The sequence below is a fragment of the Hermetia illucens genome, chromosome 1 (genome assembly GCF_905115235.1).
Source record: "Hermetia illucens chromosome 1, iHerIll2.2.curated.20191125, whole genome shotgun sequence".
NCBI lineage: Eukaryota > Metazoa > Arthropoda > Insecta > Diptera > Stratiomyidae > Hermetia > Hermetia illucens.
Window position 1 is genome coordinate 129,177,208 of NC_051849.1, and position 112,926 is coordinate 129,290,133.

The following is a 112,926-nucleotide window of genomic DNA, read 5'->3' on the forward strand; positions in this document are numbered from 1 at the left end:
TCCATCTTCCAAAAAAGTGTTTTCCGGGTGACACGCGCTCAGCTCATCTTAAACGAAAAAACAAGTCGGGATACCGGAAGCCGGACGCTTCAGGTGTAAAGGTTTTGAGTTTATCTTATGTGAGAAACTCGCTATGCACGATTCTCCAGTTGCACATAGCTAAGAATACAAAATATTCCGTCACATTTTGCCGAACCCCATGATTCACATATATACATACAAATCAAGGACATAAATACGGTGTTCACTCTAAATTAACAAACGTTGTTTATTACCGCTTGACGATGCATGGATATACATAAATGTGCACATTTAAATCAATGTAACGAACTTTCACTTTACTTCATGCATAAATGCATACATATACAGATGTATATGTTAGGTACATAAATTAAAAACCGGTGGTGACCAGAACACACACGTCTTTTATATTGGTTATTACCGGCAAGCTTAATTAGCATATACATACACATGTCTACCTAGAGTAATTGACACTGAATTGCAAATAACTAAAAAAGTCAAAAAAGGAAAACTAAAACATTCCCACGACCCCGTCGTTCATATAAGTTCGTTTTATTTGATGATGACGTCATACATGGCTTGAGTGCTATAAATTTATCTGAAATGTGAAACTTTGACCTCCTATAGCTTTGTTAATGATAGTCGGATTACCTTTAAACTCTTCAGAATTATGTCCAACATTATCGTGTATGCTGAGGTTACGTACTCCTGGGATGAACTTAAGGGGGGCTTTCTGGTAAATTTCCAAAACATGGTAATATACTATTATTAACTTTATTTGTGCAGATATCGGAATGGGATGTATTTTGACATCTATCATATATTTCATATAGTTGCATCAGTGTGATTTTTTTCAGGTTTTTCGGTTGGGTAGGTTCTGAGAGCGAGACCTGCTTCACTTTTGGAGCATACATTTTGTGCCCTACCGCACCTAGGTTTCACCCAATATAAAAAAATATCAGTTTCAACAAGTACTAATTGAGCCCTTTCATTTGGTAACCAACATGATCATGTTCTGTGAAAAAAAAATGAACACCCTCCTTTCGCGTGTATGGGGAGCCCCCCTTAAAATTCAACACAAAATGGCGTCACTCGCTGCATGTAGAGGGACACACAGACCACATGTTCTCACCAAATTTCGTAACAATCGAATCAACCGTTTCTGTGTAAGTTGGCTTTGACAGGCAGACAGATGAATAGACAGACATTAAATATGATTTTAATAAGGTTTTGTGTTTTAGAGTGTCGGTCCAGTCCACTGCTTTGAGGGACTACAGCTTGCGTGTTGTACACGCCCACTGAATTTGGGCTTCAGAAGAAAAGATTCCTAAATTCCACGAAACTATTCTGGAAACACCTTCTAGCTTGTGCCACATCCAAAAACACCGCTGAGTCATACTTTCTATTCTCCAGTGCACCCTTTATCTCAGAGATGATTCTGAGAACTTGTTCGATTGTACCATGCTTCTCTGGAAAACCAAACTGGTGCTGACGAAATACTTTGCTTTCCATTAGATGTAGTGATATTTTTGAAAGTAGTAATTTTTGGAACACCCTTTAGAGGATGGTAGCAGACTTATAGGCCTGTATGAAGCAAACTGCGTTTGGTCCTTCCCACATTTAGGAATCATTGTAATTTTTGAAAACTTGCAAGCCTTGGGTAAATAGGCCGCAGTAAAATTGGGTGAGTAATTGTGATACCTGGAAGTTCCCTTAACATTTTTTCCATGATTAGGTTATATTCTGAAGCTTTCTTTGGGTCCACTTATTCTTTAAAGAAGCTTTCCTTATATGGCAACAGAAAATTAACACAAGGAACTACTATAAGAAAATGTACCGCAACTCCAAATCCTACTTCCTCACAGCAGTTGGACAGAGCAACAGCAGAACAGCAATAGATTGTAATGCGCATTGATGGAGAGGACGGTCGTTTGAAAAAATGCATTACATTGCCTAGCGCAAATTCGAAAAGTGTATGGAGCCAATGCGATGAATTACATTCTTGTGGAAGTGTTTTCAGCACAGTTGGGCAATGAGCGTGGTTTTGTGATTACATAATCATAGGCCATGACTACGATTGCAATTATGTAATCATGAAATGGTAATCACGTAATCAAAATTTCTCGACGATAAAACGCCTGCTAATTGGCAAATTTATAAGAATGCCAACCGGGAAACAAAGAAAGCGGTCGCTATCACCCGAGCGAACCATTTCAAAAATCTTTACGATAAACTGGACACTCGGGATGGCGAGAGAGATCTGTATCGACTTGCTAAAAGCCGTGATGAACGCACACAGGATATCGAATACTTCTGTTGTGTTAATGACAAGAACGGTACTTTGTTTACTAACCGTCGACCCGCAACGGATAGATGGCGAGAATACTTCGAGCAGATTTCAACTGAAGAATTTGCTCATCCTCCACTTCCACAATCATTGCCGACATTTGGAGCAGTTCCACCAGTCAGCGCAACTGAAGTCGAGGAGGCAATAAAACAAATAAAATCGGGGAAAGCAACAGGACCTGACGACATCGCATTTGAGCTCTGGAAAGCGAAGAGCTGGGACCCAACACTGTGGATCAGTGAATTCTTTAACCGGGTTATTCAGGAAGGAAGAACACCATCTGACTGGCAATAAAGTACCACTGTTCCAATATGGAAAAAGAAAGGTAGCCCAGCAGAATGTTCAAATTACCGTCCGGTCCGTGACTTTCCCATACCATGGAGATTTTTGAACGCATTCTTGACAACCGTATTCGCGAAATCATTGAAATAACCGTGAATCAAGCCGGATTTGTCAAGAACTGCGGAACTACTGACGCAATACACGCTGCGTGGTTACTCATGGAGAAACACCGTGAGAAGCATCGCCCTCTTTACATTGCCTTTCTGGATCTAGAGAAAGCGTTTGACCGTGTGCGACACGAACTCATCTGGTATGCTTTATGACAACACTTCGTGCCAGAAGAACTCGTGCGCTGGGTTCAATTACTCTACCACGATCCGAAAAGTACTGTTCGAAGTATGGCGGGTGTATCAAAACCGCTTCGTATCTCTGTTGGTGTTCATCAAGGAAGTGCCCTCTCACCACTCCTCTTTGTCCTTGTTATGGACACCGTCACACGGGATATCCAACGTCCAGCGCCCTATACACTGCTTTATGCAGATGATGTTTTCCTAGCATCTGATAGCAAAAATGATCTCGAGCAACTTGTTCAAAAATGGAATGATCGCCTCAAGCAAATCGGTCTCAGATTGAATTTCAACAAAACTGAATTTTAGACGACCGATCCCCATGAAACAGGTACAATCACTGTCAGCGGTAGTGATCTGCCTAGAACTGAGCGATACCTCGGGTCAACGCTATCAGCCAATGGAGAACTGCGTTATGAAATTGCTTCACGCATTAACGCAACCTTGATGAAGTGGCGTTCTACAACGGGTGTCCTTTGTGATCGACGTATCAACGAACGTCTCAAATCTAAAATTTACCGCAATGTCGTCCGTTTAGATCACATCCGAAATGAGGATATCCGCGATCGTTATGGGGTTGCACCGATCGTGGAAAAGTTGCGAGAGAGGCGTCTTCGATTGTATGGTCACGCAATTCGTGCAAGCGAGAATTCACTTGCCAAGATTGGTCTGAACATCGAAGTCGATGGTAAACGACCAAAAGGCAGACGAGAGAAGAATCCGCCGAAGAATTTTTGGCCCCCTACATGAGGATGGACGATTCCGTAGCCTACGTAACGATGAAATCTATGAGCGATACTATGACACATGGTTGTGGATAAAATAGGTTAATCAGTATGGATGAGGATGATCCAGGCCGGAAAGTCTACAAGGCAATATCTATGGTAGAAAAGAAGACGAGGCAGACCCTGTCTGAGATGGAGCAATGGTGTAGGTCAGGACGCCAGACAGCTTTCAGGTATATCGAATTGGTGGACGTTGGCGCAAAACCGGGATGTCTGGAGTCCCTTATTAAGGCATACCTAGACCGGTTGTTGCGCCGTTGATGATGGTGATGAATCTTGGGCAAAATTTGGTTGTGTGTAACAATTAAACAAGTCGGGAAACCGGAAGCTAGACGCTTCATATATGAAAGGTTTTGTGTATTTTTTTTATAAAGAGATTTGAGTGTGCATTTGTCCCATTAGCATGTAGCACGTAAAATATGCATATATTATGTGAAAATAGCCACTTTCAAGTGATAATGACATTCATAGTCTTTAATTTGCAGAGGAGCGGCAGTTTTGACCTAGCGTAACTTTGTTCAGTTCACCAAATTTGGCAGGATCATGCTCCAAATTTTGTGATTCTAGGGTGAACTTAAGGTCAATTACTAAAAATTATAGTAATATACTATTATTAACTTTATTTGAATAGGTATCTGTATGGAGGGTATTTCGGAGCCTAGGCACCATATAGTGGCAGCCCCCTGATTTTTTCAGATTTTTCGGTTTGGTAGTTCCTGAGAATGGGTTCGTTAAAAAAACGACCACTTTCAACCCCCCGCACTCCCCACCTTTTCAACAAAATTCAAAACTAAGACCGGCTTCGAAAAGTACTAACCGAGACCTTTAATTTGATACCCCACATGACTATATTTGATGAAAAAAAAATTTACACCCCCCTTTTGCATGTATGGGGACCCCCCTTAAATTCGTCGTAAAAGGATGTAACTCACTATATGCATGAGCGTTCACAGTTCATACTTTTCTACCAAATTTGGTGTCAATCGCTACAACCGTCTCCGAGAAAAATGCGTGTGACGGACAGACAGACAGACCGACAGTTAGTCAGAAATGAGGAATTAATTTTCAAATGTTGGGTCATCAGTGGAACGATTTCAATTGGCTAATAGTAAGTTGCACAAAATAAGTTACTAAAGAATTGGTCAGCAGTTTTGACTGATAGCTAACAACTATGTATATAATGAAGTAAAGTAGCGGCATTAGGATCGAAAGGTTTTGTAATTTCCTTGTAAATTGTTTAAATATTGAAAAATTTCGATGATGTTTGCGAAGGAATGTTGGAGCAATGTTGCCGCCTTTGTTTTTATGAGGATGTCGTGAGTGGGGTTGCCGTCTTAAAACAACCATATCATTTGGAATGGAGAGTTGTGCCTAGAGAGGCTGACTTACGGCTGAAAAAGACATGGCTGCCGCTTTCAATTTGTTAGAGCGTAAGTTTTGGAAAAAAGGTTGCCGTTTGGGGATTTTCAACGAAGGGAAATCCCGGAAAGACGATTTGCCACACGGCTAAAATTGCGGCTTTCAGTATTCAAACGGTAATCTTCTGTTAGCATTTTTGATCTATAAAGACCGGCGACCCTAACTTCTCCAATCGAAACCAGTTCACGACCGCAACGATGCCACCCAAACGATATGGGAAATTTTCAACGATGGCAACCCTGCCCACAAATTCCAATAAGGCAACAGCGTCAACACTCTGGCCAAAACAATTGCAAAGCAGAAGAACAGCCGGCACATAATCGTGTCACTGATTACCTGTAAAATATCATAGACTACGTATTCCTATTTCCGTTGCTTTTGATTGCTATTAGCAAATGAAATAATGAGGTAGGAGGTTAATGGCTGCACAAGATTAGTTGTTAGTATGAATGTATGGCTCTCAAATGCATCAATCTTTTTTCGTTGCCAATATTGCTTCAAAAAAATCTGTCGTGACGTGTCATGGGGTAACCACTGGACGCACTATTTGAAGGTGGCAATCTACGATCAGTTCTGCCTGTCAGTTACCCCTGAGAAAAGGAAAACCAGTACGTGTCTGCGTTTATGCGCGCTGTTGACGGTCGTCGCACACAGGCTGTTTTTCTATAAATGGGTTGAAGGGTTGAACTAACGGTACGTGGATGGTGCTTTCACTGAACTGAACGTGGATGACGGCTTCAAGGTACTAAATCAGGTAACATCTTCAGATCAAGCAAAATTTGTACATCCGCATGCTGTCTGTGACAAATACACTCATTTGTCTGCAAGGTTTGCCTGAAACAAATGAATGTTTATGTGAAACGGCCATTTGCGTGAAACAGGCGCAGGCATTTTTCTGATACCGTTTTTAAAACCCGTATATTACCAATACACCAGGCAATATTCTGTCGTGCTATGCCGTTCCGAGCTGGCGGTACCCTCAAATGTACCAAATAAGATCATCTTAACGATTTAAATAACACACCAAACGCAACCTACAAAATAATGCTACAAGCCAATGCCAAAAGTGTAGTGTTGTAATTACTTTCACTTCCTTCTACTGTTCCGAATAATTAAATTGGAATTAATCATGATTGTTTATTCGCTATTCTGGTTTTCAAATTTGCCCCCGGAGCGACAGAGTTGCTGGTGAATCGTGTGGTGTATTGGTCCAATTGAATGAACAGTTTCCAATTGGATTCCGATCGAAATTAGCAATGAATGCTTAAGGGGGTAATCCCGTGTGAAGGCCGTTTTTTTTTTGCTTTTTTAAAACATTTTTGGGAAGAACTGGATAAAGATACAAATACGAATTTTTCATCATAGAGTTACTAATATCTTCCGTAGTAATTTTTCCAGTACGATAGCATTGTTCGTTATTGAAATACAGAGCAACTTATACACCTATCTCCAAAAAAAGGTGTTTTTCTGCTGCCACGTTAGATGACGCTGTGATCACTTTAAATAAAAGACTTAACTACAGTCCGCAAACTAGGATTATTAAAAAATATCAACAGTTAAATTTTTGGCGACGTGTTAAACTTTTTTTTGTGAATCTTGGCGTTTTTTAAGGCTTCTTTATTGAATAAAAAAAACTACTGAATGAATCGCAATTATCGTAGTTTGCAGACTGTAGAAATATGTTCTGAATAAGTAGTGAAAATTTCAAAGAATTTCGTTGGATAGATTTTGGGTTATGGTGGCAGCAGGTTTTCAATATGCAGTTTTAAATCTGGCATGTGACTTATTACGTGTTTAACACTATAATTTGCGAACGACTCCGAATATCAAAAAATCTCTTTACCCATATATTCTACTCTATATATAGATATAATTGATGCCAGGAAAAAAATATTCCATTCCTCGGATCCGACACACGGGATGGCCCCCTTCAATTTATAGTGCATCGAATAGTAGAGTAATATTGAATTTTCATGTTGTAAATCTGTAAATGCTTGCATGTGATTTAAAGTTAAAAGTAGGGTTGAATAGAAGCTTGGAGTGGTTTTCAAATTGAAAATAGTGTCTTTATCGATTTATCGGTAGGTCAAGTAGTAGCAGTATTTTGGATCACCTTCGTTTGATAGTAAGGGAGAAATCATGGATGAAAGCCGTCCAATGTCGGTATTAAATATTATAACCGAAAAAAGTCTTGCGTCCGTCATTTTTTCTGCAAATTGTATATTGTTGTAGATTGGCTCACCGGCTACGATGTTAGAAACAAATTCTTTTCTGCACAGTGTCTACTATTTTTTACTAAAAATAACGTGCCGTAAACAGCAGAATTCAGCGATTTAAACAATTTCCTAAAGCTGTTGAAAGCCACGGAAAAAATCATCTAAACATTTGAAGTCGCTATTAACGTTATCTAAATTCAGTAACGGTCCAAGAATCGAACTTTTAATTGATACTCATTACAGATCATCAATCATAAAGCATTGTTATATAATTACATATCTATTTCAAATATGTTATTGCATGCTATATTCTTCTTTTTCTCCAGTCTTTGTCCCGTTCACAACCGGGGTCGGCTCGTCGTGATCGGTTTCGTCATTTGGCTCTATCAAATGCCTGATCTGGATGCAATCTCGAGGCTTTTAAATCCCCATCCAGTGTATCAAGCCACCATTGTTTCGGCCTGCCTTTTGGTCGTTTATCATCGACTTCGATGTTCAGACCAATCTTGGCAAATGAATTCTCCTTAGCACAAATTGCGTGACCATACCATCGAAGACGCCTCTCTAATTTTTCCAAGATCGGTGCAACCCAATAACGATCGCGGATATCCTCATTTCGGATTTGATCAAAACGTGTCACGCCACTAGTACAACGCAACATCTTCGTCTCCATTACTGCAAGACGTCGTTCATTGTCTTTTATAGTTGGCCAACACTCAGAACCATAGAGGGCGGCAGAACAAATATACATATAAATACTTCAAAAAGCCCACGGACCCTCTTCCCGCCCAACCGGACCGAGGGGCGACCAAACTAAGGATGGGCTGAAGGCAACATCCAAAGGCCCGCATCACAGCGATGATGCGTTTTAACGCAAAGTGTGTGCGACCATGCGAAAATGTGTTACTGCATCCCGATTGTCGCAAACACTACAGCCAATGACGCGGAGGTTCTACACTACAGAGACATGGATCTTATATTGAAGACAGTGCGGATAAAGACTGAAACCCATTAGGTCAGATTGCTACCGGACAGGACTCTTCGGACTATAGCACAGGTTGCAAGGATAACCGCTTTTTGCATCTCCATGTATAGTCCAGCCCTAAGATCGAGCGTTTTCAGCGCTTTATGTAAGTTCTGCGGGACTAATCCCGTCGCTGAAATTATTACTGGGACTACTTGGATCTTTTGTAGTCTCCAAGTCTGCTTCATATCGTCTGCCAAGGGCCGTAGTTCCGGATTTTTTCGTGCTGTTTTTCAACAGTGATCCGGTCCAACGGTACGGCTACATCGATTATAAAGCACGCTCTTTCTACCTTCAGAAGCAGAACTAGATCGGGTCTGTTATGATTAACACTGTGGTCGGTGGCAATAGTGTGATCCCACAGTAGTTTGACCCGATCATTTTCCAAGATTCTCTGCGGAGTATACTTATAGTAAGGATGGTAGGTTGCCACTAAGTTATACTTCAACGCAAGGTTTTGATGGAGAATCATGCAGACGGAGTTATGACGATTGGTGTACTCGGTACTGCTCAACATCCTGCACGCAGATGTTATGTGCTGGATGGTCTCCTCTTCACAGTTGCATAACATACAACTGGAGTTGGTGATTGAGGAGTCATGCAGAATGTACCGTTTATAATTTTTTGTTGGGAGCGAAGCATCCTGAATTGAAGTTAGGAATGCTTCGGTCTCATAGAACAGTACACCGTTTGTCAACCATTTGTTGGAGGCTTCGATGTCAATGCCTGACAAGAACAAATTTTTGATATGACCTCGTGAATGGGTTTCTCTTTCCACATGTCGATCTTCTGTTGGACTGAAGTAACATTCGACATGGGATCCCATTCTCTGCTTCTCAAGTTCAAAGGAGATAATTTATTATCTGCCATGACGGTAGCCTGATGTATTTGGCTAGAGGATTCTTTCTCATAGAAAAACTCACGAAGAGAATGCACTTGATTGTAGTGCAACGTTTTTAAATCAAGTACCCCCCTTCCTCCCTGATGACGTGGGATAGTGATTCTAAATTTTTCGGCAGCTCTATTGTGCATGTTGTTGTTTGCAAGAACTACCCTTACCCGTCTATTGACAGATTCTAAATCAGTATTACTCCACTGTATCACACCGAAAGTGTATAGAAGGACGGGAATGGCGAAGGTATTGATTGTCATGATCTTATTTTTCCCGTACAGCTCAGTTTTAAGGACAAGATCCAGACGCCGCTCAAATTCCCCCCAACTTAGATTTAATTATTGCCACAGCAGGTGTTGTTGCTTGCAATATGCCGAGGTATTTGTAGACGTCGTCCGAATCCATGCCCTCAATTCGGATGTTATTTTGGCTGTATCCTTCGTTGTCGGTGTGTTTTCCCCGAACAATTGTTTTTATGCGACATTTCTCCAAACCCAACTGCATGCCGATAACCCTGCTGAACTGGATGGTGATGTCCAGCAAGGAGCGAAGTTGGTTCTCGTCTTTGGCATACAATTTGATGTCGTCAATGTACATTAAATGGCTCAATGTACATTTCGACAATATGCCATGCTTGAGTTGGAACCCGTATTTGCTTTCATGCAAAAGATGGGATAGCGGATTCAAAGCCAAACAAAACCACAGTGGGCTTAGAGAGTCGCCTTGGAAAATGCCACGCCTGATTGGTATCTCTCCTGATGTTTGCGAAGATACCGATAGCTTCGTGCTCGAATTCTTCATTACTGTTCTCAGTAGAAGAACGACATTCGGGTTGATTTTATACAAGCGTAACACTTGTAGTAACCACGAATGTGATATGGAGTCAAAGGCTGATTTATAATCGATGTAGGCTGTCGAGATGTTTCGTTTTTGGTGGACAGCCTGCTTTACAGCTACCGTATCGATTATAAGCTGTTCTTTGCAGCCTCGAGAGCCTTTTGCGCATCATTTTTGCTCCTCAGCTATCAATTTATGAACATCAAGATGTTTTGAGATTTTCGCGCACAGAACTGAAGTGAAGACCTTGTAGATGGTAGGAAGACAAGTAATTGGTCGACATTTTGAAGGGCAAGAGACACCCTGTCTCTTGGGGATGAGGAAAGTTATCCCCTTGGTGAAAAATGGTGGAACTAAATCAGGATCGGCAATCATCTGATTAAATTGATTTGCCAATATCCTGTGAGTGCTCTTGAACCGCTTCAGCCAGAAGTTGTGAATCTTGTCAACTCCTGGCGCCTTCCAGTTACCTGCCTTGTCAAGGACTGCTTTAACGTCGACTTCAGTTACGTCAGGCATGGTCATTTCGGGGAGGGCCTCGCATGAACGCATAAGGTGTGGGAGCCACGCTGCTTCTAAATTGCAACGACTGGATTCGCTCCAAACACTTCTCCAGAAGTCTTCTGCCTGATCCAGATTGAGGTTACTTTCCCTATCTGAGCTGGTGAGATTTTTGTAGAATCCCCGTTGGTTCTGGAAGAACAAGGTGTTGTCTGTCCTTCGCTGAAAGCTTTTCTGATACCTACGGATGCGATTGGAGCATACCGCAAGTTTCTGCTTCAGCACCTCGAGGATTTCTTCGATTGGCATATCATTGGACAGATGGTAGTTTCCAATGATGTTCGCAACGCATCTGTGCACTCTTGGTGATGGATTTCCAAGGAGTGCTTGCGTCACACGACCAATCTCCTTTCTCAACTTTTCGACTCTTTTGTTGAGTCGAAACACCCAGAACGGTAAAGTCCTTCTGCGCATACCTCTGTTATTCGCTCTAAGATGTTGGTTATGGAGACGAATAACCGTGGCAGCTGCAACGTAGATCAGGCTGTGAACCTCTGTAGCAGTAATCTCGCTAGCCAAACGATCAGTCAAAATTCTGTCAACGGCAGCAATGATGTTAGTAGTTGCCGAAGTAAACTTCAGTTTTGGGATCTTTGGCCTAGCGTCTGGGAGAATCTCAGCATAGTCTGTGAATGCGACCTGGAATGCGGTCAAAGCCTTATTATAAATTGGGTCGACATCCCCAGTTACTAAGCTTCTCCTGACTACTGGATTCATGGAGTGCCTTACAGGTAGAGTACTTGTGTTACTCCTTTGACTAGTCCGGTAATTTGATGACTCCAGCCCGAGCTCAAGTGAAACCTCTTGGAAGATTTGTTGCCTAGTTGGTAAGGCAACTCGGTTGTTATTCACTATCACCCGGTACTGGTTGACGACGTTCTGTTCCGGAACATGACTTAGTTCCGGAAATCGGGTTATGAACGCGTCATGTAGTCGATGTCTGTACCCTGATGGATTCCGTTCCAAATCCGTGACACGGTAATAGGCGCGGACGATAAATTCGTTGAGTTGGTTCGTCCAAACCATACGACGCCTAGGTCTCCCGTCCCTGGTGGTTGACGGCATAACCGCCAAAACATCCAAAGGCGAAGAGCCGCTCTGATGTTGTTGAACGACCCTTAACCGTGGTGGGTACTGTCTTCGTGTCCCTGGGGTCCCCTTAAGAGAATTTAAATTGTTTTCCCCAATTTTATTCCCACGAGTATTGGGGAAGCAGTCAACAGAGCCCCAATGTTGCAATGCCCCATGGTTACCGCCAAAGGTAGGGAAGGTATTTGGAGGGGAGCCACTGAAATACAGTGTAACGTCACTGCAATTCATCCGATAGGCGCGTCGATCCCTTCACCCCGGATTACGGATTTGTTAAGGAGGTTTACTCCTCCTGAACGGAAGAATCGGTAAGGGAGGATGAACACAAAGGGAAACGTTCTGCTTGTCCGCGGCTACTTATTTACAAGATTAACTTGCGATATTCGTAGCTGACCCGGTGGGTCATGTCATTATCCGCAACCCATGACACGCGCCTGGTCGCATGCAGCTCTGCGTTTGCAACTCAGGTGAGGATAAACCTGGTACGCCAGGTTATTACTTATTATATTTATATATATACATATAAATATATATACCCTCTTATGATTTCGTAAGGTAACATAGGGGCCAAAACGCTGCACGCCCTCAGCCATGGTCTCTGAGTGCAAAAGCAGCTAACGAACGGGTTTTGACTATTTAAACAGAAGAATTGTGGTTTCCCTTTATTCTCAATCCACGCCCCGCCACTGATTCGTTCCATGTCTAGAGTGCAATGTGAATTTCTATTTGATTTGTAATGATGGGCTAAATTTGTTCCTTTTCAACTTATCATCATCCTGGATAAATTAACGAATGATTACAATGTCATGCAGAAGGGACCGTAGTTGCATTTATCGATACTAGTTTTACATGCATTCATTTATCATTAGTTTGCATTGATCCAAGGACGAAATACTAGCACAAAGTCCCACTGGGATGCGCGCAACGGCGTACATGCTCAATGATTTTCTGCCATCATACAAATTCAAGCTAGGATACGATTGTTTTGGCATCTACGATGTCGTAATTAACACGCTTCGTGCTGAACACGGAATGCTTGCTGCTGGATCATATGAATGCTCTCATATTAATAATAATAACAATAATAACTCCGCCGAAGCCGGTCCCAAGCCCGGTTGTGAAAGGAGGGGGGATAGATAGCTTCAGTCTGAATGGCTGTACGCCACCGCAGCGTCTCAGGGGGTAGGTGAGAAAAGTGCAGGAACTTTGCAGTCTTGCAGATTACGCACTAAGGAAGCTATCTCAACACCTGGCAGCTAGGGATAAAATGCACCACCAACAATGAGAAGAAGGAGAAATTTGAGGTCCGGTACGGATAACCGGCGGGAGTCGTCTGACTTGGTGACTGGGTCGGGCTCTCGTAATGGATAGCACGGCGTCGAAACCGCTAGTCGTGGGGCGGTTCGACGTCTAGGCGCCACGACAACCAGGAGCACAGCTCCGCCTGCTGCAGCTGTTTCGCCACAATCTGTGCCGACCACTTCAGCACGTTCGCGTAGGAAACGGATGAAATGGACTGAAGAAATGAACCTCTTCATCATCCGCTTCTACTACGAAATAACGGCGGGGGCGGGTACAACATCTTACCGCCCCTTGTTGCACCAGAGATTCGTCGAGCGTTTCCCGCAATTCGCGCACGTGACTGTGCAGCGAGTCGCAGACCAGTACCGCTTTATTACTCGCAGCGACACAATCCCGGCCACCATCAGGGAGCGTGTTCGACTTGAAGTCATCGGGGAAACTGGTGACCGAGAGTCGATGGGGCCAGAGGCGGCGGCATCAACAACACCACGCCGCACTGCAGGCAACAGGTTCAGTACTCGCCGAAACACTCTTCTCCACCGTCCAGCTGAGGTTTCCGCTGAGGTTCGGGACGAATTCCAAAGAGCGTGTATGGAATTCTCGGATATGGATCCTTTGCATAGAGCAGGTATTCCCAGGCTCTATGCATCTCCAGTAACTCCGGGAATTCTATCTCAAATCAATGATGAGATTGCATCTCGACTGCGTGCTGATATGTCGCTGCTGCAACTACAATCACTTGTATATTGTGGTGCAGTTGCGGCTATTAGATTGCACGGTCAGAAGATTCGCTTTCGCGTTATTGGTTTGAGTGACAAAAGAGATCCACCATGGAAAATTCGTCTGGAACGTCGGCGGGACTCACTAAGGCAAGACATTGCTAGACTGATTCAGATCAGCACTGGCAGTGCCAGCCGACGGGTGAGAAATAAAGTGCAGAGGGTTTACCGGAACTATGCCATCCCCTGTGAGACACCCGTTGTTGAAATTCTGGACACACTAAAACAGAAACTTTCTGTCATATGCAGTCGGTTACGACGGTATGGCGAAAGTTATTCCAGACGTGTCCAGAATGCAACATACGCGAGGAACCAGCGGAGCTTTTTCAGATCTCTCAACGAATCCCAACAGAACGCCCAGACAATACAGTTCTCGGTGATGGAAGCGAAAGAGTATTGGAGTGGACTTTGGGGGTTACCTGCCCAGCATGCTGAGCATGCTGAGTGGATTACCGCCGAAGGCACCCGCCATGCCAATACACCTGGCATGAATTTCGCGGATGTTACCGAAGAGGAAGTTCGACGAGCCATAAACAGCTCGAAGAACTGGAGGGGCCCAGGTCTGGATCGGGTGCAGAATTTCTGGTATAAGAAATTTGCCAGCGTACACAGTCGGTTGGCACGCAGTATAAATGAGGTCATGAGTCGGCCGGAGGAATTTCAACCTTTCCTCACTGCGGGGATTACCTACCTTATCCCTAAGAAGGACACGGTGCAGGACCCCGCAGACACAAGACCCATCACTTGCTTACCAACCCTCTACAAATTCATCAAGTCCATTATTAGTGGAAGGATCAATGCGCACCTCGAGACCAACAACATTCTGTCCGAGGAGCAGAAGGGCTGCCGAGTTGGGTCAAGGGGTTGCAAAGAGCAACTCATTATCGACTCGGTAGTTGTAGGACAAGCAACTAGAGGCCAAAGAAACCTCTTCAGTTGCTATATCGATTATGTCAAGGCTTTTGATAGCGTTCCGCACACCTGGCTAATCGACATCCTACATCTGTATCGCATTGATCCGAAACTAATAAAGTTTTTGGCGACAGTCATGGAAGGGTGGCATACCTTGTCAGTCCGTACATCTGAGGGTGCTAATACCTCAGAGCCCATCCGTATTCGGAGGTTTTTTGGTTTTGTATGGCACTGAACCCCCTTTCATGGCTACTGAATGATGCTAGAGGGCATGGTTTTGCAATAAAGTATGGCCTACGTGCTCAGTGCGAACTGACACACTTGATGTACTTAGATGACATCAAGCTGTATGCTGGTACTGACGACCATCTAGGAAGTCTGTTGCGAATAATAGACATGTTCAGCCGTGATATTCGGATGGAGTTTGGATTAGACAAATGTCGAATCCAAGCCATCCGCAAAGGTCATCACGAGCCACATGCCGGACATAGCATTGGTGCCGTGGACGAAGACCGATCTGGAAAACGTCCGGCGGCGGATACGGACTACTATGTCCAAATTCCGAATGCATCACCCAAAGTCTGCCGTGGAGCGGATGAACCTGCCCCGTGACATCGGAGGTAGAGGCGTGGTTGACGTAGCGGCACAACATCATCGCCAAGTCGACTCGCTGCGCGCTTATTTTTACAGCAAAGAGCAGGCGAGTCCCTTGCATGCGGCTGTCTGTAAGGCAGACTGTGGACTGACTCCACTTAACTTGAAGGATCGATCTTTCAATCCTCTGAGTGGGGTGAAGTCGGACCAAGAGCGGATCGATGAATGGAAGTCGAAGGCAATGCACGGTGAATTGTCTTTGGCAGCCATCTGTCGATTTGCATCTGTCGAACAGATGGCTGTGTGCTGGGGAGCTTTTTGCTGAGACGGAGGGGTTTATGTGTGCCATTCAGGATGGCGTGGTCGCCACCCGAGCTTATAAAAAGCTCATCATGAAAGAACGGGTGGAGAACGACCAGTGCAGAATGTGTGGTTCGGCGTTAGAGACGTTGGACTATCTCATTTCTGGCTGTACTGTTATGGCACCCGTGCAATACATCACCAGGCATAATGCTGTATGTAAGGTTATCCATCAAAACCTTGCATATAAGCATGGGCTGATCACGGGAACATGTCCGGTTTACCGATATGAGCCGCAAGCAGTACTTGATAGTTCTGCTTACAGCATGTATTGGGACCGGCAAGTTCTGAGTGATCGCCATACCGCACACAATAAGCCTGACGTACTGTTAGTTGACAAGGCGGGTCGCTCCGCGTATATTATTGATGTTGCTATCCCCCATAATAGCAACATTGAACGGAAATACGTGGAGAAGAAGGTGAACTATGAGCCATTGGCTCGGGAAATCAAAGAAATTTGGCGTCTCGAGCGGGTGGTTGTAGTTCCCATAATATTGTCAGCTATTGGTATTGTACCTAAATCCCTGACGGCTTCCCTCGATGTCCTGGGACTTTCGCACAGTCTGATTCAAACCATGCAGAAGTACACCATTCTGCATACGTGCTCGATGTTGCGGGGAGTACTCGACGGATTCTCCCACTGACCTACCACCGGCCACCACCACCAGTGCCCCTTTTAGTTTTTAAGTAGGTAGGATCGTCCGAGCCTAAATGCTTGGCACTTAGTGTTAGTATTAGGTAAAATCCGGCATCTGCCGAGATTGTGATAACTCGGAAATAATAATCATTGGCGCAACAATCCATATTGGATCAGGGCCTTCAAGTGTGTTAGAGCACTTCATTCAAGACCGTAACGGTACACCACAGTATACTGTAGGAGGCAATGTGGTCAGCATTGCGCTCGCCCGAGATTATTACCCTGATTTGACTCAGGTACTCATTCACAGCTGAGTCGACTGGTATCCGACGTCAAGTCACGATACAAATCCCACTGCCACCCGTGAGATTTGAACCGCGGCCTTCCGTGTGACAACCCAGTGCTCTAACCACTGAGCTATTCGGACACTACATATTAATAATAAATGGAATAAAATGCTAACGTCATAATTAACTAGAGTAATTTACATTTGAGTGAACTTCTGCTTCACATTTGCTAATAATGTTGAACTCCTAGTGTGAACCGTATGGGATTAACTATAATCAATAGAGCTCTTTGCAAAGCAAATTACTAATGTAAATGGCTATTGAAGAATGATACGAATGATATGTGTATCATTTTTTAGGGTTTTGTGTTTGTCTGTCCGTCTGTCTGTCTGTACGTCACACGCATTTTTCTCGGAGACGGTTACAGCGATTAAGACCAAATTTAGTAGAAAGCTGGGAACTGTGAACGCTCACGCATATAGTAAGTTTCATCCTTTCACAACGAATTTAAGGGGGGTCCCCATACTTGTAAAAGGGGGGTGTACATTTTTTTTCATCAAATATAGTCATGTGGGGTATCAAATTAAAGGTCTCGATTAGTACTTTTCGAACCTGGTCTATCCAACCGAAAAATCTGAAAAAAAATCGGGAGGCTGCCACTATATGGTGCCTGGGCTCTGAAATACCTTCCATACTGATATCCCTTCAAATAAAGTTAATAATAGTATATTACTATAATTTTTATTAATTGGTTGCAAAACCCCCCTTAATTTACTAGCACCACGAAATTTCACAAAGGTATAGGGTATAACATAGAGCATGATCTTACCAAGTTTGGTGGAAATCGCACTATTACTAACAAAGTTATAACACTTCAAATTTGTCGCTTCTTTGCAAATTCAAGACTATGAATGTCAATATCATCCGAAAGTGGATATTCTCACATAAAACATGCATTATTACGTGCTACGTACTAAGAAATACACAAAACCTTTCGTACCTGAAGCGTCCAGCTTCCGGTTTCCCGACTTGTTTAAAAACTAGACCTGATCAATTTTCAAAAATATTTTTTCCATGTTCAGTGGTCTACAATCTATAAAAAACAAATTTTGGCGATGTTATGAAAATGATAAAAATAAATGCCACAAAAAGTGCACCTACATACATCAAGTTTGAAATCAATTATTCTCTATGGAATCGACGAAACTAACGCAAGTGACATCAATAGTTACCATTTGCCACTAAAATAGTATCTTTATCAATCTTCATGACGAATCCATACAAATTAAATACATTCAAAAACTAACTAACGAAAAAGCGCGGTCATTCGCATTGTCGATGCAAAAGTTCGATTTTCCCAACTTTTCTGCATGCGACATTGCAAGTTGGACTAATGGACCACTTTCAACCAAATTGACCACGTGTTGATCGAACGCCGCCACCACTCAGCCTTGATGAATGTCAGAATGTCATCATCAGAACATGTAGGGGCGCCAATATAGACTCGGATCACTATCTCGTTGGCATGGTGCTCCAAGCTCGAATAACAATACCACCTAGAATCCCCTCTGACAATCAGGTGAGAGTGAACACTGAAGCCATCCACAACACAACCCTCCGCGACACTTATAAGAGGGAAATGGATGCCGCAATAACCGCAGTCAACAGAGGACCTGCAGATGAAGTATCAACAAATGATCTTCACAACCACCTGAAGAACGTTATCATGGATACGGCCACAAATATACTTGGCCCCAGCCGCAAAAGGAGTCGGAACGGCTGGTTTGACGATGAATGTAAGCTAGCAACGGAACGGAAGAATGCCGCATACCGAGTAATGTTGCATTCTCAAAAAACGCGGGCACGCGCAGAGACTTATCACGAACTCCGTCGAGCGGAGAAGCGACTTCACAGACGGAAAAAGGAAGCTTGGGAGAACCAACAAGTCTGTGAACTAGAAAAGTACAGGGAGCAACCGCACCAGGCGCGGAAGTTTTACCAACAAGTCAGCAGGATGAAGCCTTATACACCTCGATGCTCATCCTGCCGAGACAAAGAGGGAAATCTGATTTCCGACAGAATGGGCATATTAGAGCGATGGGTTGAGTACTTTGATGAGCTACTGAACAACCAGAACATCGGCGAGTTGGAGGTCCCGCCAACTGAAGACGACGGACAAATACTGCCACCACCAAGTTTAGGAGAAACAGTCCGTGCAATTCATCGGCTAAAAAAACATAAATCGCCAGGAGCCGATGGAATTGCAGCCGAATTGGTTAAATATGGAGGCGACCAGTTACACCAAGTGGTTCATCAACTTGTGCTCAAGGTATGGGACAGCGAATCAATGCCTGACGATTGGCAACGAGGCATTATCTGTCTCATACATAAAAAGGGAGATATCACACAGTGCAGCAATTATAGAGGTATCACGTTGCTGAGTACCATCTATAAGATATTCTTCACTATCTTGCTAGGCCGGATAGCCCCATACGCCCACAACATCATTGGCCCATACCAAAGAGGCTTCACTCCAGGCAAATCAGCAACAGATCAGATTTTCTCTCTGCGGCAGGCGATGGAAAAACTGTTGGAATATGGACAACAGTTGCACCATCTGTTCATCGACTTTAAAGCCGCCTATGATAGCATAGCCAGGGTAAAACTGTACACGGCCATGAGGGAATTCGGTATCCCGACGAAATTAATAAGACTGACTAGGCTGACCCTGACCAATGTGCGAGGCCGGATAAAAGCAACAGGATCACTCTCAAGACCATTCGACAGCAATGACGGCCTACGACAAGGGGATGTCCTATCATGCGTCCTCTTTAACCTGGCCCTCGAGAAAATGATCCGTGATGCTGATGTAAATGCAAGAGGTACGATCCTCTTCAAGTCCACCCAACTACTGGCCTATGCTGACGATATCGACATCATGGGAAGAACCACCCGAGACGTACAAACTGCCTTCATCCAGATCGAGCAGGCGGCGCGAGATCTTGGGCTGCACATCAATGAAGGCAAGACAAAATATATAGTGGCAACGTCAGCACCGAAGACGAATCAACCAACAACATCAAACCGCACTGGTCAAACACAAACACGAAGAAGAATAAGGATAGGAGAATACAACTTTGAGACCGTTGACAATTTCTCCTATCTAGGGTCGAAAATCACAACCGATAACAACTACGATGATGAAATTCGCGCACGGTTGTTGTCAGCCAACAGAGCCTATTTCAGCTTACAAAGACTGTTCCGCTCGAAACGTCTCACCATAGGGTCAAAGCTCTTACTGTACAAGACTATGATCTTGCCAGTCCTCATGTATTCCTCGGAAACTTGGGTTCTTAGCAAGAAAAATTGCGAACTCTTGGCCGCGTTCGAGAGAAGAATCCTCCGAAGAATTTTTGGCCCCATACATGGGGATGGACGATTCCGTAGTCTACACAGAACTCTTGGCCGCGTTCGAGAGAAGAATCCTCCGAAGAATTTTTGGCCCCATACATGGGGATGGACGATTCCGTAGTCTACACAATGACGAAATCTATGAGCGATACCATGACCGTCCGGTTGTGGATAAAATCCGGCTCAATAGGTTACGGTGGGCGGGTCACTTAATCCGTATGGATGCAGATGGTCCCACCCGGAGAGTCTATAAGGGTAATATCTATGGTAGAAAAAGAAGACGAGGCAGACCCTGCCTAAGATGGAGCGATGGCGTAGGCCAGGACGCCCGACAGCTTTTAGGGATATCGAATTGGTGGACCTCGGCGCAAAACCGGGATTCTGGAGTTCCTTATTAAGGCAGGCCTAGACCGGATACCGGTTGTTGCGCCGTTGATGATGATGATGATTGGTCTCAAGTTTTCATTGGGAAATCAAATTTCATATATACCAGTACTTATTCCATGCACACATTTTAAACTCTCTCCGAGGTCGCCACGATTTCAATGGTCCAGGGACCCCACAAAAACTACATCTAAATGTCCCTTTCTGTGTTATCAGTTAATGTGCAATATAATGCAAATGCCATGTATTCTCAGATGTACTAATATGGCGGAGTGCAATGACAAATATTTCCGTAAACTTGCTGAGCAGCAGCTTTTGGAACATGTGCGCATAACATTAGTTTCCAAATAGTACATAAATCTTGTTTTTCTGTGAGAGATGTCGTCCTCAGTATTTATTGTAGATGGGATGCCATCTCAACAGACCACATTTATCCCATTGATCTCGTAAGAATTGACAAAAGTCTTGCGACTTGTGCACTCCTCGAAAGGGCATGATGTGATGTGCGCCGAAGTGGGCATCGAACGCTAATTGCTTATTTGGCGGCATTGTCTCTAAAGGGACGGCTTCCGCGTGCATTTCTTTCGGCATGGCTCCTCTTTTTTCCTCCCGGCGAAGATCCATGTGTGTTCAATTTCTGGAGACATGGGCGCGCAACTAATTAATGATTTATTGAAAGGGCGAGTTATGAGAACTTTAATGAGTTGATGTCGGATGATATGTTTATGTCTGTTGATTAACATGTGTTTCCAATTAGACTATTTTTTGCAGCGTCCCTGGGTTTGATGCTTCTAGCGTCAGCAACCACTAAATACGAAAATCCTAACTCTATTGAACAACCAAGAAAGGAAAGAGAGCGTGTATGAGTGCTTTTACGAGCAAAAGGGCATTATCGAATCAATCAAAATCTTAAAATATAAAGTCCAATATGTGACTACCTCGTATATACGCATGTATATATATGCACAAGAACTTCGAAAGAGTCTTGACAGGGTAAATGTAGACTCATCATGGTAACACTCTTGCAAAATTTTTTTTATACACGCACAATGTCCTTAACTTGTGCAGTCAGGAGGTTCTCAAATCACAAACTAGTATATCAAGCCATCAATGTTTCGGTTAAGGAGAGAAATTAATAGGGGCAAAAATCTGTGACATATTCTAAGGAATTGTGATTGAATTATGCTTTCCAAGGTTTTATATAACACAAAACCTTATACTGGGTTGGGGAAAAAGTAATGTGGTATTTGTGATCGAATTTTAACGCTTTATTTAACATACTTAGAATTACCGATTTAAGTCAAATATGCGCCGTTTTGTTCGCAAACTTGTTGCGACTTAGAAGGCAACTCCATTATCCCCCTCTTATAAACTCCCCCCCCCCCCCCCCCCTCCCTCTGTTTATTTGCAAAAACTCAGACAGTCAGTTTTCGCAAGCCTGTTTTGAGCCAACTTAGTAGCACCAAGAGCGTTTTGCATGGACCGGAAGAGATGGTAATCACTTGGTGCCAGGTCCGGACTATACGATGGGTGCGATAGAACATCCCATCCGAGCTTCCGTAGCTTCTGGCGGGTCACCAAAGATGTGTGAGGCCGAGCGTTGTCCTGGTGGAACGGAACACCATTCGTATTGACCAATCCTGGCCGCTACTGTTCAATCGCCTACTTCAAACGGTCGAGTTGCTCACAGTAGACTTCCTTTCAATCCCACCAAAAACCCAGCAAAACTTTCCTGGCCGTCAATCCGGGCTCGGCGGTGGTTTGAGCCGGCTCGCCACGCTTTGACCACGATCTTTTTCGCTGGAGATTTTCGTACGTGATCCACTTTTCATCACCAGTCGCCATCCGCTTCAAAAATGGCTCGAATTCGTTTCGTTTCAGCAGTGCATCGCAAGTGTTGATTCGGTCCAAGAGATTTTTTGCCGTCAGCTCGTGTGGCACTCAAACATCCAGTTTTTTTCATAATCGAATCTTCTGCAAATGGTTCCAAATGGTTTTATGGTCCTTACCCAGTTCCTGGCCAATCGAGCGAATGCACACATGACGGTCTACTTGGATGATTTCGACGATTTTATCGGTTTCTACGACGATTGGCCTACCAGTACGGGGTGTATCTTCGACATCCACTACACCAGAACGAAATCGATCGAACCAATGCTGTGCTGTGCGAATCGTTACAGCATCGGACCCATAAACTTGACAAAATTTTTTGACCGCCTTCGTTGTATTTTTACCTCTCAGGTAGTAAAAATGTAAAATATGACGAATTTCTTCCTTGGTGGACTCCATTTTTGACGCGCTATAACTTCAGACTGAAACGTACGATCATAAAACTGTCAAAGAGACACCTGTAGCCCTGATTGTCGTCTTCAAATCGTCGAATAGTATGGCTCGATGTGATAAGTACAACACAAGATATGTAGATATGTTTAAGTGTCACCATCTATTGACAAAATACGACATTACTTTTTCCCCCAACCTAATCAAATCGTTTTACAGTCTGTCTATGACACGCTCATTCCTCCAAAACGGCTATGCCAATTCGATTGAAATTTGGTGAACATAAAGGAACCCACGCTTATAGTGAGTGGCATTACTTTGACTGGAATATAAAGAGGGGGGGAGGGGGCTCCCAATATGGTATGTGTATAACGGAAAGGTGTGTAAAATAGTTTTCCACCTAATGTACCCGTGTGGAGTATCAAATGGTAGCAGATTTTAATATCGTCGTGAATTGCAAAATAGGCGTGTAAGAGGTTAAAATACGCAAACTTAAAATGAAACGGGACTTATTTTTGGAAGCTATCGAGCTCAAAACTTAAGGCGTTACGCTTTTGCCAAAGGTCAAAGTTATAGCAGTTTTTATCAATTTCGCGGGAATTTGCTACATTTTAAGCCATAGAAATAATATATTTATTCTTTCTCTTCAGCCTTTGGCCCGTACAGGAAACGAAAAAGTCGCGAGGCTCTCAAATCACCATCCAGCGTATCAAACCATCGTTGTAGTAGCTCTTTTGGTCTTTTCCCAACGAATTCAGGTTTTTTGGAATGTGGACTTCCACCGTAGTCTGGCCGCCGCACACAGGAGTATTATTTTTACTTTATTTTTAATAAAAAGCACATAGTATAATATTTTAAAGTATTTAAAAATAAAAATTTGAATTTTACATGAACAGAAAGTAGTATGAGCGTGAAATGCTAAGGAGGACAATGAAATATTGCTTCCCAAAAAACTCCATAAAACCTCGCAGAAAGCTTTTTTAGTTGTTCCGAAGGGAGATTTTTGGACGAAGTGGATCGCCATCGTCCCCCGGAATGCAGTTTCCTTGTAGTCAGGTTTAAATTGCGAGGATCACTTCAATGTTAACAATCTTAATTGATAATATACGACTGCGTTAGAATTTTGTGTCACTTTTATTCAAATTCAAATCAAGTTGCAAGAAAAAAGATACCACGGAATATTCAACGTCAGTGCAAATCTGTTTTTTTTTTGGCGGCGTGTGAATCTTTCAGAAATGTACGTTTTATTGCCGGTCAGGTAAAAATGTCAGAATTTGCTATATAGCTTGTTACCATTCCTGCCGAAATGTAAAGTAACTTGATTGTCCGTTCACGCACCAATTTCCTACTTTCCTGTTAAAAGCTGATTAATTACTTGAAAAATAACAAGCAACCAACACTAAACCGGATACCTTCACGTAGATAAGATTCAAATTGCTCGCTCGATGACGTCACCGCGTTTTCTTTTCCGCCTTGTGAGAATTCAATTTTGAGACCATTATAATTAACAAATGAGCGTTGCGAATTGGCATTTTTAACGGATAAGGTGATTTGGGAGGTGAAACTATTTCTAACGCGGGGAGTCTATTGAGCTTAAATTAGGAGCCAACGTCAACAGTAATCTGTTAAAAATATTCATATTGCAAAAACTCAATCCTGATTGCCTGAAATTCTTATTGTGGGCTTCACCTGCTTCTTCTAGTAATTGCCTAATCGGTAATACCGCATGCCTTGTAAATTGGGCTCCATGCATTAAAATTTTATAGACCGTAGGTGACCTAAGGAGCCATTTATACTCGTATAATTCCACATATTTTTTGGCTTTTCCATAAGCGAAGGCCTCAATTTTTCACCGTTAATATTGTTTACGTTAAAAGTTACTTCTACTAATTATTACGTATCTGTCCACTTGTTAAGTCGACCTTCAATATAGGAGATTAGGATTCTGCCATATAATTTTTCCGGTGTTATAAGCTGCCAATCGCCAGTCGGACCCCATTTTAAAATGAATTCCAAACTTCCTCGTTTCTCGTTTCAACAATTATCAGTTAGTTCGGCCAATTACATCAATGAACGCGATATGGTATGCTCGAGCAATACCTACAGCTGTACCTCCATGCATGCTTCAGTAACATGAATTAATTCTGCTTTAAGGTAGCATATTTACTTTGTTTTTTGAACTAAAGAATAACAGGGGTGAATTTCTTTATAAGCATTCTGAATTATTTCCCCTTTGGGTTGGGGACGGATTACTGCATTCAGCATATGTACATTGAATTATGAACGCGAAGAAAATATCCTAAAATTTCAAGCAGTAATAAAAACCAAAGTTTTCAATTTAGATTAACATGACTTTATTATTTGAGTGACATATGTGTGCGATATTATTAAGCCGAACTCTATTTACTTTTAATATTTTGTAGGTCCGCCTCCCTTTTTAATTCCATCTCTCATTCGATCAGGAATACAATTTCTAATAACTACTTTTAAATCAACGTCATTATAATATATATCCTTAATGTTTTCTTTAAAATTCGTAAGAGTTGTGTTTCTGCGCTGTTATACCTTATGTTTCAGATAATGACAATTCTCTATCGGGTTTGAGTCCGGAGAATTGCCCGGCGAAGGCAGTAGATCCAGATCTAATGAAATTAGAGGATTCATACTAACTCTACATATGATGAGGTGCACCATTCTCCATGAAGGCATATTCTCTACGGAGAAGCTACAGGTTGTTGATATATAGCACAAACTCCTTTTATATTACGTTAATGGACTGCCCAGATCGCATTGCATCTTCATAAATAGATCAGATCCTTCTTCAGAACTGCAACTACAAATCTTTACTGCTTCTGGATATTTTATCTTTTTAACCATACAGGCATCAGGCAAGTGTTCAGTTCAAACCTCTTCAAACTTTTGCAAAATTTGTCGGTTTGCTCTTTGAGTACACACAATCAAAATCAAAAATCCAATGATATATTAAATTTTCTCAAAAAAGTTCGTAGCTCATAATTCGATCGACAGATACTGTATACTAATTATGGTTGATGATTGTTCTGATGAGTAGTCATTGGACCTCCATGCAGTTATGCTACTGTCATTTATGTTTTTAATTACGCTAATCGCGCTGAAGTCAATTTATAAAGCAAAGTCCTAGAGAAGTGAAAAACTCTTCCTATTCCTCGGTATTAATTTTGAAATGAGGGGAACAATAAATCGGCCGCAATTGATATGGTTTTGTTGTTATCGTAGATATGGGTATAATAAAGGCATGCTTTGGCTTACAGGATTGGCGATGTGCATTCTGCTTTCGCTTGGTTCTTTTATTTGTTAATCACATCAGCTATCCGGCCTAACAAGATAGCGGAGAATATCTTATAGATGATACTCAACAACGTGATATCTCTATAATTGCTGCACTGTGTGATATCCCCCTTTTTATGTATGAGACAGATAATGCCTCGTTACCAGTCGTCAGGCATTGATTCGCTATGCCACACCTTGAACATCAGTTGATAAATCACTTGGTGTAGTTGGTCGCCTCGATATTTAACCAATTCGGCTGTAATTCTATCGGTCCCCGGCGACTTATGGTTTTTAAGCCAGTGAGAAATCCCACTATGATATGGAGGTTCTTTTGGTGAGGTTTAAACAATCCTTTGTGCGCATGGGTTCGTATCCCCCGATAAGCACCCTGGGCTGCTTCATTCCTGGTAGGCCCGCCCGGTATAGATCCCTCGACCGTTCCTCCTTATTTTTGAATGTCATACCCATGGAACCGTTTCCGATTCCACAGAGTATCCAGACCTTGTTGGGCGAGCCGAGTATATTTAGTCTCTCAAGGCATTCCCATACCAGTTTAGAGTTCACCTGGTTGGACCTAACTGCCTTGATCGCTGCTTGGCTGTTGGTGCGATCGCTGCTTGGCTGTTGGCTCGAAGTACATTCTCCTTGGACCACTGACACCGGAACCCCCCCTCTGCTGTGAGGATCGGTCAGTGTACCAAGTGATCAGTTGCTGGCTTAAGCCGTATGTCCCAGCCACGGTCTCCCAGTTTGCCAACGTGTTTCAAATTTGTTATCAAAGTGAAACCTCGTTGTCATGTTATCCCTTGGTATCAGTAATTCGTGATACCGTCCAAAAAGAATATCAATCTTCCTTCGGTTTACCCAGCTTCCCGCCTCCCTGATACCCCCGGCCATCCTGAATGTTGCTCTCCTTGCCTGCATCTGTATGTGCAGATAGAGAGGGGTTAACCTCAGAAGAACCTCCAGGGATACCGTTGGGCATATCCTCATTGCCCCACTGACAGACACGCAAGCCATTCTTTGCAGTTTATGTAATTCCCTGCCTTGTGCGCTGAGTTCGGTTCTTTCTGCCCAGATTATCGCTTCATAAGTAATCGCTATTGCAGTATATATCCAGAGTAGTATCTTCAGGCTGCAACTTCATTTTTTCGTGCTATGGACCTACAAGTCATTAAAGCACTCGTGGATTTCCGACAAGTGTTTTTGACATGTGTATTCCAGAGTAATTTTTGGTCTAGCGTAATTCCCAAATATTTGACCTCTGTTTCTCGTTTCACCTCCATGTAACTTTATGGCTCTCAGGTGATCAAGCTTACGTCTCCGAGTGAATAGTACTATGTGGTTTTGGCTGTAACCCTTAGTCCAGTTTGGATTCTATCATATGGGGTATCCTCATATTTGCCCCTACAGATTAAAACAATGTCGTCCGCGTAACCCTGGACCCCCTACCATACTCCATATAAGCGGCAATAGTACCCCGCCCTGCGGACAACCTTAAGTTGTATTCATAACAAAAGAATTTGTACCTTTCGGTAATTCTACTTGTCTCCTCTTTAGCATTGGCCCACCCAGAAAGCTAGGGTGTTTCCCACTCTCTTGCGGCTCAGGGCATCTTGTATCTCTGTGTGCGATGTATGATCGAATGCTCCTTCGATATCCAAAAACGCACACAGTGCTATTTCTTTTGTTTCTATAGCATACAGTGACACATCCGCCAGCTGATTCGAACCAATTTCAGTTGACCGTCCCGCCCGGTAAGTGTGTTGACACTGATGTAGAGGATTACGCTTTAGAATGTTAGTTCTAATATAGTTGTTTATGACCTTCTCCACTGTTTTGAGTACGAACGATGTTTGGCAAATTGGTCTGAAAGATTTAGGGTAAAAGGGATCTTTTTTTACCACTTTTACTCGTCTCCATGCGCTTGGTATATATTCCAGGGCTATGCTCCCCCTTACCATCTCAGAGACTCTAAGATGATTCCTAGGCCTCTCTGGATTAGTACTAGGAAAACGCCATCTACTCCGGGTGAATTCAGTGGTTTAAAAGTTCCCACTGCCCACCTTACCCTAGCTTTTAAGCATACCTCTTTTGCAGGTATACCCTCCCCTTCCCATTCTCGGTAAATGTCTCATTTCCTTCTTCAAATAGACAGAGGATATTACCCCGTTTTTGGCTACAGCTTTGTAAAGCCTGGTTGTTTCTGTGATCTGTTCCTGCTTCCCTGATCGCGTTGCTATACACAGTCAGTTCATTTTTGTACCTCTGCCAGTCCCCGGTTGAAGAGTTTTCGTACTTCTGCTCTCATTCTGGCTAGGTTCCTGTTCCACCGTGGTACATCCCTTGAGGACTTAACTGTCTTAGCCGGACAGCTAACCTCATATGCGTCAATGACGACTTTGTTGAGGTTTTTCACCACTGTCCCGAGCTCCAGCTCGCTCCAGATGTCACCGCCCCTAACCAACCCGTTCATTACAGTATTTCCTAGAGTCATCTCTGGCACCTTCTGTCTACTAGTGGTCACAAACGTTGGAGTGTACCCTAAAGTTATATATTTCTAACTTATTGCTAGGAATAAATTCAAGAAGGTACTCATCTCTTCCATTGGTGTCGCTGTTTCCCCAGACTTCACGATGGGTGTTGACATCGCAGCCGAGGAGACGTGGTAACGCCCTCTTCTCACAGTACTTCACCAGTTTAGCGACTTGTTCCGGTGGAACCCAGATGTCGTCTAACGGGAAGTATCCCGATGCGATGACTCTCGAGTGCTCCTCCCGGCTTCCAATGAGACTTGGATAGCCAGAAGGTCCCCGGTCAGGAACTCAGAAAGACATATATATATATTAAATTACGTTTAAGAATTATGCAAGTTCTTGGTTTTTCACGAGAGGAGTCCCAAATTACCTGCAGGCTTCCTTCTTGCAGACCCCGAATCTACCCCCGGTTCACCCAGGGCTCCTGAGCCAGCACTATTTCAATCCTTGCGCTTGCAATTACTGCAGATAGAGCTTTCGCATTGTGGAGGTTTATCTGGGCTATCTTAGTGCTAGCCATTGGCTCCGTTATTGTTTGGAGTTTTTCTCTACTGTCGGAGTATCGCCCTCCTCCTCCGACATGGCGCTTTCCTGCACGTCGCTGTCCACCCTGAGCCTAGAAGTCCTTGGTCTAGGTCGTCGAGCTGGGCAGCAGGTCTACTTCCGTGGTTGATCCAGTCCTTTCTCCTTCTTCGGGGACCTTCCGGTGTCTCCTCCGAGGTGCCTTTCCCTGTGCGTTTGCACAGCTATGTTGCCAAACCGGTAGTTGATATGGCAACTCCGACGTTTGATTGCCTCCAGGGATCGATCATCTACCCCGATCGTGAGGAGTTTACCCTTGCCCTCCACCTTGCTTCTGAAGACTCTCCATAATCGTGTACGGAGATCCTCATTTTGAGCGATTAGGAGGTCCATGTGATCTTCCGTTTCTATTGCCACCGCTTTTGGCAGAAAAACTGTCACCATGTGTGCTCCTGGTGTATCATCCCCAGCACATGTTGGCAGTTCTGCTCCTCCCCAGCCTGGCAATTTAGGAACTATGGTCCTAAGCCACTCTGCACTGTTTCCTGCCGCGTAGTCCACCAGTATATGACTTGGTCGGAAGCGTATCGCGGTGAACACCAGTTTCGCAGTCCATTCCTTGCACATCTGTCTGACGACAAGGTCTTCGATGGTTTCCTGCTCCTCACGAGTAAGTATTTGCACGGGAAACATCTTGAGCAGTATAGCCAGTCGAACGCACTTAACCGCACTAGCATAACTAATGGCGGGCTTCTTGATTCCTCCCTTCACCTCTGACTTGCTCGGGTTTTCTCCCTTTTGGATTCAGGTTTGGATTTTTTGGGAGCATTCCCTTTATGCGGACTAATCTCTGCTGCTCCCCGCTTTCTTAATAATAATCGTTGACGCAACAATCCATATTGGATCAAGGCCTTGAAGTCTGTTAGAACACTTCATTCAAGACCATAACGGTACACTACAGTTCACTGTGGGAGGCAATGTGTTCAGCACGAGATTATTTCCCTGATTGGACTCAGGTTCACAGCTGAGTCGACTGGTATCCGATGTCAAATCACGATACAAATTCCACTGCCACCAGTGAGATTTAAACCACGACTTTCCGTACAACAGCCTTGTGCTCTAACCATTCAGCTATTTGGACACCCCGCTTTCTTGGCTCCGATAAAGATGGCTTAAGTCTATCCTGCGTCTTCTTAAGAGCCTCTTCTAGTTTCAGGCCTTCCTTCAAGTACCGCATTTACCGTCCATTGCTTCTCCCTTCTTGGGTGTAATCACCCGGCTCTCAGTATTTGGGAGATGTGCCTCCACCTGGTTAACCAGTTTGGAGGTCCGCCGTGTCATAGCTCCCCGTAGCATGGTAAGGTCTAACTTATTCACTGAGGCCCCGTTCGTATACAGTCAGTTACCCCCGACTGCAAACTGTCCAATGGGCACGGTTCGCATTACACCCTGGATTGGGGGAGATTTTTTTCGCCTCCCCAGTCTAGATCCGTAGCGTTTTATTTATAGCAGGGCCACCTCGTACAAGGTGTGGCTATCACCCCTCACTAATGGGTTTGGTGGACGAGAGGCTTGGCCCCTGAAAAAGAACATATCGCCCTAGAAGAGCGAGAGCTCATCCTTAAAGAGATATGGGAGAGCCTCAGGGAACTATCTTCCGTGTCAGTCTATCCTGCAGTGCACTGCTTGACCCCTTAGCTGCGGTTATTTCGGCATCCATTTCCCCCTTATAGGTGTTACGGATGGCTGTGCTGTGAATGGCTCCAGTATTCACTCTCACCTGATCGTTAGAGGGGATTCTAGATAGTGTTGTAATTGGAGCGCGAAGCACTATGCTGACGAGAGAGGGATCCGAGTCTATATTGACCCCTTATATGTTCTAACATTCATCAAGGCTGAGCGGAGGCGGCGTTCAATCAGCGGTTGGGGCAATTTGGTTGAAAGTGATCCCATCTGAAGAGGCCCACGTATGTTTGTGGATCGCCTTCCGCGCAAACCAGGTACTTCCAACAAACATTTCGTGCGATACTGCTAACTGAATAATCCGCAGTCCGTTATCATTGTTATCCCTATGTAAACTATGAGGCCGAAGTATCGCCTGAATACGGGCTCCGTTCCTACTTGACTCTTGAAATCTCCAAGTATGATTTTGTTATCATACTTGGGACAGATTTCGAGAGTACGCTCAACTGCCTCGTAGAAGGTATCCTTCTCCGAATGTGCAGTCTCCTCTGTAGGGGCGTGAACATTTATGAGGCTTATATTTCTAAATTTTCCTCGTAAACGCAGAGTGCATAGCCTTTTGCTTATATTTTCAAAGCCGATAACAGTCGATTTCATTTTTTAGCTGACTAAGAAACCTACCCCGAGCACGTGGTTTACTGGATGGCCGCTATAATATATGGTGTAGCAGCTTTTCTCCAGCATCTCTTGCAACGCTGTTACATCTGCCTTATATTGAGACAGGGTATCGGCTAGCTGCTTGGCAGCTCCATTTCTGTTCAGGGAGCGCACGTTTCATGAGAAAATGCGCAAATTGTTATTCCGCTGTCGTTGCCGGGTACGTCGTTGTTTAGTGAATCCAGTCCGAGGCTCCTTTTGTGGCTTCTTAAGTCCAGCCCAACCCTCAACCTGGAGGACCAGTTGGTACAATTTGTCCCCTGTTTATGCGCGGGAGACTCGCCTTCATCCTTCTCCGTCTGCAGTTTTCCATAAGGAAAGAAACTCCCAGCGCTCACCACGTGGAGGGGGAATTCGGTAGTAGAGCTGTTGGTGTTAGTTCCCAGCTTGTATGCTCCATCGTTTCCATCGCTATACACGTTTCGCCCTGGGACCTATACTATCTTTTGACCACCAAGGGATATCCGTATTTTAAAATATTTTTTTTGTATGCTAACTTTTTCTGAAGTATTTTTCATGTACACTATATATGATCCTTTCTGTATCCTTTATTTTTCCTTAAATGCTTCTAAATTTTCTATGTTAACGCAGACTGACTTGCATTTAGTGATTGCCATATAAATTTACGTTTTTTAAAACTAGATTTCTGGAGGGGAGACCATGCAACAAAAGTAAACTTCTGCTCAACACTTCTACTGTTGAGATATCTATCCTGGCTCCTATTGAAGAACAACTACTGCAGGAAATGTACACCTGCAATAGTCAATAGCCAAGATATTACCATTCTGGAAAAAGGAATGCCTCAAACTTGTGGTGCTTTTCCAACATTATTCATTAAATATTACCCATGTTCAAGTATCTGTATTTTTATAATTCCATAGATTACTTCAAATCACGTAAGTACATAAATTGATAACTTCGAAGTGAAAAAACGACGGTGGCTTGACATTGGTCGACTGAAATATTTTCACCAAATTAGCTTCAAGTGAACAAAAAATCAGTTGAACACGGCGAGAAGGGTTTTGTATTCCTCTTCCTTAAATTCATTAATATCATTCTGGACTCTCGCGCAGTTAAGTGTGAAATGAAATCGCCTTTATCACGATGTCGGTTTGTATGAACGCAGAAGGAATGAAAGCAGTCTGCAGCTGATTGCGGCCTTACGTACCTTCAAGGTCAAATGCGAATGGGCAAACGGGTGGCGTTTTGTATTTGACTACGAAACCTTCTATCTTCTAGTTATTTTCAATTCTTCCTTTTCCATTTTTTGGTGGCAAATCTTTTTTTGCAAACGTGCCAACGTGCCATCCACCATCTTTACAATCTTGACCCTCGCTGCTGATAAGCTCCGCCGGGCGGAAGTTTGATCGTGTCAAATTGTCTTCAGATTACTTTGTGTAGTAGCGAAATTTATTCCACGGCCTTATGCACTAGTAGCACATTCCGTTTTCGAAAGATGATTCCGCCATTGAAGTCTTATTAACGCGCTCATCTCTGCATATGATAGCGGACGCTAGGAATAATCTTCAGTTCAGTCTCAATGGGTGCCTCCTTGGCTTCGGACGCGGTCTTTTTCGAACTTTAATTTCCGTTACCGCAGAAGTAGCTTCTCAATAATCGGCTTGGGAAAAGATACTGCTGGCTAAGTTGCAGGAGATACAGAAGAAGTGTTTAGTGATGTTTTTCGACACAATCTCGTAAATGAGTTCTTCTCCCGAATTAAAAAGTGAAATAGCCAAAATGTCGATGCAGAAGTTTGTTTGGTTGGTGTTGCTCCTGTGCGTGGGTCGTGCTAGGCCGCAGGACAATCACATGTACAGTTACTTCGATGAGCACAGTACTATAATAGCGAAAGGCGATAGTGAGTTCGACTTCGTCAAGTTGGAGACACCGATCCATTTCTACAGTGAGCAATATGACCACATCTATGTAAGTGTTTCGCAGGGTGTCCAATGTTGACCTTTAGCTCTGTCTCCTGATAAGAACAATGGCGTTCCAACAATAGGGCTAAGCTGCACAGCGGAAGATGTATCATTAGCGTGCGACGATTATCTCGATTGCGGGTTGAAGTAGAGGAATAGAAACAGTCTAGAATTACCATTTATGCTTGAGGATTTGTAATACGAAGCAAAGATTTTATTGAGAAATACTTTCTGGCGATTACAAGTTCGTTCTTTCATGTCACGAGGCATTTGCTGAGGAACGAGGTCACGACGCGGTTATCAGACGTGATTACTTTTTGTAAATATTAAATTTATTTGCACTGTGAACTCTTGTAACTGTGAGCCTAGATTAGTAACAATGCTTTTGAGATCTTCGATTTCAACATCTAAGTTTAGGCTCTTTAACGAAAAAATTTCAAAAATAGTTTATGCTTGATGATGGTGAAATAAATCTGTGTTTGAGTAGTTGTTGCCGGAAAGTTCCGGTAGTATATACATATCTGTAGTTATATGCTGACACGTTGCTTAGTAAGCAATCTGGGGTGGTCATCAAATGATCCGTTCTCGGGTTGTTTTATATGAATTTGTTCAGGACCATACAGAAATAATCTGGGCACGGAGTGAAAATTATGTGAAAGATACGAACACGGGGCGAAAATTATGCTGGCCCACCTCTCACTCCTTCTTTTCACTCAAATTCCCAATCTAGGCCAGCAAGAAAACTTTGACCACATCAACCCCACATCTTTCACATGGAAAGGGCAAACCGGAATGTTCACGAAAATTGCCTGAATATGCATGACAGACAACTACTTGACCTTTAGAGGAAACTTCTACAAAGGAACCAGACGTGTGGCAATGGAGAACCCCCAGTCACTATTTTTGAGTGATCTGTTCATGAATAGGATTCAGAATGAACTATTGTACATTTCGAAGTTCTGCTCCCTAAAATTTGGAGAAGTTGTATAGATGATATTTTTACCATTGTCCATAAAGGCAAACTGGATGAGATGCTAGAGGTTCTGAACAAAGTGCAACAGAATTTACGATTTCTAATAGAAATAAAAGTATGCACTAAAACCAGGCTAGGATAACCCAAAGACGGCAAATTAGCACAAGAATCCAGATTGCGATAAAAACTGTATAGGACAAACTAAAAGACTGATTGCAATACGCTGGGGAGAGCAAGTGAGAGAAGCGGAAATGGTCAAGAAGAAGAAATGTTAGGGCACAACGCTGAAATCAATGATAGCACGGCACATCATACATGAAGGGTAGAGCATCACTTGGGAAACCGTATATGTGGTTAAGAAATGTATCGTGTGCATTTTCTAGACTTCGCAAAGAGACCTCTCTTCGAAGGCGCTAGCTTTCCAGGGCTATTATATGTGAATTATCTAAAATTTTTAGAGAAAATTCTTTTTTTTTTTTTGTATAACAAGTTACATGTATCTCCTTCATTAAAGAACGACCGAATTCATTCTCGGGCACAGAGCCACATACTCTGCGAAAGCATTGTTGTTTGTTATAAACTACTGAGCAATCACTATTGTTTTTCATTCAACCCAACAATAAAGATGAATTTTGTGGGAAAACTGATTTTCGTCGTTTGTGTAAATTAAAATCGATTCAATATCCGCTTGTCTATCTGTCATACGCACTTTTCTCAGAAACGACTGCACCGATTGACACGAAATTTGATGAGAAAGTAGAAATCGTGAACGCCCACGCATGCCCAAAAAACTTTTTACGATGAGTTTAAGGTGTACAATTTTTTTTCACCGAATACAAATATGTGGAGTAGCAAATGTTTGATGTTTGATGTTACATTAGTTGTACACGGGGGGATGCGGAGGCTGGAAATTGGGCACTTATTCGAAGGCAAAAACTACTTCAGCAAAAATTCTGAAAGAAACCACGAGCTGCCAAAATGCGATACCTAGGGCTCAAAATACTTCTCATAACGATATCCTCTTAAATAAAATTAATAATAGTATAATGTTGTATTTTTCGTTGAGTGTAACGTTATTAAGAATTTCCAGTAAATGAAATTAGCAAGGACGCAAAAATTGAGGCGCGTATTTAGCTAAAATATTTGATAACAAATAACTCTCATGTCAAAGTAGCAAAGTAGCTTTCTTCAAAGTATTCGCGTACCTTTTTGGAATATTTAGGGGGGTATAAAAGGTATACAACGGATTTTTGTTAAATGTTACGTAATATGGTGATACGGATCCCCGGGAATAGTATGAAAAATTACGTGTGAGTATTCCCATTACGGAAGTGCCGGGGATGGATCTGTCACGCAATCGAAATTTCTCACATAAAAACATACAAAATCTTTCACACCTGAAGCGTTCTGTTTCTTGATTTGTTTTTTAAATTATGAGAAAAATATCATTTCCTTTACAGAATATATATCTGTGCATTGTATTGCACTAGCAGTAGTATCCCAATGATACTGCGGTATTGAAGCTATAATCTTTTTTTTGTAGCACTGCCGATAGAGTCGACCGTATTGCAACACCTTGCATGAGTGAACATTTCCTTATTTTGCTTCGAATTCTTTTCAACTAAGGTGTCTCTGCCCTGTGAGTTGGGGTTTAAGAATAAACACAAACTCTTCTTTCCTTGTCGTAAAAGGCCATTAAGAGGGATAGAAATTTGTAGGCTAGCAACCTGAAAATTTAGAAATTTTACTGCTACCGAAAAGTTAATAACGCCTCGAATAGGGACTGACCTCACGCTGAAGACTTTTGACTACCAAAAACGGACACGATTGGTTTTTGGAACGTGGGCACGTTCCTGGACAAATGTATGGAGGGTCTCCAGAATTTTCACTTTCTCCAACTTCAGTGAGAGTTCAAACGATATAAGCAAGACATGCTGGGTCTAAGTGAAGTAAGATGGTGAGACTCAGGAGAGTACTCCTCTCCCTCTTCCGCAATGTGATTCTGTATTCTGGGAAGCCAATTGGTAGCAGACGCGACTACCATTAGGTGCGCTCTCTTGACCTGGAAGTCTGTTTCGTATCATTCTGAATGCTAGATTCCAGTCCACAATTGTACAGGACTATGCAACACGATATTAGTGCCCATAACTTTAATGGCGAGAGGTTTGTGGATTTCATCAGTTTCCACTTTCAAGTGACCAACAACGGACGATCGGCTACTTTGCTATCAACAGTAAATTTAGAAATTGTCTTCTGGATGTGCGTAACAAGAGAGGAACTGCCGTTTCTCGTAGGGTAGGAGAGCTACGGCAGTCCATGTTTAACATTGACTGCTTATATAATCCAGTTCTCGCTTAACCATGAGAGAGCTTTTTTGTGGCCACGCACGCAGGGGCATCACAAAATCTATCTGACTGCGGAATCATGGAAGCGCAATGATGAATGGAATGGATTGACTCCTCATTCACGATGATAAGCTACTAAAGAAATTGAAGAAGCACCTCGCACCGGTTCTCAACGGTATTCGGCGAAGTTCTGCCTCTTGTAAATAAAAAAGCTAGTCACCGTTACATAAGGATAAGGATAAGGACTGTCCCTCCAAACAGGAGAGAAATCATTTCGGCCATAAATTCACTCAAATGGAGTGAAGTCGCTGGGATTGACGGTCTCGCCCGAGAGGCGTTCCAGAAAGACTTATAGCTATTATCAGAATGATATATAATGGCGCTGCTGCATTGCGGTAAAATCTCAGAAGAATTTGTGGCCCAAAGCGGAGTCCGCCAGGGTTGTAACTTGCCATAAATGCTATTTCTTCTTGTTATCGAAGACGTTCCTCATGCTGCTTTGTCCAGAGGAGTTCAATGGACGATGACATCTTCTTCAAACACCTTGACTACGCTGATGACCTCTGTTTACCCTCTCGCCGGATCGTGCACCTTGGCCAAATGGCTCTGAAATTAGAAAGACAGGCAAGTAGAGTTAGACTGAAGATAAACACCAACAAAACCAAAATTTAGTATTTATCTCAACACTAAGATCAAGTTGAGACTGTTTTTTGTTAATGTGGTTGCTGTGTTGCTATATTGGAGTAGCACATGGGAAGTGACCCTGATTGTTACTCAAAAGCTTCTTTTGCCGAATAAAGTCATTATGTCTGAGACGTGTCTTTGTCGGTGCACAAGCCAGTTACTCGTGCCAATGGATAGGTTGCACATTAAAGAGAGGCGACAGTTCCATTGTTGCCTACGCCATGCAGTGGAACCCACTTTCCTAAAGAAAAGGATGGAATCCAATATTATTTTTTCCAATGGCAGATCATGGCAGACACACCATAGTGCGTCCCTTCGCCGTCACTCTTAGCGGTTTTGAATGCCTGATTATAATCTAGGCATATGGGCCCATAACTAAAATTATAGTACATCAAAAATACTTCTTTCCTATGAATTCATTATACTCCAAGAAACGCTGAGCTTCCGTCACTTGCTAAGCATTGGCTGCGTAGTTACGTTCTGGTGGTTTAACTTGAGTTCTGGCCATTTAAGCCTAACCTCATTGTCTTCCCAAAAGACGGATTAAAATTGTGACCAGAACCAAAGCCTATAATGAGTGCATGGTTCAGAATTCATACTAGGAATGCAAAACCTATCTAAATCTCAACGAAACTAAAGAGTACGGCACCCTAGTTGTAAATGCAACTCCACTTTTTAGGACCGAACCACAATCCCCGTGAAAGTATCACTAGGGAGCCAATCGCTAATAACCTCTGGTGAGGCTTCGTGGCCGAAGCCACTTCAGATGAATTTAAATACAGATTAGGGTCTCTTTGCCCTAGCGCGACCATCAAGTTAAAGTGAATACAACTTTTCCCAGTGCCACCACTTGGAGGTTCTCCAGGGCCGCTTAGTGTTGATTCAGTCGATAGGGCTGATGGCCCGCCTACCTTCTCGCCACGTTAGAACAGAAATTTTCGATGCAGATAGAATAGGATTTATTTTGCAAAATAACTCATCCTTCTTGCTCCAGCTAACTAACTTTAACTAATCTTCATCACCTCTTCATCTTCTCTGAAAATAATAAAATAATTTTTTTTCCACTTTGTTTCACATAAAACCTTATTAGAATCGAGTCGATGTCTGTCTGTCCGTCTGTCACACCCGATTTATTCGGAAACGGCTGGACCGATTCTCACAAAAATTGATGAAAGCGTATGGTCTGTTGTTCCCTTTACATGTGTCAAGTGCACCATTTTGTGTTAAGTATAAAGGAGGGGCTCCCCATACATGTTAATAGAGGGTGCAAAATTGTTTTTCCACAGAATGTGGCCATGTTAGGTATCAAATGAAAGGGCTTAATTAATACTTTCCGGAACTGATCCAATATTTGACATCGGGTGAAACGTAAGCGAGTGAGAGCTCAAAGTATGACCCCCAAAATGTGTAACAGGTCTCGTTCTTAGAACCTAACCAACCGAAAAGTCTGAAAAAAATCACAGTGGTGTATCTAAATGAAGTCTAGGCCTCAAAGTACATCATGGTCCCATATCTGCGCAAATAAAGTTAATAAAAATATATTAGCATATTTTATAAATCTAGCCGGAACCCCCCTTAAGTTCATGCTTGAACAAAATTTGGCAGTAGTATAGGGGATAAGATAAGGCATAACTCTGGGAAGGATACCCAACTATTATTAACAAAGTTATAGAAGGTGAACCTTTCACATTTTATGTGAATTTCGTGCATTCTAAAACGTCTATGACACCATCATAGCATATCAATTCGTTAATACTAGTCAGCTCATATGAGTGGGGGTCCCAGGGAAACATTTCGTTTTAGTTTTTTAATCATTTATATATTAATATCAATTACTCAAAACGGGCATATATATGTATTTATATGTATATGCTAATGAAGCTTTGCAGTAGCGCCTAATTCAGATAGATACATTTGTACATTAAATCAGCGGTATCCAATGGGCGTACTGTATATGTACTTACTACAATCAATTTAGATACGTATATGTATAAGTAAAGTATTCGGTAATAGGCAATGTTTGTTTGTTTAGCGTGAGCATAAAATCTACGTCGGTAATACCTACGAATTTCTTGTAGTTTGAAAAAATACGAAGGGAAATTTTGAATTTTAGCCATATACGAATGGAAAAATGTACCTAGAAAGTTTGTGACATAAGATGAACACAAAACCTTTATACCCGAAGCGTCAGCTCCTGGTATTCCGACTTGTTTTCACTAATTATTCAAGGAAAACACCTTTAAAAATATGATATGGTCCAGATTCGTCGTAATTTTATAAAGAATTATATCTAAAAATTTTATAATAATCGGTTCATTATTGTTTGAGTTAGATTTCCCGCAAATGTCAAAAGAGTCATTTTGAGAAAAACGCGTTTGAAAAAATTTTCTTTGAAGAATTGCCTTTCGGATACTTCAAATCAACTACTCTTAATTATAAACAAGGCACAATTGCAACAAATACAAATGCCCTCCTATCGAACATCACCTTGTTGTGGTGGCGTAGCCTCTAGTAGTTTACAACTATGCGAAGTGCGGTAATATCCAAGGAAATCGGACGCAAGAAAGCGGAATTTTCGGCAGAAGGTGGGGACAAGTTGGAAACCACGATGAGATCCACAATGGACGCAGTACACTCTTCAGTTAACATTTGTCTTCACATTAAACTACACTTATGTCTACCAACATAAAGATTAGTCAAATTAACCTGCAGTATTCCAAAGCGTCATCCTATCTATTGACAGCAAAGCTGGCAAAGTTGCAGGAGTGCCCTTATATATTTCTAGTACAGCCATGGGTTCGATTTAACAGAATCGGTGGTATAGGGTCAGTAAAGGGAGCTAGGATCTTCTTCAATGAGAGATTCACAAGAGTTCTGAGGTCGAATTGTTAGAGCGTTCAAAGCGAAATTCCTTTAGATCATATTGTGAGAAACTAATCAAAGAGAGTCTTTAAAAGGGGCGAGTTGTCCAAGTTAGACTCTTTTAGAAAACCGGATGGAACTTTCACTGGCTTCAGAGTTGAGCTTGTACAGACTCTTTTGGAAGTCTACCATTCGGGAGAACAGCTGTGGGGAAGAAGTGGGAGGGAGAAAATTGGCGGTTTCTGCAAACGTTTCAATATGAAAATATTATAATATTGGGACACTGGGAAGCCAATGAAAAATCGAGAGCTACCGTATCGTACTTTGAACACTTCAAACCATCTGGCATGAATGGTATTTAAAGGGGGTATTAACGACTTAGAACCATTTTTAAGAAATATTTCTCGAAGATGACTTGCTCTGCACTGCTATATACCTACCATTTGGCTAAGGCAGTCTAATCCTGGGAAAGATGGCTTTTCAAGGAACTTCAGACAAATCAGCTTAACGTCATTCTCGCTGAAATTTCTGGAGAAACTGGTTGAGAGTTACATTCGCGAGAAGGTAGCACCCACTAGACGAAAGCAAACATCCTTACCAACGTGGAAAGTCCTTTGAGTCTGCTCTTCATTCTTTGGTTCCAAACATAGAGGACGTAACTCTAAAAAGCGAGTCCACGATAGAGGTATTCGTAGACATTAAAGGGGCCTTTGACGGTGCGACTTTCTAAGATCTCGGAAAGGTGTGTAGAAAAAGCTAACGCGTCGTTAATTTGATAGACAGTTAGTGCCTCAGGAATGGCCTTTCAATAAATCGGAAAAAAACATAATGGTATTATTCACGCAAAGGAGGAAACTGAATGGTCTTTGCTTTCCAGAGATGAGAAGTACAACCCTTCAACTCTCCGTGAAATTTCTAGAAGTTGTTCTATATATATACCATTTCCATACAGCTTATTGGCTGCGCAGACGGACCTTTGCCTCAACATGGGAATTTAGGCCTCAGGTAGTAATGGGGAAATATGTATGATACTGTCATTACGCCGATTTTTGCTTGTGGGTGTGCTAAAGTATAACAAAAACATTTTTCCCTGTCAGCTGGCCTCTCCACAAAGAACTGTATGACTGGGTATTACCGGTCCCATGTGAACGACATATTCAGAGCACTGCAATGAAATCAGATCATAGACCAATTTGATTAGATTTATGGCGAAACAATGAACGTGATACAGAGCATTGGGAGAAGTGAATTCAGTTTTCACAATGGTTTCTGAAGTTCAGATCACCCTGAATCTGTTTGGTAGAAGAAGTTATTCTCAAATGTTGAGAAAACAAGGACAACCCAGAAGAATGCGTGGCGGAATATACTGAAGACGACAATTGAAGTGTTAATAGCATTGACTAATACTGCTAGGAAAAGCTGGGAACAAGCTGCCTATAATGACGGGTGGCAGCTTTAATGCTGTTAGACACACCAGACTTTTCCTGTCAGAACCAAACTAACTCACTGCAAAGTGTATCCTGTCGAAAAGCAGGAAGACCTGCAGAAGTATTGTAGGCATTCTGAAAGGCCATACTTCACTAGCTAGCACACCATACAAACGGGATCCTAGAAGACTATGTCAATACTGACGCCAAGTATTTATAAGTACCAAGAAGACTGTATGTTAGAGGAGCAACTCCAGCGGCAAAGGGGCACGGAATCTTATTGTGCACCGTTCGGGTAGGGACGAGATAGGTAAATGGTATTGGTGTGTCAATGTCGGGTAGATGGTTTTCTTCATTTTATCCCAGCAGAAAACGGATGCATTCGAAAGATTGACCAATAACTTATCACATCATCGGTAATATTGAGATTCGGATATTTCCCAAATTCTTGGAACAATGCTATTGTAACAATGATTCCAAAACCTGGAAAGAATGCCACGCAAGTCAAATCGTAGAAACCGATAAGCTTTCTTCCCACAAAACAAGATTTGGCACGTAGGTCTCATTAATAAAATCAAACGATTACCCCCTGTTTGTTTCCATAATCTATTAATATCGCACTGGAACGCCGATTCCAAATGAAATACAAAGATATTCTTAGCGAACATCATAAGATCAGAGCACGAGTTCCCCAGGGGCGTGTACTCGGTTCTATAGTGTACCTTATTTACACGGCCGATTTCTTGGTAGCGCGATAACCACCACAGCTACCCTTGATCATGACACCGCAATCTTAAGTTGACATGCAGATTAGAAACTACTTTGCAACTAGGATGATATCTAAGAGAAGTAACAAAACTGGCTTTTCACTGTGGAGAATGAAAGTTAACGAGTCGAAGTGTGTGCAGGTATCTTTCATTTTACGAAAACGAAATTGTCCTCAAATGAAGATCGCAATACCTCAATCGGATGACGTTAAATAACTTAAGATACACCTCTTTGAAAACTCAACTGGAAACGGCACATAGAGGTGAAAAATCAATAACTTAAACTTAAGTTGTTGATCTACAAATCGGTATTTAAGCCTGCATATGTGATTCAACCATGGAGTTCTGCCAAACCATTCAAAAAGTAATCTGCTTCAGCGGTCTCAGTCTAAAATTCTGAGATGTATATCCGCTGCTCCTTGATATTTCCGCAACGTTGATCGCCGTAAAGACTTAGATACCAGGACAATAATGGAAGAAATTGAGTGTTCCGTTAATAAAATCTTAGCCAGATTGAAGAGTCACCCCAATACAATGGCTAAAAGAATTTTATCTCATTGAAAATTCAAGCGGCTGAAAAGAGTTGAAACCCTGGACCTCGTCTGCACTAGTATCAGTTTGAAAATGTAGATCTTTTTAAGGTTTTGTGTTAAATAAAACTTTATTATGCTGAGTGAAATTATGCGGTGTTTCCAACGATTAATTAATTGAAATAATAAAAACTTGTTGTTTCTTTTTCGTTGGTGTGGATATTTATTCTTGCAAATACCGATATTTCGGGAACCACTTGTTCCCTTCATCAGTGCTAACAACTTGTTAGAAGAATAAATATCCACACCAACGAAAAAGAAACAACAAGTTTTTATTATTCCTTATTATTCACTGTCTGTCTATCCGTTTATCTGTCTGTTTGTCTGTCAATCTATCACACCCGATTTACTCGGAAACGGCTAAACCGATTGTCATCTGTGTGGCACTTTACATGCAGCGGCGCCATTTTGTATTTAGCTTGAAGGAAGGATCCCCATACATGCGAAAAGGGGGTGTAAATTTTTTTTACAAAATGTGGTCATGTGGGTATCAAATGAAAGGTCTCGAATAGTACTTTGTGGGTAAAACATAGAGGAGATATGGTTCAAAATGTGTGTCCCAAAAAGTGAAAGAGGACTCGTTCTCAGAACATATCCAACCGAAAAATCTGAAAAAAATCACAGCGACGCACATATGAAATCTAAGCGTCAAAACACATCACATTCAGGTGAATTTATTGCACCCTAAAACGTGTATGATGTCACCATCATATAAAAGAACTTATATGAACGGCGGGATCCATGGGGACGTTTAGTTATTTTTTTGGGTTTTTTTAGTTATTTGCATATTTGTGCCAATTACTCGAGGGAAACATTCGCGGGTAGTAGCCAATATAATAGATATGTGGACACCTGTTTACCAGTGGTTTCTAATTTACGTACGTGCTTTTCTGCACGGAATAAAGTAGAAATGCGTCAAGATGCGTTAGATCAATTTATCAATTCGGTAATATACAATGTTTGTTTATTTAGGATGAACACAGTATTTATGTCGTCGATATGTATGCACATATGTGTATCTTACAGTTTAGAAAAATACTGCGGAATATTTTGTATTCTTAGGTACACATGTACCAATGGAAAACGTGCATAGTGAGTTTCTCACAAAAGATGAACACAAAACCTTTTACCTGAAGCTTACGGTATCGGACTTGATTTTTAAATAAAAAAATATTGATCACAACACCCTAAAAAATTTGCTATTCAGCTTCATTTTATTAAAGAAGAGAATGTAAAAATGAGAAATAATATAGTTTAATGCTAAAAGAGAAAATTTCCAGCAATGGCATGGGATTATGTTAATAATTTACAAGTTTTAAAAATTGAAATGTACTTAAGCATCAAAAGCATGGTTGGAATCAAGTAATAAATATTTATTCAAAAAAAAATCGATTTAGCTAAGATGTTAGCTTCGTGATTTTGACTTCAAACCCCGTCGAACTCGTCGATATATTGAAAGGTTGTGTGTATTTCTTATATAATACCTGAGAGGGCATTTTACTCATTTTTACCTAGCTCGTAAAGCTTATGCATTTAGCTTGTCAGACTATTCACTTAAATGTCAGTTAAAATCTTAGTAGTAGTATATGACTGCACTCAGTTCCCACATTTCCACCAAATTTCAGTAAGTGTAACCGTTTCTGAGAAAATAGGTGGGACGCACAGACAGAAAGTAATTTTAATAAGGTTTTGTGTAAAACAAAAAACGGTAACGCTGCTCTATATTTGTTAGGCAGATTATAAAATTCAACGATTTAGAGGCTTGCTGAAACTCGCCAAACCGTAGATGTATCCACATATGATTAGCATATTTTGAATTAGTCTTTTGAATGAGATTTCTCGAAGATTTTAAGTGATAGCGATCGTATGGATACCTACACCCAGTTCCCAAATGTCAAAGAGGGTTGTATGGTGACTAGCTGTGAATGAATACCTAAGCCAAATCAGGGTCATCATCATCACAGGCGAGCGCAGTGCTGACCATATTCTCTCTTAGTGTATCGTTATGATTTCGATTGAAGTTTAAGGCCCAGATCTAATTATATTGTCGCGCCAACGATTATTGTTATTGTTTAACATTTAATAAAATTTCAAAAATAAATATGGAAAAGTGATTGTAAATTTGTCTATTTCCGCCACTTGATTTTTAGAAATATCGCAATTTACCAACTAATTCACTTGTAGGCACTCTAGGCAATTTCAACGTGAAAATTAAAAATATGTGACGAAGGATTAGATATGATCTAATAAACGTTTGGCCGGGGGCCTTGCTGGGGTTGGAATTCGTACACCGTATCAATCAAGTTAACTCTATGTATTTTCCATAGTCATTCTTGCAGTTGTTAGAAAATGAGACGTTCCAGTGGTTTTCTGCTCTAGATCGCATGCCAAGTAGTTCAGTCAAAATACCCCAATCATATATGTATCACAACCTATTAAAGATTTTTGTACTTTTGTATTGCAGGTAAATACCAACGGAATACTTACGTTCGTAACAGAATACCCAGACTACATTAATCAGCCAATACCTCTAGAATATCCAACGATAGCAGTATTTTATTCGAATATTGACACGACAGATGCAGATGAAACAACGCTGGTTTTATTCTTCAAATCTCAGAACCCTGAAAAACTTGCAAAAGCTTCAGATTTGGTAAGAAGATCTTTCACCGGATCTGAAGACTTCCAAGCAACAGTAATCTATGTGGCCACCTGGGAAAATGTTGGTTATTATAGCGCAAAGAATGATAAAGTAAACACGTTCCAGGTGAGTACTTTACTTTATGTTAGAAGCGTTAAATAACCATAAATGAAACATAATCGTATTCTCGTATTGCATGATATCTTTTTGGTGTTTCTTGTCATTGTTACTTTTCATTGCATTGCTTATCGTTTGGCTTCCCGCTCATCTACAATGCATTTGTTATGGTATATCAGTGCACAAACAGTCTGTCGATCTTTTGGCAATTTGATCATTTGCTGTTGATTTTATTACCTAATTAATCCAAAAAGCCAACTGTTCACGTTTCCTAAATCATTGTTAATTATTTTTTCCTTCCGTATTTTGCGAATGAAGAAAGTCTCTAATGCGTCCAATTTTTGGAAGCCATTAACCTTCTTAATTAGGCTATACTCCCTTATATGTTCGTTGAATCTTGTTGTTATTAATCTTTTAGTTTGCTCTATATATGATTTTTCACAATCGGTGCAGGTTGTCTGATCATCATCAACGGCGCAACAACCGGTATCCGGTCTAAGCCTGCCTTAGTAAGGAACTCCAGACATCCCGGTTTTGCGCTGAAGTCCACCAACTCGATATCCCTAAAAGCTGTCTAGCGGCCTGACCTACGCCATCGCTCCATTTCAGGCAGGGTCTCATTTTCTTTCTCTACCATAGATATTGCCCTTATAGACTTTCAGGGCTGGATCATCCTTATCCATACAGATTAAGTGACCCGCCCACCGTAACCTATTGAGCCGGATTTTATCCACAGGCTGACGGTCATGGTATCGCTTATAGATTTCGTCGTTATGTAGGCTACGGAATCGTCCATCCTCATGTAGGGGGCCAAAAATTCTTCGGAGGAATCTTCCCTCGAACGCGGCCAAGAGTTCGCAATGTTTCTTGCTAAGAACACAAGTTTCCATGGAATACATGAGGACTGGCAAGATCATTGTCTTGTACAGTAAGAGCTTTGACCCTATGGTGAGACGTTTCGAGCGGAACAGTTTTTTTAAGCTGAAATAGGCACTGTTGGCTGCCAACAACCGTGCACGGATTTCATCATCGTAGCTGTTATTGGTTGTGATTTTCGACCCTAGATAGGGGCAGTTATCAACGGTCTCAAAGTTGTATTCTCTTTATTCTTCCCGTTTGACCAGTGCGGTTTGATGTTGTTGGTTAGTTGGTTTTCGGTGCTGACGTTGCCACCATATACTTTGTCTTGCCTTCATTTATGTGCAGCTCAAGATCTGGCGCCTCCTGCTCGATCTGGATGAAGGCAGTTTGTACGTCTCGGGTGGTTCTTCCCATGATGTCGATATCGTCAAGATAGGCCAGTATTTTGGTGGACTTAGAGAGGATCGTACCTCTTGCATTAACCTCAGTATCACGGTTTTCTCGAGAGGCAGGTTAAAAAGGACGCATGATAGGGCATCCCCTTGTCGTAGACCGTTGTTGATGTCGAATGGTCTTGAGAGTGATCCTGCTGCTTTTATCTGACCTCGCACATTGGTCAGGGTCAGCCTAGTCAGTCTTATTAATTTCGTCGGTATACCGAATTCTCTCATGAACGTGTACAGTTTTACCCTGGCTATGCTATCATAAGCGACTTTAAAGATGATGAAGACATGGTGCAACTGATGTCCATATTCCAACAGTTTTTCCATCGCTTGTCGTAGAGAGAGGTTATCCGATAGATCCCGTTTTTCTCGTCGTCTTCCTTCGGCTTCTTGACGCTTCCTAATCGTGTCTTCAGTTGATGTGATCTGCTGGTAGATATCACTTCGATATCGCGTTTTCTTAGAATGTTTTTCGCATAGTAGATAATTTGGCAATGGATGATAGGAAGACGACATTTTTAGATGGTCTCGCTTGTGTACAAAATGTTGTCAGGTTATTCATTTCCATTTTCGGCGTTTTTAAGGTTTTGTTTGCAAAACAAAATCAGTTCAATGTCTGTCTGTCCGTCTGTGTGTCTATCTGTCTGTTTGTCACAGACACTTTTCTCAGAAACGGCTACACCGATTGACCCGAAATTTAGTGAGAAGGTGCAGATATGGAGTGAGTGATGTCCTTCTACGTTGAGATTTAGGGCTGGGGGTCCCCATACATGTAAAAGGGGGTGTACATTTTTTTCACCAAATATAGTCATGTGGGGTATCAAATGAAAGGTCTCGATTAGTGCTTTTCGAAGCCGGTTTTAGTTTTGAGATTTATTAAAAAGGCGGGGAGTGGGAGGGGTGGAAAGTGATGATTTCTTTAACGAACCCATTCTCAGAAATTACCCAACCGAAAAACCAGGCCTCAAAATACTCTCCATATCGATATCTGTTCAAATTAAGTTTATTACTATATGTTTGGGAAAATTGGGCAAAACCCCCCTTCAGTTTATCTCAGAGTTATAAAAGTTGGTAGTAGTATAAAATATAATATGAAGCATATTATCTCCAAGTTTGATCAAAATCATACTATTAGTAACAAAGTTGCAGTAGCTCAAAGTTGTGTTTACCGTATAAATTTACAACCCGAAGTACTAATTCTGACATGCTAAGTGCATATAAATAACGGGCTGCGTACAAATGGGATAGTTCTACACTCAAATATATTTACAGAAGAAGCAAACAAAACCTTTCATACCTGAAACGCCCAGCTTCCGGTTTCCCGACTTGTTTTACTGATTATTCCTTCTATGGTCTTCCTGCTGAACCCGTTCTTTTCCGGAGTTTTAATAATATGGCGTTTCTCATTGTTTAAACGTTCCTCTGATAAAGGGGTTGCTTAACATGCGATAGAGCATTGTGTTGTACCGTGCCATTTTTTGTGAGAAGGAATGTTGTGATGTTGCTGGGATGGTTCTCTGCGTGGATGTTGATTTCCCGTAACTGCCGAATTCGATTTTTCCTCTGTTGTTGATGATAAGTAAGTCCAAGAAGGGTAGTTGGTGGTTGTATTCGACTTCCATGGTGAATGTAATGCTCTGGTAGAGGGATGGTGAATTAATTTCGGCAGAGCTTTCAACTAGTTGAAACTGGGAGACGTTTATTTGCCAGAATACACCGTTCTTGGCCACATCTTATTCCGGTCAATGTTCAGGGTACGATACCTTAATTTGGAATTTGATTGCTGTTTAACTTCAGATTTCCCCTAGTTTCTCATAAGATACCCTCTACTAAGGCCCCCACAGCAATTACTGGTAGAGCGACAAATACCTAACTGCAGCACCACGCAAGCCATACTGCTAGTTTGGATAGGTGGACACCGTTCTAGTCACTCTCAATTTTGTCGTCGGCACAGACCAGAGCTTGAACCGAGGCAGATTGCAATCGTTGCGGATGATCTTGAGCGGATTTAAAATAGTGTGGTCAAGTTTCAAATCAAAATGTTAAGTCCTTAGGCAGTTTGTCCTTTATGATAGTAAATTACACTTGTGATATCTGTTAATTTTTGGAATTCGTCATTCTCATGAGAACGTAATCGGTGACTAAGCATAATTGCATGTTCTTTGATGATCTCACTATTCATCTATATTCGCTGGTCACCTATTCAAAGCCTCATTTCGAATCTGCCAAGTACCGTCCACTTTGTTTTGAATAGTTTGTACGTCTTTCAAGTTAGTTTGCTTGGCACACCCGAAAGCTGTATTCCGTACGTCCATATAGGCTTTAGAATCTCCTTATAAATAAGTAAATTGTTGCCTACGGTAAGCAAGGAATTCCTCTCCAATAGCCAGTACATCTGTCTGTATATGGTATTTAATTTTTCCTTATTTCTGAGAATGTGTCTTTTCCAGCTGAACTTAGCGTTGAGTGTCACCTAAATATTTAACTTCATTCGCCTATGTCTCCCTTGATGATGACCTTAGTTGGATTAGATTCTTTCATAGGGAAGTTAATGTAAGATAATTTGGTTTCATCTAGTTTGATTTTCCGTTTTCTGGTGCATTCTACAATGTAGTTAACAGCTTTTTGTCGCTTCGTAAGGATAGCAGTGTTATCCGCCAATGTCGCTCTTTTTAGCTTCGTCACTAGTCCAAACTCAGGTATAGGAGGAGGGTTTGAGGCAACGTACTTTGTTCTATCCTCAGTAAAACAAAAATAAAATGCTGAGATCAGGGAAAGAGCTAAATAAAGTATAGTTGGAGTTATTCCACTATGCTACATTCTACCTGATCGCTCCTGGTGACAGGTCCCGCGGCAGGCCGACCAAGAAAATGCATCTAATGTCGTTAGAAACAAGATGCTCGGATCGGGTAACAAGCGCCGGAAAAATGCTTCTCTATTTTTCTAGCCCTCACACTCAATGCGGTGTTGGCATTACCATCTCAGGCGGTTTCCGGGATGCCATTAAAGAAGTCAAACGATTTGATGATCGGCTGATGAAACTCACCCTTATATCAGCTGATCGCACTATTCACTCCTTCACCACGTATTCACCACAGACAGGTCGACCTGATGCCGAGAAAAATGCTTTCTGGCAACTTCTCAATGAAAAGACTTTTCACGTGCCTGCTGACGACTGTATCATCATTGTCGGCAGCCTTAATGGTCATCTGGGTGAAAAGGCAGACGATTCTCATCTTCCTACATTTTATAGTAGGAACAGAAAAACGCAAATCAACTATATTTTCATAACACGCCGACATTTTACCACCGTCATTGATTGCAAAACCGTTCCCTATGAGACCATCGCACCTCAACATCGGTCGTTGATTGCCCTCCTACGAATTAAGCCACCGATAAAACAGCGTGAGGAATGCACTGGCCCGCCGTGCATCAAATGGTGGGGAATTCGTGAGAAGAAAGAAGAAATGATCTCACTTACGCGATTACCAACCATTACGAATGTGGAAGAATCGTGGAACCAAATGAAGGACACGATCCATAAAGCGGCCTCTGCAAAACTCGGGATCACCAGGCCAGGTAAGCGGTACATCAACCGAGACACTTGGCTTTGGAATGATGACGTTGAAATGAAGGTCCGTGAAAAGAAACGGCTATACCACAAGTTTCTCTACGATAAAATGCTGTCCAATTAGCAAATTTAAAAGAGTTCCAACCGGGAAGCAAGGAAAGCGATCGTTGTCACTCGAGAGGCACATTACAAAAATCTTTACGATAAATTGGACACTCGGGATGGCGGGTGAGATCTGTATCGGCTTGCCAAAAACCGAAAGGAAACCCACAAAGGTAGTCCAACAGAATGTTCAAATTACCGTTCGATCCGGTTACTTTCTCATACCATGAAGATTTTTGAACGCATTCTTGACAACCGTATTCGCGAAATCGTTGAAATAACCGTGAATCAAGCCAGATTTGTCAATAACTGCGAAACTGCTGACACAATACACGCTGCGCGGTTATTCATAGAGAAACATGTGAGAAACATCGCCCTCTTTACATTGTATTTCTGGATCTGGAGAAAGCGTTTGGCCGTGAGCCACACGAACTCATCTGGTATGCCCTACGACAACACCTAGTGCCAGAAGAACTCGTGCGTTGGGTTCAATTGCTCTACCACAATCCGAAAAGTGAAGTTTGAAGTGTTGTAGGTGTATCAAAACCGTTTCGTGTCTCTATTGGTGTTCATCAAAGAAGCACCCTCTCACCACTCCTCTTTGTTTTTGTTATAGACACCGTTACACGGTACATCCAACGCCCTATACATTACTTTATGTAGATGATATTTCCCTAGCATCTAATAGCAAAAATGATTTCGAGCAACTTGTTCAAAAATGGAATGATCGCGTCATGCAACACCGTCGCAGATTGAATCTGAATAAAATTGTATTTTTGACAACCGATCTCCATAAAACAGGCATAATTACTGTCAGCCCCAGTGACTTGCCCAGAACTGAGCGATTTAAATATTTCGGATCAATGCCATCAACCAATGGAGAACTGCGCTATGAAATTGTTTCACGGATTAACGACAACGATTATAAAAGACAACGAACAGCGTCTTGCGGTAATGGAGACGATGTTGCGTTGGACGATTGGCGTGACATGTTTTGATCACATCCGCGATCGATATGAGGTTGCACCTATCTTGGAAAAACGATAGAGGCGTTTCCGATGGTATGGTCACGTAGTTCGCGCTAACGAGAATTCACTTGCCAAGATTGATCTGATCATCGAAGTCGATGGTAAACGACCAAAAAGCATGCAATGCTAACTTCACTAACAATCTATCTTATGCTGGTATGACCATTTGAAGCACCATTTCTTTTACATTTTTGGCGTTTTTAGTCGGTGTTTGACGTGGACGAGCGTTCGGAACGCAGTAAATCCTTTTCCACTGTCCGGCCAGTTTTCAAGTTTTTGTACCACTAGTATGTTTTCGACAGGGCAGACTCCCCAAAGGCTTTTTGCAACATTTTCAATGCATCAGCACAGGATATTTCGTTATCAACACAAAACTTCAATCAAACTCTTTACTCAACAAAACTATTCATATTAAAATATGACAAAAGGTAAAGATTTGGCTGATGAAAACAGAATTTCAATTAAAGTTCGTACATTGATTTATTTGAAACAAAACGATAAAAGATTTTTAACATAACGGTGTGAAATACGAATTTCAGAAGGCATAATTGAAAAAAAAAAATATTTCACTGTTTAGAGTCATTAAAACTTTAGCCAAATAAAACATGGTAAAAACAGGGAGAATTAAAATTTTTCACTTTTTCTAAACAAATTCCAAAAAGAATAGTCCATTTTTAAGGTTTTGGTTGTAAAACAAAACCTTATTAAAATCGGTTCAATGTCTGTCTGTCTGTCTATCCGTCTGTTTGTCTGTCTTTTTTTTCAGTTGGTGGAAATTTTCAAAAGACTCTGACCTGGGCACGCCAGAATGTGGGATTTTTACCCACTAAAACCACTCCCGACTCCCCCCTACCCCGTGCAACCACCTTTAGGTATTACATCACGGGGCGGAGTTAGCTTACTTTAGCTAGGTCTCCTTCCGTCTTCCCGCGGGGTTCGTAACCGCGCTTTCCTCACTTCTTCTGTTTTCGCAGTTTCTCCTGGATTACTGCGATCATGGAATTGATCGCATCCCAATCTTCCTGGCAAGCTACTATTCTCCGGACAAAATTTTCCGGTGATAACAATTCACCGAGAGTTTCCTCTAGGTTGCTCCTTTCTTCCACGAACCTAGGACATTGGAAGAATACGTGCGCTGGGTCCTCTGGGACACCGTCGGGGACAATTAGGTGAGGTGTTCAATTTAAACCTGTACAGGTATTGACGGTATCCTCCATTGCCGGTGAGAAACTGGGTGAGATTATAATTGATCCAGCCACTCCCTGATGGAAGGGATGAACCTGTAAGTCCAACGACCCTTTTCTGGCTGGTCCCATCGCTGTTGCCATCTGCTTATGGATCTCTTTCTTTGGGCTTTTTTCCCCTGTGGTAAGGAAGAGATGGACCTGTGTTATAAATGTTCATCATTTCGGTTGCCAGGATGCCAATCGGTATCATTCCCGAGATGACGAATACTGCGTCGTCTGAGACGGTCCTGAAGGCAGAACACACCCTTAAGGCTGTTCTTCTGTAAACCGTACTCAGTTTATATGCGTTGCCTAAAACCTGCAGCGCGTTTCCCCAAACTGGGGCTGCATACAGCATGATAGAACTCACCACCCTGGCTATGAGCAGCCTATCAGTATGCCGCGGTCCTCCCACGTTCGGCATCATCCTTGCGAGAGCCATACTCATGGTGGATGCTTTTTTGCAAGTATGCTCTATATGCTGCTTAAAATTTAGTTTTTCATCTATCATCACCCCCAAGTAGTTGATGGCCGGCTTGGAAGTGATGAAAGTCCTGGGGGTTTAACGTGAGTACCTGCCGTGAAGGCATAATCCCACGGTCCTCTTCCGACACGGATTGATTTTGGGACCACAATCAGAGCCCCCCCGACTTGTTTGGAATTTGTTAAAAAGTTTCATTTTTGTAAAAGAAAGACGTTAATATTTGCTTTAAAATATTGCTTAGTATTTTGTTGCGTCGCCTTTGGCTTTAATGACTCTCCTCACCCTTTTGGGCATAGAAACATATAAAGCATTCCAATATTCAGCCGTAATTTTCTCATGCTAAACTTTTTGGATTGTTTCCTTAAGTTTAGCCATGGTTGCAAGTTTCTTTATACGTATTTTAGCTCTCATTTGGCCCGACACATTTTCGGTTGGAGTAAGTTCTGGACTGTTGCCTAGCCCATCATATTTCTTTTCAGATATTTGGGTTGCGTCATGTACACGGATAAGCTTTTCTAATACATTCGCAAGTCCGGTCCATTGAGTATGGATACTATCATATAATATTTATCGGATGTCCCTAATTTTCCCTGGGAGAAAATATTTTTGAGATAATGTACTTTAGGAATGTGCATTAGGATTTTTTTCAATTTTCCCAGCCATCACAACTCCCTATAGCCCGTGTCACACTCCAGATTTTCTTTTCGGATCGCGATACACCAATTTTGTTGCAATGCATACTATTATAGATGAGTTTGTGTGGCACGTGGTCAAACACCTTTACTAAATCCAAAAACACAATGCAGAGAGGACGGTGTTTCCTCAGAGGGACGGTGTTTCCTCAAACCACACACGGTGTATTGCATTAGTAGTTCCACAGTTCTTGACAAACCTAACTTGATTTAGAGTAACTTGAAAGATGTTGTGAATGCAGGTGTCACGAATGTGTACAAAAATCTTCATGGTGCGATAACAATCGAATCGGGCGATAATTTGAATATTCTGCCGGACTGACTTTCTTTTTCTATATTGGAATGGTCGTCCTTTCTTGCCAATCGAATGGTGTTCGTTAGGTCCTATTGCTTTCTCTGAATTGATTAGTTTGCGACTCCAACTCCTATGACGCTGACAGGTGGAATTGTTTAGAATGTTGGTAGTTCGCGTGGAAATGGAGGATGAGAAAATTCTTCGATGGAAATTTGCTCGAAATACACCAATAAGCGGCCAAGGTAGAGATAGGATGGTTTTGTAGGGAACAGTATTGTTGGGGATATCGGTGAGAAAATAGTCGGTTTGTGTTTTACTATTCTTACTAAAATACATAGAACGATTGGAGAACCGTTTAATAATCCATGTATAGACAAGTGCAAGGTGCCTAGTAATGATGATATAGCCATCGGCAGTCTCATTACAGTTTTTTGTTTGTCTTATCCGGCATCGGATCGACCTGTCTGTGGTACGTGAAAGAAATGAATTGTGCGGATAGTTGACATAATAGTAAGTTTCATCAACTAGTCGCCAAATCGTTCGACTTCATTTATGGCATCATGGAAAGATGGCAATTCCGACACCATATCGAGTCTGTTTGCTACCAAAGTAGAGAAGTTTATATCTTTTTACGGCATTCGCGTTCTATTTCGCAGCGCAACCTTTGGCATCACAACATGGAAACCAGTATACCTCTTACAAATAGTTCTTACAAGTTCCTTCTCGTTACCAGTGAGGGTACTAATATTTAGCGTGCAAACACAACAACGTCACCAAATTCGCCTTCATTATTTAGAATTTGTAATTTTCTGAAATCTGTACAAGCTGTTACCTTGACAACAACAAGATTAAACTGTTTGTTCTCGTTATGCTGTTGTATGGAAGCCGCACAGAAAATAATCGCCATTATCAATCCAAGCCTTCAACGACACGTTTCATAAAGGTACCCTGCTCTGATATAATAGTGAGCAGAGAGGTTGTATCCGTTACGGACGGACTTGCAGTAGGTAGAGTAAAAACGGTCAACAATTTCACTGGTCAGTTTGCTATGCAGTGGAATCAACTATTCTTGAAAGACCTATATATTATTCTACGTGGGTAGAGCAGCTAGAGAAAAGGTTAGACTTCTCGGCAGATCCAAGCGAGTGGCGGAGCACATTGCCCGAAATCAGTAGCGACAGCTTGTGGGGATTGTTGGTGAGGTATGCCTACCTAGAAGTCGCAGCAACCATTCCAAGTTTCCCTAAAAGCTTCCTGGCTTGTATTCATTAGTGGATTGACTCTGTTTGTATATACTTTTTTTTTAAGGCCGTTGGCAGAACCTCAATTCCATTATTTGTGGATCATTTTGTCACAGTTTTGAATGGAAAACATTGTAGTAATTTAGTTACATATCCCTCACCAAATTGAAATCTAACTCTTTGTCATTTCTTCTACTTTCAGGTCGCAATAATCTGTAATGAAGATGAAACGTATGTTCAATTTATTTATCCTCCCAACGGTTTGAATTGGTTCCAAGCAGAATTAGGTGAACTGGGACTGCCCGATATTCGAGCTCAAGCCGGATTCATGTCCGAAGATGGACGTTTCTATACTGTCCCAGGCTCAGCAACGGATAATGTAAATTATTTTTGAGTAGAAACTATAAGTTTTCGTTTGATATCTAATAGATTGTAATAAATTCACTTTAAGGTTAGGTACTTGAATTCATTGTCAAATATCAACATTCCCGGAGTTTGGCTGTTTCGAGTTGGAGCTTTAGGTTATCACGATAACGTTGGATTACCGAATGTCGAAAATTTGTTGGAACCACCCCAGCCGAGAACCTGCGCAGAAGGACGCCATAAGTGCAGTGTACATGCTTCGTGTGTGGATACATCGAGTGGGTTTTGCTGTCGCTGTGAAGAGGAGTACTATGGGAATGGATTTCAATGTATTAAAAAGTCAGCTCCCATAAGGGTAACTGGTACCATTAGTGGTTCAATTAATGGTCAAAGTATTGATGACAATACGAAACTGCAATCATACGTTATCTTGGAGGATGGAAGGTCTTATACTGCTATAAATCCTATAAATGCAGATTTGGGACAAAAGCTGCAACTCGTTTTACCAATTGGAGGAGCGATTGGATGGCTATTTGCAAAGCCATTTGGGTCAGCCAAAAATGGATTTGACCTCACTGGCGGCACTCTAAATCACTTCTCGAGTTTGACTTTTTCCGATACAAATGAAATCTTCTCAGTTAACCAAACCTTCGAAGGAATCAACTATTGGGACCAACTGGCCGTGAAAGTAGAAGTCTCTGGGAATTTGCCACCCGTTCCCGAAGGTAGCAAGTTTCAGATTTCTGATTTCATGGACGAGTACCGATTCATATCTGACAACGAAATTCAATCTGTTGGTACGATACAAGTTCATGTTTCAGAGACACAAACAATTGAATATTCGCTGGACCAGTGGATCACTTTCAAGCGATGCCGTCTTGACGACGAAGCAGAACTGGCAACCCAACCACCAGTACTCGAGAAGCTCTCGAAAATTAGTTTGGACTACCATGATCGTGAGTCAGCTATTCGCATTGGAATGTTAAATAAAATTGGCGTGGACCCTGAGTCGAATCCGTGTACAGATGGGACAGCTAATTGTGGAGATAATACAATTTGCATTCCGCGTGGGGATGAGTATGATTGTGTTTGCAAGAATGGTTTCACAGTCTATCCCAGCGAAAGTCCAGTAGATATTTGTGTTGATATTGATGAATGCCAAGGACCTAATGCTTGTGATGAACATGCCTACTGCACCAATGAACTAGGCGGATATAGCTGCAGATGTATCGAAGGATATTGGGGAAATGGACGCGTTTGTCAGCAAATAGGGAACAGTGAAAATCGGGTCGATGAACCTGAAGGATATCGTCCTCCTGAACCTGAGCCAGCCGAATCAACTACACTGCCGTCACAGCCTGAAGAGCCATATTATAACGAGAATACAGACTTGACAGAGTCTGAATGCCACGTAAGTATTTAAGTTGTCAAACAAAATTGCCCCAATGATGTTCTGTAGAAGTTCTGATATGATTTTCATCAAAAATTAATTTTTTGACCTTTAGTACCAAGTTGAATTAATCTCATGCTATTCGGCCATACGAAACGAGACGGTCGTGAAATAGTTGAAACATAGTGCGGTTATGACGTTGCATGCAGGGTGCATTTAATAATAGCTTCATGGGTTACTCGTATGTATATTAAGGTTCTGTGAGACATTGCGCTGTTTATTAGTCGAGCTCGCCGATGATAAAAACAGTTAGCTAAGTAAACATAGTACGACAGTATAATAAGGATTTATGTAAAACTTCCTTAAAAGGAAGGAGAGGCCTAGAAAGAAAAACGGAGACCGCATCGGCGAACTGATTAGATTTATATTTACAATCCTAACTAGAGATGTGAAAGTGAGCGAGAGTATGATTACTGGCATCTAAAATAATAATAGCTAAGATACCTCCTAAAAGTAATTAAGCCATTACGTTAGCTTGAGAAGAAAACTGACTTGTCTGCCTAGACGTAATTGACAAAACTGTGGACATTACTATCGTTATCGGTTTGAAACTTTTGTTTGTATTAGCTTCGCATGCAGTCCATTACACCACTATCATTATTTTTTTCTTTCACCGCAACAATCTTGTTCGGCTGTTTGGAAATATTTATAATATATGGTAGATGCGTATTATGTCATGCAGCAGAATTACGTTTTCGCGCTTCTGCTCGTATTGTGATCGTTCTTCGCGCAATGCTTGGCTCAGACGCATCAATTGAAGTCGATACTGTCCCCCGTCATGGTTCGTTCGACCTCAACAGCTCATAATAAATAACACCGACCTGGCCCCACCAAATACACAGCATAACCTTCCCGGCGTATATATTCAATCTTGCCGACGATATGGAAGGGGGGTTTCCAATAAAAAATTCGCCGGAAGATTTTCTTTTACAATACTATCATTTTAATATTTGGCAAAGGACGATAGAGCCTAGTATATACTACAAGAAAACGTTTGAATGTTTGGTTTCAGATTACTACGAATGGAGATGTGCTCCTCCAAACTACTCAGTTTTTTAGAGGAGCCCATTTTGACCGTAAAAAAAAACAAATACAAACGAACCTCAAATTCCCCCATTAAAGATTGTGTGAAATGTGAAAAAAGGTTGAAATATCGAACACATGAAAGCTCCAACCACAGTTAGATACTAGACAGCTACCTCACTCCCCCTTGGCCCTCAAGGGGGGAAATCAGTGCGAGTACATACGATTTCAAATTGTTTTGCCCTTGAGCATGAGCGAGATGTACCGAAAACCCGATCAGCTGTGTTTGACATACCGCCCGGACTTGCCAACGTATTGGTGAGATTGACAAGTTTTGGCTTATGTATAAGTGAATACGTGAAACAGCTTTTTGCTATATGCGTGAGCACGCCGTAGTACCAGAATAGCAAAAGCTCACCGATCTCTCTCTTACCAATACGATTTGACGAAGATTATGCCTTTTCCTTGTTTAGCGTCTCTGATGTGTACAGATAAGCTTCTGCAAGCACATTTGCAAGTGGGGTCATTTTTGTAAGGGTACTGCCTATAGTAGATCTACTGTGGTATATCTACTGTGGCTCCAACCTTTCACCAGCCTTAGACCTGAGACAGATGGTTATATGTCAGTGTACACAGACTAGACAAGGTAATATCAATACGAAACGACAAATTGCTGATGACATCGCTTGTAGTGAAATTCAATGGACATTTTGTATCTCTAGAACTATTATGGCTAAAGGAAATTTATGAATTAAAATTTAACATCTCTATCTTTGAAAATGGGTAGAAAAGTCTCAGAGATATTCGATTTCGCAAATCCAATTTGGTAAGATGATCACAGATTTGTTAATATTGCGATAATGAAGTCATCACTAAAATTCATTGCTAGTAAATCGAACGCTGCGTTCAATTGCGAACAACAGAACACCTCTCTTTCAGAAATTCAGAGAAAAATTTACAAATTCATTGATAATAAAATCAATCAATCACGTTTATGGTCAATAAAAAACATAAACGTAACATGAACACATAAAATTAATAAAAAGTCTTAATAATTTCGCATGAATAATATCTACTGATACGCATCTCCTTATGGGTTTTGAAAGTGAGTTCGAAAAAAGTTGAGTAGCTTAACTTCTTGCCTTCTAACATCTTTCACATTTAAATGTTCTTCGGTAATTTTATAACAAATTGATAAATCACCTGTTTTCAAATTCAAAGCGTCTTTTATTGGCTGGGTCTTCACAAATTTACCGTTTATGGGCAAGCCAGAATCAATGAAATGATTTCATAGTAATTTTATAAAATGCGGCACATAAAAAAAGAAGAATTTTTTTCATCTGGTGAAGTTTCAAACAATAGCTTATCTTCATTCGCGACAAGGTGTCTGCGCAATGCTACATTTGTGTTAGAACACTTCATTCAAGACCGTAACGGTACACTACAGTACACTGTAGGAGGCAATGTGGTCAGCATTACGCTCGTCCGAGATTATTACCCTGATTTGACTCAGGTACTCATTCACAGCTGAGTCTGGCATCCGACGTTAAATCACGATATAAAACTCACTTCCGTACGACAGCCCTGCGAAACGGTCATGGCACAATCATAATCGAAATATATGATTTGCTTCCAATTTTTATAAATACCACGAATCATAGCCACTTCCACATATTTATATGGATGCAAAGCACAGTCGTTGGTCTTACTATACTCAAAAGTACTTCTGATCTTCAAGATAAAACACACAGTCGTTCCTTAATGTCGTACTTTGATTTTGATGGTACTTGCAGCACAGAATCCATAATTACAGCCTATTTTTTTAGTGTCGCAGTGCTACTTTTCTCTTGTATGAAAGCCTGTATGCTCGTGGTTCAACAGAGTAAAGAGAAGAAGAAATATCCACACTACTCACTACGTACATTGTTATTCAGATTTCCCATTTTCCGAATTTGAATGAAAACGTATAGCCTTTTTTTCTCTTACCTCCCAAAACATGATACAGCATCTTTTACCACCTTTTTGGTCTCTTGAGCTTTACTTTTTTGGATTATCCTGCTGTCGTAAATACTGACTCGGAACAGCGTCGTCCTTTAATCGCCTTTTGTTTTGCAAAGTCTCCAGAAACATGTCTTCGAGCTTATAATCGTTTTACAGAAAATATTTTCAACACACACGAGCGCTTTTGAAGTCGATCCTCCTACATTTTTTAAGTTTTCTCTACTCTTCGCAAATTTTCGCATTCTTCGGAAAACGAAAGTATGTCAAGGTACTTCCTATTTAGCCTTTATAACTATCAAACTCATTTACCACGCAACTCACCATTTTCAATTTTTCACAAAAATTTGTCTTGATAGACACTTTAAAACCACAACTTTTAACACTTCTCCATAAAATATTCGCAAAGATTTTAAAACCGAAACGGACTACTCGACAATGACACCCAAGTGACGTCACGAAATTGAAATATGGCGAACACGATGTTCGGATGATATTACCTTGTCTAGTCTGTGTACACTTATATGTTCATGCAAGCCACAATATCTAACTTAGATGAAGATATCCGCGTATGAAATAAGTGCTAATGTGTGTTGGTGTTGTCGTGTGGTTGCACTAAATAAATACAAAAAAAATATGTCGTATTGTGTCATTGCCAGTTGGAAATGACCTTAACCTACACGTTATGATCATATGATGATGATAAAGGGCATTAGCAAGAGCACGAAACACAAGAGATTCATCTCCCAGCGGATTACTTTATCTACGCGCCGTTGACACACCGACACACCAGTGCATATACCACAAAGGCCACGGGTCACTTAGCTACCTCGTCCCTACCGCACGAAAACGCAATGATATTGCGTGTCCCCTAGAAATTTTATTTGCTTGTCCTGTATTTAGTCTACTTAGACATTAGAAACAATTGCCTCCTCCAAAATTTAATATAAATATGCATTATTATACAAGAGCTCATAATTGGGACAATATTGTACTGTAATTTTCTGTTTTGAATTACTAAAACTTTGTCCCTTTCCAGAAATGCAGCGAGTACGCTTTCTGTGTTAACAATAAATGTATATGTAATGACGGGTTTTCAGGAGATGGGTACGAATGTATTCCTGCTTGTCCACCAGGTGAAATATGGATTTCTGATCGTTGCGTCCATCCTGACTTCGAAGATCAACTGCAGGAGAACGAAACAATTGACATTTGTGATGCAGATGGTGTTTGCTACTGCCCTGCAGGCTATCAATACGGAGTTGAACGGAATATTTGCATCCGTGTATATGACGTACCTCGTAAGCTGATTTTTGAAAATCTGTACGAACTGAATAGTTTACTCATTATCATTTTCCAGTGTCGTGTCATCAAGAATTCAATTGCCATCCAAATGCAACGTGTCAATATTTTGATGAAGAGCAAGGTCACAAATGTGTCTGCCAAAGAGGATATGAAGGGGACGGCACCACTTGTACAAAAATCGAGGTTTCCTGCACAACGGTAGGTAATTAATTTAGATAAAATTTCGAAACTTAACAGGGCAGCAACCGATTTTGAATAAAAGCAAGTCGGAGTACCGGAAGCTGGGCGCTCCGGGTATGAATGTTTGGTTTTCATCTTACAGGTTATGAGGAATTTATGACACACATATTATGTCTTTTCCGTATATTGATGCGTACATATCTGAATATTTCTACTCCACTCCATGTGCTAAAGCATACACATGTATATATATGAGTACAAAAGTTGAATACCGCTGATACTAACGTACATTTATGTTTATCCATCTAGTTGGGACACCACCCACCCGACAATTTTATTAAGATATACAGTGCCGGAAAAAGTATTCGCTTTGCATCTCACAGATACAAAGAAAAGAAAGCATTGCAATTGGAATTTTTAATTGCCTTTTTACTCAAAACCAATTTCCTATTTATATGCCTGCCAAAAATAATTTAATTTACAAAACAGGGCAATAACACTACAAACAAGAAATTAATGTCTCATTTATTACACAAAAAAAGTATTCGCTCGGAAAAATATCCACAACTAAAATTACATAGTACTTTAGTGCGGTTTTAGCTGTGTCTTATTGGATGTTTGGTGTTGTCGAAGGGGTTCTCCTAAATCAGTCCACATACATTCTATCGCATTGACGTCCGGGACTGTGGATAAGAGTGTGAAGAATATTAAGCAAGACCCATAGTCGAACGTCCCAAACCGTATGCTTGAGATCGTTGTCATGCTAAAAAAATAACCATTCCCAAGACCTAGTTTTCGGCAGTTGCTTTTAAATTTTCTTTATTTCCTTATTATCCTTATTATCATATTACGATAAACAGTGTTGTCCATATTTTGATCGATAAAAGCACACCACCAGACTAACCTCCACCTCCACCATGTTTTACTGTATTTAGAATATTTATAAACTTTAGTTCATTTTCTTCTGGTACTGCTTTGCAAACAAAAATTTATTCTTTTGATTTACTTTGCTAATGTATGGCCTTTTCCTGGGAACTCATGAAGTATAACTGATTCTGAATTGTTCTAGAGCACACTTCTTTACCAAATTATGTTTTTTACACACGCTTGTAATTTTGTTGCTGGTTTCGTTGGCTCTATTTTAATATACTTTATCAATTTGCATTCAATTCCCAAACTTTACGCATCATAAGACATACAATACTTCTCATTGTACTTTTACTTCTATTAATTATATTTTCGATTTCCCTGAATGGTTTTCCACTTTCACGTAGATTTATTACTATTTGTATGTCTTCCGCGCTGTTTTTTTGCTTTGCGGCCCATTTTCGCCAAATTTGTAATTGACGCCAGCAGATCTTAAATGTGGGTCTCGCTATTTGTAAAAGTTTCTTTTGTGGAGTTCCCCACTGACCATCGGACAACACTGCAAATTGAAAAGCATTATTTGTTGTCTATCTTTAGTACCTTTTTTCACTAATTAATGTAGCCTTGTTATCTTGCTGTGTTATTGCCCTATTCTGTAACTTTAATTATTTTTGGCATGCATGTAAATATCGATTTTTTTTTAGTAAAAAGGTTATTCAAAATTCTAATATCTTCTTTAAAACTTTTGTCCGGCACTGCGTGTATGCATATGTCGGTCGCGAGTAATTGATACTGATATACAAGTAATTAAAACGAACCAAAAAAGAATTATATGATGATGACGTCATACACCGCTGGGAGTACCATGAATTCACAACAAAAGTTTGACTTACTATAATTATGTTAGTAACAGTTAGATTGCCTTCAAACTTTCCAGGATTGCGTTTTGAACTTCTAAGATATGCTAACATGTTATTATCAACTTTATTTGAGTGCATATCGAAATGTGGACTATATTGCGTATAGATGCACCATTGTGATTTCTCTCAGAGATTTCGTTTGGATATATTCTGAGAACGAGACTTACTACACTACCGATCATTTGAGCCATATCTCCTCTATTTTTTACCCACAAAATACACATTTGATACCCACATGAGAATATTCTGTGAAAAAAATTTCATCCAAATTTGATTTTTGTGGATACAGTTTGTTTTTTTTTTCATTTAGAAAGAAGATCTTTGTGACGTTCACGCTTCCTGTGTTTACAATGAAGCTATAGGGAAATCTGAATGTCGCTGTGATAAAGGATATGAAGGAAACGGGTTCTCGTGCCAGCTAGCTCCTGAATGCATACATGATTCCGACTGTGGCGAGAATACACAATGCGATAAAGGAGTATGTCTTTGCTTACTTGGCTTTGAGCGGGACATATCCGATTTTTGCGTTCCATCAGGATTATGTGGAGGTGTTTATTGCGCTGAAAATGCTTTGTGCAGAATGGATCGCATGACACAAAATCCTTATTGTGAGTGTATAGAAGGCTTTACAGGCGACGGTGTTAAGAGCTGCATTAGCATTCCTTCTCCGTGTAATGTCCGCAACAACTGTGGCCTACATGCCACTTGTGCACCAGTTAAGTAAGTTACCAAATCTCAGAATTCTGATTAGTAAAATATTAAAAATGTATGACTTTCAGTGACGAATACCGCAGATATGAATGTAGGTGCGACCCCGGCTATTATGGTGATGGCTATTTATGCGTAGAAGAACAGAATTGCCGGAACACGCCGAATCTATGCGATCCTAATGCCAGATGTGTGACTGCTGCCGATGGTCTTCAATGTATTTGTAATCCAGGTAAAATTTTCTACAAAAGAATTTAATTTGGGTTCAAACGGAAATGTTTTGCTCAAATAAAATTAAATTCGTAAATAAGTATCACCTACGGTGAAGTAAATTGGCCCTAAATATTTTGAGTTATATCAAGTGTTTGGCGTTCAAAACCAGCAAATTTAACAAAAATGCCACTTTGTTTTGTTTTTTTTTTTTTTTAATTTTTAATTACGTCATTAAGTTATTTTGTAGAAATCCCCGTCCTTATTTTTTTAATTATTCCAATGAGCCGGAGTGACCCATCCCGTCAATTTTTGATGTTTTAGTAGAAGACAGAAAACAATCTGAAAGATTCCAAAAATTATTTTTCGTATACTTTGAGACAATAAGATATATGCATCAAGATCGTCGACAACCATCTCGATCTATCAATCGCGTCCTCAAATTTTGAAATCCAAGCGGTGTTTCGCGGTCTTCCTCAACACAATCTGTCCAGTGCTTTCAGGGTTTTCCTACCGGTCTTCGTCCTTTTGCCCTTCTTTCGAATACCCTTTTAGGTATCCGTGTGTCATCCATACGCTAAACGTGGCCAGCCCATTGCAACTTTCGAAGTTTTATTAACTTCGAAATTTGAGGGTCGTCAAATATTTTGTACAACTTATGGTCGCCATTGATTCTTTCATATATTTCCTATTATTCTCCTCGGGATCCTTTTTCGAAGGTGTTGATCAGTTTTTCGGAAGTTTGTATTAGCGTCCATGTTTCACGTTTGTGGCATAGCATAGGTCTTTCAAAATGGGTAGGACCGAGTAAAAAGCTCTATTAGCGAACTGAATTCGTCGTTTTATTTCTGAGGTTCATTTCCATTTTTTCCCAGCTGTACAGCTGTATATAAAATCGTCTACATTTTCCAAGTTGTACTCGTCAATCATTATATTTTGCCAAGTGGGGGTCATTTTGTTTGTCGTTTGCTTCACAAATTCTTCTTGTTTTCTTTAATACGTAGACCAACTTCGGTGGCTCTTTTATCGAGGTTTATAAAAATGTGAAGGATCGGGCCGTAATATTTATATGATCTACATATGTGACGATTTGGTAGGACTGATATAACAGCGTGCCCTTGTGTCCACAGGCAACTATTGCATAACCTGCACCAGCACCATATTGAACAGTAGAGCTGCTTGTCGATCTCCTTGCTTTAATCTGACGTTTTTCTTGACTCTCACCTGTACTGTTGTGTGGGACATTGGGATTCTGGTAAAGATGACCAGTTTTGCTGAAATGTCTAAGTCAAGCATTACTTTGCGCAGTTAATTAAACCTGTTTGACGATCTTCCAGTCTGAAAACTTCGTTGGTATTTACCAATAATCTTACTTCCAATTCTTCTCTCTGGAATTTTTGGTGAAAATTTGATAAAACCTATGAAATAGTGAGATGCTTATGTAGTTGTCACATGTCAACTGGTCATTTTTTGCTCCAGATGGAAAGAACCAAATTATGGATAGCTTTCATGGTCCAGGCGCCGCCCGATTTGACGAGTTCAGCGGAGATGTCATTTTTGCCCGGCGTATTATTGATTTTTTGACATTTGATTGCTGACTCTTATTTCTTCCAATGTTGGCGGTTCAATGTTCCCATTATGCTCAACGATTGTTTTTTGAGTTCTGGTGTTTGAGTTGTGTGTGACGGATTAAAAAGTCCTTTAAAATAACACACCCCCAAATTTCTGCTGCTCGACCATTTTCGTGGTATCAATCCTGCCCGAGGCTGTTTATCCTGTTGCTATAAGCCCATTGGTCCGAACCCCCAACCTGGAGGACCAGCTCAACTGCATTAGACCTCCCTAACGAAGGGGTCCGATCAGGTAGGACGCAGTATGATGAAATTATCCCAACTAAGTTGGGCGTCTACCTTTACTTTTTTCCCACTTTTCCCAATCACTGGTTCTTTTACTAAAGATTGTACTAAATAGGTTGCCCCAAATCCTCTTCTTTTATTTGGGCTTGGGACCAGCATGATATTTACATAACATAGCGGAATTCTTTCATCAAAATATATTTTGTTTTTCTTAAAAAAATAAAGTAATGAAAGTACTGTAGTGAAAGGTCACGTCCCATCAATTTATGACAGGCTTATCTGGTGTAGAATTCAATAGTATCCGGAGCAAGTTGCGGTTCAAATTGGGTGCATGTTCACTTCACTCTGGCTAAAATTAAATGATATCTGGAATTAATGAAATTGACTCGAAAGTAGAGGGCTGCAATTAGGTGCTAGCCATTTTTGGTAGCACGTAAATAACGTCTGTGTGGGGCTCTGGAGAGTACTCCTTTCCCTCTTGCACAATGTTCTTTTGTACTCTGCACACGTGACCGGCTTGTTTCTCAAAACTACGGCAGGAGAGAACACTCCACCACGGTTCTTCCTTTTGCGGATAAAATGACTACTCACTGTAATATGCGTATACGGACTGTTCCTCCAAGCATAAGAGAAATCATTTCCGCCATCAATGCACTCAAACGGAGTAAAACCGCTGGACTTGACGGTCTCCCCGCAGAGTTATTTATCGCTGCCACAGTTACTGAAGATCTACTATTTCCATTCATTCGGAAATCTTGGGAATCCGGACCTTTCCCAGAGAGTGGAAAGACACAATCGTTAAGATTCTAAAGAAGGGCACCCGTTGTGATTGTGACAATTGGAGGGGCATCTGCGTGCTTCCGACAGTTGCAAAGATTATAGCTAAAATAATCCTGGAATGCATTAAAGAATATCTCGAATTCTTGATCGACAGAGAGCAGCCTGGTTTCCGCTCCGGATCCTTCTGCATTGACCGCTTCAACACCCTACCGATCATTTTGGAACAGTGCGCGGAGTTTAGTTCTTCACTTCATCTGCTCTTGATTTGAACAGGGAGTGTATCTGCCTCTACGCAAGAGGAGCATTCCGGAGAAACTAATAGCTATTATCAGAAGGCGTAAAATGTCACGTGTTGCAGCAAAGTAGAACCTAGGAAGATTTTGAAGTCCAAAGCGGAGTCCGACAGGGTTGCATTTTGTCACCGATGTTATTTCTTCTTTTTACCGGTGGTGCTCTTCTTGCTGCCTTGTCTGGAGAACGAAAGGGAATTCAATGGATGATGACATCTTTCCTGAAACACCTCGACTACACATATGACATCTGTTTGCTCTCTCACCGGGTCATGGGCCTTGGTTAATGGGAGTAAGTAAAGTTAGATTGAAAATAAACACTTATTAAACCAAGGTTCTCAGTCTGATTGGTAAACGCACTCTCCCTATTTGCAGTAATGGGCAGAGCGTCGATCAATTTGTATATCTAGGAAGCGTCGTTTCTGCCGACGGTAGTACCGAACTGAATGTTGCCTGACGCATTAACAGCGCTAGATCGGCTTCCGCTTATTTGTCTAAAATCTGGAAATGCAGTAATCTCAACACCTGTTAGTGTTCTGCCTCTATTGCTATATGGGAATAGCAAATGGAAAGTGAACCCCACTGTCACTCAAAAGCTCCAAACCTTCGTCAATAGCTGTCTCCGTCGTATCAACGCTGGCCTGATACAATCATAAACGAAGAACTTGGTAGGCACCCAGACCTGGCATTAGTACGCACTATGATTGGAAGGCGGAAGTGGCAGCGGATAGATTGTACATTAAGGAGGGCCAACCATTACATTACGAGCTTCGCCATGCAATATAATCCACTCTCCCAAGATGGTCGACGAGTGGGTCGTTACAAGGGCAGTTGGTGCAAAACAATAGAGAAGGAGTACAGGAATCTCCGGGGATCATGGGGAGAGCTGAAGGGCATTTCAAGTACTCGCGACCGATGGCGCGTAGGTGTCATTGACTCGCTCTATTTCACCAAGTGGTAAATGACAACCATATATATATTTTTGGTAACAGATGCAAGATATGTCACTAGCTATTTATTGTAGGGGGGAGGTGTGAAAGTTTCATTTATGACGGCTTTTTTTCGGGGTTTAGGTGTTGGTTATTTTGCAGCAGAATATGGACCTTAACTCAGCCAGCAGAAAAGTGTTGAATGCTTTCGAAAAGATGGACCACACAGAATATTGGAAACAATTTATATTAAAGATGAATGCCATATCAAATAGTACAAAGAGCTATACAAATTCTACACTTAGAAATTTCGACCATGATAAAACTACGAAGTTTCACAGCTTATAAACGATCTGAGAATACCCAAATAGATAAACGAGAAAAAGATAGGAAAGTGCAGTCGATGCTAACAGTCAAGTCCTGTTAGGTATAGGGAAGAAGTATGTATAATTTAACTGCCTCTAGCAGCAACCTGCATTGCGAACATTACGTCCTTAATGGTTTGATCGTGTTGTATGTATGTATGAAGGAGTCGGACTTAATATCCAATAAGAAAATCAAAAGGCGTTGCAGGGGTAGACAAAAAAATGGGCACATATAGACTCGGGAGATATTTCTAAGTCTAAAGAATTGTTTTGTGAAGAGTGTGCTTGTGTCAGGTAAATGTTTATGTCTGTATCAGACATGAGGCAGACAAATGTTTGCTTCAGATATATGTCTGTTTCAGACAAAGTCTGCTTCTGTGCCAAACAAATGTCTGAGTCTACCTCAGACATCAGACAGTCTGTATCAGACAGCAGTCTGTATTTGAAGCAAACAGATGATTCTATCTGAATTGGGCAATTGACTCACACAATAATCAAGTTTCTAAGTTGGCAATTCCAAAATGCATCGAACTATTGTCCAGTTCACAGTGCACACATATATTTGTACACATCTCAATTCGCCACGCTTTGTTTACAAATTACAAACAGCCATTCCATTTCAGATCATCTATGTGCGTACCGTGAGGGGTTGCCTTCCACCAAATTTTATGTAGATGGAAAAATTTTGCACATCTTCGACCGTGGAATATATTCGTATTCGTATTTACGAATACAAATATGTTCAACACTGCTATCTTCTCGCATGCTGGCAAGTGGATTGAAGGACGCGAGCGGATTCAGGACGCTGGCATATGAGAGGGCTGATCCGAGGCAAAAATCGCACACAATCCGGTCCCACAATTGGAATGGTGTCAAACGTTTCTCGCGGCAGACAAATCCACCAAACGTGATGGTTTAGATTTTTTTTTTTTTTTTGGGAGTAGTGTAGGTGAATGCGTTTACGCACAGGGTGTTGGACTCCCGCAACAGCACGCTGGCGGACTACCAACTAAACACCTCCCTGTCATCAGAGAACTAGCCTGGAACCGTTTGACACATCACTTCGGGCTAGCTCTCCCGCTCTCCCGGCTTTGGGAGCCTTCAAGTCAGGGAATTCCTTTCACCAACGGGAGGCGAGGGGAGGAAGGGAGTTGTTGTTAGTTCAACCCCTTACCGTCCGATCCCTCCACCGGTCGAGTTCAATCTTTTCGTAGTAAGAAGAGCCCAAACATAATGCGCAATACGATTCCAGCTGCCACCGCTCTTCAGCATCCCTCTGACAATTTTGTCTGGAGAGAGCTCCCTTGTGTCTGCATAAAGCTGCTGGCGGAGGCCGTCCCACCTCTCGCAAGAGAAAAAGGTGTGTTCAGCGTCATCCGCCACTCTATTGCAGAACACACAATCAGGAGATCGCGTCTTCCCAATCCTGTGCAGGTAAGACTGAAAACCTCCATGCCCATTTAGAAGTTGGGTAAGGAAGTAATCAATCTCACCATGCTTTCTATTCAACCATGGGTCTAATTTGTCGATGAGCCGCGCAGGTCACTTGCCCCTTGGCTCAAGTTGCCATTTGCTAAGGGTGCGTTGACGTTCTTCACGGGTAACCACTTCTCTTAAGTTTTCGTCCTTACGGCGATAGATAGCTTTGCGCTCCTTGGCAAGGAGGACAACGGGGATCACTCCCGCAATCACCATCACAGCCGGTTCGGAGACGGTGCGATAAGCAGACGCCACTCGTAAAGCTCCCCGCCTCTGCACTTGAGAGAGGCGTTTACGATGCACCTCCTTGTCAAGGGCATCAGCCCATACCTCCGCACCATAGAGAAGACTGCGTTGCTTCCATGAGGAGACGTCTCCTAGTTGATATAGGGCCCCCGACATTCGCCATTAGCCGACTCAAGGCCGCGACTCCTGCTGCAGCCCTGTCCGCTGCTGCTTTGATTTGCTCGAAGAAGCTCATCTTCGAGTCGAGCATTAAACCAAGGCTGGTTTTGACTCTATAGTCAACTCGCCGATCGATATGGGACGCAGGGTCGGGATTCTCCTTCTGATCAGGATGACTACTTCGGTTTTTTCCAGCGCAAGGTTGAAGCCGTGAGCAGTCATCCAACCGCTTACCCGTCGCATTAATATGCCAAGTCTGCTTTGCGCCTGTTCAACAAGCGTTCCAGAGGTCCGGCCCTAGGATGGCTCCCTGCGCTATTCCCGACGTGATTTCCATCCTCCTCTGGCCCTCTAGCGTCTCATAGAGCAGGGAGCGGTCTTTCAGATAATCCCTCAATATCCGCAAGAGATAGCTTGGCACGTGAAAGGAGTTCTCTAGTGTGCCTAGCATATCTGTCCATCTTACGGAATTGAAGGCATTTCTGACATCAAGCGTTATGAGGAGCACTATCCGTCGAGATCGGCGGCTGTGTGCCCCGACTCCATTAAACGCATTTACGACCTCCATAACAGTATTCACTGTAGATTTCCCTGTTCTAAACCCGAACTGCCTTGCGAATAAGTCCCCGGCAGCACGGATCGCTTCAGCGAGTCTACCCCTGATGAGCTTCTCGAGCACTTTTCCGGCCGTGTCAAGCATACACAGCGGTCGGTATGCAGACGGGAACTCCGGGTCTCCTTTACCCTTACTGATCAACGCGAGTCTGGCCACTTTCCAGCGACAAGGAAAAATGGTCTCCTTCAAGCACGCGTTGAACACTTCAAACAGCAATTCTGGCCGTTGGCGGAAAACCAGTTTGTAAACTTCCGCCGGGATGCCATCAGGACCTGGCGCTTTCCTGTTTTTCATAGTAAGAACCGCTTCTTCGAGCTCTCTCATTGTGATGGTTTAGATTACGACTCTCTCAATTTCCTTTCATTGCGAGAAAATTTTCAACTACGTGGAATGTTTTTGGTCGTACCCAGGAATTTATAGATGATGAAATTTATGAAAAGGGTGTTTATCCCAAAAGTGAATTGGTGGCTGGAATCTCTTCCCTTTTCGATCAGGAAGTCGCTATTGATGGTTGGAGAAACTTTCTTCTTCCGTTCTAGAGAATTTTTTTAACTTTCGTCTTCCTTTCTACATTGACATCCGTTTAGCGAGTTTTTAATATGCCGGAAGAAAAAGTCGTTCGACTTGCAAATTAATTTATTATATATTCTCCAAATTTCGCAACCTACTAGTCAGTGTTCAGGTGCGCGACTTAGCTCTTGAACATAAATTAGCGGCTTTTATGTTTGCAAAAATCTTAGATTACAAAGTGGACATCAATCGAACCGGCTTGAACAGATTAACTAACTGCCAGCATCGAGTAAATCCACAGATATTGAAAATTTCTGCGGATTTACTCGATCGACCCATTGATAGATAAGGTTTTTTGTGAAATAGTTAACGGTAGAACTTTTCTTTTGTACTGCGACCAACTAGTCCAGTGACGATTCTGATTCCAGTGAGATAAATCAATTTGTCAATTTCTTCTTTTTCGGAAAGTTGCGGTTCCTTTGACAATTCCACGCCGCTCGGGTTTTTGCCCGACTCAGAGACAGCAAGTCCGGCGGAATCCGCTTGCGATGGTACATAAGAGATCGATGAGAATGAAAATTAGTTTCTGGATCCAATTTGAACTCCAGAGTCTTTGGAATTGTCAACTCTACCTCCTTCAGGCTTACTTTGAAGGTAGTGAAATTGTTTCCGCTCCTTGAAACGTATGGGCTTACATTAAAACCATCACTGAAGGCGCCTGAGCTTGAATTGGATACGGCAGGGGGAAATGGAAGTTCATTTCCAGACCAAATCTTGCTCTTGAAATCAGCACATAGTTTCACCAAGTCAACTAAATTGTAGTTCGACGGTTCACATTTTTCGAAAACACGTGGGTCTGTTGGAAGAGATGTGAACATACTCATATTTTGCAGATCCTCGGCTCCCTGTAGAACTTGACTGGCGGCATTGGTGTTTCGAAATAACATGCTGTGATCCGTTGAAATGAAGAAGAGCAGTCTGTTCAAATACCTTGATCCTACGGAAATCCAATTTGTAAAAGATTCTTGCAAAATAAAATTTAGGAATATGTCGCGTGGCTGTCTGTTTATCTGTTCTGCTAATTTGTATACCTTGGAAGTCTTGCAAGTCTACCAAAATAGGAATTTTTTACGGTTATTACCTGGTTTTTGAGGGCTTTTTGTAACATTGGTTTGCTGCTTTTGCGACCTAGTAAAAAATCTCTTGATAAAAGATTTCTTCCGATTATCAGAAATTTTCCCGTAGTCTCTGACAACCGCTAGAAAGTTTTTATTGTGGCTTGAGTCCAAGTTCGTGAAATCCAGCAGGCCTCCCTCGTTTTGGACCAACCGCCTCAACTCGTGAATTTGCGTTTCAGAATATTCACAAGGAAGCAACGATAAGTAGAAATCTATTAGAGGTTTCTCCGTAGCTTTGCATGGCTCCTTGTATTTATTTCTTAAATCAAAGAAATCCTCTTCCGATGGGAAATTAGGCAATTTGAACAAATCATTTAAGCTTTTCAGTTGCTTTTTGCTTGGGCTAAAAGAGATCGTCAAATAATTTTGAAGGTCAAGTAATCTTCCTGGTGTGAACTTGGAGCCTTGTAAGAAACTTTGAAGATCGGCGATATTCATTCCATTGAATTTACGCACTCTTTTTATCATACTTCGGATTTTGAAGAAATCGTCAACACTTAAAGTTCGAGCTAGCTTGAATCTCTTCTCAATCTTCCGGAGTTGTTTTTTTGTTGGCCCACATAAAACTGTAAAAGTCTCTTCCAATTTGGTTAGATCCTGTTGATTTAACATTATGATTCTCTTGAATTCCTTCTCCAATAGTTTGATCTCTGCTAACGTTGGTGGATTGCGTAATCTGAGAAGTTGTTTAACATCGGAAACTAGCCGAGCTGTCCTTGGGGAGTGTAGGAAGAGGTTGTGCAAAGCAAAGAAATCGTCTTCGGTAAATTTGCACTGTAAAGAAAACCGGCTCTCTATTTTGAACAGGATATTCTTGCGGGGCCTGAGAGGCATTTTATACACATTATCGAACCTAAAATCGGTTGTTGAGCTAAAGCTTTCCTCACTTTGTATGTCAGAAACTTGGAACTCCAATATTTTCGGGGGAACATTGTTTTCCTCTAGCTTTTTCGACAGCTTTAAATCGATTGTATCCACAATTTGATTCAAAATGGCCCGAAGGTGATCCAAAGAAGCCTCGGCAGTAGTTTTGTTGTATTTAAGAACGAAATCCTTACTCCGAAAACGAACAATTTTGCCGAAATTGTACCCTTCTGAAGCTTCGATCGGTTCATGCCTAGATCCTACTAAATTGATTCTTTGACTTCCACTTTCTTTTCCACTAGGTTCGGCCTTGTCGAGCTCCTTGTTACGAACATTTATTCGGGAAAGGTATGTTCCAAAACGGCCCAAAACAAGAACTGAGCTCTCGGAACTCGTGGTGTCTTGGCTACTACATTGTTTGGTTGGAATCATATTACCATATAAAGTTAAAATAAACGCACATGCAATTTGATTTCACAACAAAAGTAGCACAATAAAGTAGAAGTCAAAATTTTGGTGTTTATGCATTATGATATTGCAAAATTTGACAGAATTCGTAATTGTTTGTTTGAAGTCCCTTCCCGCAGGACACTTCACAAATTCATTGGATTAATAGTTAGTTTTGCTAAGTAGTACAAAGATAAATGGCGTGCCATAGGAAAAATATGTATATGAATGGGTTGAGAATTGGGTCTATTTCAAGTTTTCAATTTGCTTAGCAACACACATCGATGTCAAAAGTTTTCTATTACACATACCCTAGTAATGAATTCGCGTTCACTCCTCTATGGGGTGGAGTGTAAGTCATCGGCATAGTTTCTTTTTCAAATTGGTGTTTTGTTCCTGTTTTGATTTTCAATGACACTATGCTTTGTTTTCATTATCATGAAGTAATCTTTGAGGGGGGGATGTTTACTCAATTTCCCCAAAAATATGGTAATATATGATACTATTATTAACTTAATTTGAGCGGATATCGATATGGAGAGTATTTTGAGGCCTTCAGCATATAGATGCAGCTTCATTATTTGTTTTTAAGATTTTTCCGTTGAGTAGTTTCTGAGAATGGGTCCGTTAGAGAAATCATTACTTTCCACCCCTGCCACTCCCCGCCTTTCTAATAAATCTCAAAACTAAGACTGGCTTCGAAAAGTACTAATTGAAGCCTTTTAACAAAACCTTAAAAAGGATGGAACAGAATCAAGAACGTATACTTTTTCTGTATGAGTTCAAACTAAGTCATAAAGTAGCGGAGGCGACCAGGAACATTAACAGCGCATTTGGAGTTAATACGGTAAGTGAACGAACCACAAGGCGGTGGTTCGAAAAATTCCGATCAGGTGACGTAAACCATCAGAGTGAGCCATGTGGACATCCAGGACCATCGATTGATAACGACGAGCTGCGTTTGCTAGTCGAATCTGACACATGTCAGTCTGTGAGAGACATTGCAGATAAACTGGGGAAACGATAAATGCACAGAAATACTGTGCCAAACTCGAGGAAATGCACCAAAAATTGAGTATTCAACGGCCGAGATTAGTCAACAGATACTGCACCCACCTAATATCCTGGAAGTACAGGATTGGGGGGAGAGGGCAGTGGGATAACGGATAATATAAGGCATACTTTGCAAAGTTTGAATGAAATCCAAATATTATTAACAAAATTATGGACGTTGAAACTTTTTCATTTCACGAAAATTTATTGCGCTTTTAAGTCGTCATCATCATCTAAAGTGAAGTTATATGAACGGGGGGTCCATGGGGGCATTTTGTGCTAATTAAATTCGCGGGTAGTGTCCAGTAGGATAGATACGTGCATAGAGAGTTCTTCACATAAGAGGAACACAAAACCGTTTACCCAAAGCGCCCAGCTTCCGGGATCCCGACTTGTTTTTATCGTCGGTTGGTAAAGATGACTTATTTGGAGCTCCTCTGCAACTGGATTCTAACATTGATCCTAAATTCTGTTCCAAACTTAATCGTGGCCGCAGTTATAACCTTAACTGTGATGGAACCCGTCGAATATTCCCTTGACGAGGACTGAGGTTCTCAATAGGTTTTTTCCGGTGGGGCAACACATTTGGAGGTGTTTGGGTTGATATCTATATCAATATTTCTGCCAATTGCGTTAGGTGGTTCCTACTCTTTGCGAGTTTTTTTGTAGGATACTCTGACAATCCGAACTTCATTTTAGATTGTGCGATGGATGTTATTCTTCTGTCTGATGAAGCTAATCAGCTCTACAATGAGTGTGCCCATCCTTGTAAAAAATTTTCCTTTCTGGTTGAATGCTGCTGGATGCGTTTGGGCCTGGCCGTCCCGTACTTTTCTTGGGATGTTCGAAAAGACAGTGAACTTCGTTGGGTGAAGTTTTCCGAATTGTTCTGCCATTTTCCACTGGTTCCTCGGCTTGTAATTGTATCTGCTCCATGGGCTAACTTGTCAGTAGAGATATGGACAGCTGTTTGTTTGCTCACATTTCTTTACCGCCGGTATGGGTATCTGAAACCCTGCACTATAATTTTTACTCCTCTATTAGCTTCATGATGGAAGTTTTGCGGTAAAGAGAGAGAAGTTATTACTATTTATTTCTAAATGAACTCATTTTGGACTGGAGTCTCACCGTCATTATCCTAATATACTTTAAGTGAATTCTTAACCCATAACTCGAAAGATGGGGGGTAAATGCGAAAATTTAATAGTGAATACTATTCATAAAATCCCAGCTATTCCCTGAAACGCCTGGGTGTTATATGCAAGTGTTCTTATGTGGACTTCTTAGTACCGAGTTTGAATAATTTTCCTGAAATCTTATCAGGACGTTGCTAGACTGATCCCACAGCGTGGCTTGTCCTGCTAGTTCAAAGAGTGGTGCCGTAGTAAATTCATCATTACTTTATAATATATTACTGCAGGTATATAACATCTTTATTTTCGTTGTAGTTTTCTTATTAAAATGACTCGGTCACTTTGAAATCTTTTGATACTGAAGTTTTCTTCTCCCGTGCTTTTGAATTATTACGAAAGTATTCTGTATGATTTTCCTCACCCAGGTTTCCTCGGTAATGGATCTCATTGTAAGGAAATATCCCAGCACGAATCTGGATTTCTGCTGATAAGCCAAGGAGTTGTCATCCTTCGACTACCGTTGGATGGCAAATTAGGAAAACCAATCTCTGTCGCACAAATGGCCATCGGATTAGACAACGATTGCGCAGAAGGACGTATTTATTGGGGCGACATTTCGGCTAAAAAGATCATGAGTTCGAAATACGATGGTACCGATGTAAAACCATTCATTACTGAAGGTAAATTAGTGGTTCTGAAACTATTGTTAATCATTTATCAAGGATTTGTTTTTTCTTTCAGATATTTCATCACCAGAAGGCATTGCCGTAGATTGGATTTCACGTCGTCTATATTGGACTGATTCGGAAAAAGACACGATCGAAGTCGCAAATTTGGACAATTCTACGCAAAGAGCAACGATCGTCAACAAATTTTTAGTAAATCCACGAGGAATTGCTGTCGACCCTCTTAGAAAGTATGCCATATATATTTTATTTCATCCATTTTATTTCAACCTAGTCTTAGAGTAGATAAAGCTTATAAAATATCTCCTATTACTTTCTTTCTAAACTTTCTTCTTCTCTTTCACAGCAAATTATATTGGTCGGACTGGAATCGCGATGCTCCTAAAATAGAAATGTCCGACTTGGATGGCACAGACCGAGAGATTATTTTGAACAAACCATCGGTACTCCTTCCCAATTCTTTGGTTATCCATCGTTCAATGGGCGACCCCTGCTTCGCTGATGCTGGGACCGGTAAAATTGAATGCTTTGATGTGAACAAAAAAACGCTACGAACTATAGCAGATAGTCTTAAATATCCGTTTGGTTTGTCAAGTACCTCTGACCACTTCTATTGGACCGATTGGCACACGTAAGTTGTGTGATTTTTCTTGGAGCACAACATACATTTTAAATGATATACCCACTTAGGAAGCGGATCGAAAGCATTGATATATATGGTACCAGGAAAGAAAGCATAAGGACTCCCTTCTTTGGAAGCCATAAGATGTTTGGAATGGTAGCCATCACAGATGACTGCCCCATTCATCACAGCCCGTGTATGGCGGACAATGGGGGCTGCGGATCTGACCGTCTCTGTCTCATTAATTATAAATCTCCATCTGGGAAGAGTTGCAAATGCATACACGGTTCAGCTCACTGTCCGAATGATGTTAACAGCGTGGAGTTTCTTTAGAGAGTAGGTTTTACAAATAACTAACCTTTAAACCTAAGAAACTAATAACAAACACACTTTCTCCTATTGTATTCATATAACCTGATTTTTGTATTTTCGCGTCAAACAGTTTTAAGTTTTACAAGGTTCTGCACTGAATAAAAGGCTTGCCGAAATTTTTAAAACAAATTCTTAATTTTGTTTGCGAACTTTATATTTGATTATATATATTTGATTTACCCATTTTCCAACTTCTAATCGACGGTAGTTCGCTAAGATCGAATGACCAAAAGTGATACTTTTCACGTAGGGAGAGGGGGCGTGAGAGCCGAATAGCGAGCATATTATTTTTTGCACTGCATTTCACCGAAGGTGGCTTCAAGTCAGTGCAACATGCGAAAACATCCAGAATGGTCCAGAATATGCGGAGTAGTTATTTTACAGTTCATATGCTGCATGCAAGGTGAGCTACGGAAATTGACAGGGGGATAAGGCAAGAAATTGAGTTTCTAGGCGGCACGGTGTTTTTGATATATTCGTGTAACGATTGTGTCTAGATGGTTTCCTTGAATGCGCTATTGAAGAACGTCGTACATCTGCGATGCTCTTCTTCCACCATACAAATTAAAGCAATGCGCCGGGAGAGGAACCTTCCTTAACCTTCTTGGGTTAAGGAATTGACTTTTGGGAGTGTGTCCTAGATGTAACAATAAACACTGAAGCTTTTATTCCTTGTTTGCTTCGGCGCGCCAAATGGCCGCAATTGATGGACCTTGGCGCAAAACCGAGATGTCTTGGATTCGTTACTAAGGTAGGTCCAGACTGAATACCAGTTGTTGCGCCGTTAATAGTGATATTGAGTATTTCGCTCGGCGAATGCTGCTGTCTTAAGGACACTTACGTTATGATACTGCATGGTGTTGTTGTAAATGCGGCGGATGATTACCTAAAGTTTTTCCACAGGTTTATCCCTAGAGAATAAACGATTTTGTTAGTAGCAAGCCGGCGATTAGTTTCAAGTCTTTTGTGAATCTGAGCATTATCTTTTTGAATATAAAATGAATTCGAGGAAAGTGTAGGGGATACGAAACTTGAAGACGCTGTTTACACGGTTTAGGTCTTTGATGATGGTGACGCCTACACATACAATAGGAAAAGAAATTGAAATGATTTGAAATAATAAAACTTGTTTTTTTCTTATTCGTTAGTGTTGATATTTTTATTTTTGCAAATACCAATATTTCGGGAACCGCTTGTTCCTTTCATCAGTGCTAACAAGTCAACAATTGAAATGATGTTCAGGAACAGGTTCTTGACATCCGAAGACATTTTCGTAGCTATCCTTATCCTGCTCCCGCAGAAAACAATCTTTTCACATTTTTGAGGATTGAGAGTTAGTTTCCACTTGGTGTCGTGTTAGTAAAGTTCATCTAATGTGATGGGAAAGCATTGTCAAATTCACGCCAATAATGAAGTTGTAAATGATAGTTGTTCGTCAAACATCGGTGGCGTTGCCTCCCTACAATTTTCAATTGCATGTACAATGTCGAAAGTTTTTTTGTGGATACTAATCTTTCAGATACAGAACGGGCGTTTCCCCACACATTATTTGATCAATGGTCAAGAAACTGAAACTAAAAAAAGTCAAAGGTTCGCATTAATATTCCGAGAAATAAAGTTCCAAACGCTTTTCGTCAAAAGCACGTAGTTTCGATGGCATTTTCAAATATTATAATTAAATAAAAAAGGTTATATAATAATAATAAAATTAAGCTTCAACAAATAAGATTTGCGTGCTTGTAGGTTATCACAACGAAATCGTCTTCCGGAAATACCGGAAAATTTGTTAGTGATTGATCGTACTGGTGGCGTGGAATATAAATAGTAGACTCCCCGCCTTATTTCCACTAATGACGGAAATCATTTCTATGATGCAATCTAACAAAACTGTCAAAGAGCGTTTTTGAAAAAATCTGTGTTTTTCAAATTATCAGCATTTGAAATTTCAACCAAATTCAAACAGACTGAAAGGTCGCACCATGTTGTGTGACGTCACAACCCGAGCCAAGAAACTTCAGTAGCCCGGTAACTGGCAGTTACTCATAAAAATATAAAACTTCCAACATTAATTTCCCGCGTGAAATGCTAAGGAGGACGGTGAAATATTGTTTCGTGGTTCGCGGCACAAATAGCTCCACAAAATCCATGCAGAAAGCTTTTTTCGTTGTTCCGAAAGGAAATTTTCGGGAGAAGTGGATCGCCATCGTCCGACGGAATCTAGTTTTCTTGGAGTCAGATTCAAATTGTGAGGTTCATTTCAATGTGAGTTAACAGTTTTTAAACTTTAACTCCAATCTTAATTGATAATATATGACTACGTTAGAATTTTGCCACTTTTATTCAAATTCAAATCAAGTCACAAGAGTCGCAGAATATTTAAGCGACTCCAGGCTCGAATCCCGCTTAGTGCAAATCAACTTTTTTTTGCGGCCTTTGAATCTTTCAGAAAAGTACGTTTTATTGGCACTCAGGTAAAAACTTGAGAATTTGCGTTATAGCGTATTACCATTACTGCCGAAGCGTAAAATAACTTGAAAGATTGTTAAAAACTGATTAATTACTTGAAAAGTAACAAGCAACAAACACTAAACGGGATACCTTCACGTAGATAAGATTCAAATTGCTCGTTCGATGAGGTCACCGCGTTTTCATTTGCGCCTTGTGAAAATTCAATTTATGAAGCATTATAATTAATAAATGGGCGTTCTGAATTGGTTTTTTTAACGGGTATGGTAATTTGGCAGGTGGAACTACCATTTTGGCGTAAGAAAACCTATCATAATTTTCTAACGCGGGCAGTCTATTGGAGGGGTATCTGCGTACTCCCTGCCGTTGCAAAAATAATAGCTAAAATAATCCTGGAACGCATCAAAGAACACCTCGACAGTTTATCGGCAGAGAGCAGGCTGGCTTCCGTAAAATGGCGCCAAATGTCACGTGTTACACCGAGATAAAATGTTGGAGGATTTTGAGGTCCAAAGTGGAGTCCGCTAGGGTTGCATTTTATCACCGATATTATTTCTTCTTTCTATCGGTGACGTTCTTCATGCTCTGTCTTGTCCGGAGCATGCGGAGGAAGTCAGCGGACGACGACATCTTTCCTCAAACATCTCGATAACCTTCATGATATCTGCTTGCTCTGTCATTAGGTTATGGATAGATTTAGAGAAAGAGGTTAGTAGAGCTAGATAAAACCAACAAAACCAAGGTTCTCAGGTTGACGGGTCATCGAACTTTCCTTATCAGCATTAACGGGAGGAGCGTCGATCAATTTGTATATCTAGGAAGTGTGGTTTCTGCCGACGGTGGCACCGAACTGATGTTGCCGACGTATTAACAGTGCTAGATCCGCCTCCGCTGGTTTGTCTAAAATCTGGAAATGCAGTTATTCCAACACGAAGATCAAGTTGAAACTGTTATATGAGAGTAGGACATGGAAAGTGAACCCCATTGTTACCCAAAAGCTCCAAACGTTCGTGTACACCTGGCTGCGTCGTATCATGGGAAGGGGTACTTGGCGCATAACAGTATAAGAGGAATGTGGGGGTCGTGGGAGGAGCTGAAGTGTATTTAAGATGACCGCGAATGATGGCGCGTAAGTGTGGTTGAGTCAGTCGAAACTTTAAATGTGCTTATCTCAAAATAACATTTTCGAAATTGGCGTACACAATAGCATGAACACTATTGAACCAATTGACTGGAGGCTTTGTACACATCTAAAAGATAAGTTCGAAAAAATAAGAATTATTTAAAAAAAAGAAGAAAATTGGGCGTAAGATAAGAACTTTTTTGTTCAAATATCCGCCAGATCAAGGGCTACGAAGCGGGAGAGTGCCCTTTTGTTTTTATTCAAGTTACAAGAAATGTTTTTCCATAAATTAATATAATATATCGTTTTTAAGTCTGTATAGTTTCAGAATTGTAGAATGTCGATTTCTAGTCTAAGAATTTATTTCTGGTTAACTTGGGGAACCGACCAATCACTCAAAAAGTCGGTATGATAGTTTAATTATGTACTCGTGTCCTTAGAGTTTAAAAGTTGTATCATCATCAACGGCGCAACAACCGATATCCGGTCCAGGCCTGCCTTAATAAGGAACTCCAGACATCCCGGTTTTGCGCCGAGGTCCACCAATTCGATATCCCTAAAAGCTGTCTGGCGTCCTGGCCTACGCCATCGCTCCATCTTAGGCAGGGTCTGCCTCGTCTTCTTTTTCTACCATAGATATTGCCTTATAGACTTTCCGGGTGGGATCATCCTCATCCATACGAATTAAGTGACCCGCTCACCGTAACCTATTGAGCCGGATTTTATCCACAACCGGACGGTCATGGTATCGCTCATAGATTTCGTTATTGTGTAGGCTACGGAATCGTCCATCCCCATGTAGGGGGCCAAAAATTCTTCGGAGGATTCTTCTCTCGAACGCGGCCAAGAGTTCGCAATTTTTCTTGCTAAGAACACAAGTTTCCGAAGAATACATGAGGACTGGCAAGATCATAGTCTTGTACAGTAAGAGCTTTGACCCTATGGTGAGACGTTTCGAGCGGAACAGTCTTTGTAAGCTGAAATAGGCTCTGTTGGCTGACAACAACCGTGCGCGGATTTCATCATCGTAGTTGTTATCGGTTGTGATTTTCGACCCTAGATAGGAGAAATTGTCAACGGTTTCAAAGTTGTATTCTCCTATCCTTATTCTTCTTCGTGTTTGTGTTTGACCAGTGCGGTTTGATGTTGTTGGTTGATTCGTCTTCGGTGCTGACGTTGCCACCATATATTTTGTCTTGCCTTAATTGATGTGCAGTCCAAGATCTCGCGCCGCCTGCTCGATCTGGATGAAGGCAGTTTGTACGTCTCGTGTGGTTCTTCCCATGATGTGGATATCGTCAGCATAGGCCAGTAGTTGGGTGGACTTCAAGAGGATCGTACCTCTTGCATTCACTCAGCATCACGGATCACCTTCTCGAGGGCTAGGTTAAAAAGGACGCATGATAGCGCATCCCCTTGTCGTAGACCGTTGTTGATGTCGAATGGTCTTGAGAGTGATCCTGCTGCTTTTATCTGGCCTCGCACATTGGTCAGGGTCAGCCTAGTCAGTCTTATTAATTTCGTCGGGATACCGAATTCTCTCATGGCCGTGTACAGTTTTACCCTGGCTATGCTATCATAGGCGGCTTTAAAGTCGATGAACAGATGGTGCAACTGTTGTCCATATTCCAACAGTTTTTCCATCGCCTGCCGCAGAGAGAAAATCTGATCTGTTACTGATTTGCCTGGAGTGAAGCCTCTTTGGTATGGGCCAATGATGTTGTGGGCGTATGGGGCTATCCGGCCTAGCAAGATAGTGGAGAATATCTTATAGATGGTACTCAGCAACGTGATACCTCTATAATTGCTGCACTGTGTGATATCTCCCTTTTTATGTATGAGACAGATAATGCCTCGTTGCCAATCGTCAGGCATTGATTCGCTGTCCCATACCTTGAGCACAAGTTGATGAACCACTTGGTGTAACTGGTCGCCTCCATATTTAACCAATTCGGCTGTAATTCCATCGGCTCCTGGCGACTTATGATTTTTTAGCCGATGAATTGCACGGACTGTTTCTCCTAAACTTGGTGGTGGCAGTATTTGTCCGTCGTCTTCAGTTGGCGGGACCTCCAACTCGCCGATGTTCTGGTTGTTCAGTAGCTCATCGAAGTACTCAACCCATCGCTCTAATATGCCCATTCTGTCGGAAATCAGATTTCCCTCTTTGTCTCGGCAGGATGAGCATCGAGGTGTATAAGGTTTCAGGTTTTTTGGTAAAATTTTCGCGCCTGGTGCGGTTGCTCCCTGTACTTTTCTAGTTCACAGTCTTATTGGTTCTCCCAGGCTTCCTTTTTCCGTCTGTGAAGTCGCTTCTCCGCTCGACGGAGTTCGTGATAAGTCTCTGCGCGTGCCCGCGTTTTTTGAGAATGCAACATTACTCGGTATGCGGCATTCTTCCGTTCCGTTGCTAGCTTACATTCATCGTCAAACCAGCCGTTCCGACTCCTTTTGCGGCTGGGGCCAAGTATATTTGTGGCCGTATCCATGATAACGTTCTTCAGGTGGTTGTGAAGATCATTTGTTGATGCTTCATCTCCAGGTCCTCTGTTGACTGCGGTTATTGCGGCATCCATTTCCATCTTATAGGTGTCGCGGAGGGTTGTGTTGTGGATGGCTTCAGTGTTCACTCTCACCTGATTGTCAGAGGGGATTCTAGGTGGTATTGTTATTCGAGCTCGGAGAACCATGCCAACGAGATAGTGATCCGAGTCTATATTGGCCCCCCTATATGTTCTGACATTCATCAAGGCTGGGAGGTGGCGGCGTTCGATCAACACGTGGTCAATTTGGTTGAAAGTGGTCCCGTCTGGAGAGGCCCACGTATGTTTGTGGACCGCTTTCCGCGCAAACCAGGTACTTCCAACAACCATTTCGTGTGACCCTGCTAATTGAATAGTCCGCAGTCCGTTATCATTTGTTTTTTTGTGTAAGCTATGAGAGCCAACGTATCGCCTGAATACGGGCTCCTTCCCTACTTGGCTATTAAAATCCCCAAGTATGATTTAAAAGTTGTATGCTAATATTAATTTCGTCTTGCTTGTTTTTGCCACTAATCAACCAGTGTTTCTTTTTAAAATCGTTTATTCATGCCGTTACGAAAAGGCTAGCCCTCTAACCACTGAGCTATCCGGACAGAGAAGAGAGAGAACAGAGAACAAAACCTTATTAATATCGGTTCGCTATTTGTTTGTCTGATTGCTACACGCGCTATTTTCGTGTACGATTATATTTATTGATACGAAATTTGGTAGAAAGTTTGGAGCTGTGAATCTATATTTTACATTGAACTTAAGGAGGCCATCATACATGTGAAGTTACAATCCATGGGAGGTGCATCAAATTCATTGCCGGAATTTAGAAAACAATCCAGATGATCAGAATTAATATGAGAAAGGTTCTCGAAGAGAACTGTCAACCCAGTACATCAAAGAATTATAAAGTACCATTAAGAAACTCGGATTTAGGAGCACTGAGGAAATCGAAAAGAACATAAACTAAGTCCCTTGAGGCAACGAGGAAGTTGAAGCGGATCATTGTCAAAGAACATAGTCCGCAGCAGAATAACGTACCCTTACAGGTAAATACACAGAAGGCGATGCAGGAACGGCAAACCACCAACTTCAAGTGCGTGTCCCTTGCAGCATTCAAAATCACAACCATACAACTGTGGCCCTTGAGTTCTGCCCTTAACAGAGACTGAACTTTGACATACGAAATCGAGTCCTTTGTGCGAGTAAATGGGCTTTAACACTTACTGCAGATACAAAACTACAGACCCAGATGACATCTGTCCTGCAATAGTAATAGAGGGAGTGGATGACCGGGTTCCAGTTTCTCATTTGTTAATTTTTGCGATCAATTCCCAGCTAAGCTCAGATGGTAGTAATAATACGGATGATAATTTAACTTACTTGAACACTTCCCTGAAGCATTTGAACATTCTTCATGGAAGTACTTATTGTTAGCGCATTCCAGTTTCAGTTGATTTCCCATTAAATCTGCTTTTGGAAGACTTCTTTGATAGATAGATGTCCTCCAATTTATTGGTCTTAATCTTCGCTTTCAAAATAATAGAAACGGCCTGTTGCAAAAATCTAAATTTAGCCCAATAAACTGTCACTGAATACGGCCACTTGAGGCTTTTTAATCATCTCGTGTATTTGTTTTTTATGAAAAATTACAGTTTGTACAAAAGTAAACGAAGACGAGGCCATTAGAGGCTTACCGTAAGGTCGCTTTTGAGAAAAAGCTTGATGGAAATTCGAGCGAGCCAAAGATATTCTATCGTTCTTCTCCCTGTTCGGAGGAAATGGCGGAGATCAATGAACCATGACATTTTTCGCCACACCGATTACGCTGATGACATCTGTTTCTTCTCAATTAATCATGAACCTTGTTGAAATGACTATACATTTGGACAGAGAGGCAAGTGGATTCAGACATCAATAAAGCCGAGGTTCTCAGTCACTGCACCCTTTCTATCTGCATTAATGGGCAGAACATCAAAGGCGTTGATCAATTTGTATGTCTAGAAAGCCTCGCCTCTGCTGACGGTAGTATCGAACTGCATGCCTTGTCTAAAATCTGAAAATATAGTCATCTTAACACCGAGATCATGTTCTTTCTCTGTTTCTATGTGGGAGTGCCACATAAAAGGTGATCCCCATTGTTACTCAAATGATCCAAGCCTTTGTCAATGCTTGTCTGCGACGCATCATCGGAGTACGCTGGTACTATACTATTGGTACTATTTCGAACAAAGAACTTGGTCGGCGCACAAACCAGTTACCCGTGAATGAGTTGATCGGGGGGCGGAAGTGACATCACACATAGGGGTGACAAATCCATTGCTGGTTACGCCATGAAGTGGAACCCACTCCGCCAAGATGGACGATGAGTGGGTCGTCTTAGGAGGACTTGACGTAGAACAGTAGAGGAGGAGTGTAAGGTTCTTGTAGTATAAGCGGATTTTAGCGGACTGTGTACGGTGGCGCATAAGTGTGGGTGACGCGCTGCTGTGCGACTTTAAAGTTCCTTTCAAAAAAAAAAAAAATCCTGAGATCAAGGAAAGAGATAAATAAAGTATAGTTGGAAATATTTCACTATGCTAAATCCTACCTGATCTCTCTTGGTGACAGCTCCCACGACAGGCCGACCAAGAAAATGAATACAATGCCGTTACAAACATGATGATTGGATTGAGTCACAAGCCTCGGAGAAATGCTAGGGCGTCCACCTCAGTCGACGCAGCAGGACGAGCCCCGGTCCTGTTGAGAAATGGGCAACGGTTCTTGACGCATAGACGGCGTCAGGACGTAAGCAAGTTAGTCCGCACAAAACGAACAAAACAAATACGTGTCTGCACGCTAAATGTTGGTACCCTAACTGGAAAGACGGAGGAACTCGAAAGAGCCCTTCGGAAAAGGCGCATTGATATCTGCGGTCTGCAAGAAACCCGATGGTCTGGTGCCAAAAGCTGCGATATTGAACGCGAACGCGTCAAAAATGTCTATAAACTTCTCTATTTTGGTAACCCAGGCACTCAATATGGTGTTGGTATTGCCATCTCAGAAGGTTTCCGTGATGCCATTAAAGAAGTCGAACGATTTGATGATCGGCTGATAAAGCTCACCATTCTATCAGCTGATCGCACTATTCACTTCTTCACCGCGTACGCACCACATCAAGTCGACTTGATGCCTTCTGGCAACTTCTTGATGAAAAGACTTGTCACGTGCCTGCTGACGACTATATCATCATTGTCGGTGACCTTAATGCTCATTTTGGTGAAAAGCAGGCGGTAACAGGTGCCATGGAATAAAGGGGTTTGGAGCGCGCAATGAGGGTTGACACCCATGACCTTGTACTTATGAATACATAGTTCATCAAATGATTGTCTCATCTTTCTACATTTTATAGTGCGAACAGTAAAATGCAAATCGACTATATTCTCATAAGACGCCGACATTTTACCACCGTCACTGATTGGAGGGCCGTTCTCTATGAGACCATCGCACCTCAACATCGGCCATTGATTGCCGTCCTATGAATTAACCGATAAAATAGCGTGAGGAATGCACTGGCCAGCGGTGTATTAAATGGTGGGAATTTCGTGAGAAGAAAGAAGAAATGATCTCATTCAAACGATTACCGACCATTACGAATGTGGAAGAATCGTGGGGCCAAATGAAAGACACGATCCACAAAGCGACCTCTGCAACCCTCGGTGTCACATCATCCGAGATACTTGGCTTTGGAATGATGATGTTGAAATGAAGGTCCATGAAAAGAAACGCCTCTACCACAAATTTATCGACGATAAAACGCCTGCTAATTGGCAAATTTATAAGAATGCCAACCGGGAAGCAAAGAAAGCGGTCGCCGTCACCCGAGCGAACAATTACAAAAGTCTTTACGATAAACTGGACACTCAGGATGGCGAGAGAGATCTGTATCGACTTGCTAAAGGCCGTAACGAACGTACACAGGACATCGAACACTTCTGTTGCGTTAATGACAAGAACGGTACTTTGCTTACCAACCGTCGAGCCGCAACGAATTGATGGAGAGAATACTTCGAGCAGATTTCAACTGAAGAATTTGCTCATCTCCTACTTCCACAATCACTGCCGACATTTGGACCAGTTTCACCTGTCAGCGCAACTGGTGCTCTGAGGTGACGGGGAGGAAGACGGGGCGGCAACCCTGTCGGCTGAACCAAAACCAAGTGGCCGAGGAGAACCTCCACGTGGTGGCACCGGGAACCGCTATATCGCATTGGCTTGCCGGCCGTGATGCAGTAGGCGAATGCTCCAAGGCCTAGTTAGGGCGATCAGACCCGAGTCTGCACGGGGACTCATCTGAAGTGGCTTCGGTCACGAAACCTTACCAGGGGTATACTGGTACCATGGGAACCGGGGTAGCCCCTGGAGTCTTATACTTCGGGAGAATTCCTGTCGTATACGAATACAGCTCGGTTGTTTGCGGTTGGCCCCCTAGTGGGAGCTTCATGGCGGCTGTTGGTGATACTCAAGCGAGAAGAGACCTTCAGGCCTCGGCGTGGTGTTGCGTTTCAACACGGGTGCCGTACTCTTTAGTTCGGTGGAGATGTAGGTAGGTCTTGCATCCACCAGTATGAATGTTAAGCCAAGTACTTGCATAGACTGGTACCGTTGTTGCTTGTCACAGCGGGGCTCTGATTGTGGTCCCAAAATCAATCCGTGTCTTAAGAAGACCGTAGGATTAAGTCTCCACGACCGGTACCTACTTTAAAACTCAAGGACTTAACTGTCAGCGCAACTAAAGTCGAGGAGGCAATAAAACGAATGAAATCAGGGAAAGTCACAAGACCTGAGGACATCGCATCTGAGCTCTAAAAAGCGAAGAGCTGGGACCCAACACTGTGGCTCAGTGACTTCTTTAATCGGGTTATTCAGGAAGGAAGAACACCATCTGACTGGCAAGAAAGTACCACTGTCCTAATATGGAAAAAGGAAGGTAGTCCAGCAGAATGTTCAAATTACCGTCGGATCCCATTACTTTCCCCTACCATGAAGATTTTTGAATGCATTCTTGACAGTCGTTTTCGTGAGAAGAATCACCCTCTTTACATTGCCTTTCTGGATCTAGAGAAAGCGTTTCATCGTGTGCCACACGAAGTCATTTGGTATGCTTTATGACAACCCTTAGTGCCAGAAGAACTCCTGCGCTGGGTTCAATCGCTCTACCACGATCCGAAAAGTAAAGTTCGAAGGAAGCGCCCTCCCACCACTCCTCTTTCTTCTTGTTATGGACACCGTCACACGGTATATCCAACGTCCAGCGCCTTACCCACTGCTTTATGCAGATGTTTTCCTAGCGTCTAATAGCAAAAATTATCTCGAGCAACTTGTCCAAAAATGGAATGATCGCCTCATGCAACACGGTTTCAGATTGAATCTAAACAAAACTGAATTTTTGATGACTGATGGATCTATGGAGCAGTATGCAGCTAAGCGTCCGAGTTGACTCCTAGAAACTACTGTGCAGTGGTCCTTATCATCACTGCATAATGTACATATTTTGTAAAATTTTTCCGAGATAAAAGATTTCATACACCATTGAATATTGTCTACAATGCATCCTTTGGCCCTTGTAGGTTAATGCTGCATCAAGTTAGTCAACTTTTCTTAATTTCAATTCTATTGCAAAGCGTTAGTGCACCTATATTTTTGTATAGCCATGAAAACTGGTTATCGTTTTCTGCAAACTGGACATGAAGCTTAGACATTTACAATATTTTCTTTGCCTTGTCCAGGGATAATCTGACGGTAGAGTGCATTTAATAATATGCAACATTCCTTCGTTTTATCCCATCCTAACATTCTCTAGCATTCCCCGATTCACTACTTTCATTTTACCCATTCCCACCCCTATCTACAATTTTCAAGTCCTTAAATGTTTTTATTTATTTGATAAAACGACTACCCACAGGCCCTTTTCTCCTAATCCCAAAAATTTACTTACACTTGCACAATTCTAAATTTTTATTTTAATTTCCCCATTTGCACTATGCAAGAGAACAATTTGTAAATAAATGTACATTCACCATATTTGAACAAATCCACCTTGTTTTCGCGACGCAACTTTCCAACATAGCTTCTGAACGAGGCATAAGGTGTTGTAGCTGTCGCTAAGCAACAGCTGATGAGAGAGGTGATTGTTTTTGGCGGTTGAGGTGGGAGGAACGGTGACGGACTTAGAAAATGGAATAGAAGCGACTATCATACCCAGTGTGTTGATTCAGTATTCAAAAAAAATCGAAAATATTATTAAGAGATAAAACGTTGACCGGCGTTTGAATAAACTCCTGATAATTTTATTAGTATTATGAGTTATCCTCATATTCAAGCAATCTGCGGTCCGCTTCGTCTGAATTTTATAGTGAAAAAAAAACGACAATTTTGAATCGTGGTTAGAAGGGAGTGTGCTATACTCAATAATCTTCCAATCATTTCTTCAGCGCATATCAACCGTTAAGTTTTTTCTGTAAAACGTTTTTAAATAAATTTTCGGGTTTATGAGAATACAAATTTTCGGTTAAGTGGCTTTAACAACGGTAACTCTCCAAATACGTCGTGTTCGAGTTCGCCATCATCATTAGCGAGAAAGCGGGCAGAAGTCGGCAGAAATTATATAAAAGTATAACTTTTACTGATTTGGGTGCCAGCAGACCAGAAGCCACCGGACGAAAATTGCTAGCACTTCATAGGAAGGAAGACATAAGCTTAAGATATTGAGCCTCGCCTCCATTCGTCACTATTTATTGGATTAATTGTGCAGGCCCAGCGTGTCGGTTGATTATAGTATTTAAGATTTAAAAAAAACAACGAATTTTAAACACTCATTGCGTGACCATACCATCTAAGACGCCTCTCTCGCAGTTTTTCCACGATGAATGCAGCCCCATATCTATCGCGGATATCCTCATTTAGGATGTTATCAAAACGTGTCACGCTACTAATCCAACGCAACATCTTTGTCTCCATTACCGCAAGACGCCGTTCATTTGCATTTATAGTCGGACGACATTGCGGTAAGCTTTAGCTTTGAGACGTTCGTTGATACGTCGGTCACAAAGAACACCAGTTGTGGAAGGCCACTTCATCCAGGTTGCGTTAATGCGTGAAGCAATTTCATAATACCATTGGCTAATAGCATTGATCCAAGGTATTTAAATCACTCAGTTCTGGGCAGGTCACTGCCGCTGAGAGTGATTGTGCCTACTTCATGGGGCTCGGTCGTCAAAAACTCAGTTTTATTCAGATTTAATCTGAGACGGTGGTGCATGAGGCGATCATTCCATTTTTGAACAAGTTGCTCGAGATAATTTTTGCTATTAGATGCTAGGAAAACATCATTTGCATAAAGCAGTGTATATGGCGCTGGGCGTTGGATGTCCCGTGTGACGCTTCCTTGATGGACACTCATCTCGAATTTTCCTTCATATTATATGATGATATTTAGTTTTTATAGTGAACTACTTTGTGTTTCATAAAAAAGAAAACAATTTTGCTAGAGTCGTTGCGTCTATTGCGAATATATTTAGGCAACACGGATTCAAGATAAATTTTCTTTGGTTTCAGGACTCTCCTTTTCTCCTCCTCCTTAGTCCCCCAAAACTCAAACACTTATTATTCCTCCAGAATAATAGCTTGAGCATTCCAAAGAAGGGAGAGAACCTCACAGGCCACGCCTCAATAAACATCGAAGGTAGGAGAAGGAAGGATCGAAACTGTGATCCGCCGTGGATCTTACCTCTCGATTACGGCACTCGGGTCCACGCGCGCGGTGGAGCCGCCGTTTTTTTTATTTTAATTTTCTGGTTTTAGCTCGCGTATTCTTTACTTTGTTAGACTAGCGCAAATTCCCATGTTTATGTGGTTATTTTCAGGACACGTGAATTTTGTATGATGAGACGCGGGGAATCGAAGCGCTCAAAGGACCGCCGACGGTCCTGAGCCTGGCTAGCACAAAGGCGTGTCGACAGCGCGCTCTGATGGAGCTTCAGTATTTGCGAGCAGACCTCAACGGTCAACTTAGCCAATTTCTCTTAGGTTTTGGGATAGCTCTTCGGCCACTCATGATGGTCGTTTGACTATCTCAATTCTCCTTTAGTTTATTACACGAGTTTCGTGAAGATAATTGAGTTAGCTGAGATCTCCAAGATTTTAAAAACATTCCAATTGGACTATTATTAGAATAAAATTTTTATATCTTTTTCGTTAAATTACAAATCGCTATATTAATAATAATAGTACGCCTATGAAACTAGCAAAACAACAATAATAGCATTTCTGTATCTTGGGCTCGAAGTGGGCAAGCCATTGAAGACAGTCGTAGCCTATTCACCAATTAAACGTAGTTTTGGCGTTGTCCAATCGTGTATATTACCCGTGACCTAAATTGGTTTGTACAATAATGTGGTGACATACTTTTTCCTGTAGCGATGGGTTGCACTCAAAACCATTACGCCATCTTTAATTGAAAGGGCATAAAGATGATTCAACATTACATGATTTGGCTCGGGCAAGAGTGTCGGTTCACACTGAAATCAAAAGAAAAAACATGTTCTCTTAATTTCCTGATTAAAATAATACACAACCATTTAGCTAAAATATTTAGATTACATAGTTAATGCCATTAATTTCCGCAATTTGTTTACTATGGAAGAAGTAGGCAGCCGAAAATTCAACTAACCTATGTGTCTACGCACAAACAAATCTTGATAGAAATGAAATGAAATTCTAACTGTGTATTTATAATTACATTCTGCATGGAAGGACGTAGGATGCAATGCGTGTATGGAATGTAATATAGTTTTCGAAAATGTTGAATTTTCTGTTTCTTAAAATGGGCCGTTTTTTTGTTGAATAACAAATCTACCGCCAGTGAGATACAACTCGAGGGGGGAGGGGTATTCTTATGGTAGGTAGCTTCTCCTAGGTTTTATAGATCGGGTTCTGCATGATTGGTAGGACAATGCCTTTCAAGTGCTGAGCAAAAACTGAAAGTTTCTCCGCATTACTCCTCGCCCAACTGTCATCCGAGAATCGGATTGATGACTCGTGCAAGATTGTTCTCATGGCTGGATAAGGCGTTAGATTTTCAAGAAAGCATTTTAGATTCTTATGTTTCTCCTGCGCCGCTGACAAATTTTTTCAAAGTTGGCAATCCACACTATTGCAATTCACACCTCAACTGCCGTTTTCTCTTATGAACTGGTCGATTGCATGTAGACACTTAGGAGGATTTGAAACTATATCGCGACTTCGGTGTGGCATGCAGGGATGTTAATATTTCGCTGAAGAAATAGACAGCCTTATCGAGTGCGGGGTTTCTTACAAGGATATATTTGCTTTTAAGTGCAAAGAGACATTTGAACTAATTAGTCTGCTTTATCGTAAGCCTGATAGACTCGGTGGGGATTGGTTGGAAATTTTAAGATATTATGAGAACCGGCGTATGACCGGAGCTTAGAAATCTTCTTTTTATATTCCTCGTTATAGCAAATTCGATAAGATAAGGTATTTTACGGTGGTCAGTTCGCCATGTTGCTAGCCGACTGACGAGGTGTTACCTGTCCTATAGATAAAGAGGGGTATATCATGCAGTTCAGCAATTATAAAGGTCTAAGTCCATACCATAATCTCCGCGGCAAGCGTGACCAATGTGCGAGGCCAGATAAAAGCAACAGGAAGAACCTCGAAACCATTCAACATCAACAACGGTCTAAGACAAGAGGATACCCTATCATGTATCCTCTTTAACCTGGCCCTGGAAAAGTAATTCGCAATGCAAATGTCAATGCAAGAAGCACCATCCTCTTCGAGTCCACCCAACTATCGACCTACGCTGACGATATTGACAGTATGGGAAGAACAACCTGAGATGTACAGTCTGCCTTCATCCAGATCGAGCAGGGGGAGTAAGATCTCGGGCTGTACAAAAACCCGAAAACAATAAAGATACAACAGACTACAACTTTGAGACCGTTGAAATTTCTCCTCCTTAAAGTCGAAAATCACAAGCGACAACGGCTATGACGGCGAAATCTGCGCAGGGTTATTGGAAGCCAACAGAACCTATTTCAGCTTACGAAAACTGTTTCGCTCGTAACTTCTCACCATAGGGTCAAAATTCTTACTATACAAGACAACGACCTTGCCAGTCCTTATGTATTCCTCGGAATACCGATTGTTGTGTCGTTGATAATGATGAGTTAGTCTAAGTAATATTTACATGACGGGCATTTATTTCGAATGTATGTGAAGGTATCTGAAAGAAGCAAGTAAATTGGGATTAATTTGCACAAAGTTTTCGAGTGAATTAAAAACTATAGTGAACTTCGGCATATTTGGCGTTGTATATGAGAAAATTAACGATGACCATTTAAAATAGTTGGGAAGCAAGCGACTGTGTCAATTCCTAATTGAATCTTTCCAGAAGAGTTCTTACTTTCACTATTTGGTGACCATTTTATTACTAGAGATGCGCGAAACTTCACCTCAGTGGGTAATGTGGTATCACATCACTTTTTCAGAAAATTGGTAATACAAAGTCATATCACAAACATCACCTTTCATTACTCCAACCATACATGTACAACATCAACTTTTGGCATTTGACACTATATTACCAAATATTACTTAACACTAAAGTGATATTTGCCCTGCGTTGATTACATCCATAGCGTAAAATGTATGGAAGCGCCAAGTAAGCTAGAATGAAGGAAAAGGCTTTGTGCACGAGTGTGCAAGTCCTGTATACTATAGTAAAATGTTTTCACATGCAAAGAGCAAAGATTCTTGATTGTTGCGAACACAGTACAGCCTTGCCCAAAAGTATTAGGCAACTCGAGAAAATGTTGATAGCTTGAAAAGTGCAAATTACTTTCGCAAATGCTTTTGATACAACCTAGGCCGATATCGTTACATATAAAATAAGACAACATGAACATTTTTATGAGTAGTACATCTGGGACGTAAGGCTGTTTTGGGTTTTTTCTTGATGAAGTGTTATCGGTCTCTATTTGGTATTATTAGTGAAAACGCGAGGCATTTTGTTGTTTAAGTCCGATTGTTGTTGTTTGTTTGTTGTTTTCGGAAATGGTAAAAGTAAATGATTTTCAATAGAAAAACAAACAAAAAATACAATTTTTAGGGAAAAATGAAAACTTAAGGTTAAATATCACGTGACGGGTTCAAATTTTGATTTTTTCACTTTTGCAAAAGGTTTATTTTTTGAGAAAAAGGACAGAAAGCTTTTGTTTGCTGCAGGTTTTTTTAATAAAACGTCAAAAATTGACCGCGTGGATGATTCCGGATCACTGAGACGTCTAAAAAAACAAAAAACAGTGTCCTAATCAGCATGAAATTCTCTATAGAATGAACCACAATCAAGAAATTTCGGCAAAACGAGCTTTCAAAGTGTTCCCTTCTATTTATACAACATGGTAGAAAAACGGGAATGTGTAAATGTGTGTGGGTGTGCCGGCCCGTCCGCGGTACTACAGCCCAAATCTACCCGTTAGCGGAAGAGGAGGGCTCAGCAGAAATGAACTTCAGTCACTAAGGAGGGTGGGTACAGGCTGAAAACTGTCTATCAGAATTTTCTCTTTCACCCTTACCAAGTGCTCAGGGACAGTTACTATATGATACTTCACCTTTTCTTCCATAATCATATCAGGAAACTGTATTTTGAGGCTCGCACAAGATAGAGCAAATTGAAGCATCTTCGGTGGGCTTTCCCACAATGGAGCTGCGTGCGGAACCCTTCTATAGGGGCATACAGGCGAAGGAACTCCTACCTGCTAGTAACTTCTTCTATACCATTTACGGGACAGGCGGAAGAAAGGGAAGCCAGAGATATAATTCCAAAGATGCAAGATGTTCATTAAATTTCACTTCCCATTATATCGGTCCAAGTGATGTCATCAGCAATTTGACGGTTCGTATTGATATTACCTTGCCTAGTTTGTGTACACTGGATAAGATCGAGAGCTTGTGTCCTGATTTCAAGAAGGATCGCAGAACCTAGTTCAGCTCATCGTACAATACCAGATTAATGGCGAGAGGAAAACAGCATAGTTGCCTTTAGCCATCTAAGGGATCTGGTAGCGTATGTAGAATCAAGCGATGCAAACGCTCAACATATTTGTTGAGGTGGTAGCAAATGCAATTCCAGAGGAGAGAAGCTATTTGCTTTCCTCACTTCAGCTGATTTCAAGACTGGAAATGTAGGTGTGCGTGGGACCGAGAAGTAGTGAAGTAATTGACCTATACTTCAAAGGTGTTAGAGTTGATTACAAACTGGCGGGTGCTGAATGAATTCTTACTGTGGATGAAGTGTCATTGTCTGTAATACAAAGTCGAAACCCTAGCAAAACGGATTGGAGAAGCTCCCTAGGTGACTAAAGATTCTTTTTGCCGCTGGAAGACGAATTGAAAACTGTCAAATTAAATGCGAGACGCGACATTCATCCAAGCGACGCGACGCGGCTGAGTTGCCTGGCAGAGTTTCGCGTGTCATTCTCATAACTCAGTTGACTGCTACGATTTTTTAGTTTTTTTTTGTATTTGTGGCGCGGCAGGATTCGCAGCATTCGAAATTTATTTCGAATGTTGCGAGTGCGAGCGAATAGATGGCGCGGATCTATCCACTTTGCGTAGCACGCCACGGGAGTGGAAGATCGGAGAAAAGTGTGCCATGAGTTCGAGAGAAAAATTAGCACGAGGAGGAGCAATACTCCTCATGCCAATTAATTTGTAATTAAAGTTAAAAATAGAACGAATTCAATAATTTTTCATTTGTTATTAATAAATAATAAGTATACAATAAATATTTAAAATAAAGAATGTTAAATACTTAATTGGTGACCCCGATATTTAAAAAAAAACGACAAAATTCGTTTGAGCAACACGGCAGAAATAGAACTTCCAAAGACTGAGAAATCCATCAAAAACATCAGTAGACCGTACGGCAAGCGATTTTCACGCGCTCGCATCTACAGTTGAGTGTGGAGTGCCGTTGTAAACATCACGAAAACGTGTCGCATCTCCACATCCCGAGTCGGAGCAGAGGCAAGAAAAAACGCGAGAGAACCTTCTCTACACAGTGTACTGCGCGACACACGATGGACCCTCACCAGAAGTAGATTTTCACGCGACTTCCCGTACGCGCGCCCTCCTGCACAACACCTTTCACGCACCGGACCAGTCATCATTGCCACGACCTTCCGACAATCTTTGCAGGAAATACTATCCGCGCTTCAAAAGTGTTCCCAATGTGTGTGGTCGGATTAATGACGTAAAAATAATAAATCCGGAAAATCAGAATTGTGCAGAGTCCAGCCAGCGAGCAGGTTCAGAGCAATTTGGCGCGGCAGCGTTCGGAAAGGATAAGTTGAACAACCGCCCGGTCTCCTCGCAGTCAGTGGCCGCGTCATTGCCGTCGTCATTTTGGTGAGCGTTTCTTCACAACGATCAACAACAGCAGCAAACGGACGTCCCCAGCACCGCCAACGCCGCAGCTACAGCCGACAAATTCGACCAGCGCCGCCGTCGAGGAGGACCCCAGCTCGGCTTGAAGGTTATACTTAAGTGAAATTATTGTTCAATATATTAAAAGTTAAAAAGTGGAAAATAAAAAATTGAAACCGCTGCAAGAGACGGCGTGGAGGTGTTTAGCATCGCGAGTTCTCCATTTTCATTGGTGGTGTTTTTGGTCTGCGCTGGAGAGCGTCCGCTTCGGCCGTCGTTTTTTCTCGTTTCGTGCGTGCATTTGTGGGTGCGGCCTGCCGTGTCGGTGTAAAGTTCACCGCGTTTCAGTATAAACTTACCGCGTTTACATCTCAATCTCGTACTTCTCGGTAAGAAAAATGTCTTTTGACAATAAAGACGCGGCAGGCCCATCGGACCCGCAAGTGACCGCCCTCGCCGTACGCGTTCCTCCGTTTTGGCGGCGGAACCCCGAGCTGTGGTTCGTGCATTTGGAAGCACAGTTCCAAATGTCCGGCATCACATCGGACGCGACCCGTTTCAACTACGCGGTGGTCGGCCTGGACGAAGAGTCCATACTTCTGGTGTCCGACGTGGTGAAGTCGACATCGTACGTGCAGTTCAAGAGCGAGTTGATCAGGCGCCTGTCGGCAAGCGAGTCGGCAAAATTAGACCACTTGCTGGCGGGTTTAACGTTGGGTGATCGAACTCCCAGCCAATTGCTTCGTGAAATGAGGCAATTGGGTGGGAGCAAGATCGGCGACGACCTGATCAAGTCGCTCTGGCTGCGTCGGCTCCCGGAGGGCACCCAGGCGATCCTCGCTTGCGTCTCCGGTTCCTTGGAGGAACTGGCAGCGACGGCCGACCAGGTGCAGGAGGTGTACGTACGCCCAACCTTGGCGGCCGTTCAACCACCGTCGGATGAGGTGGGTGAATTGAGGCGCGAGATTGCTGCTTTAACAGCCAGTATGGCCGAGATGCGGGCGACGTTGGACGCTCAGCGTTCGGGCGCCAGATCGCGAGCACGCTCGTGGTCTGCCACTCGAAAAGGGCGACCAGGTAGCAGGTCGTCAAGACAGTCCACGGACCAAGGGATTTGCTGGTACCACCGCAGATTCGGGGATAAAGCGACAAGATGTACGCTACCGTGTAGATTCTCTCCTACCGCAAAAAACTAGGTCCGCGGGGGGTCTTGGCGGCGGCCACCCAGAACGCAGCGCCACGTCGCCTAACTATTTTCGACCCCCTCAGCGGGCGCAGCTACCTCATCGATACTGGTGCGGAGGTTTCGGTTCTTCCCGTACCTCGGCAACATCAACTTTTCTCTCAACCGCTCAAACTTGCGGCAGCAAATTCCTCCCGCATAAACACGTACGGGTATAGGCAAGTGGACGTGAGTCTTGGCTTGCGTAGGACGTTTTCGTGGCGTTTCATCCTGGCGGATGTCAGCTTCCCCATACTAGGCGCAGACTTCCTGTGTCACTATGGATTGCTGGTGGACTTGCAAAACAAGTCTCTTATAGATTCCACGACCAACCTTAATTCGTCGGGACATATGGTATCTCACCCAGGCAATAATCTTTCCGTTCTTTTAGAAGACATTACCGACTCTCGTGTTCGGGCACTTCTCCAAAAGTTCAGCCAGATTACTACCAACTGTAGTCTCTCCAAACCAGTGAAGCACAATGTGCAGCACCACATTATCACTACTGGTTCCCCGATCTTCTCGAAGGTGCGTCCTCTACCATTTCAGAAACTGGCAATTGCACGGAAAGAGTTTGAACAACTCGTTCAACAGGGTATCTGCAGGCCCTCAAACAGCTGTTGGTCTTCCCCACTGCATATGGTCCCTAAGCCAAACGGCGAATGGCGCCCATGTGGGGATTACAGAAGGCTAAATGCACAGACTGTTCCTGACCGATATCCAATTCCACTCATCCACGACTTTGCGCATCACCTCGCGAATTGCCGCATCTTTTCGACCTTGGACTTAACCAAGGCTTATCACCAAATCCCAGTAGCTCCTGAAGACATTCCAAAGACGGCAATATGCACACCCTTTGGACTCTTCGAGTTCACCCGGATGACTTTCGGATTGTGCAACGCGGCGCAAACCTTTCAAAGGTTCATTCACTCAGTCCTGCGAAACCTCGAATTCTGTTTCGTATATTTGGATGATGTTTTGGTCGCTTCTTCCACTGAGTCTGAGCACTTAGCCCATCTCGAGTGCATTTTTCAACGTCTCCTTGAGGCCGGTTTAGTCCTAAACGTTGAGAAATGCAAATTCCTTCAACAACAGGTGAGATTCCTCGGCCATTTCATTTCCCCTGAAGGAATACAGCCCGACCCAGACAAGGTGCAAGCGATAACAAGCTTCCCGCGTCCAAAGACAGTGAGGGAGTTGAGGAGGTTCTTGGGCATGCTGAACTTCTACCGTCGTTTCCTGCCCAAGGCCGCCCATCTCCAGTCCATTTTGAACGCGTACTTGTCTGGCCCCAAAACTAAGGACACACGAGAGATCGTGTGGTCTGAAGAGGCTATCTGCGCGTTTAACAAATCTCGTCAACAACTGGCTGACGCTACACTCTTGGCATTCCCTCTGCAAGATGCACCCCTAGCCGTTTTTGTTGATGCCTCTGACATCGCAGTAGGTGCTGCCCTTCACCAAAAGGTGGACCAAGTTTGGCAGCCGTTGAGCTTCTTCTCGAAGCAGTTGAATCCCGCTCAACGGAACTACAGCACCTACGATCGCGAACTGCTCGCCGCATACCTGTCCATCAAATACTTCCGTTTCTCCCTAGAAGGCAGGCCGTTCACAGTGTTCACGGACCATAAGCCTCTCACGTTCGCTTTGAAACAGAAGCCCGACAAAGCGTCCCCTCGTCAGCTTCGACACCTGAGCTTCATAAGCCAGTTCACGTCAGACATCCAGCACGTGTCCGGGAAGGACAACATTGTTGCTGACGCTTTGTCTCGTGTCTCCGAAGTTAACATCCCCGCCTCACTCGATTTCTCGGCTATTGCCAAGGCGCAAGTGGATGACGCAGCACTTCAGAGCCTCATGTCCAACCCCAAATACAAATTTCGGGAGTTGCCCATCTTCGGCTCAAACCTCTCGCTCTGCTGCGAAGACTCGGAAAAGGGACCTCGGCCATACATTCCGGCCACATTTCGCAAGGAAGTGTTCCACGCAGTTCACGACTTGGCGCACCCCGGCATCAGGACAACAAACCGGTTAGTCACCGGAAAATACTTCTGGCCCTCCATGAACAAGGATATCAATTCCTGGGCCAGAGAGTGCATCGCATGCCAAAAGTGTAAAGTCTCCAGGCATGTAAGGAAAGAAGTGGGCTCATTCCCCCGCACTACCAAGCGTTTCCACACCATACACCTCGACATAATAGGGCCTTTGCGAGACTCGCACGGTTATAAGTATTGCCTCACAATCATCGACAGGTTCACGCGGTGGCCTGAGGCAATACCTCTGAAAGACATTACGGCGCAATCATGTGCTGAAGCCCTCTGTCGAGAGTGGATACCTCGCTTTGGCGTCCCTGCAGTGATCATCACTGACCAGGGAATGCAATTTGAGTCCACCCTTTTCTCCGAGTTAGGCAAACTCCTTGGTTTTAAACGCCAGCGGACTACTGCATACCACCCGCAATCCAATGGAATGCTAGAACGTTGGCACCGGACGCTGAAAGCCGCCATTATGGCACGCGACGACCCGTCCTGGACTCAAGTCTTGCCTCTCGTCCTACTCGGCCTTCGAACAACCCGCCGAGAGGAGTTTGCTGCCAGCCCCGCGGAGCTGGTATACGGGGAGAACCCGAGACTCCCAAGCGATCCGGTCTGCGACAAGAGATCGGGTCTCACGGAGTCGGGGTTGGTGCGTCTGCTGAGGGACAGTCTCCGACGCATCAAGGCGCCACCACCCACTCGACACTCGTCCATACCTGCCTGTTCGCCCAAGGAGCTGGACACTTGCACGCACGTGCTGATCAGGACGGATGCCGTCCGGAAGCCGCTGCAGCCTCCATATGAGGGCCCGTACCGCGTTCTCGAGCGGGGAGAACATTTCTTCCAGCTCGAGATCGGTGGTCACAAAAAGGCGGTCTCTTTGTCCAGGCTGAAACCCGCGTGCGCCCCGAAGCAACGTCGTGTCCGCTTTGTGGATTAACGGCGAACGAAGTTCGGGGATCAGTCGCCGAAACCCCTAGGTTTCATCTGGGGGCGGAGTGATGTGGCGCGGCAGGATTCGCGGCATTCGAAATTTATTTCGAATGTTGCGAGTGCGAGCGAATAGATGGCGCGGATCTATCCACTTTGCGTGGCACGCCACGGGAGTGGAGGACCGGCGAGAAAAGTGTGCCATGAGTTAGGGGCAGAAAAGAAATAGATGAAGCGAGACTTCTCTTCTGCCTCTAACGTTTTGGGCAAATGAGGTATCCAACCGTGGCTCTGAACTCGTGACTTAAAATTAAAAATATCGTTTGTAATTTTTCTCTCTTAGAGATTTGAATGCAGTTTTAGTACGACTACACCACTACAATGTCAATTAACAAAGTGTTTAATTAATAAAGTTAAATTCAAAAATAAAATTGGATAAATACTTAATGAGGAACTGAAAGGCGAAAGAGAGACTTCAAGGCTGTGTGTTGCAAGGTGAACTGGAACGCTGTGAAAGCGGTTGTTACCAATGAACAGCTCACCTGCAGCTGCCATACCACAGAGTATTAGAAGAATTACTGGCAGAACTGGATCCATTCTTACAATGCCTTCTGACTCTTGGGTCCTAATACATGGGTTTGGTAGAATATATTAAGTTACCCTGAAACGTAGAGAGAACTGGGAAGAACTAGAGGAATGCGCCGATGGCTCAAAAACACAAAAGGGTTTTGGAGCGGGAGTCGACCTCTCAAATAAAAATGAAGCACATGCGTTCCTGAGAGCGGCAAACTGGGTAATTAATGAATTAATTAAAAAAAAAAAATATTAATGCAATCTGGAACGATAGCCAGTCTGCACTGCCGGCTTGAGCAGTCCTTTGAACACCTCGAAAATCGCGGAATGCAGAAACCGTTTGAACTCTATCTCTAGATTCAATACACTGGAACTACTTTGGGAACCTGGTCACTGTGGTGTAGAAGGAAATGAAATCTCGAATGCCTCAGCAAATGAGGATTCAATCTCTCACATGCCGGGACCGGAACCCGCAATTGAGGTATCAGTAGCATTGGCTAAGGCTGTCTGCATAAACTGGGAAAAAGTTTCCCATAATGACACGTAACAGAGCCTAAATCCTGCTAGACTCACCAAAACTTTTCCACAGAACCAAAGATGCATACCTGTCGAAAAGCAGTAAGATCTGCAGGAGTATTGTAACTATTCTGACAGGCAATAATTCACTAGCTGGAAATATATTCAGAATAGGAATTGTACAAGATGATACATGTCCCTCCTGTAATAAGGCAGTGGAATCCACAGAGCATTTTCTATGTAAATGCGCCGCTTGCATCAAGCTTCAGATCTTGGTGGTGATGTGCTCCAATTGTAACGGGTAGCAAGATATCCACTAGCGGAAATCCTGCGATACATAAACGAATCCAGAATTTTCCGTTAGACGGGGGAGTTGAGTACATCATGTTCTGCGTGCTCAGAAGTTATGGCATCGCAAATAATCGATCTGATTAGATGCACGTTGCCGGTGCTGTGTGTTTCAACAGTGTTATCCACAATCCACAAACTTTTCATCGGTGTTGCCACTAAGAATATGCCTCCGCATTGCTTTCGAGCAAGCTGTTGTAGGTGCCCAACATCATCAACACATATCACGATTACAATAACACCTGTGTGCTGTGTGTGGTTAGAATTGGCAGAATTTACATCAAAAGGTTTTTCCGAAATTGTTCAACAGCAAACGACCACAACTCAACAGGCTCTACCTCGCTCACTACACTCGTCAGACCTTCTGGTCACAGATTATCGATTTTTGAAACAGAACTAGAGCTTCTTGCAAGGCAACACCTTGAGCAATTGAAGAATCGTTGACTCCGGAACCCAAAATTCACACAGCACCAGAATAAATGATTTTGCTTACTATGTACGACAGAATAATAAAGTTTTGTTTGCGCGGAGATATTTTCACTTTAAGCCTACTTAAAGTACTCGGCTTCCATTCGGTCCAACCGAAAAGTTCAGTCTACAATAGATGCCAGCTGCTCTTCGTATCGTAGATTCGCTATGCTTCTAGTACGGTAAATCGATCTGTTTTCAACTTTACAACGGCTTCAATCGCTACCAGCGGTGAGAATCATTGGGAGGTGTTAGTGCAACCGCCTCCGCATTCGGAAATAATAATTACCAAAGGCAGTCTTCCAATCGGAAGAGCGTTTTCCATTGAATTTTAAATCATCGTAACTAATCAAGCGAACTCTGCTTTATTCAGATCCGAAGCACAGGTTACCCCGCTTGCTACGTTTACAAAACATGGTTTCTGTGCTTGAAGGGCTTCCAGCGAATGTAATAAGGTCAGCAGTTTGCTGAAACTAGATCAATGCAATGTCAGAACTTTCACGTCACTAACCAATCGGTGAAGCAAATTCAATGTAGTCACCAACCGATCCGAACTGCGGCTCCACAACGTTAACGTAACAACTAATTTAAAGGACATTAACTGAGATAGTGGCGCGAAGCAGGGAAGCTTAGATAAATTCGATGATTAGAGCACAACGGAATTGTACAGAAGAAGGGACCTCGGCAGAAAATACAGTTTCCTTAGGGTTGGAAATAGAAATTTCTTGTGGGGAAACGTAAAGAACGCGTAGTTTTAAGTTTGTATTTAACCAAGTGGGCCGTGAAGCCTTTACTCACTGACAACGGCGTGTCCTTGTTCAAGATCACTTGCAACAGGTGTGGGGGGAGCACCGGCGGCCCGGACACTTTCTCCCACGGCTTTATCTGCGGGATCTCCTGCGAATACTCCTTTTGGCCCTGATTTGCGGCGTCCTCGCTGTCTTTGGCCAACGCCTGGAACACTTCGAAGTCCGACTGGCGGACGGATACCAAATTGTTCTTCGTTCCGACGTCGTTTTCGATGTTTTTCTGTGGGACAAAGGATTATTGATTTTTCACTAGACCGGACGTGCCGAACGTGACCTTACCAATTTCGGGTCGTGTTTCCAGTTCCCGTCTACGCAGAATTTGTACTCGTGATCGCCCTCGGGCAAGTCAATGATGGTCACGAAGTCTCCGTGGCTCTTGACCATCGGGAGTGGTTTCCAATTAGAGAACGTGCCGCTGATGAACACCTGCTGGCCGCCGCCGTCCCACTTGAACACGGTCGGCAACGCGGGTTTTTTATTCACATCCGTGTCCGATGCTGGCACCATGCCTTCCGATAGAGTACTGGAGCGATGTCGGGCCAATGGGGTCGAGTTGGCGGAGTCCTGGGCTTGGGTCGCGGGTTTGGTGTAGTATGGTCCCTCGTCCTCCTGCGATCCCTGCAGCATTAAGCGCGCGTCTGGCTTTTTCTCGAAAATGAAGGCCTGGCCGTCCTTGGCGGGCGAACCGGGAATGATGTCGCTCGAGCTAGATTTGTGCCGCTCGCGGGGCACATTGGTGCTCCCTGCGTTACCCATTTGCCGCTGCCGGGAATCGCGAACGCTTCGAACCACGTACAGCCACCGCACGCAAGCGACACCCGCAAAATTGTTCGCGCTCCTGCGACTGCTCCTGTTTACTTTTTTCTGCGGAATTCGAGTTTAGCGACCAATAAGCAGTTATGTTGCTTCGCGTCCGACCCTAACGTTATCAAAAGGGCGAGCAGTTTGCCCTCAGTTTGCTCGTATAACAACTACGATTGTAGCAAAATAACTCAGGAAAATTAGACGGAAAATGGGAGAATTTCGCGTGCCAAAAGACGAAAAGTCAAGTTCTGTGATGATAATGAGAAGAGGACGGATTGATCGACGTCACAAAGCAACGTGAAAGAGAAGGCGAGTTGTCAAAACCAAAAATGTCAACAACGCAATTCACAATAATGAGTTGAAGCGTTTTACAGATTCCCACTACAACTCTTAAACTACACAAGCTTCACTCTGGTGAACAGCTGGACCTGACGTTTTTTGAATTGGAATTGATTTTCCGTAAACATCTTGCCGGGTCCTTCGATTATCCAAAAAATCTAGTCTATAACGAAAACGGTGCGGATTTGTGGCTCCTGAACCCGGAACATGAAAGTGAAGATTAAAAGTAAGTGAAATTGGCATAAATTCCGAGTGATAGGCGGTCGGAGGGTGTCGCGCGGTCTGTCTAGTAAATCCCTTAGTCCGTTCCTAAGAGAAAGTAAAATAATTTCTAACACGAAAAGCCGAACGAGTTGATAGGCACTAACTGCAAACTGAATATTCGAACAGGTTGGATGGGCGTCGCGACATGGCGCTGGATTGCGAATGACGAGAATTGCGGAATTTGCCGAATGTCCTTTGAGAACTGCTGTCCAGAGTGCTCCCTGCCCGGTGACGACTGCCCATTGGTTTGGGGCGCGTGTTCGCACTGTTTCCACATGCATTGCATCGTCAAGTGGCTAAATTCGCAGCCGAACAGCCAGCAGTGTCCCATGTGTCGGCAAAATTGGAAGTTTAATATTCAATAGACATTCCGAAAGTCAGAAAAAACATTGATAGCTTTGTAAGACATTTTGTAAGATATCCGCAAGGACAATAAACTGACTAAAGTTCGGTCAATTTTGGAACTGAGGAGTTTGGTGTGTTTATTCCAGTCCCAAGCCTAGGAGCTGTGTACTGCGGAAAAGCTCCGGATAAAAGTGAGCTGCCAACAAGGTAAGTAGGCGTCAATCTCTAGCTATTCCTTTGTTAGTTGAAATTCCTAATTGTATTTTACATGTTTCTTTACGCAACCGCCTTCTGACTTTGAGGGAGGCCTAATACGACCGTTCGTCGCCTCCTTCGTTTTTCAGGCTCACCCCTGTCTTGGAACACATTCACCATACATTTATGGCAATTTTCAAGGTTTCCGATAAAATAAAATTATCTCGCTGTCTGCCATACCACGCTCTAATTCTGCTCCTTTTAATGCGGACGATCGACGCAGAGCCTTCTAGGCTTCCTTCACTTTTCTAATTATATGTTGAAGGGATGCGATTCCTGCATTGGCTTTCTGGTACCACCGTTCTACCTAGAATTTCCGCTGATTTCCCTTCCGGTAATTAATCTAGGACAGTAAGAGAAAACGGGGTGCTGTGCCGTGGGATTCCATCACAGCTGAGACACTGTCATATACACTTATAGGGATGCTTGTGGTGTCCTAAACTACTGATATTGTCCCTGAATTTGTTCCTTTATGATAGTCATCAACTAATTCTTGTAAGGCTTCCCCCTGTCATTGGCGCCTAAATCAGGTTGCGTTAAAATATTTGGAAGTTTCAGCTTCTACAAATGTCTGTTCGACTGTCACCTACTTGCGCTCTTCTCAGGATTTTGTGAATCTAAGAGCGTCTCCCAGGGGCCGAGAGCGCGCAGATTCTTTATGGAAGAAACACCGTTTGGGATCTGAGGAGGCCGAGCAGCTGCATATGAAATGTGGGACTGTGTCCTTCAATCCAATATCCAATGGTAGTTTATGGAGCAGTGTTAGAAGCACATGTCACCTCCTTAAGTGGCAATAGAAACACCGCTCTAGAGCCCTTCCCTCAGATTTCTGCCTGTCGGCAACAATTCATATTTTCCCATTCTATCCTTTTCCCGCGCCCTTAGAGCACTAGGCTGTATGTACGGAAGGTCGCGATTCAAATCTTACTGGTGGCAGGGTGATTTGTTATCGTGACTGGATGTCGGATACTAGTCGACTCAGCCGTAATAATCACGGGCGAACGCAATGCTGACCTCATTGTCTCCTACAGGGCATTGTAACCTTGTAGTGTACCCTTAAGGTCTTGAATGAAGTGCTCTAACACACTTCAAGGCCCTGATCTAATTGGATTGCCGCACCAACGATTTTTGTCAACATTCGGACAATAATATTGCTATCCCATAACACAACCCATTCTCCACGATTCGCGAAATCGTTCAAATAACCATGAATCAAGCCAGGTTTGTGAAGAACTGTGGAACTACTGACGCAATACATGCTACGCGGTTACTCATGAGGAAACACCGTGAGCAGCATCGCCCTCTTTACATTGCATTTCTGGATCTAGGAAAGCGTTTGACCGTGTGCTATACGAACTCTGGTATGCTCTGCCTAGTACCAGAGGAACTGGAGCAGTGGGTTAAATTGTTCTGCCACGAGCCGAAAAGTAAAGTTCGAAGTCTGGTGGGTATATCAAAACCGCTTCGTATCTCTGTCGGTGTTCATCAAGGAAACGTCCTCTCGCCACACCCATTTGTTCTTTTTGTGGACACTGTCACATGGGATATCTAACGTCCAACGTCATATACATTGCTTTTTGCAAATTATGTTTTCCTAGCGCCTCATAGCAAAGCTGATCTCCAGCAACTTGTTCAAAAATGGAATGATGGCCTCATGCTACACGGTCTCAGATTGAAACTGAAATAGGCACTATCACTGACAGCTACAGTGACCTACCCAGAACTGAACGATTTATATACGAGCTTGTGGATCTATGCCAGGAGCTTGCTGCTGTTAGTAAAATGCAGATACGGCCACGAGGCGAGGATACATCTAAATACTCGCTACTATCTCATAAACTCATTACAGTAAAAGTCTCCAGGTCTTACTTGCAAACTGCAGGGTTTCTGATATTATTCCTGGATAGGATGGTGTCACGTTATTTTGGTGTCGAGATGCATTCTTAAGTAATTTACTATTTGCACCAGCTGGATTTCTACCTCTGTTAAGTTAGGGAGCGTGTAACTGTTTTTTCTCACTCCAGCATGGGCGGATTGATTGATTGATGCAGTGAAGCGGTCATTTAATAACCGGTCGGAAGCTTTTAGGTCCATATAGGAGGGTTTCCTTGGTTTAGCAATAAATTTCATGATATGTCATCATCATCTATGAACCGAGTTATTGACAATTTAAAGGTGTTTCGCTTCGTCTCGAGCGAGTTAGTCTCTGTCCAAAAGGGTCTCCGTGATGATAGTTTCGCCGACCTCATGCTCTTCTTCAGAGTCTTCTGGACCTCTTTGTACCGATCCCCTCCCCAGATGAAGAGTGCCCTTGTTGTTCTCCTCTGTTTTGCCAAATTCGCGCTCTTTTTTACCTTTCTTTGTAATACTGGAAGACAAGCTCTTTTCGAACACTTCCATCATATTGGTTTTGATGAACTGAGTTGTTCTCTCAATCCTGGCAATGGGATGGTGCGTAACGACAAAATAATGCTGGAACGCATCAAAGAACATCTTGGAACCTTGATCTCCACAGAGCAAGCTGCTTTCCGTTCCTTGCATTGCCCACATCAATAGCCTACGTATCATTTTGGAATAGTGGGCGGCGTTTAGATCTGCATTACACCTACTCCTCCTTGATTTCGAGAAAGCTTTCGACAGCGTGAATAGGGAGTGTACGCAAGAAGGGCATTCCGGAGAAACTAATGGCTATTATCAAAGCGACATATGAAATCCAAGTGTCCACCAGGTGACGTTCTTTATACTCCTTGTTCAATGTGCAATGACATCTTTCCTCAAACATCTGGTTGCTTTTCCACATAGACCCATTGCTCATGGACCTTGACCAAATGGCTTGGATTTGGGAAGAGAGGCAAGTAGAGTTGGACTGAAGCCAAACACTAACAAAACCAAAGTTGGGGGTGATAGGCTAGACGCATTTCAGCAAACCGCGAACGATGGCGCGTAGGTGTGGTTGACGCGCTATACCTCACCAAAAGGTAAATGGCAACGAGACATTCATATTCATACGCACGATTTCACATTGCTTTGGCGTTGAGCATAAGGGGTATAAAAGGAAAATCTAATCAACAGTATATGGCAAACCAAAGAGACTCGCCAATATTGACGAGATCTTGTTCTATCTACCTATTATTTTGATTGTATGATCTGGCGAAGATTATGCCTTGTCCTTGTTTAGAGGCTATGATGCGTATAGGTTGCCTTGAAAAATACATTCACAACTCCTATTCTATTCAATAGGATAGGATTTTTTTCCAATTTCTCTATGAACACTTCACGCAGATGCGCTGAAAGCGAGTTCCCCACTGGCACTCCCAAGGTTGATTTATGACTTTTCTCCGGAACCCAAGTTATAATCCGTTCATACATTTTATTCCCACTTCCCATTCTGATGTTTCTTCGTAAGGATTAAGCTGTTCCTCAAACAAGTTTAGTGCTTCCCTTAGTGGATTGCTCGAGAAACGGGCTTTTACGTCGAATGAGGGGCGGGAGAGGAGCGTGTTTCCATCTCTATTTTTTAGTGACGCTATGCTTCAGTTTCATTATCATCATACTTAATGCTTCGCATGTAATAAGCTCACAGCAGTGAGACGGGTCTAAAGACGAGCATAAACATCCATGACGATTAGTAGAGAAAAAAATGGAATGTATAAAATAATTTGCCCGGGATTGGGATGATGTAAATACGGAAATGCGCAAGTGCTACTGGGGCTTTGAAGTTCTGCCCGACAGTTGCCTCACTTCCTCCTCCTGAACCTCTGCATTAAATGAGCTGTAGGGTACAGGACTGGTAGACTATGTAAGTCCAAACATTACACAAAGAAACCCTTCGTTCATACTAACAGGCAGAGTGGAAGACCGACGGCGTTACAGTAAGGTTATAGCATATTGTTCTTTACCGACGGGTCAAAGATGATTTAGAGTCGATGTGGGGGTTTCTCAGATCCGCACAGTCCCACTCGAGTCATACAGTTTTCCGAGATTCGCCAGTGTATTCCAAGTGGAGGTACCTAAGCACGGCTAACATTCAAGCGGCCATTAAGGCTATGTACTCAGTGACAATATCCACCAGGTAGAGGGGCGCTGAAAAGTCTGAGCGACATGCCTTGTGCCATGAAAACGGCGCACGACAATACTAATTGGGAACCATGAATAGGCCATTGATACCTACCCCCTATCTACCTACATAGGGCAAACTAAGATATTAATCTATACTAGAGTTACGAAACATCTGAGAGAAGCAGAATGTGTGAAAAGAAAAACAAAAATCATCACATATGGTCGACCGTGACGAAACAAACGGTGGAATGGAGACATGGACTATCATTGGTACACATGGAGGTGATCAATCTGCGCCGTGTGTTTTTAGGGTGATTTATTCGTTGGCCACTCTAGTGTAGTGAGTTCTATTGCATTGTAGACCCAGCAATGCATTTGTCGTCCCAAAAAAAAATCAATTTCCTTTTAAGTCAATGAGGTTTTTATGATTCTCCGAATACGTATTTCGGCAACCATTTCCTGCCTTCTTCGGCGAAGATTTATCAGAACAACATTGACTTAAAACGAAATCGGAATTTGTTTGTTTAATTTTTGAGTATGAATTCAGACAATGCAAACGCGCCGAACGCAACACGCAATACCATTTGTCGTCGTTTCTGAAAGGGTGTGACCTATCCACTACCACTTCTGCACTCTATTTTTTTACGAGATGGAAATCTGAAAAAGACAAACCCAGGGTTTACATGTCCTGAGAGTGTGGGATCTTTACCCACTAAAACCACCTCACGCCAAGCTACTGACTGAAATTTCCCAACCCAACAGTTTTGTTTGCATATTTCAGCTCCGCATTTAAAGGTGGAAGACCTTGTGATCAATCAGTATGATGCTGGAGGATTCGTTCTTATATTTATTAACTAAAGTTTTTAATTTGTCTGACACGAAGTTTAAAATTTTTATCCCGTCCATTGTACGGTTTCCTTGCCATGGTTTGCGTGCTCTGGAGACTTTTGTGTTTGTCGCGCTTCAAATAATGCTTTGCCTGTAAATGGTGTTAGCGTTGATTCTCAGAATCCATTTTTTGCGTTAAAGTCATCTTCTAAATTGAAGGAGCTTCCATAAGCTTAAAAAGTCGACCGTGTGTGAAACAAAATTCTAATAAAACCGATCCTGTTTGTTTGTGTGTCTGCCTGCCACACCCGATTTACTCGAAAACTGAAACAATCGTAGCGAAATTTGGTGATAATATGTGGTATGGTGGTCGCATATTAAGGATTTTTCTTAAGCCCTAATTAACAAGATTAAGGTCATGGTTCGAGGCTAAGAAATCACGCCATAAAAGGCAAATTTGATTCTTCTGTGCTTGTTTGCATGGCTTTCTAAAAGATATTTTGGAAATCTCGTTATTCTTCCTTACGCATCCGGCTTACGCTTGCCCTATTATTTCCTTTTATCGATTATTCGGGGTTTTGACTATTGTGTTCTTCCGCTTGTGCATTGTTCATATTCGGTAGAAGTTCCAAGCTTGCAGCCTTGTCGAGTGGATGAGACTACCTTTTAGGCTTCTGGATTTCAATCAACAAATATTATTTTTTAATTAACAAAGAACACAAGATTTCATTACTGTCGGTGTGGACAGGCACCACAGTAGTTTATTTTATTGGATGTTGCCTTCTCATGCTGCGGTATTGTGAGATTGGGCATTTGATTGAGGAATCTGTGTTTCCAGATTTTAGATAAAACAACTAAGACGGCTCTAGCACCGTTAATGTGTTGGGTAATGTTGAGTTTGGTAGAGTTATCATTAGAAGCAACGCCCTCGGTGTTCGGTTCTATTGCTTAAGCAGACATATACCCATCAGAGGGAACATGTTACTTTTGTTCGTGTTCCTACTCTGCTTGCCTTCTTAAAATCTAGAACCATTTGGCCAAGGTCCATGACTCAGTAAGGAAGCAAGTAAATGGCATCAGCGTAATCCAGGTGTGAGGAAGGTGT

General features: G+C 42.3%; 3 protein-coding genes across 3 annotated transcripts; 2 read left to right on the forward strand and 1 right to left on the reverse strand.

Moving 5' to 3' along the window:
- Positions 1 to 32,958: 32,958 nt before the first annotated feature.
- On the forward strand, positions 32,959 to 78,543 carry LOC119655246 (nidogen). The gene is made up of 12 exons (XM_038061040.1): positions 32,959 to 33,463; positions 45,569 to 45,871; positions 56,008 to 56,184; positions 56,257 to 57,579; positions 61,679 to 61,940; positions 62,000 to 62,142; positions 64,222 to 64,631; positions 64,691 to 64,851; positions 77,160 to 77,414; positions 77,476 to 77,650; positions 77,767 to 78,051; positions 78,111 to 78,543. The coding sequence occupies exons 1-12, from the start codon at positions 33,236 to 33,238 to the stop codon at positions 78,373 to 78,375; spliced, it is 3,987 nt and encodes a 1,328-aa protein (XP_037916968.1). The 5' UTR covers positions 32,959 to 33,235; the 3' UTR covers positions 78,376 to 78,543.
- Positions 78,544 to 92,738: 14,195 nt separating this feature from the next.
- On the reverse strand, positions 92,739 to 106,026 carry LOC119647134 (5'-AMP-activated protein kinase subunit beta-1). Its single transcript, XM_038047926.1, has 3 exons — positions 105,207 to 106,026; positions 104,917 to 105,147; positions 92,739 to 93,092 (listed from the first exon to the last, which is right to left on the reverse strand). The coding sequence occupies exons 1-3, from the start codon at positions 105,681 to 105,683 to the stop codon at positions 92,946 to 92,948; spliced, it is 855 nt and encodes a 284-aa protein (XP_037903854.1). The 5' UTR covers positions 105,684 to 106,026; the 3' UTR covers positions 92,739 to 92,945.
- A 62-nt stretch (positions 106,027 to 106,088) lies between these two features.
- LOC119647136 (anaphase-promoting complex subunit 11) lies at positions 106,089 to 106,803 on the forward strand. The gene is made up of 2 exons (XM_038047928.1): positions 106,089 to 106,296; positions 106,461 to 106,803. The coding sequence occupies exons 1-2, from the start codon at positions 106,278 to 106,280 to the stop codon at positions 106,697 to 106,699; spliced, it is 258 nt and encodes an 85-aa protein (XP_037903856.1). The 5' UTR covers positions 106,089 to 106,277; the 3' UTR covers positions 106,700 to 106,803.
- The last annotated feature ends 6,123 nt before the right edge of the window (positions 106,804 to 112,926 follow it).

Bases quoted from the DNA above. Each gene is read 5' to 3' on its own strand.
- LOC119647134 (XM_038047926.1), bottom strand. From the start codon at position 105,683: ATGGGTAACGCAGGGAGCACCAATGTGCCCCGCGAGCGGCACAAATCT. The intron at 105,148-105,206 runs GTAAGGTCACGT...TTTGTCCCACAG, and splicing joins GGAAACACGACCCGAAATTG to AAAAACATCGAAAACGACGT. The intron at 93,093-104,916 runs GTGAGTAAAGGC...TTTTGATTTCAG, and splicing joins ACAAGGACACGCCGTTGTCA to TGTGAACCGACACTCTTGCC.
- LOC119655246 (XM_038061040.1), top strand. From the start codon at position 33,236: ATGAGTTCTTCTCCCGAATTAAAAAGTGAAATAGCCAAAATGTCGATG. The intron at 57,580-61,678 runs GTAAGTATTTAA...GTCCCTTTCCAG, and splicing joins TGACAGAGTCTGAATGCCAC to AAATGCAGCGAGTACGCTTT. The intron at 78,052-78,110 runs GTAAGTTGTGTG...ATACCCACTTAG, and splicing joins TATTGGACCGATTGGCACAC to GAAGCGGATCGAAAGCATTG.